A 140,443-nucleotide genomic window follows, 5' to 3' on the forward strand; every position below is an offset into this window, starting at 1 on the left:
AGAACCCCCATTTTGGCTCCTTTGTGCAGCAGGAGACAGACGATCCTCTGTCATCAAATGACGGCAAGAGACAATTGGAAGGAACAGCCACGAAAGAGTTGCAGTGGGCTTCCAGAAGAAGTCTTCCGTGCAAGAATTCTGGCTCCTTTTCAAATCCCTGTTGTTTCTGAGCCAAATACTGCTAAGGACACAGGCATTCTCTAACAGCAGGTTCAGACAAATGGAGTCAGGAAGGCCTAGACAAAGCGGCACAGGCAGAGCTTTGGATCCAACAGAGGTCATTCTTCTTGCTTTAACAATGCAGGAAGGCCACCCCAGAATGGCAAATTCATCTAAGCCATTTTACGGCTGGTTCAGACTCCAGGTATTGCCACAGATATATCCCTTAAGCGGAATCTACTTCCAACAGAAGACCAAATGGGCTTGGACCAGTTCAGACTCCTAACTCAAACCTTCTGATGAAGAATATATTGATGCAGGCTTCTGATGAAGATTTCAGCAGGATACAAGTGTCAGCACGTCCCAGAAACAAAGAACCTGGTCCACGTTGCAATTGACGGTCTCTCTCTTAGGGCCTTTCATCGCTTATGCTTTACTGTGGCATAATAATTCCTTGATGAGAGCAATTTCCTCCTTGTCTCCTGACACTGCCTCCATCTCAGCCCCAAGCCATAAGCAACGGGCTTAGCGGTCCTTAACTATAAGAGTTTTAATGTAGTTCTTTCCTCCTTGTTCTGGCACCATCAAATGGCAGTCCCATGGAGTGTAAAATCTGTTAGGTTTTGTCACTCATTATCTTGGGAGGCAGTGACTAGGAACAGAGGCAAGAGAAGCAGGAGGATTGGCAGAAGGGGAAGCAAATAAGGGAAATATTGTTTTCTCCTGATTCAAGGATGCACGGATGGCACATTAACTCACCAGTGGCGAAAGGTCTCCTCTTTCGCTCCTTCCTAACTCCGTATCTTAAATGTCAGTGCCAGAAAAAAAATATGCTCTCTGTTCTGTGTTTAACAGCAAGCCAAGCATCTACTTTTTCAGCTTATTATTTTTCAAGCAATTAAAAACAAACAAAACCCCCAAATCATCAATGCAACTGAAACCAAATTATTTAAAGGAAGGGGAAAAATCCCAAGGGGAAAAGAATAAGCAATCTCACATGACAAAGGAACAAAGAAAGCTGACCTGCACCCTCCCTAAAAAAAAATCATATAAGATAATAAAGAGGAAGTTTTACAGGGCAGCCCTATACTTGTTTCCGTGGTAGTAACCCTTATTAAATGAGTGTGCATAGGATTACAGCTTACGTGTCTTGTATGCTTTCATAGTCCCAAGGTTGGAAAAAAATCTATAAAAACTTCTTGGTAACTGGAAGGATGATGTTAAAAAAAAAAAAAGGAAAACAATGTTGTCTTGTACTTGTAAATTCTTAAGGGAGCTTCTGGTCCAGCCAGTAGCTTTGAGTCACTGTTTTCATTTATAGTATTCTTTCCTGAATTCTGAAAAGAAAGAGAAGGAAAGAAATCTAGGATTAGTGATGGGGTTAAACTGTAGTCAAGAAAGAATTTCGGGCCAGGATTCCCCACATTTCTGTGCTATTCATTCGCTACTTTCTCTGACCCCTCTTTGAAAAATGACAGGCAAAGCACTGTGTAGAATCTAACATAATGTTATTTTTAATTTAAAAGCCCAGCGGGATGGGGGTTCACAAGACCAAATTAAAAGCTATGAAAAGACACCCAGTTTGCTTGCCAGATATGGCAGGATGTCAGATGTTAGACTCAGTGTTTAGAGGAACATGGTTCCAGGTATGGGGCTTGCTGTGTTCATTCAAAATGGCTTTTCCCAATGCACTGGATTAAATCTCCCACTGGACAATGGGGTTTGTAGTCCAAAGCATCAGATGAGGGGGGCTCTTCAAGCATTCTCAAGTGAAAGGGCAAGAAAAGACAAAGGGGGTGGTGGAGGAGAAACATGCTGTGAATTACTGTGGCAGTCCAAGAAGAGGTACAGACAATGCCTGGCAATCAATATACTAGACTTCAACTCCCATCATCCTTTACAGCTGGCCAGGCTTGCTCAGGAGTTGGAATTAGCACCAAACTACTGTTTTCACAGAACAGAGACCCTTTTTAAAGACTGCAGTGAGGATTTACTTAGAATGCAATCCAAGGTCGAAAATTAGGGCGGGAGGTCTGGTATGGCAAAGGGGATTGTGAAGCAGCAGAAAGAGTACTTGGCCCTGGACCAAACAGAGCCAACTCTGGTCCCAATAAGATAATGTTGGCACATTGGAATCCTGTCCCATTGGCCTTTCCTGGAGGGAAAGAGTGACTCACCAGCAGTGAACAGCTTGTAATAAGCCCCTTGGCAGGCAGTTGTGGTGAGCTAATGAAAGGCTGCGGGGAGGACCAGCTTTGCAAGGCTGAGTTTCATCAAGAAGTCTCCAAGGATCCCTCTCTCTGTGTCTGCTAACACTGGAGGGGGGCACGCCATTTCCCAGCAGTGAGACAATGGGACTTTTAAAGGAGGTGGGGGGGCTGGAATCACTCCTTTATTCTTGCTTCCCACTCACCTTTATCTAAGTCGATGTTCTTAGCTGGGAGAATCCTATTTTGTTCGGTTTTCTCCTTCATGATATTGTTTTTGTAATCTGCAGGGAGGGAAGTTGGTTCAAGAACAGTGTAACTTAGAAAAGGGGGACAATTCACCTCCAAGTTAAAGTTAAGTGATTGTGTAGATGGCTGGCTGGGGAATTCTGGGAGTTGAAGTCCACCCATCTTAAAGCTGCTGAGGTTGAGAAACACGGGTGTAGACTGATGACTATATGGGACTGAAGAAGCCACTGTATGTTTAAAGCTTCAAGGTGAAGACATGCCCAGAGTAAATTCACATATCAAGTGGACATTTTGGCTTCTTGAGGAAATTGCAATGGGTTATGTGTTGCATGCTAAGCCATGAAGCAGGGTTTGCACAATACAATGGTTTGTTCACACAGTGTGCTGATGCCAACCCCCCCAAAAAACTGCAGCATGGCGTAGGCCAGCATGTGGATCTGGCACATGTGAAACCACCCGCTTCTCCAAGCTCTCCATCCTCCAAGACTTACCCAATGTAATGTCCTCACTTTTGTAATTTGACAAATTCGTTGCATCAATTGGAATCTCCCTGAGAGTCAGTTCTTTCCTGGGAAAAACAGATGCAAAACTGTAACTGTATTGTTTTAAACATTATTATCATGATGGTCAGCACAGCACAGCAACAATCAATACTTTCTCAGATATGTTTCCAATTACTGATTCTATCAATTTGTAGATTCAAAGAACACAGAGCGGGGACATTTTATGCAGCTAATAGCTAAAGGTATCCGAATAGCACCCCAAAACTGGATGGTTGCTGGGGTTGGGAAGCTATTTTGAGAAAAGGGTCCAGCCACTGGTCTTCTAGGGCTTCATTGTATCTATGGGCACAAGGAATAAAAGTCTACTTACTCATCATATTTTTTCACATTGTATTGGAAACCTAAAAATAAAGAACAGATATTCACACGCATCCAGGGAGATATTTGCCAGCACAGTTGAATAAGCACAGCATAGTCAAGCCACACACTTAGACCAGTGTTTCCCAGTCTTGGCAACTTAAAGACGCGTGGACTTCAACTCCTAGTTGAATTCTGGGAGTTGAAGTCCACACATCTTAAAGTTGCCAAGGTTGCCAAACACAGAGTTTTTTTTTTCATGGAAATAGCCCTCATGGTAATGTTGAGAAGATAAAAGGATGGGGCTTCATTGAGGGAAGTACATTCATGTCCAAATTAGGCCATAGTGAAGTGCGTTGTTTGAATTTTTACTTTTGCCACTACTTGTGGCAACAGTAGATGCCTTTTGTGGCCGTTGTCTTTTGGCAGCTGCCATTTTGTTTGCCCAGCATTGTCAGGCACTGTGGTCTCCTGGGCTTCCTGGGGAGTAGAAGGCACCCTCCCCAATGGCGAACACCACGCGATGTCTTTTTTAATCAAAAAGGGCTGAACGATGCTGCTTCTGAGGTTTCTGGGAAAACAAAATGTTAACTGCATGGGGCAGCCCCCCAAGAGAGTCTTTGAAAAAAGAAACCCACCCCACCTCCACTTCAGATGAGTGACGATCAGAATAAATTTCTGAAAATAAACCCATTTGCAATGGTTTCTTCCATGCTTGATTTATAATTCATGCGAACTGAGTGGAGCGAACGCCACTTGATTCTCAAATACCTTAACTACATGGATGGCACACGGTGCTCCTCCCCAGCACAAAAGTTAACCTGAGGGCAGTTAAAACTCACTTAAGCCCTAGCAGTGGGAGATGGTATACCAGAGCTTAAAAGTGCAGGAGAGATTTTGTGATAACCACGGTTCTGTCTTCCCACGAGAGAGATGGGATCCTTTAAAATGAGGAGGAAGCCACCCACTGGAATAGCGGAAAATGAGTAACAGATGCCTGTGCTCACCTCTCTTTCGGTGCTGGCGAGTCACGAGAATCACAAGGATTAGGAGCAGGATGAAGAGCAAGAGAGTGGCCAGGACATAGCCCAGCCGCTGGAAGAAATGGGCCCGGCTCTCGGGGATGATGACATTGATCACGTTGTGGCTCCGGCCCGCATTAGGATCTGGATAGTCGAGAAAGATCAAAAATCATTGGGTTGACTCACAGCTGTCCTTGGATACGAGGTTAAGGCTGAGAAAAAGTAATTAGGAAACATCACTTAAAGTTAGTCCAACCGGATCCCACAAGCAGAACGTAAAAGCAACGACTCTTTCACATTGTGGTATTCAGAGATACACTGCTTCTCAATTTGGAGATTGTGTTTCGACAGCATGACCAATTAACCTTGACTGACAGATTCTCCTTCTCCGCTGACGTAACAACCCTCTTTGGAGCAGGGTCTGGGATAGCAGATTGCTCCAGGGATTGCCTTCTTGTGGCCAGGAGTTCCAGCTATCAATTGCAGAGTGTGTCAGTCTGAAGCACTTCCTTTTTTGGTCTGTCCCAGCTCTCCTTCCAATCAATACTACAGGAGAAAGAGAAAAGCACCCTGATGCTGCATGGGACTCCCCACAAAAGGATACTGATTATAATAGAAGTTGCCTGACCCCTATCTTCTCCACTCTGGCCACCAGTTGACCATTTTGATTGGGGACAGAGAAGGATTGTTCCTATCACAGGAAAAATCCCAGGTTCAGTCAGTAGGAAAGCAGGGGTTCTACCCCTGAGCTACCCCCAACAACATTTAAACATCCCTTTCAAGATTCTTCAGCGAAAGCTCTTCCATACTGCTTGCTTTTAGCAGTCACTTCCCAATTTGTATCCTCCATGCCTAGCAACCTTTCACACCAAGGTGAGGTTGCCTTGGTTGATGGCTAGAAACAAAGATCCCAATGAAACCAGCAATTGTCCTTTCTGCTCTTTCCGCCATTTGCGGGGCAAAGAATAGATCATTCCACACCTTCTGAGATCCTTCAGCCCGACGCTCGCCACTGCCTCTGGCTGAGGGCAGCTTTACGCTGTCAAACTGCCTAGAGTCACAGAGGAATGTGGATACCAAAAGAATGAGTTTAGATAAAACAAAATCAAACCACAGATGTGCGCACACAGGCAAAAAAAATATATATCCAGATTTTAAGCCAGGAATCCATTCCAATGCAGGGTGTAACAGTTCTTTGTGTTGAACCAGAGAAGGGAAAATGAGAACATGTCGCCTGTGTGAAATGCAGTCTATGAAGCCAAGTGTGTGTGTGTGTGTGTGAAAAGAAACATTTGGAGAAATACTTGTTTGCAAGAGTCAAAGAGTTATACAAATGCAGACAAGGACTAAAAGCAGCATTTTGGATTTATTCTGTTTTACCACAAGGAAGGAGAAGTAAGTCTGGGTGTATAAAGAAGTGGAATGAGTGAGGGGGGAAAACTTTAGGGAACTATCTGTGTTTCTGAGAATTAGCAGTCATTTTCCTAATCCACAGCTGCCTCTCATGCTATGTCCATGCCTAGCAATGAATGTGTTCCACGGTTAAGGAACAGGTCTAAGTCAGCCTTGGTCAGTAAGCAGAGAAGAAAAATCCAGGACTGAACGGCAATATAGATATCCCCAGACGGGAGAATGGGAAGAGGTAGGAGGCAGTTAGGTTCCCTTCAAGGTTGCTGAGACTTGAATACAAGTCAAGTCACCACATTTGTAGTAAGACAGTGGGAACATCAAGGTCTCCCTCTTCTCCAAGTTTCCCCAAAAGATCTCGGAGGACGGCAGAGAAACTCCTTTTTAAGTAACTTTGGTGACGCCTCAGGGACGGAATGCAACAGAGCCAAACGCTGGGAGAAAATTGATTACAGAAGTTTCTTATGAAAAGTGTGTTGGAAGTCCTGGCAAATCCAGCATGCCTCATTAGCATGTGAGTTAGCCTGTAAATTGAGTTGTCCCACAATGCAACTCTGAGGAAGCTGTTTGTTGCCACTCCCACTTCCTCTTCCTCTCTCCTTCTTCCACCTAGGGAAAAGCAAGCAGGCTGCTCTGCTCTCCATTCATCAGGGCCATGTGCTTGGGCCTTGATGAAGGATTCAGCCCCTTTCTTCCACGCAGCTGTTGACAACTGTAGGGCTGAGAGTTTAGGACAAATTAAATTTAGAAGGAAAAGGAGAACAAAGGAACTTCATCTTTTCCACCAAGATGGATGTTACAGAAGCAACAATAAAGTCAGTAAGATTCTGTTTACTAATCTTAACCTAATCTGTCTAAGCGTGTGATTCTTTATGCTTGGGAGGGCTGAATGTGTAAGATCCATAACCTGTGTTTCTCTGACATGCTCACTGAAGCTATTTTGAGATAATTTTCTTTTTCTGTGCCAGCTTCTCAGCTGTGCTTTAAGCTGTGCTCCGTTTCAGTGGCTCTCGCAGGCCACTGAACTGGCTTCAGAGAGAATCTGACACTTCAGCACGCAATGACAGTTTCCTCCCTGAAACATACTGGCACATTTTTCTTGAGCCCACCATGCACACATATAGCTTGTGATCAGTTGAGTGGGAGGAAATTTTCAGCACTGGACACCAAGCGGGCAGAGCAGTGTTAAGCTTCACACAACCATCTGGAGAACTCAGAGAGGCGGAGAGGCTGGAATTAAACATGACACTTAGAAGACTTTTGCAGGTAGGAGCCTGGCACAAGGGGAGATCCCAGGTCAGTTATCAGCACACTGACAACATCTGTGGGGGGAGGCTGGTCCGTATCTTACGGCAGAAACTTGTACATGTTGATCGAACTGCATGTGAAGACCTGCTTCCTACCCATCTTTCAAGCATTTTCCACCAAGCGATCCATCCAAAGTGACGCCATGTATCTTCTTTAATGTTTATTCATGTCAGTATGTAACCTGGTGCTGTCTAAATGAGTCGGACTACCACTGTCATCATTCCCAGTCCTCCTTCTATGACCTAGTGAGGAATATAGTCAGTGGGGAGCAGCAGCAGAGTCTAGGGGTGACCCTCACTTCCAGCAGGAAGAGAAACAGGAATGCTTTCATTTCACAGTCTTCTGTCACTGTGTACATCAGCTGATGCTGATGTCATCAGATGCTTTCAGAGACGCTTCAGCTGCACATGTTGTGCTTGGTCGTATAATCCTATCTATTTTTAAAATAATTGTCCCAGGGATCAGTTTGGACGGACTGGCAGTCTGCTTCCTGTGATATTCGGGACACAGAAAAGGAAAGTGGCTAACTTGTGGCACAGTTAACATGGAGGAAGGTTCTCAGTGACTGCTGGTCGCAACAGTTATAGATGGAGCAGAGAATCGGCCACCTCTGAATGCTAATGGCATTCAGAAAAAATGCAAGAGGAAACATGATTCCCATAATCTGGCTGACTAGTATGAGAAAGAAGGTGCTAGGTTAGAAGCCCGCCAGACAGCAATTCTTAAAACCCCAAGGATCTGTAATAGAACCTCCACATACAGAGCAAGTCTACCTCTGAGAAACCATTGCTGGGCAATCCCGGTGGGAGAGGACCAGCAGAGGAGAAGCAGCAGACGAAATCCAAGGAAGAAACTGCCACGTGTATTTAAAGATGGCATAACAATGAGAATACCGAAATTCTGACTGGAAAAGAAGGATTGGAATCGGACTGATCCTGTACTTAGAACCAGACCCTCAAAGGGTTAACGCCAGATCTGATGGAAGGCGGGGCGAAAATAAATAGGCCATGTTGATCTTGTAAGCAGAATAAAATTTCCTGTCTGGGAAAGGGTTCCAAACCTTGGAACCATGCCTGACATTAAAAGATCCAAGGAGAAGCTTCAAGCTCTCCTCTTTAAAACAAAAAGCTGTATCCCTCCAGGAGTATCCTTTGATTTCCAAGGGTTGAAGGGACCACCTGAACTTCTGCTGCTGCTAAATAAACAAAGAACCTTGCAAATATAAGGACCCAGAACTGGGGAAGAGGGAGGGAAAAGAAAGAAAGAAAGAAAGAAAGAAAGAAAGAAAGAAAGAAAGAAAGAAAGAAAGAAAGAAAGAAAGAAAGCTGTTGATTCCGTGAGTTTCCCTTGAACGGATTTTCCAACGGAAGTCTGAGTTACCAAAAAAAAATTTTTTGTGGATGTTTTGCACAAGATAGAAAGAAGTTCTTAGGGATCTGGGACCAATTTCCTGGTTGCAGCTGCAACATGTAGAAGACTGGCCGGTGGAGCAGCCAGAAACTGGGTCAAACAATTCCTCTGCTTTCTCATTTGCAAATGATAACTGGATTGTCAGGCTTGTGACTTGTCCCCTTAAAATCAGGCTGAGGTCCAGGGTCATCTGCCTTCCCTGAAACTCTAAAATATGACCCCCGGAAGCCACCAAAAGTCATTATCAGTCTATAATTGAAAAAAAAAACCATATATATCATGGAAGGGGAAATGCCTTACAGCAGTGTTTCTCAGTGTTCCTAGGTGCGAAGATTACTGCAGATGCTGACTGCAGCCAGGAAATCAGAAGACGCTTAATCCTTGGGAGAAGAGCAATGACAAATCTCGATCAAATAGTTAAGAGCAGAGACATCACACTGACAACAAAAGTCCGCATAGTTAAAGCAATGGTGTTCCCCGTAGTGACATATGGCTGCGAGAGCTGGACCATCAGGAAGGCTGAGAGAAGGAAGATCGATGCTTTTGAACTGTGGTGTTGGAGGAAAATTCTGAGAGTGCCTTGGACTGCAAGAAGATCAAACCAGTCCCTCCTCCAGGAAATAAAACCAGACTGCTCACTTGAGGGAATGATATTCAAGGCAAACCGAAATACTTTGGCCACATAATGAGAAGACAGGACACCCTGGAGAAGATGCTGATGCTGGGGAGAGTGGAAGGCAAAAGGAAGAGGGGCTGACCAAGGGCAAGGTGGATGGATGATATTCTAGAGGTGATGGACTCGTCCCTGGGGGAGCTGGGGGTGTTGACGACCGACAGGAAGCTCTGGCGTGGGCCAGTCCACGAAGTCACGAAGAGTCGGAAGCGACTAAACGAATAAACAACAAACAAGTGTTTCTCAACCGTAGCAACTTCAAGCTCAATGGACTTTGACTCCCAGCATCCCCCAGCCAGCATGCTGGCTGGGGGATGCTGGGAGTTGAAGTCCACAGAGCTTCAAGTTGCCAAGGTTGAGAAACCCTGCCTTAGAGTGATCCTATGAGCTATATTTAACTACAAAGAAAAGAAATAAAGGCAAATGCTGGGCTTGCCTTTCCAAGTTTGTTACTTTTCTGATTGCAGCCCTCAACAAGCCCTGCGCCTGGGGCCCAGAAAGAGTGGTGCCACCCACTCTACAAGACTGCTGCTGCCATAGCAGCTCTCCCCAACCTAGGACCAGTTCCACTGTCCATGATGGGAGTTCCCCCGAACCATTCAGAAGCAGCTGGGTTGGGAAAATCGGCCATTTAGTCCCTGAGATTTTCTCAGCATCCCCTTCACGCTGTAGTTCTCTGCAGCCCTGGAGGATCTAAACCTAGCAGTACCGGGCCATTAAAAAATCCATTGCGGCGCTGTTAGGGATGTTATTAAGCAGCTAATAAATATTAAACAAGCAATAAATATTTTAGATTGTTAATAAACAAAGAACTATGCCTGGCAGGTCTGTTCTTTTCTTTTGTTTGTGAGGCATCTGTTTATTGATTAACATGGCAAGTTTTCCCCCCTCTGTGTTGATTAAAAAAGGGAATATTAAAAAGATGAAAAAGCTGGCTTCTTGGTTCAGAGGCAGGAAACGTGCAGTGCAGTAAAACTGGCCACCACCTCCATTAAAAATCAGCCCTAAAACATATTTTTCCCCCAAAGCGCTCGGACTTAGTAGGTGCAAAGATTTTTCACATCAGTTCTTCAATGTAACGTGCAGACAGCTCCTGGAAGTTAGCAGTGCTTCTTGGGTGAGGGAGCCTGTCCTTTTTTAAGACATTAATTATTTTCTTCATGCGCTGATGGCTTACCTGCTGCTGGGGGAATGGGGCCCGTGAGATTCACCATCACTTTTTTCTCCGGTTCTGGCTCCACCACCGAAACCTGGAAGATCCTACGTTCGTGGAGGCCGCAGTAGTGGTGATGTAGGTGACAGGAGTACGTGCCTTCATCCGCAGGCTCCAAAGCAGAGATCCTCAGCGAGAAGTCGCCCAGGGCAAAGGCCTTGTCGGTGATGTTCATCTTCTGCCGGAGGAAGAGAGGCCCGTACAAACGGCCCTCCCCAGAGGCATACAGGTCGATGAGCCGATCGGCCTGGTCGTGAGGCACTCCCGGGGGCTGCCTGTCCCAGTGGACCACTTGTTGGTCCTCCTCCTCATCTCGTCCGGTCCAAACTTGGTTCCGGTTGATGCAAGGAAGTATCACCGCACTCCCTTTCAGGGCGACGATCACCGCTTTCTCCCCATCCCAGTACCTCTGGACTTCGCCGGCTGTAGAAACCACACACAAGGGAGGAGAATAAATTTGCTTCTAGGGGGGCCGTTCCATGCACTGTTCCCTCCAAAGGGCAATTCTCTCGGAGGAGAGCATTAGCGCCCTACAGACCCATGATGCTCAGAGCACGTTTTCTATAACCAGGTGTCAGGGAGGGTGCGGAAACAAGTACAAAGGCAGAACGGATTTGTTCGGCCCTCGCCAAACCTAGATCCACCATGGCTTTCCAACTCTCTCCACTGATTCTTTGGGTGGAGGAAGTGGGAGTCAAGATACTGCATGTTCCGAGGCAGCTTTAGACATCAGCAACCCGAGCCAAATTGCCCATTAAGCGGTATCTTGGTCCCCATCGCTGGCTACACTAGACAAACAACAGATGGGCTCAACTGCCCCCACTTTTTTTTTTTTGTGCTTTGCACAGAGGAACATTGGGACTGCACAACTGGTGTGTCACAGCTTTGACAGAAGAATGAATTGCAACCAAACTGGCTAACTCCAGCGTACCAAGTGCAGATTTAAAAAATCAAGTTCCGATCCCACCTCGGCTGTGTAGCTCATGAGTCTCTTATTCCTAATGCTCAGCTGAGCCCACCACACAGGCTTGTTGTACAGATCAGCTGCACTTTTGGGGAAGTGCAGGTTTCATTTCCCGTCCTTCTAACGAGATCCATCCTACCCCCAGCAGAAGGTATATAAACTTCCAGATTGTTTCCTGCCTTGCCAAAAGAGGAATTTTGCAAACTTTTCTTTGTCTCCTTGTGGAAGAAATAAAAGAATACTGTGCCAAAGCTCTTGGACGGTTCTTAAAAAGCGTCCTGCAGATTTGTGTGGGGTGGGGTAGGTGGGGGAAACAGTTTTTAGAAAAAAACAAGCAAACCTACAAACGGCATTGCCTGGTAAGACTCCTTAGAGAAAATCTCATTCAGAACACAAAATGTAAGAGTTCTCCTGGGCTGAGCCAAGGAGAGCACATTGGCCCCAAATCCTACATCTACATCAAGCTGCATTGTGCTGAGAATTGGCACGCGAGGCAGGAAAAAAGGGAAAGAAAAAAAATCCTGCAAGGATCCCTAAGAGCATAATGATAGGATATATAGGCACTTATATATTTCTACTTCCTCAATCAGAGCAGGATTATTTGTCCTTAGAGAATGAAGGGGAGAGGGAAGGTTTTCTTCCAAAAAAAAAAAAAAGTGCTAATTCCCATTTTCTTCACCAACAAAAGCAAATCTTAGGCCTTTCCTCTGCAGCCTTGTGACGGGAAATGCTTGGTTGGCCACAAACATCTAAATTACAACTCCCTAGACTCCACGCTGCAGAGCAGAAAGGCACTCTCCAAAACTGCACCGAACAGGGCTGCGTGATTTGATGACTGAGAAACACTGAAGGGGAGCACAAATAAAGTTGCTCAAACAAGCCACGTGCATGCACTTTCCTCCTGCCGATTCCCACCCGGAAGGCTCTTCCCCAAACCGCTGACCTTCTTCAGTGACGTCCAGCTGCAGCTGCACTGTTTCGTACAAGTGACAATAATGGTGGTGGAGGTTACAGGAGTAGATGCCTTGGTCGCTCTCAGCAACATCTTGATTGGAAGGAAAAAGAAAGGGGAGGAGGTAATTTAGGCACCTAGATATCAGAATGACGGGGAGAAGGTGAATGGCATGGGCATCAGCACTGGAAGGAGCCTTAAGAGATTATTCAGTCCAACCCCCGATCAGTGCAGGAATCCCGTAACTATCAGTATTCAAAACAAATGGGCATCTGATTTTAAACATCTGTAAAGGAGAGGAGCTTGCCACCTCCCCAGAAAACCTCTTCCACAGTGGAACATTAGGAAATCCCTCCCGCTGGTTACAAATCCACTTCTCTGTCCCTCAGCCGTTGTTCCCTTCCCTCCATTTTAGAGAATAAGCGCTAAGAAGTAAAAAAGAAACATCGTGACTAAGAGCAAGTACAAACCACTTCTGTATTGTGGCTAAGGGAGTTACCTGCCCCTGTCCATGTAGTCCCTGAGAGGCAAGCTCGAGAAAGCCTTTACCTTTTAAACCCACAATTAAACTCGGTATTATATATTAATAAGCCCAGTGTTTGTAAGGATCCCATTGGTGTGTCCCAGAGAGAGGGCCAACATTTTCCTTCGGTGGAAATGAGGCTGCTCAGTGGGCACATTTGGAAGAAGGAAACCCCAAAGGAGGAAGTGAAAATATCCTGAAGGAGGGCACTCCTGGCATCTGGAAAGAGCGCCACCCACCCTGCTGCATTTTTATTTTTCACTATTCTACGTTATACAAATTGCTACTGATTGTCTTGTTATGATAACTACTCCTCTGGCAAGCCCTTCTGGAAATAGCATTTAAAGAAAAAATACAGGAGAAGAAATAATTTCAGCTGATGAATAAATTCCCACAGGTCTGTTTCAGAAACAGCGGATTAATGGACGTGTGCATGGCAGCAGCTACCTTGGACCACCAACGAAAAGTTGCCTTCAATAAATGCGTTTTCAGGCATGGCGATCCGCCTCTGGTTGTAGGAATGGTAGACCCGCTGGTCCCCGGCAGAGTACATGTCGCACAGCCTCTCTGCAGCCTGCTGGCTTCTGTAGAGATCCCAGTGAACCACCCGCTGGCGATCATTCAGGCTGTCCTGAGTCCACACCATCCGGAAACTCTTGCAAGAGAGGACCGTCCGGGAACCTGCCTTGGCTGTGATGTTTACCACGGATACCACCATGCTCTTGGGATTAGAGGCATCTGCTGGGACTGCCACAGGAGGAAAGGAGAGGAGCTGGATATAAGAAAAACCGTCCTCAACTGAAAACAGAGGCACCTATCTACATTTGGATCTTAAACCTAATGAAAGTCAGGGAGGAGGTGGCCCCTTGGCTCCCTCTAGCCGAAGAAGGGAAGCACAGGGCAACAGGCCGAGAAGTAAATGCAAAGGCTTCGTTGCCCCGTGGCGGAAGGCACCCCAGAGACCCGGGGTTCAGTTCCTGACACCTGAAACTAAAAGGGGCTTATGGGAAAACCCCTTCCTGGCCTGAGGTTACAGGCAGCCTGGCCATTTCAAAGAGATGCACATCTGCTGTATATGAATTTTTATTAAAAGAAAATAGCTCTGAGGAACCCTCAGCAGCTTCCAGTAAGCACTCATCTCTTTAAATATATATCCACTGATTCTGCTACTTGATGGTAATGAAACTAGGCTTCTCGATAAGGTCGTCATACGGAATGCATGCCTCTTCTTTCGAAGATGTAAAAGTGTAGAGATGTAGTCACATTCTCACTTACCAGAATATGGATTAACAGCGGTTTCTAAAATGGGAGGAAAAAGAGGAAGGTTTTTAGTGTCAGAGGCCAGTTTAAAATAACAGCATCAACCACCACCACCAGTGCCGAGCTGCTCACCCCTACCCAGGACAGAAGGTATATTTCAGAGGAAGCCAAAGGGTCAGGTACCTTAGATGTGGGTATGGGGCTATCAACCTGAAGAACAGGATTTCCTACCGCAAGGTTTGGGGGCAGATCCCCCATCTCAGGAGACCACTCAAAGAGGGCCTTCCCATTGGCTGGGCATTACTGAGCTAGGCTTCCTTACAGTTGCTGCAGTTTTTCTACCTGTTCCCCCCCCACCCCCAGGGGCCATTCTGAAGCAAAAAAAGAAGGCCTGCCAGAGGCAAGGAGATCTCCCCCCCCCACCATTTCTCATAAGTGGTGGTCTCTGAGCTCAAAAGGCAGGGCCAACGAACATATCCATTCCCCTCTTACGTGACTGTTTCACAGAGGCTAAATTGCAACCTTGGCGTTGCTGCGATGGTGCCAGCCAGCAACAGCAACAGCGGTTCCCTTCTTGTTTTGCTGCTGTTACTCATTGGCTAAATTGCAGACTTGACAAGAACTGGTGGGGCCAATAATCCAGACAGGCAACAGTCTCAGTACCAGAGGTCTTCGAACTGAAGCTGGACAGCCATCTCTTCTGATGCTTTCTCTAACACTGGGCTTAACTACATGGTCCATCAGCCTGGTTGCTGTAAAAGGCACTGAACCCTGTTGATGCTTGAAGTCTCCATCCTGAAGACTGGGAGCAAGGGGACTTTATGCCAATCCTTTCCTTATGCCTTGAAAGAGAAGAACTCACCATCCTAAGAGGAGTTCGAGTGTCCAGAGCATGAATTTCTCATGCCCCAGTGATTGCTTAAGGGATTCACTAAATGGGTGCCGTTATGAATGGCAGGGCGGGCATTTCAAACAGGGATTGGTCTTACTCCTGTTTAGCAAGATTAGTTTGACGGGACTCACCAAACCCAGAACGTGCCTTTTCCATATTTGTGGGGGGAAAAAACTTCCACCATTTTTGAATCCCAGTTTAATGTAAAGAACATACTTGCAGATTACACTGATTCAGCTGCTGACAAATTCATTAAAAAAAAAAAAAAAGAGTTGGGCTGTTCTTCCAAAGAAAGCAGGAAACTCACCAGATGTGCTGTTGCTCAAAATTGCACAGATCCCTTTAACCCTATTTGGGGATATATATTTTTTTTCATTGTGCCAGGTTCACTCTTCAGCCGGTTTCAGCTATGGAGGGAACAGACGGCCCCCCTCCCCAGCCCCTGCTGGCAGTGCTAACACTAATTGAAGATCAAAGCAAATGGTGGGTTTTTTTGGTCTATGACTGTAAATGTGATAATTTAAAAAAAAAACTTGCTCAGAGGTTTATAAAACACAACTGGACAAAGTGGGAATTGCCTCAGCCCAATCTTCAGTGGCTTTATCGTGATGGTTGGCAACCTGGCGCCCTCCTTTATTTTTGTCCGCAACTCCCACTGGGAAGGTGTCGGGTTAGCAGCCTTTCCACCTTCTTGCCTGCCACTCTGTGGTCATTACAGCAATAGAACCACCAGTTTTATAGGCCGTCTACCTCAGAACTCCACCTGCTGTGCAGGGACAGCTCAGAAAAGGAATTCCTTTCTTTCATGCCCTACTTCCTGGAGACAGGATGCCGTGCAGGACAATCCTACCAACAAACTACAGCTGATGTACTCAAGGAACAGCGCTAGGGAAAAATGAAGGTTAGATTCCACAGACTCAAGGTAGCCTCCATCATGCTTTCTTGTCCCACACCTGGAAGGCCAATGGAAACACCTGAACAGCACATTTATATCAGTGGAGCTTTCTGAGGGCCTCTGGAACAGACATCTTGCCCTGCCAGGCATCAGAACGATACTTCTGATCCACCCAGGCAATTTCCAGGTACTTGTCCAGAACGTCAGATTGCACGCCAATTTCCCCTCCGTGCAAACATTGTATGTTCTAAGGTGTTAAAGTAACTTCAGTTTTAGCTGTACTTTAGGATTGTTGTTTTTTAAATGCAGGCTGTCTTGGGAGACCCTTCTAATTGTAAAAAAAAAAAAGTAAAGGTGTTTTAAAAGTTTTTAAAATTGCAAGAAAAAGTAAAAAAAAAAGACTCAGATCAGATTAAAATCAGTGAATATATGAGATCCCTAACCTTTTAGGGAGTTCTCACTAAGGTCTGCATGAAGCAGGTAAAATCAGGTTTGCCTCATTGATGTGATTCAGACAATCGATTGAATCCTGCTTGATTTGGAAAATCAGTCTGATTCCATTCAGATTGAACTGTCCGATCAGGTTGATCTGAATTCTGGAAGCGATTCAGAAAGAGCTGTTCCTACGCATTTTATCCAAACTGGCCAAATCGATTTGGAGGTCTCTGACAGAATTTGACAGCCTGACTGTTCAGTTCAGCTTGGAAAATAAATTTGATGCTGAGATGTGAGCAGATTGCTGTTGAACTGAATCTCCAGAGTAAATCTTCGCATATCCCTCTTATCACTTTCACACATTCGGTGAAAAACAACAGTGCCAAGGGTGGGGGTGGGGGTGGGGGGAGCAGACACCAGTAAGAGTTTCACCCACTTCTCAGTATTTTCCACATGGCTCCTACGATAAAATAAAATCTCTTTGTTTTAGATATGGTCATGAAACCTCAGTTTCAAAAACAACAAACACAATACTTTATCGCAGAAAGGAGGAAGAAAGCATAAAGAACGTCCACAGCTGAATATAAAAGATCCAAATCCCTAATTACATTACAAGTCCCAACCTTTAAATTTACTAAAGATTACTTGAGTCAGACTCTCTTTGAAAAAGAAAGACTCAAAAACAAGGACTGCAAAGTTTTTTTTTTTTTTTTCTGGATCAGTGTTGCAGAGGAGGCATAAGTTACGAGCAGTTTTTTTTTTTTTAATGATGCCAGATTCTTTGTTTACTCAAGGAGGAATTCAGTATATTCAAAAGCTTGTATCTGCTTGCATTGGCAGACCCTGTCTTCTCAGATCTTTCTGGAGTAGCTCCTGCACCACCAAGAATGAAGAAAAAAATCCGTAAGATTTCATCCTGGTTACAGTCAACACACCACAGATAACCTCAGGAGCTTAATCATTAAATAGCAACCTAACCAATTAAAATTTGCTCTCTCCAGTTACTTATCTAAACTCAGTTTGATTAGTCTACCGTTGCTATTATTTAATACTTGAAGAACCTTGTTTCTAAAAGTTATTTCAGCCCTTCCTCTCTCCCCTTTGCTATGTGCTGCTTGTTTTCACCAATGCTTCATATTTATTTTGGCAAAACCTCTTTCTTCCTACAACGCATAGGTACTTGGTGGATAGCTCCATTTTGCAGACAGAAAGCTGAGGCTAGAGGAATTACATTCACACTAAATCACTGACAGAAAAGTAAGGTCCTAAATTTTCCCAGCCAGACTCTCAGGATGGCAGCAGGAACAGCTGCACACATATAATGTTGCCAACATTTCCTTACTGATTCTGTTCCTCTGCTTTTAGTTCTATGCTGGCTGAGAGACATAAAGCTTTTGCTTGTCGTATGTGCCATACCAGAAAGACATGTTTCATGCTGTCATTAAAAAAATCAGATCTAATAAATCAAAAGTGGCCATAATAAACTCAAGCCAAGCTTGAATTCTTAGCCAGATTGTGGCGAAGGGTCTTCTTAGCCAAAACCAGCTGACCAACCAACCAATAAAACTCTATCCAAGCAAAGCCGTATTTTATTCTTCTTCCCAGCAGTGCAAGACTCACAAAACATATTCTCATTCCAATGGAGGAACCCATCAAAGTATAGTAGATGGGACACCCTTCTAACTAACTACAAGGATGCAAAAAAAAAAAAAAAAAGTTTACATAACACACTGTTCCCAAAGTATCTGCAAAATCTAATTTTTGCTGAAAAGAGGAAGAAAGAGGTGCGCGCACGGACACACAAAGAAAATTAATCCCCGTCTTTAAAACTTACCCTGGAGAACCAACAAGAGAGCTAAAAGGAACTTGCTAGCTTGCTCCATTCTCGAGTCCCTCTTCCTTCTTCTTTTCTTCCAAATCTTCCCCTTGCTCCTGCTGCTTGCTGGAAAACACTTATGATCTCATCCGTTTACAGCCTCAAAACATGGATATATAGCCACAACCCTTCCCTCTGTCTCCTTCACTCTTTCTCTCGCTTGCCAGCCCTCCCACCTCTGTCCAATCGTATGGCTCAACTTCTACATGACATACGTACTACTTTCCCCAGCCTTACTCAGCCTAAATGACTTTTGATGTAACTGTGATTTTTAAAAATCTAGCAACTTTTTGCTGGCTCTGGTCCTCACAGCTCCAAGCTTCAAAGACAGTTCCGCCCACCCTCCTCCCTTTTTGGGTGTATGGTATTAATTTTCTGGGCACTTACAGAATCCAGCTTTCTTTTTTCCTGCTCAGGCTGACATTCTGCCAGATGTTGTCTTGAGCCCTGTATCTTTTCATTACCACTGCTTCCCTCGCTTTCTGAAAGTTTATTCTTTTGATTTGTCTGTCTCAACTCTAGATGGCTTTGCTGTCAGTTTTCAAACAACTTAGAAAAACCATGGTTGTTTTGGCTACAAAGGCCAAGTTAATATTACTGATAGATCCCTATTAGACCACATTTCTACAAGAGTAGAACACGTGGACTTAACTCTTTACACCTTCTAGGTGACTCCATAAGTATTCAGTGTGTGTTAGTGCCACCTGTTTGCACTCATAAATTCATATTTTCAGATTTCCGTGTCAGTTTGTAAACTAAAACACACAGACCCTCATTATAACCTGCACAGATTTTCATTGACAGTGTTTCCTAAGATGCAGCTTGTTGATGCATATCCTAATGAATGCATTTTTGTAAACAAACTCTCTTGGATTTCAGCATTTTGTTGGCATCTTTCCCTATCATCCACATTACTGTATCAGACCAAGAAAAAAGTACACTGCGACATTTAGGGACATGCACACATTAAAAGATAACAGAATTCCAATCTGTGCATCCATATGAATAATCAAAATTCATCTGGTTGATTAAAGAACGCTGCCCAAACAAAATTCTTTCATCCCCCTCTCGCATCAATTTCTTTGAAATGGCAAAGTCCCAGAGACAGAGCACAATTGTTCTCTTAATTTGTGAACTGTTCTCTTGGTTTACAAATGCATCAAAAGCAGGGTGATCAAACCCATGTTATAGGCAGTGGCTGTATAGCAGAAATAGTTCCCCAAAAGCATAACCTTGCACCTCTCATCCCCTTGAAAAATACCTTCTGAGCAATTCTGCTGCAAACCGGACAGTTTTGTTTTTTCCATTCGCAAGGACTGTATCAAAGATCCGTCTATCCCCTTGCCCCCCAAAACGTATTAGGACAAAATATTACGCTGAGTTCATCACCGTTGTTTAAATTGCAGGAGAGAAGGATTTGAGAAGCTCCTTGCAACTCAGTTTCAGGCAAAGTCTCCAAGATACATAAAGGGGCAAATAGCCCTGCCAAGGCCTCATTGCTGTTGACACAATCAAAAGTGGGCTAATGAGCCGTCTGCTTTCTATCTCCATGGGAGTAAGGTAAGAAGCAAGGGGCCCTGGACTTTAGAAGCAAAGCAGATCTTGGCCACTATTGGAAAAGCTCAGGTGGAACTGGACTGAAACCCAAGAGGCATCAGTTTTACACGAATTCATTTTGCTGGCAGGGAAGTACCCTTCTGCAAAGCCTTGCCAGCTTAAACCAAACATTCCCAGGAGAATTATGACAGTAATGGAGTTTACCTCCTCCCCCTAGATTGCAAGAAGTTGCTCCGTTGCTTACTTGACTGAAATAACAGGGTTTTCCTTAACCAGTCACAGCAGCTTTTTATCCCTAAGCCTTATTCACAACTGTGCAGGACTAAGAAGCATATCATTGCTTTTGGCAGAGGAGGGGGTAGCCCCATCACGACTGTTATTTTTTCTACAAGAGCCTGTAAAATAATGTTTACTATAATTGCCCACTGGACCTCAATAATAGCAGACGATGAGAGGGTAGAAAATTTGGATAATCTCTAGTTCTCAGAAATTATAGCCAGCCCAGAGCATATCTGGAGTAAAAGCGAGGGCAAAGCCATGACTTTGTGTAAGCCTCTAAGGTAGACCATAATTACAACGACAATAGATTTGCCAATCCAAAGCAAACAGTCTTGTCAGAGGAACCATATTCTTTATTTGCGACCTCTTTGTTTCCACCTCTCTGAACAAGTCAAGGGAAGTCCCAAGCAGGATTGGCTCTTGTGAGCACCTGAAATCTCAGGACTGGAGGCTAGGCTGGGGAGAAGAAGAAAAAACATCCCAGAAACCGGCAAAGGCAAGTTACTTCCATATTATTGGCCAGGAAACTCCAGGAATGTGTCCACGGAGCCACCAGGAGTTGAATTTGATTCGAAGAAGCCTTTAACTGGAGTCCAAAAGGAGGAAGAACATAATGACCATCAGTTTTTAAAAGCCAGCTGAGGTTTGACCCCAAGGAGATATTTTGCAAAGAGGAAAGAGTATGGTTGATTTTACAAAAAGGAGTATCTGCACAAAATCCTTAATTTGGCTGCTGAACTGACCTATTTTCCAGGTGCACGCCATACACAGAACCATAAACTAGTTCTGTGGGATGGCTTCAAGCTACAGCACAAAAAAGACTAACCTAACTGACAATAATGTAAATCAATCCTTTCTCTCTGCTGAAGTAGTCAAAATTTGATCTCCATTTCATCCCCAAGAGGAATGTGCTTCATAGGAAAGCCTGGAGGTTTTTAGAAGCAGCCGGCGACAAGGAGAGGAGAGCAGCATGTGGGAATTTGGTACCTGTGTGTACTTTATAGGTCAGGTGTTGTTAAACTGAGATACTCGGCTCATGGTCTGATCTCGAAATGCCAAGTAGTGCTGGACCTGGTTAGCCCTTGGATGGGAGACCATCAGGAAATCCCAGGGCTGCAAGGTAGGCAGGAAGTCAAAACACTTCTTGGAAGAGGGCAGCAGCCAACTTACATATTGAAGACTACCTGGGCATATCCACAAAGTCTGCAGGAGCTGAGCTTGGACTCAAAGGAGTCTTGACTTTTTTCCTATATCCCCCTCTATGCAGCAAATTAATTTCTCTTGGATCAAGGTTCCTGCAAAGACAAAATCAGGACAAAACAGAGGAAATGCTTCCCCAAATATCAGAAAGTTGGGGCAACTGGATTAAGGTATAACGTACCCTATGGGCACCTGTTAGTGTCGCAAACCATCATCCAGGCATCTAAATGGAATCCAGCTAGCGGGGCTAACAAAGATCTGCTGCTGGCAGGCCAGGTTTCTTGCATGATGAAGCCATCACTTGAAATACAGCCACAATTATAGGCCTGCGAGATGTGAACTGCTATTACTCTCGTGACTTCACCCGTTCTGGAATCTATTGGGGACACTGTGTTACAGAAGCTCTAATTGCTGCCTGCTCTAAACCCGGTTTACCCCCGCCCCTACAAATTGAAACTTGAGGGCTCCATCCCTGTGGAAGGCTGCCCACGTGGACCTGTTTTACAACAGAACAGAAGCAATAATGCAAACCTGAGCAGGTCTCCTCAGAAAATTCTCACTGAAAATTCTCACAGATACTTTTCCTACACTATAGGATGGAGTAGCACATTGAAAACTCAGCTTTTCTTTTCTCTTCTGGGAAGCATTCCAGTCTTAATTCCTGGAATTCATAAAAACAGCACTAATAAGAACCATTTACAAAAACAGAAGCTTCACCCAGGATTTTTTTTTTAATGCTCCAAAATAGTAACACAAAAGTGCTATCCAAAGAAAGAAAGAAAGAAAGGAAGGAAGGGGGATGGAGGGGGGGACAAATAAACTTGGCATTCTGATAGCTTCTGTGCTGCATTCCACGTCATTACTGATTGCCACTACCCAAAGGTGAGAATTCTGCACATAGAGGCATTCTGTGAAGACTTGCAGAAAACCAGAATTGTTGCTGGGCTACCTATGGCTTTTTCTTGCTGACTCAGCTCTTCAAATCCATCTCTGTCAGGTGCTAAGTTCTTGTTATGTTGCTAAATGATTCTCAGCTCTTGGTCAGAAACCAAATTTTGCATCTTGCTCTGGGGTGCCTCTCCAATACCTCTTATTTATAGTGCCTATCACAGTTCTGACTCAAAGGAGACTTCATCTCCCAGCATGCCTCTGGGTAAGATTCCCCACCCAGTTATGGAGTCAACAACAGATTTGATAGTGGCGGTGGCCTCTCTCCAAAAACTTCTAGGAATTGGACTCGGGCAACATAAGTAAACTAGAATTCCCAGAGTTTCTCAGTTTGTATCACAGACAGCAAAGCAGACTTGAAACTGGCCAGAGAAGCTATGATGCTGTAGTAGCAGAGATCTCTTCCTGTTAGCCCATCTGTGACTAGTACACTCTACGCAGAATATGGCTCCGTTTCAGTGCTCACAGCAGATACTTTTCCTACACTATGGGACGGAGTAGCACGTTCAAAACTCATCTTTTCTGTTCTGGCAAGCATTCCAGTCTTAATTCCTGGAATTCATAAAAACAGCACTAATAAGAACCATTTACAAGCTTCACCCAGGATTTTTTTTTTAATGCTCCAAAACAATGATACAAAGTGTTACCCAAAGAAAGAAAGAAAGAAAGAAAGAAAGAAAGAAAGAAAGGAAAAGGAAAAGGAAAAGGAAAAGAAAAAGAAAGACCACTTAGTCTTTGACTCTGCTCCGTCCTTCTTTGGCCACATTCTGTTTTGCGGCTGTGGCTATGTAGCTTTTTAAAACAAAGGACTACAAAGCAATATAAAAAGCATCCTTTGAGCATGCATAGCTATGTTTCCTTACACCAGAGAGCTGGCAGCCAAACTTGGTTGGAACTCAGGAGCAAGCTTTAACATATATGTTGACTCCTTCTATTTAAAGGAACTTGCTAAGTTTCACTGTTGAAAGACATTCCTTTTAGCACAGGTAGAAAAGTGGTGGGTTCTCACCACTTCTGCAGTCATATCCTACATGAGAGCAAGTGCATCTCAGTGAAATAATATTTGCTTTACAGTACATGCCAAAAGTCTTGGGTTCAATTTCCTGGAAAGGTGGGGAAAACTTCTGCACGGAACCCTGGAGAGCAGTTGCTAATAAGGATAGAACGAGACAGAGTGACTCAATAAAAGGTAATTTCTTATGTTTCCAATTCTTCTATTCTGGGGAAAAACATCTCTGAATAATTCATAGACAAGAGAACTGGAAGGAAATAACAGAGCAATCAAATCAGCATCACTGAGGCTTTATCCCTCTGGCTTCGTCTTCAAAAATCTCTGTAACAGTCAGAAAGGAAAATTCCATGCTTCGTTACTCATCTCTGTCCAGCAGCTTTGGAGACAATGTTTCAAAAGTCAGGCAAACAAGAATAGTATTTTTTTTTAAAATGCCCTGTTTGCCAAAAATAATTTTAAAGTAATTTAATTGCCACCAAGACTTCGTTCATACAGCACTTCCCCAGTTAATGACAGTGGCTGCATTTGATGCACACAACATACTAAACACGGTTAGTGTTTTTGGAGTTAAGGAAGTGTGCAATTCAACATTTCAGTTTACCTTATGAGTCAATCTATTGGGTAAAGACGGAAAATGAATTTAGTAGCCAAGATGCTTCATGTGAGAACAACCCACGTGGTCCAGTTTTACTCAAGCTGGTGGCTTCCAGATGTGTTGATTAAGCCCTATAATTCCCAGCCAGATCAGCAGATTCGGGGAGGCTTTTCCAGTGCTTTAAACCACACCATCTCTGCCTCCTCCATTCAGAAACCACACTGGGGTACCTCTGCCCTTTGAAGGAACATATTTGTTCCCTTTTAAATTACTCTTCACCTTGTAAACCTGCCTATTATCACAGCCTAGTGGAGACCCAAAAAGTTGAAGGAATCCCCAAACCACCCACAAGATCAAAGATTATTTCTTGGCGGCTGTGTTAGAAGTTGCACCTCTCCTAAAAATATTATTTTTAACAGTTGCCTGGTCTTTCCAAACCACTGTCTTTTATAAAAATAAGGTCTATCAAAATAGATCTCTGGGCTGCAAAAAAAAAAAAAAAAAAAAAAAAAGCCTTGCACAGTTCAGTTGGCAAAATAACGCCAGTGCCAAATTTAGAGGCCTTGAGATGGAGCACAGCCGGTTTCTCCTGACCCCAAAGCTGCTGAGGAATTGAGGGGAACACCACCAGGATATCATTTTAACCCTGAAATTAACAAGCTACCTCTTGAGGATAAATATCTCTTTGTTATATGAATCCAAATTCAAGATGCTGAATCAGAGAGGCAGCTGGCGGGACAAGGCCAGTAAACTGAGGACTGGTGAGCAGATGTCCCACAAACCAATGGTGTAATTGTAGCTGGAAATGTTCTCAGAATTCCAGCCAAAGCTCAGCTGCTGGGCAGAAATACTTTTATAATATTCTTCCTTATGGCTTGCTTAAGAATTCGTGGGGGGAAAGTGCAGGTGGCACGCTTTCATCCCTATCCACCTCTGGTGGTAGCACTTCATCAACCTTGGCTGATCTCAGAAGGCTAAGCAAGGTTCCACTTGGCTCATAATTGGAAGGGAAATCATCAGGAAATTCCCAGCTCATATACTAGACTGGAATGTTGGAAAACCATCTTGTGGTTCCTAATCATCTAAGTCCAGGAACTCTAGATTTTGAAGAGGAAGGTTTATGGATAGGTTCACAAGGAACCTTCTGTACCATCATCTAGTGTTTGGTTTTGACTCAGATTTGTGGCCTTATGACTTTTGCAATGGCCTCAGGCTCCATATGCTGAGAGATGGCAGAGAGATGTTGGAAGGAAGAGTTAAGAAGCCTGACTGGTTGTGTGGCCAGTGAGGAAGACAAATCCAATGGACTAGCCAGCTGGCTTTTCCCCAGAAGTCAGGACTCCCTCCTTTTTGTCTCAGGCAGCAAGATGGCTTGGGTCAGTTCAAGGCACCAGTCCTGTACAAAACCTCCGCCTGAACATTTTGCAGATCATCTTTCACACCCGCCTGGGATGAAATCACCGGGGTGGTGGGAAAGGAAATGGATTTGACTCAGGAATATTAAAGCAACTAAACTGCCTTGGAGGCCAAGGCTAAGTCCATAACCACATTGCTTCTGGCTTTCTCCCTGCTCCGCCAATCCCCTGTACACACTTTGCTGATGACTCTTTCTCTTTGATCAGCTCTCTTTTGTTAAAAGAGGCCATCCAGCTTCAAAGCTTGAGCCAAAGTTTCCACACCATCATCCTTTGCGATCTCTCAGTGATACCCTTATTGGTTTCCTGGAACTTGGTGAGTTGTTGGTTCCTGCAAAGCCCCCCCCCTTTTTTTTTTTTAATGAGAAACAAAGAAGTGCCTTGCTGCCTGGGAGGAAAGAAAAAGATTATGAAAGGCTTATTAAGCCATTGGAAAAGAGATCAATCAATGTCCTTTGATAGGGAATCCCCCACATGCAAGGGTAATTGATTATCATGGATTGGAGCCCAACAACCAGAGAGGAGTATTGAATTCACAGCTTTTTTTCCCTAAGGCTGGTAGGCCTCAATTTGCAAGGAAGACTAGATAAATCTTGCATCTGACAGAACTGCACCCTTATTTATTTATTTTTTATTTATAGCATTGGTTTATTTATTTATCATATTTTTATCACCACCCATCTCCCCCACAAGGGGGGACCCCGGGTGGTTCACATTAAAAACAATTTAAAATTCAATAAAATCATAAATAGTAATCAATAAATATATAAAACACAGTCAAATCCAAGTAACGGCAGATCTAATTCAGCCCACAAGCCGGTAGGACCGGTCCCGGGCAGGACTAGGCAACCACCCAGCCCCAAGAATGGCTCTTCCTCTCCCCACTCCAAGCCTGGTGGCAAAACCAGGTTTTCAGCTGTTTTCTGAAGTCCAGAAGGGAGGGGGCTAACTGCACTTCTGGGGGAAGGATCTTCCAAAGGGTGGGCGCTGTTGCAGAGAAGGCCCGCCTCCTGGACCCTGCCAGATGGAATTCTCTTACAGACAGGGTCTGCAGCATGCGCTCTCTGCATGACAGAGAGCATTGGTTTGTACCCAGCTTTTGGCCAAAGAAATTAATGCAGACTGGCTTACAAAGGTCAGCACAATTTAACTTGCACTCTAAAAGAAACAGAGGAAAAATCTCAGGAGAGAGGAGGAAAAATGTAAATTTGGGCACATGGTTACCATTATCCTGAGGACAATTGATATAAATATAAATGCTTAAAGGAGACGAGTCAAATCTTGGCAGAGCTGGTGATGACCATGTTAATTCTCTTATCCTTTACTGCCAGCTATCATACGCTTTCATGCAATGAATCTCAGCCAGTTGGGTCTCAGAAATGGTCTAGGAGGGACTCAAGGTAACTCACTAGAACTTTTAAGTTTATGCTTTCAACCTAAATGATAACAGAAGGCTTAGAAACAGCTGATGGCTTTCTTGGTGTCTTTGGACAGGAAGTACAAAAATCACCCAGCAAGAACATTCCTTTTGCTGTTGTTCTCACCAAAGTTCAGATCTCACTGAAATGATGCCTGGCAAAATTAGAATTAGGTTTTAGGAGGACCCCAGTGGCCTGAGTTCTTTGCACTGGCGATTTGCCTTCACTCAGAGAAAGAAATCTCAAGAATGGCTGCAGCTTACAAAAACACTGTTTCAAGTCAGATCCTGTCTGTTACATTTTGTTCTTTTTCTGAGTAAATTGAACCCTTTTAAAATGGTTACAAACTATGTGCATGTTGAAGATGAGAAAACTGGACGCTTTCTAGATGAAAACAATCCCGTTTTAGCCATCTAAAAAGCCTGGTATTAGAGTGTAAGACAATTCACTGATTTATATTCTGCTGTGGCAATGCACTGTAAACTGTATGGGTTTTGGTAATGTATATATTTTATGTTGGCTTGATTTATCTAATTTGCTCTGCCTTTGGCGTGGGCTGGTCCATGAAGTCACGAAGAGTCGGAAGCGACTAAACGAATAAACAACAACACCATATTTCTTCAGTGAGGTGAAGAGACCTTCCTGTCTTTTCCTTTAAATACCGATTCTTCTAAGCCTGGGGAAAGGGGTTTTTACCCTAAGGGGATGGGTCTTTATTTTGGGTTTGACAACAGCCTTAAACACACGTGTGGAAAAGGCGTAACCCATTTGATCGGAAAAAGCGGGCTCTTTGCTTTCTTCACAGCAGACTGTTTGATGGGACCTAAGATACGAAAGGTGTGAACTCCTATCTAGTAAACATGAATTCTACGCCCAGCCTATCAGACTGCATCAAATATATTCAAGAAATGTTATGAAAAGCAAGCATATAATATTTTTTTAAACTATCATCACGTATATTTTGAGTGTTGTTTTTTTAAGGGTTCACAAACCTAAAAGCCTCTTTTGCTTCCATCAACAGATTATCGAGCAATTGGAACTCCTGGGTTGTTTGTCAATTTCCAGCCAGGAGCTGGTGAATTGAACCTGACTATTTTGTTGAAAGGCTGCTTTGTACTCCAGGTGCTTAATAATAATAATAATAATAAAAAAAAAAGTTGTGGGAGGTCTTATAAGGAATATCTATATTTCAGTTTCTCTGCAACTGTTCTGCAACCAATTTAACAGATTATGGGCCAAGAACATTGCATTCCAAATGCCCAGAGATGCTGGAGGGGGGAATGAGGAGAGTTTCCATACTTTGCCCAAACTTCCCAGTTTTGCAAAAAAAAAAAAAAAAAAAGCCATTACTGTTCCAAGTGTGCTCACCAGGTGAAGAATGTTTGCAAATCTCAACATTTATAAAACTGTTAAGAGAATTGAGGCAATATATAACTGCAACAGACAGAAGGATTTGTGTGATATGGCCTCTTGCAAGCTATCAGGGATAGCAGCAGTTGTTGTTTTGACATGGGCCCATCCTTTCGGCATGCCCAGATGTGTGGCAGTAGCCATCCATCCTTGACTGGTCTTAAAAAACTCAGCACAGTCAGATCTGGGTAGTGCTTGGAAGGGGAACCAACAAGAATTCTCTGGGCTATGGACTAGACAGGGAAAACATCCCAGAAGGCAACAGTACTAAACTATTAACATATTGCTCTCAATAAAACATCATGTGGATGATGTCCATGTGTTCACCAGGAGTCAAGAGCAACCATCAGCTGCCCTCTGCAGCCCATTCAGAGTATCTGGCCTTTTACTTTGAATTCCTTGTGTGAGGGCTCCCCCTGCTGTTTCTAGCAGTTGGGCCATGGCTGAAAGGAAAACTGGAAAAAAGTTTGATGCAGCATGCATGGCCACCACACTAACGAGATTCCAACTCACTGAGGAGTGAGGCAGGGAGGTATTTTAGCTCCTCTGTTGTTTAATCTATATATAAATCCACTTGTGGCCAAAATAAATCAGTTAGAACATCACGCTCCAAAACTAACAAACAGACATATTGCAATTTACAGACGACCCAAACAGTATCTAACTAACACAAACAGTAATCAGACTTAATCTGGCCAGTTACTGCTCCGAGGAAGCACTTGAAATCAACTACAGCAAAACTAAGATTTTGATCTTTGCAAAGAGACCTAAACTGGAGGATAAATGGCCAGAACAAGTTGTTGTTGTTAGTTGCCGTTGAGTCGTTTATGACTCATGGCGACCCTAGGTATAACAGAACAAAATGCTGTTCGCTCTTGCGCCATATGACTGACTGTTCCAATGTTTGCATCCATTGTTGTGGTGATTGTATCAATCCATCGCACTGAAGGTCTTCCTCTTTTCCGCTGGCCCTCGACTTTACCAAACACGATGTCCTTTTCAAGCAATCGGTCTTTCCTGACCATGTGCAAATCCTTTAAATACTTGGGCGTGGTTTTCCATAGCTCCACTATGCTGGAAGTCCTGGCAAATCCAGCATGCCTCATTAGCGTGTGAGTTAGTGTGTAAATTGAGTTGTCCCACAATGCAACTCTGAGGAAGCTGTTTGTTGCCTCTCCCACTTCCTGTCTCTCTTCTCTCCATGGATGCTGCTTTCTTCATTAGGGCCATGTACTCAGGCCTTGATGAAGAATTCTGCCCCCTTCTTCCACACAGCCCTTGGCAGCAAAATAGGGCTGAGGGCTTAGGGCAAAACTAAGTATTTAGAAAGAAAAGGAGAACAAAGGAACTTCATCTTTTCCACCAAGATGGATGTAACAGAACAACAAAGAATACAGTCAGTAAGATTCTTTTTACTTCTTAACCTAATCTGTCTAAGCGTGTAATTCCTTATGCTTGGGAGGGCTGAATGTGTAAGAGCCATAAGCTGTGTTTCTCTGGCATGCTCACTGAAGCTATCTAAGAAAATTTTCTTTTTCTGTGCCAGCTTCTCAGCTGTGTAATAAGCTCTGCTCCATTTCAGTGGCTCTCGCAGGCCACTAAATTGGCTTCACGCTAAACGCAGCGTACACCGAAACTATGCTATGCAAAATGCTCAAACAACAGTGGCTGCAATTCAGTCTTTTCATTTCAACCTAGCTTATATGTCATGCTGTGATTTGACTGTGGTTTGCTACAACTGTGGCAGATGTGGTCAAAGGCTACCATGCAGAACTGTGCTAATTCATAAAATGGCTGTCATCGTGGCCATCGTGTCACCTCCGCTTGCTTTTATTTGGCTTAGTGTGATTTGAACTGAACTAATGTGCTTTCCCATATAGAACAAGAACTGGCCATGGCTATGTTTGCCCAACATGTTATCAGGTCAGGGAAAAAACAGCCCTGCATTTGCTCAACATGCTATGCTTAGTTACTGTAGTGTTAAACTGACTTGGGTTTCTTGTGGATTTAATGAGTTGTGTGCATCCAGCCCTTCTGATGAGTTTATGATTCAACCCCAGATAATAGGTTAAGCCACATGCTTTAAATGAAGCCCCATGTCTTCCAGAAATGCCGATTCCCCAAAGATCTGGAAGGACTTCGTTTGGGAAAGGCTTTCTAAAAGCACCTTAGAAGCAGCTTTCTACAGATTCTGGTCTATTCACACAAAGTTGTCGACAATGACTTGTCCTGCCTCCAAGATTACACAATGGTTTTTTCCAGCCCTCCCTGGAAATGCTGGGGGTGAATCTGGTGAATTGAGCACTTTGGTAACTATTAGTTCATTTATCAAAACACGCCCAAGAGCTGATCTCACGTCAGTTGCCACAGAAAAATTATGACTGCCTTTAGCTACATGAATATGGATGTTCATGACACACAGTCAGTCCAGATCCATGCAGAATCAGAATCAGAACCAGAATCTCCTCTAATTAGACACAGCAAATCTGAATACATGCCAGGAAATCCATGCCAATGTAAAACCAGGAAATTGCAGGAAAATTCACTGCAGTTGCAGGAATTGCAGGAAAACTCACAACCAACAATGAAGACTGAAAACAGAATGCTCAATTCGGAAAAGCATCATGTATTTTGGAAAATGAAACATTTTGAATTGCCTTAACTATATTGAAATGGTATTTCATATTTGGTATTCCTTTTTAGACAAATAGCTAGTTTTTACACAAATAGCTATACTAAATTATTAGTATAGTTAATCATTTAACCAGCTCAACTCTGGTATACCATTGGTATTAGCGTAAAGTTAGCCTCTAATGAAGGATAATATTCATCCCTTCTTTTTTTCTATGTGACTTTATAACACCATCCATAAACAATGCCACTTTTACCTACAGAGAATTGATAAATACGTTGACTTGTGGCATTCAATATATAAATTATGGGTGATTAAAGAAGGGGTAAAGACATTCTGATCTTAGGAAACTGCACAAAATTCCCAGTAGTTTTAACGAACATTGTTTAATATCAGACTCACATTTAATATCATTCCTAATTCTAGGGGATTTCCCCTGCTTCTTCCCTTCTTTCCGTGATAATAGAACATCATGCTTTGATTAAGACACTTAACCAGGGCAGGTAAAATCTACAGGGTTTCATTTCTACGACATGGTAAGGTTTGGCTAGGATTAACCTTCATACAATTTTTTTTGCACAAACTCAATCCGTTCACTTTACTGTACTGTGTAACGTCCTCCCACTGCCCCCGATAGATTAATTCAGTATCCAAGCACAACCAGTCATGCAGCAGGTGCCATGACTTCTGGGGACTCTGTCCTATTACACAGAGAGAGACAAAGATCTGTTTTGTCCATTATATTTTTTAAAAAATAACAATCATGGTGTGCTGAATCACAGTAGGGCTTAAGGTACTGGATGAGCTAGACCAGGGAGCTAAAGCAGCTGTCTTTAAAAGACGCAGCAGTTTTAACACTACCTGAGTAGAACCAGTGTATAATGTAACACGGTAGAAAAATCATCCATAAGGATTAAAGGAACTTAATGAATTCATCCCTTTGGCCCCCTGGGGTCCTCGCTGCCCTGACGAACTCCTGCCTCAGTCCTTCCAATCTGGCAACACGGGCTTACCTTTGAAGGCCCCTTGGGTTGAACTGGGAATCTGACAAGCGGTAGTTTGTTCCAGCCTGTCAAGCCACCATCCAGAGCTCCTATCCAGAGGCCACCAATACAGCGGCAGCCTCTTCAGAAGAGGAGAAGCCCGGAAGCTCGGCTTCAGAGTCCAGATTGGGAGCTGACCTCTTTAGGCACAAAAAAGGAAGATTTTGATGCACCAACTCCACCCAGTCCTAACTGCTACTCCAGAGCTTTTATGTGCAGGGCTCAGCTGACTCAGGCAGCTGCTGCCTGGGATAAATACTCCTCTTGAGCCTGTGGATGCTTGGGCCAGACTGGTTCATCTTTATGCAATGCCCTTTTCCAGTCTGAGAGTGGCATTTCCCTAATCTTGACAAAAGGCTTTGTTCTGCCTACTACTTCTTTCTTTCTTTTCTTTCTTTCTTCAATTTATATAGCCGCCCATCTCAAACCAGTGACTCTGGGCGGCTAACAATAATAAAAACAATCATACACTAAAACAAATACTAGGACTATTAAAATGTCCCCTTGGCTATTTTACCCCTGCATTATTTTTTAAAAAATCACTTCTCTCCCAAGCCTTGCCAACACAATGCCACCCACTTGGCGTTTGCAGCTCAGTGCAGTGAATTTGGCATGGCTGCCCCCTCCGTTATGCTTGCAGCGGCTGCTGCTCTCGTGCCAAAATTTGGCTTGCAAATTTTGTCTTTCTCACACTAACCTGTCCGGCAAAACGGCTAAACTCTAATAAAGACCCCTTAGTCAACTGGTTTAGTACAGCGATGGCGGGCCTCAGAGCGGCTCAGAGTGGCTCATTGGGTCAAAATGGAAACCTGCCATGGACAGCTGAAGGGGTGGCGTGCACACATGTTGCAATGCGGCCTCTCTACCTCGGTCAAAAGCACTTGCTGGAGTCGAAAGGAAAGGTAGAAACCCATTGAATCTGTGCTTCTCAACCTTGAGAATTTTCAGATAGGTGGACATCAACTCCCAGAATTCCCCAGCCAGCCATGTTGAGGTCCACCCATCTTAAAGTGGCCAAGGTTGAGAAACACAGCAGTAAATCGATAAATAAAGTAGCTAATAAACCAAACAGGCAGGCTTCCTTAGGAACTTTAGCCAGCCCGTTGTGCAAACATCCAGTCTTCCGCTCTAAGTCGGAAGGCCTGACTTTGGGGGGCCCGCCTGGCCTTGCCCAAGCGGAATGGGGGCGCTCTCACAAAATGGCAGCCACGGGGCAAACCTCCAGAAGCCCACAGAGGGGCCAAGGGCGAGCGAGCCCAAGCCCTTTCCGCCTCCCTTGGCTGCCTTCTAGCAATTCTAGGGGGGTTGGCAGCCTAGGTTAGCTCAGGGACAACCTGGCGGCTGTCGTTGGCACAGCCAGCTGCAAAAAAAACAAAAAATAAAATTTCCTGAGGAAAAATGGGGGAGGTTGAGGTCCTCCCTTGCGGTTTGCGACTTCCAATTTTCCTGTTTTCTTTTTTTTTACAGAAGGCCTGTGGGGCGCTTCAGAGTTGACTTGGCCCTTTCTTGCCCGCCTTTGCTAAGGAATAAAATAACCCTATTTTATATTCGAGCAACCCAGGTTAAAACTCGGCAGGGGACCCATTTTAGCCTGCAACCCAGCTTGCTCGGGTTGGGCTTCACAAGGGGGGGTGTCGACCCAGCATCGTGGTTTGTCAGCTGGGATTTGAGGCTTGGCGTTCCCTGCGTGCCTGCCAACGAGGGCTCCGTCGCCACGGTTGCTCAGCAAGCTGCAGTTAAGCAAACCCTGGCTTAGCGTGAGGCACGGCTGCTTTTCCCTCATGGCCAGCCGGCGCTCGCCCCAGCATTCCAAACGGGGTTTCCTGCGCCCAGCTGGCCTTTGGCAGGGGCGACGGTGTCACTTCACCCGCCCATGCAGCTCCTGGAGGAGACCCGAGCACAGGCCGCGTTCACACACACCACATAACCAGGGCTTTGGAGCCCAAGGGCCCCCATTTGATGGACTCGGCTACCTGCGACCCAGGAAATCCAAGGCTGCCTTGCTTGGCTAGACAGCAGCCATCTTAAAAGCTATCCAAAGCTATTCCACTTTTGCAGTGGAAAGCGTGCTTGCTTGAGGGAATTAGAGAAGTTTAGATTTAGTGATTTATGGCTTTTTTCCACCACCCATCTCAACAATGACTCTGGGCAACCGAGGTAGAGAAGTTTAGATTTATTTATTTATCTATTGCATTTTTCCACCACCTACCTCAATGAAGACTCTGGGCAACCAATATAGAGTATGGATGGATGGATGGATGGATGGATTTATGGCATTTTTCCACCGCCCATCTCAACAATGACTCTGGGCAGCTTACTTCGCTATGACTTTCCCCACGCGGGGCGGCCGATGTGACCGGCCCTGGAAAGAATTCTAGGAAAGAAGGATTTCTCTGAAAGTAGAAAGCTCAACCAGCAAGACAAAAGGCCCTAGTGTGGCCATCTAGGATCTTGATCATCTTGCTTTCTACCTTTGGGGATCTTTTATGCTGCCCAGAGTCTCTTTGGTCGAGTTTAGCGTCCTGTATAAATTCTTTGCCTAAATAAATTAAAATAATATCTTTTGAAAGGGGTGGTGAGCCCTCCACCTGCTTTTTAAAAATCCATTTGACTCTCCAGGCTGGCATATATTCCTGTTGCGTCATCTAGCAGGCTATCCTAGATAAAAATAATCCAGTTAGGTTTTAGCAAAACCAGACTTCAAATCCCTCAACTCTCATTGGCGCATAATGATGCTGATTTTCCAGGATGTTGGAAGGCAGTGAGGGATTACAAGGTCCTTCCCCGCACACCCACCCCACTGTGGGGCTTCACCTCTCTCTTAGTGGGACATTTCAGGGCCATTCCGTTTGTCAGCTGAGCCTACCTCACAGGGTTATAGTGAGATATGGGAGAAAGAAGATTCTGCTTTACTGGCTGGGGATGATGGAAGTTGTAGTCTGACCCTCTCTAAGGATGCCAGCTTGACCACCACTACCACCACCACCACAATGTTCCAAGGTTTACCTTGCCTGGATCCAGCTTTGTAAGCACCCCCCAAAATGGCAGTTCGTTCCTTTGCAACAGAACCAGAAAAAAATTGGGTGCCCGTGACATTCCTGAGGCTCTGTGATCCTCAGCGACACAACACGCCTTTTTCCTCGTCTTAATTCCTCTTCTGCAATAGGTAATCAATTGAAGGATTTGGGGCTTTACAATTTTTCTAACAAGAACGCTGAAAACTGGGACAGAAAAAAGAGCACAAGAGTGGATCAGCTTGAAATGTCCATGTAATGTTGAGGATGGCAATTGAAAGCAAGTGGCATAAACATTTATTTATTTTATTTATTGATCTCATTTATCCCTGCCCATCTCCTCCCATCGGAGGACTCTGGGCGGTTTACAACAATCGATTAAAACCATCACAATAAATACAAAGAGTAAAATACAGTAAAAAATAATATAAGTAAAAGTAAAAATGAAGAATCCAAGTGGTGAAGAATCTAAAACAGTCCAAGTGTGGGAGGGGTGGTCTATAGCAAATATAATAATTTAACATAGATTTCTTTAACTATGGCTGACTAAAGCCATAGAGGGTGGATTCATATGGCTCCGGTGAGCTTGGTCTTGATGCAACTGGTTGCAGATATTGGGTCTGCCCACCGTCAACATTTTTAGGGTTACTTTTATTCAAGAAACAGACCAGTTAGAAGCAGGTCAGTTTTGTGAAGCACTGAAATACAAGCTTCCTGGCGTTACTGTGTCAGTGAGGTTATTTCTTGGAATGTCAAGGCAAGAAAGTCCAAAGATTGGCCCCATTTAATGTCTTTTATTATTCATTTGATTTCTTTTGCCTTAGGGGTATCGCTAACAGGATTGGCGAAGTTAGATCCAATAGCAGAACAAACGCTTGAGCTGAGAAGGAAAAACAAGAGTTTCCTTCTGGATCTGTGTCTTTTTAGTTTGATTTTTGTTATAGTAGATAGAAATGTATGGAATAGTAGTAGGAAGGGAATAATTAAATAAGTGTTATTTTGGGGTGGGGGAGTTGTTGAGGTTTATATGAATCTTTTTATTTTTTCTTTCTATTTTATTTTAAACTGCTGCCTAGCCCGGCTGTTCTGCCTTGGGTGCAGCGAACCTTTTCCCAGAGGGCAGCCAGGAGAACAAGCCATGAGGACGACAGGAGGGTCCCTGACAATGTTTTGGGCTCTGGACAGACAGCGTGTCTGTGCTGTGTCCTGACTGGGAGGAGGTGAGATCCCAGTTATCCGGTCTGCTGCCCTCCCCACCTGCACTGCAGCCTCCAAACCAGATGGAAATCCTGCTGGTCAGTACGCGCGCTGTGGGGCCTCTGCAGCAAGTGAGGAGGATGGGCGGTGGACGACATGCCTTCCCCATCCGGAGGGCAAATGCTGCTGGGCCCGTTTTACCAAGGACGCGGTATTTATTTAATTTATTTTATAAATTTATTCACCGCCCATCTCTCCCCTACGGGGGGCGGTATTAAGAGACCAAGTCAAACTATTCGCTATCGGCACCCCCAGGAACCGGATGCTCTTTATTAACTGACTCCACAGCTATGTTGGTAATAAAGAGGGGTGCAGGGCTGAGCCAGTTCTTTCTAAAGTCAACGATGATCTCCTTGGTTTTTTCCACATTTAGAACCAGGCTATTGGTATTACACCAGTCCACCAAGCCCTTCACCAACCCTGTTTCAGCTGGGAAAGCGTCCTAGACCAAGCCAGATCCAGAGATGCTGGGGAGTCCCCGGAAGCTTGGCAGTGAGACAAATCAGCCGTCAACAGGCACGCGGAGAGAGGAACCCCAACTGGGAATAAGTGGAAGCTGCTTTCACTGCTCAGAATGCCTTCTGCGACACCATCTGTCCTCTTTTTTGGCGGGGGGAGCAGGAAATCTCCTTCTAGATAAAGCACCCAGACATCATTGCCTCATTTCATTTTCTGAAAATGCCAATGTAGGCCCTGGGAACATTCATGCCAATAAAGGGGACAGAGGCTGGCACGCTGCTTTGCAGCTCACCAGGTTTTGGTTAAATTCTGGCTTTCGTTTTCTGGGTTTTTTACATCAGAATGAGGGGCGGCAGACGCCGTGGTGGACGTCTGCAGGACTCTGGTGGCCACCCTCATCCCGAACGCAGATAAATGGGTGATGAACAGAGAATGCAAAGCCAACCCCTGCTATTCAGGGCCCCTGCCCCCTGCTCCCCCTTTCCTCTATTTCCACCCACACAGGAATTCAGACTCCCCCGTCTGCCTGTGCGCATCGGAAGAGAGGGGACCAAGATTGAACCGTTCCAGTGAGGCTTTGGGAGAAAAGCTGGGCATAGCGATGGCTGAGTTTGTTTTACAAATGAAGCCCCTGATGAGGATGGCCAAGTTTGGGGGAGCAGTTGTGACCTCACACTGGCTCCTGTCTCCACTGCTATGAAAGCCACTTGGGGGGAGTGACCTCCCTGATGCATTTCGGTGTCTGGGAGCAGAGCAAGCAGATCCAGAAGTTGCTGAGATTCTGTTTGGAATTTGGAAATTTCTGTCGTGGTAGGTAAGAGAAAAAGGAAACCGGGATCGGATCTAAAGGCCCCTCGGTGGTGTTCATATGCTGAATGCTGAAGTGAAAATCATGAACTTTAGTTAAGCATCAAACTCTTATCCATACAAGGATGCTAACCTTGATGCTGAAGAATAGAACGGAGCTGCAGCAGAAGCCTGGGAAGATTTACTGATTGGCCAGTTTTGCTGAGCGTTTCTAAAGCGCCCAATGGAATCAGTGAAGGATGGCTTCCCGTCCTGAGAGGTCGCCAGCTGTTGGGAGGGAAACGGCAATGCGGAATTACCTGGAATGTACAGATAGATTCTAAGGGACTTTATCGTGTTTGCTACACTTAAAACACGGCAACACTGATTGCCACGTTTAACAATCCAAATACAAAGTATGTTTAATTAAAAAAAAAAAAAAAGTTTTCAGGACTCAAGTATACCCCCCCCCCCGAAAGGGCCTAATTTCAGTCTGCTCTTGACCTTCTGCAGAGCGATGGCTCGTCCTCGTCTTGCAGACCTGATCGAGGAGCTACGTGAGGAGAACGCTCTCCTCCATCGAGAAAACCAAAGGTTGAGAGAGGACCAGAGGAGGTGAGGAATTTCCAGACAGAAACCCTGACTTTCTCTTTCAGAACTTTGCCCAAAATTCGCTGCAGCTCCCTCCCCTGGACACACACTATGCCACGTTCTGGGTTTAATTACTTCACCTGGAGAAAAGGTGGGGGGCTCCTTTCAGACAGTTCAGGACGATTCTGCCTCCCCATCATCTCCAGCGCCCTTCCTCTCCGGGAAATGTCTCCCTTCGGTCCCCCCCCCTTCAAGGCTCTCAGAGTCGCTACATTTGACTGAAGCAGCAGCCAGGGAAGAGGAGTGGGCACTGGGCGCCCGATGGGCATGGGGGATCGCAATCTCTTCCCAGGGAATATCTATGGCCAAATTACCTGGAACGCAGGAGGCCCAGGGCTGAATGTCCTGCCAGTCCTCGGCTATTCACGGGCCCCAGCCCCCTGCCTCCCCTTCCCTTCCCTGTAAACTCAGGCCCCCCGGGTTTGGCGTGGAGCTGAAGACCCATTCCCTGAATGTTGGAAACAGCTTCGCCTTTGCAAATGTGGCTTTCTGCCCACCTGAAGAGAGGAATAACCCAGCAATTCAGGCAAAAGCAAAAAGCCTTTATTAAGGGGGAGTCAAGACCATTTACAGGGTGCAGAAACAAATCAGTCCCTTTCCCAGCGGGGTTTGCGTCTCTTAAAACCTGCAAGGGTCTTCAAGGGCTTTCAGAGAACGCGCCCTCTTGTAGCTGCTGAAAGGGCAAGTTCTCCCATACCAGAGGAAGCGCCTTGGCCCGGAAGAAAAACACGTTTTCCTAAGGTTAGAAGAGAGGCCTAGGCTGCCACGTTAGAAATGCCAGCACTGCCTTTCCTTAAAAGCTAACGAGGAAGCCTGACAATCCCAGGTAACATTTCCGCCCACACAGAAATTCAGACTCCCCCGTCTGCCTGTGCGCATCGGAAGAGAGGGGACCAAGATTGAACCGTTCCGGTGAGGCTTTGGGGGAGAAGCTGGGCATAGCGATGGCTGAGTTTGTTTTACAAATGAAGCCCCTGATGAGGATGGCCAAGTTTGGGGGAGCAGTTGTGACCTCACACTGGCTCCTGCCTCCACTGCTATGAAAGCCACTTGGGGGGAGTGACCTCCCTGATGCATTTCGGTGTCTGGGAGCAGAGCAAGCAGATCCAGAAGTTGCTGAGATTGTTTGGAATTTGGAAATTTCTGTCGTGGTAGGTAAGAGAAAAAGGAAACCGGGATCGGATCTAAAGGCCCCTCGGTGGTGTTCATATGCTGAATGCTGAAGTGAAAATCATGAACTTTAGTTAAGCATCAAACTCTTATCCATACAAGGATGCTAACCTTGATGCTGAAGAATAGAACGGAGCTGCAGCAGAAGCCTGGGAAGATTTACTGATTGGCCAGTTTTGCTGAGCGTTTCTAAAGCGCCCAATGGAATCAGTGAAGGATGGCTTCCCGTCCTGAGAGGTCGCCAGCTGTTGGGAGGGAAACGGCAATGCGGAATTACCTGGAATGTACAGATAGATTCTAAGGGACTTTATCGTGTTTGCTACACTTAAAACACGGCAACACTGATTGCCACGTTTAACAATCCAAATACAAAGTATGTTTAATTAAAAAAAAAAAAAAAGTTTTCAGGACTCAAGTATACCCCCCCCCCCGAAAGGGCCTAATTTCAGTCTGCTCTTGACCTTCTGCAGAGCGATGGCTCGTCCTCGTCTTGCAGACCTGATCGAGGAGCTACGTGAGGAGAACGCTCTCCTCCATCGAGAAAACCAAAGGTTGAGAGAGGACCAGAGGAGGTGAGGAATTTCCAGACAGAAACCCTGACTTTCTCTTTCAGAACTTTGCCCAAAATTCGCTGCAGCTCCCTCCCCTGGACACACACTATGCCACGTTCTGGGTTTAATTACTTCACCTGGAGAAAAGGTGGGGGGCTCCTTTCAGACAGTTCAGGACGATTCTGCCTCCCCATCATCTCCAGCGCCCTTCCTCTCCGGGAAATGTCTCCCTTCGGTCCCCCCCCCTTCAAGGCTCTCAGAGTCGCTACATTTGACTGAAGCAGCAGCCAGGGAAGAGGAGTGGGCACTGGGCGCCCGATGGGCATGGGGGATCGCAATCTCTTCCCAGGGAATATCTATGGCCAAATTACCTGGAACGCAGGAGGCCCAGGGCTGAATGTCCTGCCAGTCCTCGGCTATTCACGGGCCCCAGCCCCCTGCCTCCCCTTCCCTTCCCTGTAAACTCAGGCCCCCCGGGTTTGGCATGGAGCTGAAGACCCATTCCCTGAATGTTGGAAACAGCTTCGCCTTTGCAAATGTGGCTTTCTGCCCACCTGAAGAGAGGAATAACCCAGCAATTCAGGCAAAAGCAAAAAGCCTTTATTAAGGGGGAGTCAAGACCATTTACAGGGTGCAGAAACAAATCAGTCCCTTTCCCAGCGGGGTTTGCGTCTCTTAAAACCTGCAAGGGTCTTCAAGGGCTTTCAGAGAACGCGCCCTCTTGTAGCTGCTGAAAGGGCAAGTTCTCCCATACCAGAGGAAGCGCCTTGGCCCGGAAGAAAAACACGTTTTCCTAAGGTTAGAAGAGAGGCCTAGGCTGCCACGTTAGAAATGCCAGCACTGCCTTTCCTTAAAAGCTAACGAGGAAGCCTGACAATCCCAGGTAACATTTCCGCCCACACAGAAATTCAGACTCCCCCGTCTGCCTGTGCGCATCGGAAGAGAGGGGACCAAGATTGAACCGTTCCGGTGAGGCTTTGGGGGAGAAGCTGGGCATAGCGATGGCTGAGTTTGTTTTACAAATGAAGCCCCTGATGAGGATGGCCAAGTTTGGGGGAGCAGTTGTGACCTCACACTGGCTCCTGCCTCCACTGCTATGAAAGCCACTTGGGGGGAGTGACCTCCCTGATGCATTTCGGTGTCTGGGAGCAGAGCAAGCAGATCCAGAAGTTGCTGAGATTGTTTGGAATTTGGAAATTTCTGTCGTGGTAGGTAAGAGAAAAAGGAAACCGGGATCGGATCTAAAGGCCCCTCGGTGGTGTTCATATGCTGAATGCTGAAGTGAAAATCATGAACTTTAGTTAAGCATCAAACTCTTATCCATACAAGGATGCTAACCTTGATGCTGAAGAATAGAACGGAGCTGCAGCAGAAGCCTGGGAAGATTTACTGATTGGCCAGTTTTACTGAGCGTTTCTAAAGCGCCCAATGGAATCAGTGAAGGATGGCTTCCCGTCCTGAGAGGTCGCCAGCTGTTGGGAGGGAAACGGCAATGCGGAATTACCTGGAATGTACAGATAGTCTAAAGGACTTTATCGCGTTTGCTACACTTAAAACACGGCAACCCCGATTGCCACGTTTAACAAACCAAATACAAAGTATGTTTAATTAAAAAAAAAAAAAAAGTTTTCAGGACTCAAGTAAACCCCCCCCCCCGAAAGGGCCTAATTTCAGTCTGCTCTTGACCTTCTGCAGAGCGATGGCTCATCTTGAAGACCTGATCGAGGAGCTACGTGAGGAGAATGCTCTCCTCCATCGAGAAAACCAAAGGTTGAGAGAGGACCAGAGGAGGTGAGGAATTTCCAGACAGAAACCCTGACTTTCTCTTTCAGAACTTTGCCCAAAATTCGCTGCAGCTCCCTCCCCTGGACACACACTATGCCACGTTCTGGGTTTAATTACTTCACCTGGAGAAAAGGTGGGGGGCTCCTTTCAGACAGTTCAGGATGATTCTGCCTCCCCATCATCTCCAGCGCCCTTCCTCTCTGGGAAACTTCTCCCTTCGGTCTCCCCCTCTTCAAGGCTCTCAGAGACGCTGCGTTTGACTGAAGCAGCAGCCAGGGAGGAGGAGTGGGCACCGGGCACCCGATGGGCATGGGGGATCGCAATCTCTTCCCAGGGAACATCCATGGCCAAATCACCTGGAATGCAGGAGGCCCAGGGCTGAATCTCCAGCCAGTCCTCGGCTATTCACGGGCCCCAGCCCCCTGCCTCCCCTTCCCTTCCCTGTAAACTCAGCCCCCCCGAGTTTGACTGGAGCTGGAGACCTATTCCCTGAATTTGGGAGAGAAACATTTTCGCCTTTGCAAAGGTGGCTTTCTGCCCACCTGAAAACAGGAATCACCCAGCAATTCAGGCAAAAGCAAAAAGTTTTCAGGATTCAAGTAAAAAAAAAAACCTGAAGGGGCCTAATTTCAGTCTGCTCTTGACCTTCTGCAGAGCAATGGCTCATCCTCGTCTTGAAGTGATCGAGGAGAACGCTCCCCTCTATCAAGGAAACCGAAGGTTGAGAGAGGACCAGAGGAGGTGAGGAATTTCCAGACAGAAACCCTGACTTTCTCTTTCAGAACTTTGCCCAAAATTCGCTGCAGCTCCCTCCCCTGGGCATACACCATGCCACGTTCTGGGTTTAATTACTTCGCCTGGAGAAAAGGTGGGGGGCTCCTTTCAGACAGCTCAGGACGATTCTGCCCCCCCATCATCTCCAGCGCCCTTCCTCTCTGGGAAACGTCTCCCTTCGGTCTCCCTCCCTTCAAGGCTCTCAGAGTCGCTACATTTGACTGAAGCAGCAGCCAGGGAAGAGGAGTGGGCACTGGGCGCCCGATGGGCATGGGGGATCGCAATCTCTTCCCAGGGAATATCCACGGCCAAATCATCTGGAACGCAGGAGGTCCAGGGCTGAATGTCCTGCCAGTCCTCAGCTATTCACGGGCCCCAGCCCCCTGCCTCCCCTTCCCTTGCCTGTAAACTCAGGCCCCCCGAGTTTGGCTGGAGCTGAAGTCCCATTCCCTGAATTTGGGAGAGTAACATTTTCGCCTTTGCAACGGTGGCTTTCTGCACAGTATTCAGATCTAAAGGCCCCTCGGTGGCGTTCATATATTGCGCAATGCTGAATGCTGAAGTGAAAATCATGAACTTTAGTTAAGCATCAAACTCTTATCCATACAAGGATGCTAACCTTAATGCTGAAGAATAGAACAGAGCTGCAGCAGAAGCCTGGGAAGATTTACTGATTGGCCAGTTTTACTGAGCGTTTCTAAAGTGCCCGATGAAATCAGTGAAGGATGGCTTCCCGTCCTGAGAGGTCGCCAGCTGTTGGGAGGGAAACGGCAATGCGGAATTAACTGGAATGTACAGATAGAGTCTAAAGGACTTTATCGCGTTTGCTACACTTAAAACACGGAACCCCGATTGCCACGTTTAACAATCCAAATACAAAGTATGTTTAATTTTAAAAAAAAAAACCCGAAAGGGCCTAATTTCAGTCTGCTCTTGACCTTCTGCAGAGCGATGGCTCATCCTCGTCTTGCAGACCTGATCGAGGAGAATGCTCTTCTCCATCGAGAAAACCGAAGGTTGAGAGAGGACCAGAGGAGGTGAGGAATTTCCAGACAGAAACCCTGACTTTCTCTTTCAGAACTTATTAACGGGGAGTCAAGACCATTTACAGGGTGCAGGAACAAATCAGTCCCTTTCCCAGCGGGGTTTGCGTCTCTTAAAACCTGCAAGGGTCTTCAAGGGCTTTCAGAGAACGTGCCCTCTTGTAGCTGCTGAAAGGGCAAGTTCTCCCATACCAGAGGAAGCGCCTTGGCCCGGAAGAAAAACACCTTTTCCTAAGGTTAGAAGAGAGGCCTAGGCTGCCACGTTAGAAATGCCAGCACTGCCTTTCCTTAAAAGCTAACGAGGAAGCCTGACAATCCCAGGTAACATTTCCGCCCACACAGAAATTCAGACTCCCCCGTCTGCCTGTGCGCATCGGAAGAGAGGGGACCAAGATTGAACCGTTCCGGTGAGGCTTTGGGAGAGAAGCTGGGCATAGCGATGGCTGAGTTTGTTTTACAAATGAAGCCCCTGATGGGGATGGCCAGGTTTGGGGGAGCAGTTGTGACCTCACACTGGCTCACCAGCAGGGCCTAACCCTCACCCTCAATGGAATCAGTAACGGGTGGGTTCCCATCCTAACCGATCGCCAGCTGTTGGAAGAGCAATAGCAACGCGGACTTAATTGACACGTAGAGAGAGATTCTAAGGGACTTTATCGAGTTTACCACATTTCATACACGGCAACACTGATTGCCACGTTCGACAATCCAAATACAAAGTGTCTTTAATTTTTTTTAATTTAAAGAAGTCTTGGTGATTCAAGTAAAAAATACTAAGGGGCCTAATTTCACTCTGCCCTTGATATTTTACAGAAAGACAACAGTGTTTTTAGAGATGTATCTATTAACACTGGAACTCCAGGATGAAAACCAGTTCCTGAAAGAGAGGCTGAGGAGGTGAGAAATTTTTTAATTACATCGCCTGGAAAAGAGTTGGGGGAATTTACATTTTTTAAATCCCGTTGCCTGGAACGTTCACGGCCAAGTCGTCCCTCGTTCAGAGACCCAGGGTTGCGCCTCCTCCTCAGCGAAGGGACCCACGCAGGGTCCTGCCCTGAGAAGCAGCTGCTCCCCCTTTCCTCAGCCCCAGCCAGACCACCACGCCCTGCTTGGGGCTGCATCCAGGTGCCCCCAGGAGGGTTTTGGAGCCCAGGTGGATCTGGTGGGGTTGAGCCCTGCTTCGGTTGCAATGGGGAACGGAGGTCCCAGCTTCTAGAGGCAGTTCAGCTGATGGAAGTAACGTGGGGAAGCCGTATGTCTCCCACGTGGAACATCAGGCTTGCCCTCTGCTCTCATCCGAAGGACCCCCCTCTGCCAGAGCCGCCCCTCTGGAGAGGCCCGACTTCCTGAGACTGACCCGCTGGGCAGAGGGAAGACAGCCATTCCCTGCATCTCTCCCAGACGGAGGGCCCTCCTTCGGTGGCTGTGTTTGGCCACCGCGCGCACTGTCTTTATGAAATAGATGAAAACGCTGATTTACTCCCAGGGTTGTTAGGCAAGGCCACGGGTCAGTGGGGAAGCCGGCAGGAAGCTGCCAGTCCCAGGCGGGCGAAGGGGCTACTGCCAGGCAGGGGAGGGAGCCAAGGGCTGCGTGTGGGTGCAGGGGAGGCCAGGGGCTGCCCGAGGGGACGTGAGAGGTGCCGCACGGGTCACGGGGGTGCAATCGCTGGCTGCTGGCATACGAAGGGCAAAATTGCCCCAATTAGAACACCCGTGCATGGCCTACGTGACTTTATGGGGTTTAGTGCGCTTTGCATTTGGACTGTCAGGTAGAACACTCCAAATACAAAGTATTTTTACTTTTTTGTTTATTTTAAAAAAAGCTTGGATGATTCAAGCAAAGAAACCGAGGGGGCTGTTTCACTCTGGCCCTCCTATTTTGCAGAAGCGACACAGTGATGTCAGCTCTGTGCTTCCGGGCAGAAGCGCTGCAGCGGGAGAACACGTCCCTCTGTGGACAGCTTCGCCGGCTGGAGGAACAGAACCGCCGGCTCCTCGGAGAAAATGCAGAGCGGAAGGAAGGGGCGAGCAGGTGAGAGATGCCTGAATGGCAGTCCTGAGACTTTTGCCACCAGAGATGTTGCCTGTGGTGAAGGCGGCGGCGGCAGCAGAACCGAGGGCAGTCCCGGGTCCCGGGGGGGTCGGAGGTCACGCGTCCCTTCACAGGTTGGTTAAAGAACCACCTTGGTAGGCTCAGAGAGCACCAAGGACTCCAAGTAGGCTGCTTTACATTGTAAGCTGTCCGGCCGTGCAACAGGAAAGCAGCTCGTCCCTCAAATAGGTCAGTCGCACCGTTGTCCCAGAGGATGGTTCAGGCCAGAGGAACGGGCACAAGAGTGGAAAATGCCGTTAATGCATTGCGGCTGACTGTTCGTGGGAGTCCATGGGGCCTTTCCATAGGGATGCATAGGCTGGGTCTTTCAACGTTTATCTGCTTTCAGGGCGACACTTTCCTGGCGTCAAAGCAGTTCTCCTTAGAGTTAACTAAGGATATTTTGCTATTGCCCGATTCGTATCGAACCTTCTGATTTTTACAGACTTGAAACAGAGAGCCGCAAAAAGGACAGACCGGGGGCACCCCCCCTGAGGACCCAGGGAGGGCTGGGAGCACCCACCGATCGCTTCCAGGATTTCGGAGACCAGCATGCTCGGCCGTCCACCTCGGGCATGGGAAGCAGCAGGGAGCGAGCCATCTGCGTGGCATCTGCTCGCTCCAAGAGCTGCTCGGAGCACGGATGGCTTCACGCGTCTGTGGCATCCGTGGGGAAGATGTGCATGTGGCTTCAAGAGTCCCTGGACAACCTCCTCTTGTCGCACTGCAAGCTGCCAGGGGCAATGGCCAACGGCATCACGCGTCTCTTCCACTGACAGGAGGGGGGTCGTGGCATTGTTGGCGACCTCGTTTCGTGGAGACCTCGGTTGGCCTGCAGACGCTTCGCCACCCGAAGAGGCAACGCCATCCGGGCCGGGGAGGGTGGGGTCTGCTCCCTGTTTGTGTGCAGCCGCTCGCCCTGCCGGTGGGGGGCAGTGTGTGGTGTCCTCCTGGGCAGCGCCTTGGTGAGGGCCATTTTCCGCCTGACCGTTTGCCTGGCGTTGGTCTCCGCTGATCTGGGCATCGCCTGGGGGGAATGGGGCGTCCCGGCCTCCCTGCTTCCCTCTCAGCTCCTTGGAATGGCCTGTGAATGGGGTTTGTCCCCACGTATCTGTTGGTGGCCGGTCTGTCTGAATGCCCAGTCCATCTTCTACGTCGAGGCCTTTGGTTTCCCGGAGGCACAGTGGTGGGGAGCTGACGGAGCTCATTCTGGAAATCAAGACCATTTCACTTGCCTTCGTTTCGGAACGGGTTATACGCTAAGAAGACTGTTTTACTGTTTATCGTATTTTAAGCATCCCACAAGTCCCTCAAGACGATGTGGCTCTGTGGCCAGGCCTGGGAGTCCCAGGGACATCTTGCAATGGCCCCCGACTGGGGTTAACACTGCGGCTATTATGTCGCCTAGCTGGGCAACGAAACGCCTGCAAGCCGGCCACCAAGCTCAGGGAGCCCCGAGGACGCCGCAGTTCCACCCTGAGCCACGGAGATTCTCTTCTGTTAAATTTCATTCTGGAAATACAGTAAAATTGTTTTATCCTATTTAACCCAGATTTGGCTCCGTATCTTTCTTGTGGAGCTCAGCCTACAAGGCGAGACAACCCATTCAGGAATGCTTCAAAGAGTTTCTAAACGTGGGGGGAAAAGCTTTAAATGCATGGAAGACTTAATCCAGGAGCAGCCAGTCCTAAGCAAACCGAACATTTTCACACTCAAGTTAAGCTCAGGGAAAATGTAAGGATAATTTCCAATCTACTAAGCAAAATATCCGATGGTTTGCCTAGTCTGGGAGGCAGAAATTGTTCAGCTGGTAACTCCAGAGACACAGCTGCCTCTTGGGACTAGATCCAGGATGTCTTTTCCTCCTGTGGTTTTCCTTATTTCCAAAATGAGGCCCTTAAAGCTGTAAACTGAAGATGAGATTGACCTGGATTGAACTGCGTTGCTTAAACCCTTGTGCTTTTTTTCTGCATGCCCACAGTGAGAACAACAATAAACAACTGGTAGCAGCAAAAGGAGGGAGGGAAAGACATTTTCAGCAGAAAAAGTGCAAAAGATGTAAAGATAGCAGCTTCCTTTCTCTCCTGCTTCTCTTCTCTTTTACCATCTCCTCCCCTTCATGCCGCAAACTGGGCCTCTGCTTCAACCATCTTAGGTTCTATCTATCTATCTATCTATCTATCTATCTATCTATCTATCTATCTATCTATCTATCATCTACCTACCTACCTACCTACCTACCTACCTATCATCTATCTATCTACTTCTAGCACATATCATGAAGATGGGTCAGTCTTCCATTTTAAGAGCCAATGTCCTGAGTTCTTCATAGAGGAATGGGATTTGGCCCACTTAGCTAGACTAATAACAAGATTTACACAAGCCATTTTCACTGAGGCGCTGCTGTGCCAGGTTCCCACCAACGGTTGGTGGATCTGATCTTCTGCTTCCAGCTTCTTGGCTGTGCAGACCCCTTCCACGCCGAGCCTCAGCCACCTCAGAGCGAGCCAGATGCAGCTGCATCTCCAAATTGTCTATCTAAAGTATTAACACAAAAGCACACTCATAAACAACACTCAGAAGGGCACGGAATGCAGCTTCCTGAGAATCTCACAGTGTTCGTTACATTTAAAAACAGGCACCTTTGTTGTGTAGCTCAAGTAGGTGGCAATGCTGAGCTGACCTGTGTTGATCTAAGCTAAGCAGGGCCAGGCCTCGTTAAGAGCTGGCCGGGAGACTACCAGGAAAAACATCCTACAAGAAGGCAAAATATAGTTGCCCAACTCGGAGGAGTTTTTAACCTTTACTTTGCCATGTAGGGAATGTACCTGCCAAAATATTGGAATCTGGACTTGAACTTCATTGGTGGTCTTTAACACCACTGGTACAAGAAGTGTGCCAGCTTTGCATTTTCAAGTTGAATTCATGAGAGTACACAGCCCTGCCGTACTGCTTGCCCAATCTTAAACCAGTCCGTTGTTCCGTGGTCTGTTCTTACTGTTGCTACTTGGTCGTTATACAGATTCCTCAGGAGGCAGACAAGATGACTTGGTATCCCCATACCACTAAGAACTTGCTACAATTTGTTATGGTCCACACAGTCAAAGGCTTTAGAATAGTCAATAAAACAGAAATAGATGTTTTTCTGAAACTCCCTGACTTTTTCCATTATCCATCGGATATTGGCAATTTGGTCCCTAGTTCCTCTGCCTTTTCTAAACCCAGCTTGTGCATCTGGCAATTCTCGCTCCATGAATTGCTGAAGTCTACCTTGCAGGATCTTGAGCATTACCTTACTGGCATGTGAAATGAGTGCCACTGTTCGATAGTTTGAACATTCTTTAGTGTTTCCCTTTTTTGGTATGGGGATATAAGTTGATTTTTTCCAATCTGATGGCCATTCTTGTGTTTTCCAAATTTGCTGGCATATAGCATGCATTACCTCGACAGCATCATCTCGCAAGATTTTGAACAGTTCAGCTGGGATGCCGTCGTCTCCTGCTGCCTTGTTATTAGCAATGCTTCTTAAGGCCCATTCAACCTCACTCTTCAGGATGTCTGGCTCTAGCTCACTGACCACACCATCAAAGCTATCCCCAATATTGTTATCCTTCCTATACAGGTCTTCCGTATATTCTTGCCACCTTTTCTTGATCTCTTCTTCTGTTAGGTCCTTGCCATCTTTGTTTTTGATCATACCCATTTTTGCCTGGAATTTACCTCCAATGTTTCTAATTTTCTGGAAGAGGTCTCTTGTCCTTCCTATTCTATTGTCTTCTTCCACTTCTGTGCATTGCTTGTTTAAAAATAATTCCTTATCTCTTCTGGCTAACCTCTGGAATTTTGCATTTAATTGGGCATATCTCCCCCTATCACTGTTGCCTTTTGCTTTCCTTCTTTCTTGGGCTACTTCTAGTGTCTCAGCAGACAGCCACTTTGCCTTCTTGGTTTTCTTTCTTTGGGATGTATTTTGTTGCCGCCTCCTGAACAATGTTGTGAACTTCTGTCCGTAGTTCTTCCGGGACCCTATCTACTAAGTCCAGTCGCTTAAATCTATCCGTCACCTCCACTGCATATTCCTTAGAAATATCAGTGAGCTCATACCTAGCCAATCTGCGGGTCTTCCCTAATCTCTTTAGTCTGATCCTAAATTGTGCAAGAAGAAGTTTGTGATCTGAACCACAGTCAGCTCCAGGTCTTGTTTTTGCTGACTGTACAGATGCCCGCCACCTTTGGCTGCAAAGGATGTAGTCAATCTGATTTCGCTGTTGTCCATCTGGTGAAGTCCATGTATAAAGCCGTCTCTTAGGTTGCTGGAAGAGAGTGTTTGTTATGCAGAGTGAGTTGTCTTGGCAAAATTCTATCAGCCTACGTCCTGCTTCGTCTTGTTCTCCCAGGCCATGGTTACCTGTAATTCCAGGTGTCATTTGACTCCCGACCTGAGCATTCCAGTCTCCTGTGATGAAAATAACATCGCTTTTAGGCGTGTTGTCCAGGAGGTGCTGCAGATCCTCATAGAACTGCTCTACTTCAGCTTCTTCAGCATCTGTGGTTGGGGCATATACTTGGATCACCGTGATGTTAGATGGCTTGCCCTGAATTCGAATTGAGATCATTCTATCATTTTTCGGATTGTATCCAAGCACTGCTCTAGCCACTTTACCATTAATTATGAAGGCTACTCCATTTCTTCTGTGGTCCTCTTGTCCACAGTAGTAGATCTGGTGGTAATTTGATGTGAAGTGGCCCATTCCAGTCCATTTCAGTTCACTGACGCCCAAAATGTCTATCTTTAATCTTGACATCTCACCAATAACCACATCCAATTTGCCCTGGCTCATAGATCTTACATTCCAGGTTCCGATGGTGTGTTGATCCTTAGAACATTGGATCCGCTGTTCACCACCAGCACCGTCGGCCGCTAGCCGTCCTTTCGGCTTTGAGCTAGCTGCGTCATCATGTCTGGGGCTAGTTGAACTCATCCTCTGTTCCTCCCCAGTAGCATTTTGACCATCTTCCGACCTGGGGGTCTCATCTTCCAATGGCATACCGACAGATCTCTGGTTGTACTGATCCATTGAGTTTTCACGGCAAGAGTACTGGGGTGGGTTCCCCAGGGATCGCATTCAGTCTGACCTCTCTGCCGTGACCTTCCCGTCTTGGGTGGCTCTTCACGGTTTAGCTCCTGGCGTCACTGAGGTACGCACGACGAGGTCACGATCCTTTGCTGAAGTCATTCCCTGTAAAACCTGCAAAAAACGACGATTATTTTATTGGGACGTAATAAGGCAAGTCCATAAATGTCCTGACAAACCCTATCGCTCAAAGGACATTACACGGATTGTGGCTCATATTTCATGCTAGGAAAAGGCGGAGCCTCCCCAACGGACGACGCCCCCCGCGGGCGTCGCCAACGGCTCTTCCCGCCAACGCCTCCGCGCGCCCTTTATCACTTCGGCCGGCCTGCTCTTCTGCGCGGGAGCCAATCGCCTCTCCCGCCTCCTTCCTCGCGCGCTGATAGGCGGGGCTGCCTCTGCCTCCTGCCTGTCTCCGCCCTCCCCCCCTCAGACCCCGCCCCCGCCCTGACTCCGCCTTCAAAGATGCTAATTTCCAAGCGGGATTCCCGCTCCTCCCTCGCGGTTTATGCGGCGCGGATGATCTCCCTTCATGTCCATACACGGAGCGGATCCCACGTCCTGTGCTCCGTTCTCCTTTTGTGCCCCTTTTGTGCCCCTTCCTAAGCAAGCAAAGGGGCTCAGTCGAGTCCGCCGAAAGGGCGCCCGACACTGCAGGGCCGGCTTTTCCTCCTCACTCCCCGGGAAGAAAGGAGAAGGGGAAAGACGCCGAGCGCTCCGGAGCTCCGGCGGCGGGAAGCGAGCCGCGCCCGCCCCAGCCTGGGCTCGGGGAGGGGGAGAGCACGGCCGACGGGAGAGGGAAGCGCCGGGGAAGGCGGGCGCGGGGCGGGGGGAAGAGGCCCGGCCGCCTCGCAGGGGGGCGGGACGAAGCCGGGAAGAGCCACGGCCGGTCCCTCCACGCCGCCCCCCCCTCCTCACAGAAGCGGAGCGGCAACGGGCCCCGGGGAGCGAGGGAGCGAGGGAGGGAGGCGGCGCGGCCGAGGGGGTGTGTGTGTGTGTGTCTGAGTGAGAGAGAGAGAGAGAGAGAGAGAAGAAGGGGGGGACAGGGCGGCGCCCCCCCCTTCCCGAGAGCTTTTGCGGGAGCGGAGGCGAACGCCGCCTGCTGCTCCTCCGGGCCTCCCCCCACCCACGGCCCCTGGGAAACCCGGGGTCGCCGCACCGGCCCCGCTCCCTACCTGCGACGCAGCTCGGGCGCGGCGGCGGCGACACGCGGCGGCGGCCTCGCTGGAACTGCCGGCCGGCGTCAGGTCGAGCCCCGACGACGCAGCTCGGCCGGCGGAGCGCCGAGCCACGGATCGGCCCGAGCGCCCGCCCCGCTGGGGAGGCGTGGCGAAGGAGAGGGCGGCGGCCGGGCGGCGCGTGGGGGCGTGGCTCCCCGCGGCGCGAGGCGTGAGCGTGCTCCGGGAGGGGGCGGCGTCGAGCCACGCTCGCCCGGGCGGTCCTGGGATGGGGGACCACCAGGAGATCGCAGGGGGGCGGGAGAAGCGGCGGGAGGGAAGGCTGCTGGAAAGCGCTCGGCATCGCAACCAAGACAGTTATACCACCACCACCCAGGAGGGGCATTATTAGCGTTGCCTCCGAGTTGGTGCCTCCTGGGTTGCGAAGGGCAGGGCAGTGGGGGCTCGGCGGCCCTTCAGTTCCGGAGCTTGAGCCCTGTTCACCCAGGCTGGGAGGAGAGAGACTCCAGTGACGTCTGGAGCAACAGAGGTTCACCAGGCCTGAAAACGGGGAGTTTGAATAAACATGTGCAGGAATCATCATCAGTCCATTAATCATGTTTCATTGAATAACCCATGATTGGTTGGGTTCACAACATGCAAAGTGTAGCCTTAGTCTGTGGCCGCAGCAAGAGGTGCGTACTTCAGGGTAGGCGAAGATGCCTAGGTGTGGGTGACGCTCTCCCGAGATCTGGGAGTCCTTTTTTGGTCTAAATATGAGATGTGCCTCGTATGCTAAACTGTGGATTGATGGACCGTGGTTTATTGAATGAACCCCAATTGGTTTGGTTCGTGTGCTGTCAGATCCTCAGAGCCCCTCAAACGCCTTACGGCTTTTGCAATGTGTGAATCCAACCGTCTATTGCGGTGAAAAACACCCCAAAGCAGTTCTTACATCAGGCTCAGCCACTGGTCGCATCTGCAGGACTCACATGGATAGTCTCGGGTAGCATTTGAACCTTGGGAGAAATTGTCATCAACGCAAAGTATCTTAGCCATAGATTACCTGAGAATAAACTAGAATAGTACAGCAGAGCAGTGTTTCTCAACCTCGGCAACTTTAAGATGTGTGGACTTCAACACCCAGAATTCCCCAGCTGGCTGGGGGTTTCTGGGAGTTGAAGTCCACACATCTTAAAGTTGCCGAGGTTGAGAAACACTGCAGTACGGTATTCTAGTTAAAGGGACAGTAACTTAGCTTCTCTTTAGTCTCCCATTTCATTGGAACCTGCAAGAGAGGGTTACTTTGAAGATTTTTTTTTCAATCTGTAGCTACTAAAACAATTGCCTAAAGCATCTGCAAAAATCACATCAAATCTGCAGCCTCATTTGGACAGGCTGGAAGATCAGCTGAGAGGAACAACACTGACCTAGAGCCAGCAGCGTGAGACAGCTGCGAAAAAGGCTAATGCAATTCCGGCTGCAGTAGAAGAAGGATGTCATGTGAAGGACGTCATTATTTCCCACTACTGGAGCCCTGCCCTGGAGGGTGGGTGTGTCTATTGGAAATGAAGTGCCTTTGTGCTGTAGGAATTCATAACGCAAGATGGAAACTTGATCACATTGTCTGTAGGCAATAGTTTTCTCCTGTGCCATAATCCAACACCGACATCTGGATTTCTGTAATTTGACAAGCCTGTTTGCCTAGCATCCCTTCCAACACACTTGGCTGAATCCTGAAGGCTTAATTTGTTTCTAAAAACACAGCCTGCCTGCTCAAATTGGGAATGCGACACAGTTATGCCAACTTTCGAAAACCTGGGAGCATTTATCCATCAGCCACTCAGGATAATTCAGAGACAAAGCTGGCATATTGCAGCAGGTAAAATACTGTGCATTTGAAAACAACACAAAAAGAAAAACAAAGCAAAATGTGCAGATTTTGTTCTGAAATCTTTGCAAGCAGAAAATTCTGTCCCTTAAGGAGCTAGTTAGAAGCTGAAACAGGACAACCAGAAGTGTTTCGGTCTCCCAAATTGTCTTCTTTGAAATATTAGGACTTTATTCAGCAACAGTACAAAATTAGGGGAGAGAAGAATTGTAAGAAAACCTTGGCTGCCAGCTTGGCTGCAAAAATCTGGGCAGCCATGAGGTGCGGCAGAGAGGGACATCTAGGGGTTGTTTTGGACTTTGCTATTGTGACTCTGGTAGCCCTAAACTCAGATGACAAGAGATTTTGGGGAAAAAGTGCATTTTAGGACTGTTTTTTAAGAATTGTTGTAAATCATCCCTTCCGATTGGGGACAATTATGCCCTGAATTCAATTACTGTATACCCGTGATGCTTTGGGGTTTTGGATGATGACTGAAAATCCAGCTACTTTCAGACCGACGAGTTCATCAAAAGCCGTCTCTCTAAAACCAAAGGGAAGATTAAGCCGAAAAATCCGGTCTCTGCCCTTGACGTGCCCACCCCCGCTCCCCGGTCTGCATCAAGGTTCCCCAAATTCTCCCCAGAGTATTGAGGGTGGCTCCTGAGCATCAAATGCTTTCCTCACCCCCAAATCAAGAAACAGGGTGGTAAGCAAAAACCGTCACTCTGCTGCGCTGTTCCTTAGGACGATTTTTTGGTTTTGTTTCACAAGCTTCATTTCTGCCGGAGTCCTTTATGGAATTGCCCGAGCCACTTCCGTGGCAAAGCAAAAGTCGCTTCCTGGGAAGCCATCCGTGGCAGCCGGGTGGCCCTTCCCGCTCACGAGGCCTTTGTGCCCATGTCCGGGATGCTCAGCGGAAGGGGCTTCTCCCCGCTGGGGTCAAAGAAGTCCGCACTGTCCTCGACTTCCTCCGCAATTTGCCCTCCCGATTCTCTCTTCGTTGTGGTTTCTTCCTGCGACAGGGGGAGGTCCGCCCGGTCCCCGGGCTCAGCAGTGACCGGGCTGTTTGGGGCTGGGGGCCACAGGTCGTGGCCCGAATTGCAGATGCTGACGACACAGCTCACGTTGACGTGTGTTTTCCCACTTCCGGAAACCCCTGTTGAGAAAGGGAATAAACTGTTGGAAGCAGAAGGCTTACGAACCACAGTGGCCATTTTAGGTGTATCCACTGTGCCAAAAGCGGGCAATCCTTGCCTAGAACGTGGGCACACGCAGAGAGGGGCAGACACCTTCAAGTCGGCAGGGAGGTCCTACCATACATACAACCATACAACTGCCCAGAGTCCCTCCTTGCAAGGGAGATGGGCAGTGATCAAATTTGATAAATTAAAAAAACAAAAAAATAAAAATAAAAAATACATGCCGGGTGCCAGCTGCCTGAATTTTGATCATGTGACCGCGGGGATGCTGCAACGGTCCTAAGCGCGAGGACCGGTTGTAAATATTTTCCAGCGCTGTCATAACTTCGGACAGTCACTAAACAAATGGTTGTAAGTCGAGGACTACCTGTATATTATTCTGTTGGTCTCCCTTCCCCAGGCTATGCTGTTTCAGCTGTGCCAGCCTACAGTGCCAACTGTGGCCGGCCAGCCCGCCTGGACCCCTTGCTGAAGATTCTAGGACGGTGTTTCTCAACCTCAGCAACTTTAAGGCATGTGGACTTCAACTCCCAGAATTCCCCAGCCAGCAAACTCCCAGCAATGGGAATTCTGGGAGTTGAAGTCCACCCATCTTAAAGTTGCTGAGGTTGAGAAACACTGTTCCAGGAGCTGCACTGGCTCGGCCCTGCCTGCTGTGACTTGGCGCTGGAGAAATGGAGCTGCCCTCCGATCCGGCCCCGCCAGGATCTTACTTGAGTCTGCTCTGCTATAGCACGGCCTGTCGTTTAGCGGCAGAGATCTCTGTTGAATGCTGCCCGCTTCCACCTTGGACGCACTTCCCTCGCTGGTTTCGCTGCTTTTGTCGGACCCGGATGAGCTGTCCAAAATGCTGGAGGTGGATCTCTGCAAGAGGCTGTCCTTCTCCTGCCCCAGGGCCCTGGGATCCTGAGGCCATTTGCCAGGAAGCTTTTCAGAAGACGGGAATGGCTGGAAGAGATGGACAGAGCCAAAGGGTGAAGCGTCTTTAAGAGATCTGCCAGGACCCCAGGCCAAAACACTGCGGCAACCGGAAGTGTTGGGCTTCAACGCCATTCTTTATGCATTGCAGTGACCACAAAACATGAATAAGTCCTGTGCCTGAGTGACTCTGTTTTCCTTCTCCCTCCCCCTCCTCTTTTCCTCCAAAACCGTCTTTTGAGAAAGTAAGGCTGAGGGCTGGGACCGTCTACTTTTGATTCACTGCTAAGGGGAGCAGGTTCGCAATGCTCTTAATAACTGCACGCACTGCTGGAGGGCTGGTGAAGGCTGTATCACAGGACTGGACGGTTACCCACCCCAAAGGAAGAGCTGCAGGGACATTATGTGATGATTTATTTATTTCATTGAATTTGCAGTGGCTGCCCACTCCCCCTTCGCTTTTCTTTTAATATCCACACGAAGGCCATTCGTTGGCACAGGGTTAATTAAGTATGATGGTGGTGCTGATGGTACTCAATGGCCCTGGGCCAACCAAGCGATGCTTTCTATGCCTGGAGGCTGTGGGGGTCTGGAGGGGAAAGAGCAGGCTTTGACTTAACCATAGCAAGACCAAGTGGCTGGGGGGTCCCCCCCACCCCAGATCCAGATCTGGAGAACTTCCATCCTTGGTTCTGGGTGGTTCTTGCACCCCCCCGCAACTGGGGTCCTCCTGGACTCAGGACTCCTGATTGAAGAGCAGATGGCAGCTGTGGCCAGCCGAGCTTCTGCTCAACTCCATCTTGTGTGCCAATTGCACCCGTTTTTGGATCAGGAGGACCCACTTGTAGTCCCCCATGCATTGGTCACATCCCAGTTGTACTTCTACAATGTGCTGTACACAGGGCTGCCCTTGAGGACCATCCAGAAATGCAAGCAGTCCAGAAGGCAGCAGCGCCAGTAATTATGGGCACACCTGGGCACTCCCAGGTAATCCCATTAAGATGCACACCAGTTGCTGCGCTGGCTCCCTGTCAGGATGCTGGTTATCATCCACAAGGCCGTACATGGCAGAGGGGCACATGGTTTTCTGGACTGCCCCCTCCTAGTCCGTCTCACTAAGTTGCCCAGGGTGGGCATGCTCCAGGTCCTCTCTCTGAGGAAGGGTCATCTACTGGGACTTTTCTCTGTTGCTGCAGCTTTGGGACTAGGTGGCCCTGATCCTTCTGGCCTTTGGTAGAGCTGGGAAGAACTTGCTTTTCCCCCGTGCCCTGGACCAGGATGGCATTTGAGCTCATCATTTTGGGAGATGGCGTGATCGTTATACCCAGCTTTGGCTTATGTGCTTGCTATATTTTGTTAATTGGGTTTTTTATTTTGATTTTTTTTTTTAATTATTGATATACACCACCCAGAGTCAACTATGAGTTAGGCAGCCTTATCAATATCTGAATAAGTAAATAAATATGAATAACTGTGAAACAAATTGCTGTTACTCTTCCTGTCCATCAAAAGGTCCTCCCATTCCTCAGCAGTTAATAATCAGGGAAAAATAATTTAAAATGGAATCAAGGACACCATCGTGGTGTACCCAATACATCACTTGCTTGAGTTGTGGAAAAAAAGATGTAAGAGGAAAACTAAGTGGGTGGCAGGGCGATTAAAATGAAGAAATTCCCCAGGCAAAGTCTGGGTTAGGAATAAACAGTGGAGCAGAAGAGAAAATCCATCTTCATCACCTGCGGTCCTTGGACAAGATGTTGGATGAACTTCAGCCTCCATCTGGACTGTGTTGGGGAATTCCACCTATCTTTCTACAAGCCATGATGGGCTGGTTTGCCTCCTTCTGGCTTGGATGGTTGTGTGATCCAGCTAAAATGATTTGCAGATTCTGTTTTTACAGGCATCTGCTGTCTCTTGCTACTGAAAGATGAAGGGAAACTTCTGTGTGGTTTGTTGTTTTTACTAAAAAGTGTAAGTGTAGGTGCAATTGGTATTTCCATTTCTTTTTTTTTGCTTCTGGGAGCTGCTGCTATTTTTTAAAATCTAGATTTGTCAGCATGCAGGCGTGGCTGTGCGTGTGTGTTCACCACAGCTGCTGACACAGCAAATCTGCCAAACAATTCAGACTACTGGATTCACCCATCCCACAAGGTCGTTGTTGTTTTTTGGCACCACTGGCAGGGTTCATACAACACTGACATCTGAGTGAACAAGGCCGCACTGCTTTATTCAGCATCAAATAAACCGTGGCTTAACGTCATCGTAGCTTGGTTCACGCAAGAGGCTGAGGCAATGGCCAGATCTGAAAGGCAGTAGCTATCCAAGCCCATTTTAGCCTTGTCCGGCATATTGGGGGAACCCAGCTCTTTGGTAAACCAAGATTCAAACAAATCATAGGCTTAGCATGATGGGTGAACTCAGTCTCCTGACCCTCACGTCTTCAGAGGCCCCTGGGCATCCCAGTGTCTGCAGAGCATGGAAAAGGAAGAGGGCACCTTCCTTTCCCCATGGAAATAAAATGCTTCTGCATCTCCCCCCCAGATGTGGAAATACGAAGCCAAGATGTCAGGCTGGGGGGCAAAGATCTCTACACCCACAGGAGGTGGAATGAAAGAGTAATTTGCATTTTATTGACCCCAACCCAGAAAGCTTGCTCTAGCGTAACCCCACAGAGGTTAATATGTAGCCAAGATGCTTAGCGTTATCTGCACTGGCAGGGGCCATCCCAGAATCACATCAGGTCACATCCCAACGCAACTTGCAGAAAAGGTATTGCGGTTTGTCGTCTGCTAAGGCTAGCTTGGTGTCGCATTTCACAGTAACTTGTTATGTTGCAAGCTGCCACGCGCCTAGACAACTTCCTGCACAGCTGATGGAATAAAATATATAAACCTCCAGCAGATGCATGCTGGGAATTTCCATGAGATCTGTTGACTAGCCTGCCTTTAGCCAGGAACTGCTACACACCAGAATTGCTGCCTTTGCACAACCCGCAAAGCTACAAAAAGGCAAAAGGCAGTAGACTTCAGTCAGGGGTGCCTGCAGGGCATGGCCGAAAGGTCAAGGTGGCCATCCCAACGGTACCACTGAAGCCCTGCCTGGTCTGTATGTGTTGTGCATAAAAAATACGCAAGCTTTGTTCGCACCCTATCTTGACTTTGTGGCCATACTCTGCAGACACCCCTGGGTCACCCTCTGCCTGTGGGCATGCTTGGGAAGGGGGGCAAGCAGTGGGTTCCCCACTTTCCAGATCCTGATGAAGAGGTCAACGCTCACCTGTTTTTTCTTGTCCCACACGGGAATACAGTTCTGGGCTGCCAGAGAGAAAATTAAAAGTTCAAGTCAGCATTGATTGAAAAAAAAAATTGAGGTCCCCAATTAGAGACCCCTCTTTTAGTCTACCCAACATCCCCCCTTCTTTCAGGAGAATTACTTTGTGGCTTCCGATCAGCCTGACCATCACTGACTGAAGGGATGATGGGATTTGCATTCCCACATGTTTAGGGGACCTCAACTTAAGGGGAAATTAGTTTAACAGAATCTGTGGGAAAAGATGGAATTAATTTATAGGAATACTTTGTTAAGTAATTGTTTATGGTTGGCTATCTTTGCTGGCTTAATTTTGTTTACAAAAGGCAGGACGGTAAATTCCTCGGAGTTGGTCGATGGAATAAAAACTAACAAAAGAGATCAGTTTGGAAAGATATGATTTTATCCTTCCATAACAGATTTTTTAAAATCCTACCCTTTTAGGAGGATGTCTCTGCTAGGAAAACAACGACCACTCTCGGCTAGGTCAAAGGCAAGACCAAGCCAGTTTTTGAGCTTTTGAGAAGGTCCGTAACAAGGGTATGTTCCTTCGGGCATCACTAGAGCTGTTCCCAGGGCTGCTAGACTACAACTTGAACCATCACCCCTCCCTGTTGGCCCTGCCGGCTGGGTGGGGGGAGTAGCCTCCAGATTTCATGTCCCTGGAATCGGGGATCTCAGTCTGGGAGGCTACAGGTAGGCATCATCTCTTGGGGGCCATGAACACATTTGAAGCTTGGAGCACATGTGCCAGACTGTCAGCCTTCCCAGATAGACCAGACAGGCAACCCGACCAGATGAGCTAATTCTTCTTTATTGTAAATCTTGCAAATCTGAAAGGACAATTCCACCCCCCGTCTCCTTTACAGCCCGAGAAACTAGGGAGGGTCCCTTCTGAGCCTCTTGCCCATCCCGCTATCCAGCAGTGGGCCATGCCCTCTCTTATCTGACCGTTCCCTAGGCAGTGTCTCTTCACCCATCTCCCAAGGTCATTCCCACATACCATTACAGGTTCTTCTACCCTATAGCCCCCCAGAATTTTAAAACTCCTAACAGTCAAAGCTTTCTGGGTGATTTACAGTAAACTTACTAAAAAAAACCCCAGGAGGAATAAAAACACACAATAAAATCCAATAAAATGCAAAATAAAACACCATACAAGGCAGTCATTCAACCTAAAACATTACGAAGCCTGGGCCAATAGAAAGGTCTTCTCCTTGCCCCAAAACGATGCTAAGGGGGGTACCAGCTGAGCCATGGTAGGGGAAGCCAGTCACAAAAAAAAAGCCACTTTCGTAATCTAATGCAGGAGGTTTTTATGCAACCCCTTAACTTTCTCTGGGTAGAAGGCTGAACTTGCAAATGAAACTGTGGGTGGCCACCACCTCCCACTCTTATTCTGCAGGCCTCAGGGGTCCATGAGCAGAATCCGGGTGATCCTGGAACTGCACCCTGGTCTTTGCAGCAAGTCTGCTCTCCGTGGCAGGCGTTTGAAAGTATACAAATGAAAGTTATCCTTGAGAGAGCGAAAAACCAGCTTCATCTTAAAGGCAGCCTGTCCAGACTAGGAGGAAGATTGAAAAATGACCTGCGGAAGGCCGTGGCTTGTCCGAGGGGGCTGATTTTGCAGCTCAGTTGCCCAGTTTTGAAGAGAAAATATAGTTTTCTGCCACAAAGCGGGACAAGGCAGTTAAAAGGGTGCTGGGGAGAGAAACATACGCAAACTTCAGTTTGGTTCTACCGTGGCTCCAAAAATGGTGGCGCTTTTATTTATTGCATATTTAGGGTCTTTTGAGTTAACTTTGCTCCAGGTTCTGAGCCCAAGGACCAGTTTTTTTGCAATATCAATTTATTTATTCAAAACCATAACAATAGTTTAATAACCAGCCAAGAGAATCCTTCCATTCTGCTGTTTCAGGCCCAACTTACCACTTTTTCTAAATACAATGAAGCAGACTATGACTCCCAGCAGTAACGGAATAGCGGTCATGCCAGCAATCCGGCCTGGAAGGAAAACCAAAGGGCAGAAATGCGCAGTTAGAAGGACCAAGCGATGCTAAGAAATCGCAACTTTGGTCTCCCCCTCCCTGCCAGGAAACCTTGAGGCGGAGAGATCTGGAAACTTTGCACTCACAAAAAAGAAAGTGCTTGCAGCGGGGAAAATTGGGTTAAAAACAATGGAAATTCTGAGGGCTGATCGGGGTCATTGCTGTGGTACTGTATCTAGGCTGTGAAAAATCCAGACAGCCACTAGATGGAAGCAGAGATACAATCGTTCTTTGTTTCCATCTTACGTTGTCCTGATTTCTGCAGCCCAGTTCTGGTATCTCTAGAACTGAGCTCTATAACACATCCTCACCCAACCAAACAGTTTATTTTTTATTCTATTGTTAGGATCATTTGTTCCGAGGAAGTGTTCCTGGGCCAAATATGGGCTGTTGGATGCAGTGACTGCAATCCAGGGCATTCCGTGGTGGAGTTGCCGATGGCTGGCAATGCATCCAGGTCTTCTCCAACCTGACCATGGGTGAGAATCACCTTGAGGAAGAGGAGGAACAGCCACAGCCAAGGCAACCGTCAGAGAAGAGGAATCTCAGTCCAAAGCAGGATTGGGGAATTTGAGAAATCTCTCCAGTCCTCTTGAATATAAAGATTGGGAGGGGAGAGGTGCATTCAGATTTACAAGAATGATGTCAGACCTCCAAGGTAGACCAGACTAGGACGCCAGAGTTATGAATGCCAATACTACTCTATTATAAGGTTACCGTAACGGATTCTTGCAAGTCAGAATGCGCCTCCCCTCTCCGGCCTTTATCTTCATGAGAACTAGGGAGGGTGATGTTTGAGACGCTTTCTCGGATTGCATTTCTGCCCCAGACTCAGATTTCTCTTGTCTGACCATTGCCTTGGTTGCAGCTCTTCCTCTTGTTCCTCAAGGTGATTGTCACAGTCCATTACACCTTGAGATGCCAGTGACTGAACCAGGGGCCTTCTACATCTAAGAGCTATGGAGTCCCTATTGATGCTAAGAAACTGCCTTAGAACTGCTGGAGGTCCCAGCAAATCAGCATGCCTCATTAGCATGTGGATGAGTTCGCTCTAGGATGCAAATTCTCTTTGTGCTTCTGGAGGAAGCTGCTTGTTGTCCCTCCCACATTCCTCAGTTTTACCTCCTTCTATCATTAGGGAAAAAGCATGCTTTAGCAGCTCCTTCCATCTCTGGGGGCCATACTTGGCTCTAGTCAGGAGGTTCCCCCTTTCTCCATGCAGCCTTCAGCAGCAATGAGGGCTGAGGGTCAATTCAGTTTAGGGAAAAGAAAGAAGCATGGGAATCATCATTTTTATTCTGAATGGATGTAACTGGACCAAACAAACTCTTTGCTTACTTTTGAACCTACTTTGTCTAAGTGTGTAATTCTTTATGATTGGGTGGGCTAAGTGTGTAAGATCAATAAGCTATATTTCTCTAACATGCTCATTAATGCTATTTTAGATAATACTCTTTTTCTGTGCGCATCTTTCGCTGTGTTAAGCTCTGCTCCATTCAGTGGTCCTAGCTGTCCACTAATGGCTTCAAGACAACCCACCAATGCATCTCGGCGGTGAAGAACATGTAGCTGTTGAACTCCACCAGGCAGGGATGATGGAAGCTGGAGTTCCATTGCTAGAGGGTTCGAATCCTGAAGGCTGGCAGATGATCTGCAGGTATCTTTCTCATCCCTCCCTGTAGATGTCGGGGACCTTCTGCGTGACAAGCAGAAGTTCTTTCTCTAAACTAAACCACCTTTCTCTAGACAGAATGAAGACACCCAACTTCACAATTTTATTCCCTCTTGCTCACCAGGGTCTGCTGTCTGATCCTGCTTGACGCGGAGGGTTGGGCTTCTGGTACCAGTGTGCCACGGGGGCGTTGGACTCTTTGTCGTGGTTTTGAGGTGCGGAGATGTTCGGAGGTCAACGTGCCCACCCGAAGTATGACAAATGGTGTTGCTGGAGCTGTTCCCGGGGACGAGCACCGAATCACAGCTGTAGAGAAGAATGACCAAAACGAACGAGTGAGAAACGCAATCTAACTTCTGGCGCTTCCAGACAAAGTATCTGTTGTGCAAACGAGAATTTTTTATGACACACCTTCCACCCTTTTTCTTAGAAAAGAAACGTGATTTAATGTTTATTAAGGTGCTCAAGGAGTTTTCAGGGTGTTTCTAGGTACTGCATCTAGAAGTCAACCTCCCTTCGGATGCAGGGCCTTTTTTTTTTGGCATTTCTATTTTTTAAACTCTCTCCTTTAAGGAGAAGCCGGCAGGGGAGTGGAGTGGGTAGTCTGATGAGATGGCCGAGAGCCATGTGCGAATGTCCTGTTTACTGCTGCACGGCCCTGTCCCCAGTAATCCGTAGCCACTCTGGTTTTCCGCGTTTCCACTAAATGCCAAGGAAAGGTTGTCCAAGAGAATTTGTATGAGCGGATTTTCACTTGGCTCAAGATGCCGGTTGCACTTGTGTAAAGAATACCGTACCTAGGAGGGGCCTGGCTGCCTTCCAGAAGATACAGATTTCCTGTTTCTCCGCAAACGTGGGAGATAACAGAAGAAGCTAGCTGCTTTGGCTTGCCTACAGGCCACGGTGGAAAGCCAGCGCTTGTGTCAGAGTTCTTCAGCCCCCACCTTGACCCTTCCCCAACCGATCTTCCTAACCGGAGCTCAGAAAAACTCGTTCCTTGCTCTGTCATTTCCACTCCAGGCTGCTGAAGAACCCCGACAGAAATCCGCCTTATGGGCTGGTTTCTAATGGGCAAGTATGGCCCGCCAAGGGGCTACCGGGGGATGGAAAGTGGGTAATGCAAGCCGACGACTCTGCCCGCCCCCCCGCAATAACCTCTGAGCTTTTGTTCAGAGTGTTTGGTTTCCTGCTGTTAGGAAAAGAGAAAGAGGATAAAGGACATGGCGGTCATTCTTCTACCGGGGGTGACCTCGGGAAAGGTCAAAAGAGTTAAGATGGCGCCCACAATCATACGATCAAAGCCCCACCACTTTGTTACCTACGTAGTCAGCCAACAGCAGTCCCTTAAAACCCTGGATGTGCCAGGGAGAAGGTGGGAGCCAAATGCCAACTACTACTACTACTTCTTCTTCATCCATTTGTTTAGCAACTGTTCGAAGTTACGATGGCACTGAAAAAAATGACTTACAACTGGTCCTTGCACTTATGACCATCACAGTGTCCTCCTGGTCATGTGATCAAAATTTGGGTGCTTGGCAGCTGGCATGTATTTATGACAGTTGCAGCCTCCCAGGGTCATGTGATCGCCCTTTGCAACCTTCCCAGCTGGCTTCCAACAAGCAAAGTCAACGAGGGAAGCCGGATTTGCTTACCGACCACATGATTCACTTAGTGACTGTGGTAAAAAGGTTGTAAAATTGGGCATGACTCACTTAACAACCGCCTCGCTTAGCGATGGACGTTCCGGTCCCAATTGTGGTCGTAAGTCGAGGACTACCTGTACACCGCCTGTCTACCGAGGACTCCTGATGCATATCGCAATAGAAGTGATGTGACGTATGCTCTTAAGACAGGGGTCATGATGCAAATTTGCACCAGTTGCACAATGAGGTCATGATGCGTGTGCCTCCTGTTGACACCATCATGAAGTGTAACAGGCACCTGCGTGCCCCGCCCTTATCGGTGGCAATGGGGCTCTGTATGTATAAGCTGCTTCTGCCTAAAGATCCTGCAAGGACAGCAAAAAGTAATTGCTTCCTAATTCTATCCACAGGAGTTACTGTGGGCATTGCTATTTTAGCTCAAGGAAGCCACAATAAGCCACTAAAGAAGTCAGTGGGCTGCGTCTGGCTTGGCTGAAGCTCCTGAATGGTTTTTACAGAAGTTTTGAACTCATTTCTCCTGCCAACCTAGCAGTTCAAAAACATGCCAATGTGAGTTGATTAATAGGTACCGCTTCGGCGGGGAGGTAACGGCGTTCCGTTTAGTCATGCCGGCCACGTGACCACAGAGGAAGTGTCTACAGACAAACGCCGGCTCTTCGGCTTTGAAACGCCCCCTAGAGTCGGACACGACTGGACTTCATGTCAAGGGAAACCTTTACCTTTACCTTTACCTTTACCTGAACTGATTTACTAGAAAGCCCTGATACAATTATTACTGCATCCCTACAGGTAGTCCTCACTTAACGACCACAATAGGCACCGGAAAACTGGTCATTAAGCAGTGCACTCATTAAGCGAGCCACCACATGACCAGACCTGATTTTACAACCATTTTTATGACCGTCCTTAAATGAATCCAACTTCCCTAATGGACGTTTTTTGCCAGAAACCAGCAAAAAAGATCACAAACTGTGATCACGTGACTGCAGGGATGGTGCAACGTTTTACGATGGTCGTAAGTGTGAGTACAGGTCATAAAGCACTTTTTCTGAGGCCCTCATAACTTTGGACCATCATTAAATGAATGGACGTTAAGCGAGGACTACCTGTATATTCCTTCCCCTCTTAGTACCCCACTGGGTTATACTTGTTAGTAGTATTACATACTTGCAGTTTGATAGGAATTTGCATGTAGTATGAACAGGTATTTTACACTGATCTTTGTTGACTGATGTTGGTTGCATGGACCTGGAATCAATATTCCTCTTTGCGTTGAAAAAAGATGCTCTCGGGGCACATTTGTGCCACGATAAAGTGCAAATGGGGAGGGCCCTGTCTCTTTTTTCCTCTTTCGCAATTCCCCAGCTGTTCCCTTGTTGTTGTATTTTTCTGAGATATATTATAAGTATGGACAAGGCCCCCGATGAAATGGATGTTTATCAATAAAGTTCATGCAACCAGCATTCGGCACAGGAGTGTCCACAGGTGACTGTCAAAAGAGTCAAGAACGGCAGCCACGATGCGCATTAAAAAGGGCAGTTCTTTGATCGACCCCATCTTGACTTTTTTGACCACCCCCTGTGGACAGCCCTGATTTGGCTAAGGCGCACAAGACTTACGTTGACTTTTCCTGCAAGCGTTTAGCAGGATTCCTCTCCCCAGACCCAATGATGAGCAATGTGACCCCAGACTTACCTCCTGTGCGGGGTGCAGGCAGCCGTGTGAGACTCATGGTCAGAAAATGTGCCCGGTCTGCAGGGGGCGCACACCACGTCCGTTTTTCTCTTGCCTGCAAACAAATGAGCGTTCTCAAAGGGTGGCGACTGGCCCGTTAGAGAAATGCAGAGGGAGAGGGAGGAAAACGCTTTAGAACTTGGCTGGCCTTTTTGCAGCCAAGAAATGCCCATCTTTCTGGAAACGGAACAATATGGGAAATCAGGGACATGCAAGGGAGAAATGTTAACCGCTGGGATGCAATTCCCACCCCCCTCAAATGGTTCCAGCCTTCCTATCTCTAGTCAAGCAGCACGTCAGGAGTAATTCTGGCGTTACTCCAGATGTCAGAATGGGACCATCGTGGCCCCCAGAAGGAATGGCGGACGGAGAGCTGCAGGAGGACGTCCTTGTCCCAAACCAAGATCCTCAGCTCTCCAGCTTCAGCACTACTGTGCTAGAGATACTTTGGTTCCTCATCTGCCAGCTTTCCAGCTTGAATTCTCAGCCCAGAGATCTGGCCTGCAATAGCAGGTCACTTGTTTGGGCCATCAGCTGAACTCCAGTGTCCAATTCTGACCCATTGAGCACCATGATCCTCTGGCTTCAGAACTGGAACAATTTTCCCCTGGAGCAATAAAATATTGCCTCGGGTCCTATTCTCTTCTCTACAGTCACCCTAAGATTGTCAAAGCATCCCACTGATCCCACCACCATCCCGTCTGAGCCACACGCAGCCCTCTTCAGGACATTTAACCTACTTTTGTCTATTTTTTTTAAGTGATTATGTGCCATCAAGTCATTGTTGACTCTTAGTGACCCAGACAGATGTTCTTCATGATGATCTGTCCCTAACTGTTCTTTCAAGTCTCCCAACGGTGGACTCATCACCACTGTAAAAGAGTCCATCCCCCTTGCTGCTGGTTGTCCTCTTCTTCCCTTCCTTCCACCTTTCCCGGCATCAGAGAGCTGGGTCCTCACATCAAGCATCCAAAGTATTTGAGCCTGGTCATTTGTTCTTCAGGTAATATCTCTGGATTGATTTCTTTAAGCATCCATTGGTTGGTTTTCTTGGCTGTCCATGGTCTTCTCGGAGTCTTCCCCAACACCCAAGTTCAAAGGCATCAACGCTCCTCCAGTCCTGCTTCTTCAGAGTCCAACTTTCACTTCCATGGAGTGTGACAGGGAAGACTCTGGTGTGCACAATTCTGCTCTTCTTGACTCTCCCTAAACCTTGGGCCTTACAGTTGACTTATGCTCAACTCATGCTCAAGGTGTAAAATTTCTTTAGACCAATCTGTGAAGACTAAACACTACTTGGGTGACGGGTTATCTTTACTGTGTATTTTGTAAGCTGCTCAGAGTCATACCAGATTGGGTCAGAGCATACATTTCATAAAAATATACTAATGTTGATGTTTTTATGACATCTCTGGAATCAACACGTGCTCCCTTGATACCACTTCTTGGAAAATAGCAGCAGAAGGGCATTATTCCACCTGTCTGCAGTAGAGAGCACTTTGGACTGATCCTCTGAGACCTTAATCCAGCTGCCTAGATTGCTTCTCGTCAAATCCCGTGGGTGATTCAACCAGCTTTCTGGTAGCTGAGCCAAACTCCTGCTTGTTCAGTCCAGGCAGCTCTTTGGAAATCCTAAATCTTCTGTCTGGATCAAAAGCCATTGGCTTGGCTGATGTCCCACAGTCCCTGTGTTATTGCTCACTGCCCTTTCCTGTCCTTTTGTAAACTTCCTTTCCCCATCAATAAACTTTGTGCATTCAGTTCCCTGCCGTGTGGGGGTCAGAGAGTCCACTCCAGATTTCTATGGCCCTGCAAAGTTTTGCTCCAGTTTCTTGACCCCACCAGCCTCTGTCTGTATGTCTTTGTAACAAGAGCCACAAGAAAAGGGGAGAAGGGGTCCCCGTGGCCACATAGTCCAACCCCTGGCTCCCTGCAACAATCCGTGGCAGAGAGGAAGGGCTGTTCAGCCTCTTGGCCACATCCAAGGAGGGAAACCAACTATCTTTCTGGCCCATTTCTTCCATGGCTGAGACTGCTCCATTGAAATCTGCCTTCATGTAACTTAAGGCCATTATGACCTATGGGTATGTATCTGCTTATCTTTCTCAAAGAGGTACAGAAGAATGTATAATACATGTACATATAGTGAAGATACCCCCCCACACCACCATCTAGCTGTTCAACAATGGAAAGGAGGTGGGTCAAATTCCCTTTGAGTCAAACTTGTAATGGAATGTGGGAAAGACCTCGGGAGACCGGGGGAAGAGACGCTGCCTAGATCAGAGAGGGCATAGCCCGCAGCTGCATAATGGGTGGAGAAAGAGGCTCAGGAGGGACCCTCCCTAATTTCTCAGGCTGTAAAGGAGACGGCGGGAGAATTGTGCTTTCAGACTTGCACGATTGATGTCGGCCTTACTGGGTAGACCAGACAGGAAACCCAACCAGATGAGCTCATTCTACTTTATGGTAAGGCTACATTGGCAGAATCTTGCAAGGCTGAAAGTACAGATCTCCCGCCGTCTCCTTTACAGCCCAAGAAACCAGGGAGGGTCCCTCCTGAGCCTCTTGCCCCACCCACTCTCCAGCTGCAGGCTCAGCTGCCTTTTATCTGACTGTTCCCTTGGCAGCATCTCTTGGCCAAGGCTCCCAAGGTCTTTCCCACATGCCATTACAAGCTTGACTCCTGGTGCCTTCAAGACACTTCCACACCATTTTCTTGATGTGATATGGAAGTGGTTTGACATTGCCTCTTCCAGAATGGTTTTCAGTTTCCCGGTCTAGACTGCAGCCCTGCCACTTCCATCTGAGTATGAACCAGCCTCACCTCCCTTAGTTTCTGCGTGCAGACAAAGTCCACTAGTCACAGCAAAGCCCGACAGGCAACTGCTTGGTAGCACTTTGATCCTGGGGCAATGTGCAGATTTGCCAGGGAGATGATGGCATGGCCTTCTGTCTCCAAGGGAGACAGCACAGCCACTGGGAGTCTTCCAACTGGTAGGATCCAGAAGCATTACTGGTTTAGCGCCTATCGCCCCAGGATTTTCAAACAGACCTGGATCTCTCTCTTGCCCAACCCTGTTTTGCAACGTAGCAAGAAAACTCCCTTTCTTTCGTGCCCAGTGTTGCCAGCAGGCCCAAACAGGGGCTCCAGACTTACCCACTTGGACAGCTCCATACCCCTTTTGGCATTTCTGGTACGGCTGGCAATTGTAGCATTTCTCAGATACGAAGGAGCTGCAAAAGTGGTCGGGTGGACACCAGCAGGCTCTGTTTTGAGTCCTGGTGCATTTCATCTCCTCCACAAATCCTAGTTTCAGAAAAAGGGATGGGCTGTTAGGGGGCAGGAGGCTGGCTGAAAAGGGGGCACCCGAAGGGGTTGAGTGGGAGGGAGGCCGAGGGGTCCTGCTCCCTTCACTCTTGTGAGCTTCCCAAGGCCTAATGTCATGGTATGTGGGAAAGACCTTGGAGATGGGGGTGAAGAGACACTTCCTAGGGAACCAGATAAGAGGGAGCTGAGCCCCCAAAATGCACAGGAAAACAAGGGCAGAGGACGGCCCTCAAGCACTCAAACCTCCCCAAAAAATCAGCCTGGATGCTGCTGATGAGCAGGTCCTCGAAACTCAGTCATTGCTGTTTGTGATCAGGTCCTCGGATTTCTTCCCAGTCCAGGGAGAGACAGAAATATGAATAAAAATCTACATATAGATGCATAGGTAGAGAAAAATGTTCTTTATTTGTGTCTCTGACTCTCCCTGGTTTTGCTTACTTTTGGTCTCGTTTGGGCCAGTTAACTGTTTTTGAGGTTTGCTGATGTTTAAGAAATAAACCTCGAATTCTGTTTTTGCTGGGTGAACGGAGTGGGGAGTGGGTGTGCGTGCTCTGATCTGGATAGAGCAGTGTTTCTCAGCCTTGGCGAGTTTCAGATGGGTGGACTTCAACTCCCAGAATTCTCCAGCCAGCAGTCCTCCTCCTCCCCCTCCTCCCCCCTTCCCCTTCCCCTTCCCCTTCTCCTATTTTATTGATGCTTAAGTCTTGCATCTTTCTAGGAGCACTAGAAAGCGAAACAGGAAATTCCCATGGTCCCCAGCTTACCTTCTTTGCAACGGGGTGAACAACTGAAACACCGCCCTGCTCGGCTCCAGGCCTTCTTGTACATCCCTTCCTGGCACTCGGCGCATTGCGTGTTGGCACTGTGGTTGCAGCCCTGAAGGAGGAGAAACCCTGCAATGGAAAAGAGGAACATTGGGCATCAAAGAGTGTCTGGCAGTAGAATTCGATTCAGCAGAATCTGCTTTGGGAGGTTTGAGGTCTCTTCCCTTCCAAGTTCGGGCAGTCCCCATCCCCATCCCCTTCTTATTTTTCTTTTCTTTCCAATCTCCTGAAAGTGGAATTCACTTTATCTGGCAGTGCCCATTCCTTCGCCTAAAATTTTAATGGTACTGTTTACTTAGAAACACCCCCTGCTTAATAAGAAAAACTGCACTTTCATTGGAAGTATCATTTGTCTGGTTTGTGGCTCTCTACATCAGCCCTGCTCTCGTTCATTTGCAAGGCATTTTGTAACTGGTGATTAACTGGCCAGTTCCCGTTCCATAATTGTTAGGCACTCAGCGTTTAACTCTCAGCAGAAACTACTGTAGGTGTTAAACAATAAAACACTGTGAAAGAGCAACATTTATTCACCACTGAACAGGAAGCCAATGGAGGCAGAAGTGGTGAGGAAACAGCTTCTAACTGTTATCTTAAAAGTCCCTCGTTGGGTTTTGCCAGGTCACTTAAAAGGATCAGATGATGGGAAAGACAAATGGGCCTGAAAGGGGTGGGGAATTTCTGCACAGCCCTGCTGAGATCATCTACCAAGTTCAGGGGAAGCTTGGACATTAAGCAGACCAAGATGAGATGCAGAGCCCCCTGGATTTTTTTTTTCAGCCTCTGATAATCGATATCTTTGCTAACAAGTTGCCCTGGTGCCCTTCTGTGTATATTTCATTTACAAGAAGCTTCAGCAAAAGTCTTGTCGGGCATCTTCCCCTTTCACGTTAAATTGTTTTCATATCTTTCAAATTTTTCCTTTTGCACGTGGGGAGAATTTCAAAGATGCCAGTCTCCGCAGCACACAGGGCTGCTGGTGCAGGCTGTCCTGAAAAATGTAGGCCAGAGGACTGGAATTTGTGGGAGAATTTCCAGTGCCAGAATCTGGAATGGATCACCTCAGGGGAAAAAAATGAGGATTCCTGATTTTGTTATATTCTTCCTGCATGTCGTTTGAACTTTGCGTGTTTCCATACTGGTGCTCTGCTCTGCAGGCAGAAAATTCTAGGTTTACGGGCCAGCATCTTCAGGAAGAGCTGAGAATGACCCTTGCCTGAATCTAGGGGGGCCCATCAACCACCACGGAGGACGACACTGTGCTGATTCAGGAATGCAAACTTGCACCCTTTTCTCCATTCAATAGCCCCCTTCCCCCCAGGAATCTGATCTGATTTAATGTCAGTGTCAATGCCATTAAAATAATTGCATGCAGATCCTACTATCTCTCCCCATGTATTTAATATTGTCTGCCTTCTGGCACACGCATGCATAAAAATACTGTTTGGTAGCAACTTCTGGAAGGGCCAAGGGGACCCCAACCAAGATTTCCAGGGGCCATGCTGTGCGGGTCTGGCAGCTGTCCTGCCGAATGCTTATTCTTGTTCTGCACCTCCCATGCGCCTTTAAGCCAGAAAGGCAGGAAACAGAAGGCCTTCCTGGAATAGCTGCACAATCTAGACTTCAGCGCAACGGCTCAGCTCAGTGACACGCCTGGCGCTGAGCAGCCTACCTGGAGGACATAAGCTGCAGCATTTGTTGATGCTTTCTTCATAGTATTCTCTGTCCGGGTTGAGGCACTGAGACTGAGACGGGGTGTAAGGCAGCACATGTGCCTACAGAAACCAGAAGAGAAATTAGTTTGCAAGCAGGTGAGTTTGCCCGTTGCCCCCATTCCCTCCCCGGCTGCCAAGAAGCAACAGGAAATTTCTCCACTGTTATTTCAGTAGCTCACACTCCCTCCAGAGCAAGGGGGTTGACCATCTTATCCTTCCTTTCCATTTTCCTCCTCCTTTTTTTCTTTCAGGGACTGGTTTCTGGTTTGGATCTTCTTTCCCCAAAGAAAGGTTTGTGTGTACTTCTAGAAACTCATCACAACTTCTGACACTTCCTCCCTTGCTTCTTGATGCATCTCCCCTGGCCCCTCTCTAGCCACTGTCCATTTGCTTTGAGAAAAGTAATGGGCACCCTTTGCGGGCTCAGGAGCCACAATGCAGCTTCCGGAGAAGCTGTCCGGTCCCAGCGCGCCATCACCAGGAAAGGTGGGGTGCTGGGGGCCAGAGGTGGCCTGTGGCTTGCCCCACCCACCTATTAGGAGCGTTGCTTTGCACTGCAGAGCTCCAAGGCTCAAGCCCCAGAATGTCCAAGCAGGGAATGACCATAGACACCGCCTAAGATGCTGGAGAGCTGTAAGTTTCAGCCAGTGAGGAGCAAATCCCACTGGTTCTCAGACCAGATACAGGTAGTCCTCACTTAATGACCATTCGTTCAGCGACCACCCAGAGTTATGACAGTGCTGGAAAAAACAACTTACGACTGTTCCTCGCACTTACGACTGTCATAGTGTCCCTGCGGTCACATGATCATGATTTGGGCACTTGGCAACCATCCTGCATTTACAACAGTTGCAGTGTCCTGTGGTCACACGATTGCCATTTTTGACCTTCCCAGCCAGCTTCCGATAAGCAAAATCAACAGGCAACGCGTGGTTCGCTTAACGACCATGTGGCTTGCTCAACGATCACGTGATTTGTTTAACAAGCGGAGCAAAAATGGTCGTAAAATCGGGTCCGGATTCGCTTAACAACCGCATCGTTTGGCGACCAATATTCCAGTCCCAGCTGTGGTCATTAAGTGAGGACTACCTGTAGCACCTTTAGGTAAATATGAAGCTGGCCTCTTCCAGCCTCATGACTAGGAAGAGAACAGCTCAATTTCCATGAAAAACAGGAGAAAATTGCCTAGAATTTAAACTCTGTCTACATCTTGGTTTCTCTGTTTTGCGGTAAGCAGATCTTCTGCATGCATAGTTTCTATTTTTGTCTGCAAGAAAGCAACTGAACTAACTAAGCCGTGCTGGGTCAGTGCGCTTCTGCTGTGAGCAAGATCCTTGGGACAGGCAAAATGTCTGAAGAGTTTAAATTTATTGCAGCCTCAGGGGTGAGGTTTGCCACGAATAATGGCAGGCCACTTTTTTTTTTTGCAACCAAGGACTGCACCTGTATTTCTGCATTTTTTAAAAAAAGGGCCTTCAAGGGCTGCAGAGGGCGAATGGGGGTTCATTGTTAAGTATTGTAGGAAACGAGGTGAGTCAGTCTTGGGGAGCAAACGTTTTCTAACAAATTTTATTAAAAGGCAGAAGCGACCAAGAGCTGCAGCTTCTGCCTCTGAATAAAGTGTTGGTTGGAAATGTGCTACCAGACTCTTTCTGACTCATCACTGTAAGTGTCACCAAAATGTACATTTGCCCCGTTTTAGCAAGGAAATTAAGGGGGAAATTGTGCCCCTGAAGTTCAGGGGCACAATCCAGGCGTGTTCCGGTGTGCAAAATGCTGAGCAGCTGTGGGCGCACACCCTTGCAGGAGAACATCTGCCAATTGCAGCAGACTTCTTATTCTGAAAACTGGGGGGTGGGGGGGGAATCAACAGATCTTCTAAAAAAAAAGAAAAACCAGATAAATTGGACTATTGTTCTACAAAAGCAGTCACCAAATGGACTGGATTTATATTGATGGATGCACCTTTTTTTTTGATGAACTCATAAGTGGTGCCAAACCCGGTTAATGTAGATCTCACAGTTCCAAATTCTGTCTTAAACTATCCCGATAGGCCCACATGCCCCCCTGCGAAGACAAGGGGGCTTTGAAGGAGATCATGCCAGGAAGCTTCCTAAATTAAAACATGATATTTGGAAAGCTGCACCTGCCATCCACAAATGCGCTAAAAGTTGGTTGTAGGTGGGTGAGAATGGAGGTGATCCTGTCCAAACCATCTTGAAACTATGTTAGGACCTCCATATCTGGGCTGCAATGTGTCCCAACAGCCACTAGGTGGCAGCAAAAACCTCCAACTCTTTTCTGTACAGGCGGTCCTCGCTTAACGACCACAATTGGGACTGGAATTTTGGTTGCTATGCAAAGCGGTCATTAAGCAAATCTGACCTGATTTTACGTCCTTTTTTGTGGTGGTCATTAAGCAAATCACCATGGGCATTAAGCAAACCCATGTGGTTGTTAAGTGAATCATGCAGTTTCCCCACTGATTTTGCTTGCCAGAAGCCAGCTGGGAAGGTCAAAAATGGCAATCACATGACCACAGGACACTGTGACGGTCATAAATGCGAACCGATTGCCAAGTGCCCAAATTGTGATCATGTGACTGTGGGGACACTGCAACAGTTGTAAGTGTGAGGACGGTCGGTCTTTTCAGCACCGTTGTTAACTCTGGACTGTCACTAAATGAATGGTTGTTAAGTGAGGACTGCCTGTAGTCTGCTAGTCACTCACAAATAAGATTGGACAAGATCTGGAGGGAGGGAGGATAAGAAAAATGGAGCAAGGGCTGCAAGGAAGCATTTTTAAAATCACTTTTCTCTGTTCTCTACCCAAAACCCCACCGTGACCTTGCTGAGTTTGATATTTAAGTGTCCTTTCCTTAGTTTCCTGGAAAAGGAAACCTTACTTGATTGTAAATGTACAAGGGAAATGCTTCAATTAGCTTTTGATCATAGCTGAAGAACAAGATCTGAAAGTAGGACAAGCCGAGCCAGACCTCCTTTCCCCGGGAGAGGAAAGATGAGAACAAGGAACCTTCATCTGGCTGCATTTTAAATGAAATTTAAATCTTAAATGGTCTGGCCCTCACCGGAGGAGGAGGAAACTGTGAGCCAGCAGAGGAAAAGAAAACCCCCAGAGAAAAATCATTCCAGGTCTTGTTTTTGTCTGGACAGCCATGGAGAACAGCCAGCTGGTCACTCCCGACTTAAAAGAGGCGAGGCTGTGCGGAAAAGCAAACGCCTTCCGAGCATTTTGGGCACATTTTGATCCTTTAATTCTGGAATGGAAGCGGAGGGGGTGCTGAGCACCTTTCTGGCAACTGGGGGACCCTTTCGACCGTTTATTTTTTCAGCAGCCCCAGGCAAGAGAATCATTTAATAGTGCCACAAGAGGATCTCTCTTTTTCGTCATTTTTTTGCATGTGGTTGGGTGACAGCGGAAGGCATTGTTAATTTCCTTGATATGCATTCAACCAACCTGAGGCGTCACCCTCCATTTCTCTGCGTTTGCTGTTTCTCCTAACCTGGGATTCGTTGATTACTAAAAATGAGGCCTTTTTCTTCACGGTGGTTTGTTTTCTTTGATCTGGGGGGAGTGGTCATTTTAAAGCCTTTTTGTGCCTTAGCACTCAGCCCCTCTACATTTCTAGGTGCTTTCCCCAGCCAAAAGCACAGTTCACGCTCTAATTCTTTTTTAATACCTTTTTTTTTTACCTTGCTAAAAAGCCTCTTGGGGATAGAACCACTGAAGGAAGACCATTTCTGCCTGTAAGGTTTACCAGCCTAAGTGCACAGCCCATAAGGAAAAGGGTCAGGGAGGGAAGAGGAAAAGAGCAGGCTGAGGTACAACCTTAAAATTAAACATGAGTTTTAATTAACGACAAAACGGATAAAGTTTACACAGAAGATGGATGGTGCTCGTCTATTAGAAGAGTATTTCCTCTCCCATCTGCTTCAGACAGTATCCATCAACTGTCTAATTGTTTGATAGTAAAACAAACTGCCATGCTCCTTCCTGTCAGCCCTTCGAAGTAGGCTAGGTCAGGAAACAGGCACCCCAAGAAATGCTAGAGCTCCACTGATATAGGCTATAATAACAGAGTTCGGAGTCCTGAAAGCTCAACAATGTTTCCCCTTCCCTCCCTCTTATACCTAAGAAAATCAAAGGGGCAATCTTCAGTTTCTTTCTCACCCTCTCCTGTTTTCCTGGGCTAAGCACATTTTATTATCAATCATATCATGAGTACTGATGGCGAGCAGGAGGGGGCCTCTATCCAGGGGGGAAAACGCACGCGTAGTACTGAGGAATTAAGCAGCCATTCAAAGAGACACAGATCAGACCCGGCTTAGCTTTTGGGGTTTATCTGTCTGGGTTTTTCCCACGCTTCTTCAGTTTGTTAGGATTCTGTTTATGTAGCAGCAATAAACACTAGAGAATGACTCCTCGTCTCAGTGTGATTTCTGACTCTTAGGACAATCACCACGTATCTTCCCAAGCTCTCTTTTATTTCTGCCATGAGTAGCTAGAAATCTTTCTCTGTCTGAGCCCCTGGTAACTGGCCCTCAAGATAAACCATGGTTTCCTGCAAGGATTTTGAAGCTCTAGAATCACGGGAGCAACCACACCAGCTGCTGCTTCTTTGCTCGCAAGTCCATCGTGGACCGACACAAACATCGCCCCCAAATCCGGGTTTTATTATTATGCATTTATTTATTATTTATTAAACTTATTGGCATGCTGCTGCTGCAAAAAAAAATAATCCTCTTGGTGGCTCACAAAGGAAAAAAAAAGTAGATGTAAAGAGTCTGCATTTTAATTGCATGGAAAATTCAGTTTTTTTAGTATTGATTTAATGGGTGAGTTTTAGTGATTTATATTAACAAACCAGATATTTTTCCAAAGCTTAATAAGGCCTTTTGGCTTCTCTTTATTTGAAGCCAAAAGGCCTTAATAAGATACCTTCTGTATAACGTGTCTATTTAAATGTTATATATTTCACAGCATCATAATTGATGATTAACTTTCTCTAAAAACACTGGAGACCTTTTGTTCAACCACCTACATCTCCTTCTTTCTCCTTTGCTCTTTTACTTCTCTCATAGACTTGCCTCTTTCTCTAAATGTGTTGAAGAAAAAATAATAATAATAAAAAAGAAAGACGCAAAGATTTAAAAAAAAACCCGAAACCTCGCTTCGCTGAGCGCTACTCGGCTGGAAAAGCAGCAGGCAATAAAACCCCCACAAAACTTCCGATGTGAGCAGATATTGCTTGCACATGTATGTGGGGGGGCGGGGGACACCATCAAAGCAGCGTTTGCAACAGATAAATTATTTCTACAGCTGAATTTTCAGATCCCTCGCTCTCTGGACTTGGTACTCCACGGAGCTGACAGTCTGGTGTTCTCCGCAGCTCATTCAGCTTCAGCACCACCCCGAACTGGAGAGATCTTCAAATCAAAGTCAATTTGAATGATAAAGAAGCCACATAAAAAAACACACCCCCGGAGGGAGGTTACCCAACAAGCATTCATCAAATTGGCTTGAAGCAAAATATTGGTATTTTGCATTGAAACGGGATTCTCCTGGAGAACAAGATCCTTGCTTTGAGAAGGATAAAAGAGGGCAGGAGGGAGGGGAGTTAAAGCCCTAAAAAACCCCAGCGGCAGATGAAAACCCCATGCTTCAAAGAGTGCTCGTTAAAAAATTGGAATATTAAAATTTAGATGGCTAGGTTTGCAAGGAGGGAGTCACGGAAGTGTAGAGTCAATAGCCTGGGCGGATTTTCATTTCTGCCAAATTCCTCGCGTTCCAAGGGCCATCCATTTGTTCCTCTCATTTGCTAGCTAGAAGGAAACAGTCAGTTGTGGTTTGCTGTAAACTAGGCAGAGGGAGAGAGATTTCAGGAGATTTTGAAATCCTACTTCTTCCTCAGCTGGATGCCCTCAAACCAGGTTGAATGTCCGTACCCATATAAATTCAGTGTTGGTTGCTTAACTCCTTTGCTTCCCCCTGTTTGCAAAATGTGGTTTCGTTTCATCCCAAATTGCCCTGTTTGCAGTTTCCCAGGGCAAGAGAAGCCACGGCATGGCAAGACAGTCTGAACCAGCTCAACATTGCTCCTTCACTTATTTAACCTCATTTCTTTGCACTACAGAATTACACTACATTCACATTACTTCAGTCCCCTAAAGTGTTTTTCACTTTGTGTGGACTTCAACTCCCAGAATTCCCCAGCCAGCATGCTTTTAATTTTAACTTTAGGCCAGATTTTAACTTTTGGCGAAACCCGCATCTACTTCAGCCCTGCAGAATTGCCGTTCCTAAAATCAGGGGCAGGTCAATTTTTTGTCCAGTGGACTCAAAAGGAGCAGAGGAAAATTTGGATTGGCTTTCAAGGTTTTGTTATTCTACCTTACTACATAAAGGGCACTCCTGGTCTCTCTGCTGTACTCGTTTCTTGAACTGGCCTACCTTGAAGGGCTGACAGCCAGTCACTTAGATGTTCCTCTCAATAGCTTCCCAAGAGGCTCCCTGTTTCCCTCCTTATTTTTAAGGAGGGGAATTCTGGGAGTTGAAGTCCACACATGCTGGTTGGGGAATTCTGGGAGTTGAAGTCCACACATGCTGGTTGGGGAATTCTGGGAGTTGAAGTCCACACAGCTTAAAGGTGACAAGGTTGAGAAACACTGCTCTAGACAGACAGGCCCACTCCCATTAGTTGCAGATCACCTTCCCTATTATTACCATTATCTCACCATGGCCTTGAAGAAGATATGCAGATGCCGTGATAGGTCTGCACCTACACAAAGATCAGAACTGAGTGAGCCCTGGTCTTCCCTGTGACCCTCCATGGAAGCAAAAGTTGGACTTTGAAGAAGCAGGAGAGGAAGAGCATTGGCACCTTTGAACTTGGGTGTTGGAGAAGACTCCCGAGAAGACCAGGGACAGCAAAGAAAACAACCAAAGGAACATTGGACAAACCAACCCAGAATTCTCACTCGAGGCAGAAATGACCAGGCTCAAATTGTCCTACTTTGGAAACACAGTGCGAAGACCTGGAGAAGGCTCTGATGCTGGGGAAGGTGGAAGGAACGAGAAGAGGAGGAGGACCACCAGCAGAAGGTGGAGGGACTCAGTCACAGGAGCGATAGGGGCGCCGTTGAAGACCTCAAAGACCAGGTAGGGCACCGATTGCCATGAAGAAAATCTATCTGTGTGGTTGCTAAGAGTCAACAACAACTTGATGTCACATAATCAAAATTATTATTGTTGTTATAAAAGAAATCAAGTCAATGGGACAGGGAAACTTGTAGCTCTCCCCATGGGTACCAGGTTGCTGACTCCTTCCCCAAGTTCACCAAGAAGGTAACCTCACGGTTACTTCTCAAGGGTGCCCGAAGCTGACTCCCTCCACTTCCTGCAGAGCGTGACACACCGGCAGCCTTGGCTTTCGGCAACAGATCGGCCACATTGCACAAGTGGCGGAAAAGCTGACGTTGCACATGTTGGTCACGCTTTGCTGAAAAAAAACAGCTTCCTCAAATTCGGGTTGCTCCATTGGGCTCTCCCGCACTCTGAAACCGATCGGGAGTTTTCTCTCCGTCGATGCTCTCCTGGAGCGGTGCCAGACCACAAGTCCCATCATCTCTGCCAATATGGCCAGTGGGGATGATGGAGGGGGATTCTTGGTGTGAGCGCTGTGGGGGAGGGGGCAACCAGCCACTTTTGCAAAGATGTAATTGCGGTTTGGGGGGTTGGCAGAGGGGAACCCTGATTTCCCACTCAGAGAATCCAGACCCACAAGATGGGAAAGGCACATCTCAATTTGCAAAGCTGTGCGTTTAGGTGGACCGACAATCTGACCATATTTAAAGGAAGAGAGAAAAAATTCCAGAGTCTCATCCCAAATACTGGCAGGCATGGAAATCATTCTTGGTGGAGGAGGATATTCTAATTCCATCCTGATTTGAGGAACGACAGCCCTCCTGAGCAGAATCTGGAGCTCCTATTGGCAGCCCGGCCCGGCCCTGACAAATTAATCTCTGCCACCCAAGCCAGCTCCCCTGCATGGGCAGGAGGACCTGGGACCCCTCTCAGAGAGCAACGCAAGGCTGGTGTGTTTGATTGAGCTGCCTCGCAGGGCCAGCGGGAAGCCAGTGGAAGAACCCCCCGCAAAAGGGGTGGATGGATTTTCCCTGGGGGGAGACCCAGCCCACTTCTCCCCCCTGCCTTTCCCAAGCTGAGCCCCTAGAGAAGGAGCAAGGAGATTAGGAGGGCCTGTGGTTTAGCAGCCCCAAAGGGTTCTGGCTGCAGGCTGGAATTATGGTGGGAGAGAGATGCTATGGGGGTGCGAATTTGGGGAGGGCGTCCAGGTTCTGGGCCTTAGTGGGGCCTTCAGACCTCAGCCCGGCAGGGCAATGAAGTCAGCGAGATCTTAAAACAAGCAATTCGCAGAAGTTGGGGATGTGAAGATTGGCACCATGCAGGAAAAAAAAATCCTCTATTTTTTTTTCCCTAATGGGTCTCATCCTTCTGGTTCTAATCATTCTCCTTCTGTCTTACTTCGCAAGGAAGACTGAATTTTGGAGCATTTCTCTTGAGCAGAGGGCGGCCAAGGAGTGTGTGTGGATGGCCTGTCTTCCTTTCCCCAAAGCCCCTTCTTCCCACTGTCTGAGCATCTCTGGCTTCTTAAGCTTCCCGAGGGAAAACACAGGATGGAATTCCTCCCGGGGGGCCTTTCCAGACTGGGAAGAAGGAGCTGCAAGGGAGGCTGCGGGGCGATGGAAAGCGATCAAACAGGAGCCGACTCACAGTACGCTCAACTCCACCGCCCCCCACAGTAGCATCAGCTCAAAATTGGAAAGAAATCCTGAAGTTAGAGAAAAAGGAGACGAAAACTACCAAAGCAAAATCCAAGGCAGATTCCTGCATGCAATAGTCTAATAAATCTAAAATCATCATGATCAGCATCTTCCTAGGTTCTTGGGAAAAACTCGAGGAGAATGAAAGCCAGCGCCAGCTGAAGAATTGGCAGCTGTGATTTCATGTTGTTGTGTAACACACACACACGGACGTGTGTGTGTGTATTTAATCAGTTCAATTGTGTCTGATTCTTGGGGACTGCCTGGACAAGTCCCTGCAGTTTTCTTGGCAAGATTTTCAGAAGTGGTTTGCCATTGCCTCCCTCTTGGGGCTGAGAGAAAGTGACTGGCCCAAGGTCACCCAGCTGGCTTCGTGCCTAAAGCAGGACTAGAACTCACGGCCTCCTGCTTTCTCGCCTGGTGACTTAACCACTACACCAAACTAGCTAATAATAATAATAATAATAATAATAATAATAATAATAATAATACTGGGACTTGCAGATTGAAGTTGAATGCTATAGAAAAAGAAATCTGCTGTTATACTGATCATGACTGAAGCCCTTGAAGCAATACCTAAAGGACTCCTCCGCTATTTGGAGATTTTTAATTTATCAGACCTGAACACCCTAATTTTATGAAAAAATACCCTGCTTGGAACTGCCTATATCCTCAGACGCCTCCTTAATGATTCTTAGGTCCTTGATTAGGACTTGAATTATTATGTTTCCACCAGTCTTATAGATGACCATAATACTAATAATGATAATAATGGTGTCTAATAGCCTAATAAGTTCATGAAGATTCATGATTGCTTGACAGTACCACAATCAGAGACATCTGCAGGGTTCGGCCCAAAAGGTCAAGGTGGTGGCCACAAGGGTGCAGGTGAAGCTCCGTCTGCTTTTTGCGTGTGTCACACACTAGGATGACGGTTGGGCGGCTCGGCTGGCCCCAGACGCAGAGCAAAAGAACGCCAACTTGTTTGGTGTGGAGGGGAGGGCAGAAGAGCCCCGAAATACCCCACAGGCTACGTGAGGAAGCCAGAGTGACGAAGCCACCCACCTTTCTGACATCAGAACCGATGGCGGTGGGGAAAAAAAGAGTCTTTCCGAGACTGCTTTGCTCAGCGGTAGAAATTGCCAAAAGGGGAACAAAGCTGCACTTTTCTTTTTCACTGTTTTTTTTTCCCCTCTTGAAAAAAAAAAAAGAGACAGAGAAAGCAAGAAGAAACGTCTGACCAGCGCTCTGAGGAGCACGACACCCAATGGGTCGAGTTTAACTCACACGGGGTGGCCAAACCACACAGGCAAATGTCACCCACCCCCTCTTGCTCAGCCCGAGTCTGCAACGCAACAAGAAGCCCCACCCTTACGCAAGAGGGCTGCATCTTCCTACGTGCCCCAAATTTTGCTTTGGATCGGAAAGGCCATGCAGTGGTCCTCTGCACCAAATGCACCATCTCTGCACCAAATGCACCATCCAAAATCCCAGCAGCCCCTTGAAAGCTCTCCATAGCAAGAGCTAAAGGCATTTCCCTCTTTCCAGCTGGGGTGGCCTGTAGAGATCTCGGTCCCGGCAATCCATGTCAGTCGCTGCAAAGTCTTTCCTAAGCTGAACCCCCATAGAAAGGGGTCTCCCACAACATGCAGGAGAGGAACGAGGTATTGCAAGAGAGCGCCAAAAACACCCTGCCTCGATGGGGAGAGAGCGAGTGGCTGAGCTGAAACAGGAGGGGAGCACCCCGCAATGCTGCAGTTTTATGGAAAGCCCTCTCACACATAGAAACACACACACACACACACACACCTTCTGTTACTTCAGGGAAGAAGCTGCTTTTGTACCCACCTCTGTGTTTGAAATGGGCTGTGAGAATCAGAGAATGGTCAGATAAAAGAAACCTGAGTCCGGGCCAGAGCTGTAACCTGAAAAGGCGTCTCAGAACTGGACCCTCCCTAGTCCTCTTTAGGATTATGGCGGGGAGGGGAAAGGTGCATCCAGAGTTGGATTCCGTTACTGTAACCCTATAATAGAAGTATTTTTAGCCTTCATGACGTTGGGGTTCCAGTCTGGCCTACCTCGAAGGGCTGACAGTGTTTCTGCAAAGGAGGCGGAAACAGCTCCCTGCCCCAAGAAAAGAAAATGAGGCAAGTGTCACTTGAGGAAAGGGAGAGAAATGGAGGCCAACCACTATCGTTCAGCCCAGCCCACCTCACAGGGTTGTTGTTGCTGTGAGAGTAATGTGAGGGGAATATAATTCCCTACACAGTTAAACGCTAATAAATAGGAAATAAATGAATATGACAACAGAGAAAGCAACATGCCTAAACAATGTTCAGCCATCATTTCCTAAATCAAACATAGTTGGCTTGTGAGAGCCAACACAGGGTAGCGGCCAAGATCCTGGGTTGGGACTAGGGGGATCCAGATTAAAGTCTATCTTTGGCCATGAAAGCTCAGCCAGCCAGCCAGCCTGCCTCCCCACATGGCTGTGGGGAGGGAAAATGGAGATAGACCCCCATTTGTGTGGCCTTGCGATTCTGGAAGAACAAGGTGTCAGTGTAATGTAGCCATGACGACCACCTTATAAAGTCCCATTTATCATCAATCAATGATTCATCGCTCCCCTTCCAAGGAACTCTCTCTCCACACTTCATCAAGGGCAAGGCTCTTAGGCAGGATTTTCGTAGCTTCAGAGCAGATTCCCCTAGTGCTTGGGGGAAACCATGGTCCATCGTGACAAACCACCGTCATGGGCTCTTCAGCCAGCAGTTTGCTGTTACTTTGCTTTAAAAACGGTGAATTCAGTTTCCTCTCTCTGTAAAACCGGTGACGCTCCTGTTTTTGAAAAGGTGTGCATCTACAGCTGTCTGTAGCTTTCTAGTTTCCAGCCGATCCACGGGGCCATAAAGAACCCTGTTTTCTTTGCTCTTTCCAAAATACAGCCGAACAGTAAACGTGAGACTCACACTTCACAAGTGCTCTGAGTCACACTTCCTGTAATCCACCCTCTTGCCCACACTCCACCACCATGTAAACCACGTAGAGGGGCGTGCATGTGTGCAAGTAATGCACCAAGTTTTTCTGCCCAAAGGTTACTCTGCGTGAAAAAAATCTGCCATGATTTTTATTTACATCAGGAATGGGGAAATTCACAACGGGCCATGCCGAGCCGTGGCTCAGCAGCCTGTAGGTTCTCCTTTGCTCCTGATTCAGATTCTTAACTCATCTTTCACTCATACGGCTCAGGACAACACCAACCCCCCCTTTCCATTTTCCACCTTGAAATAACAAGGTTAGCTTAGAAGTGGCCCAAGCGTTTTACGGCTGAAGGGATCTATCAGCACCAAAACTCCACTTTTACTGAAGTGACGCATCCTCTAAATGGTTGGGCAGGGAGGGCATTTTCTGCCTGTTCCAAGTTTAACAAAAGATTTTTTCAGCCGCCTAAATTAGAGAGTAACCCCTGGGGAGAAAGTTAAAGTCAAGAGTTTACAGGTTGGATTCTGGATCCATCAACCCTGAAGGCTGTTCTCCCTAGATCTAAGAGGAACAACTTACCTAATAAAAAAGGAAGCAGTGGCAGACTTTGATTATGGGAACTTGTAGGCTTCTTATTATCTGTCACTCTGTTAGCAACAGCATCTGCTAAGAAAATCAAGGGCCTGAGCTTGACATTTGCATACAGTGCTCTGGCAAATGTGGATGCAGACTCCCAACTGCCAAGCCGCACTGGATCTGCCAAATACCCCTGTCTGAGAAGAGGGTGGATTATTATTATTTTTTTGGTGCCTTCAAATCCGCATGGACTCCTGGCGACTGCCTGGACAGGCCCCTGCAGTTTTCTTGGCAAGATTTCAGAAGTGGTTTGCCCTTGCCTCCTTCCTAGGGCTGAGAGAAACTGACTGGCCCAAGGTCACCCAGTTGGTTTTGTGCCTAAGGTGGGAGTAGAACTCACGGCCTCCCGGTTTCCAGCCTGGTGCCTTCACCGCTACGGTACATCAAACTGGCTCTCTCCACCCAAGTTACCCGTTTATATGTTTACTGGACAAAAATACACTGGCTGAATACTTTGCCTATGATCCTCCCCCTCTGCTTAACATTAATTAAACTTAAAGTCATTAGTGTATTAATGTTCTTCTTCTGCCACATTAAAAAGGGCAATGTGACAGCAACTTTTGCTTTGAGGGGACCACAGCCTAAGCTGGGAGGTGGGCGGGCTGCACGTTCCTGCTTTGGCTGCTGTGCTGCAGGAACCCAGGAGAAGCAACTGGGCCAGGCAGCTTAACTGTCATCATGTCTGTTCCCAACAGGCATCTGTCCCCACAGACCAACAACCGCTTTCTTCCTGCTGTGTCTCCCCATCCTGTCCTTAAAGCAGCTGAAGGTGGGCTGAAACAGACCTGTGTCTGGGAGGGGGCATCTGCAATAGCTCTGTTTTCGTAGGAAAATATTACTGGGGTTGTGACAAGGTGCAAATGTCAGTGCTGCACAGCTATATTGAAAGCCACAGGCCCAAAGCCACCCACTCACAGGGCTGTGACCCACACTCTTAGCATTCAGATGGGTGACAAGCCGGCGCGCACCTGACTGGCTCTTGACGACCATTAAGAAAGGACCTGAAATATTTTATGTTTTCAATATTCCACTTTGCCACCAGCCAGCCCCTCCAGTCAGCTTGGCACCACAATTCTAACAGCAGCAAACAGAATACAATCAATCAAGGGTTCTTTTCTCCCCCAAATGCAGGTTAGATAAGTGCCCCTTTTTGCAAACCAGTGTGCACCTCTGGAGCTGTGCCATCAAATGCAAATAGGGCTGGGGAAAGGATCTGTTTTTATTTTATTTTTGCCCCTTGCTTAAGAGCAGCCAGACTACATAAAACTGCACAAAATGGGCCACAAACCTGCGTAATTCTGACAGATGTTGCTGACTGCTGCTGTATCTGCTGGCAAGCAGTTGCACCAGTTTACACCGCATAAAAGGCCTTCCTTTTAGTGGTCCTTCCATCATTCAGCTTCACAGGATGCCCGGATTCCAGTAGGGTGGAGGGGGGAACCTCACCCCCATATATTTCTTCCACCCCCCCCCCTTGCAACGTTTCATGCCTGCTGCCGGGACCCTCTTTCTTGCTTCTGCTCAGACCTCAAAGCTTCAGTCCAATCCGGGAACTGGAGCCCGGCTTATAAACCGGGGCTTACTGCCGAGGAGGCGCTCCCGTGCGGGAACATAGATTCAGCGACGGTCTGAGCAAAGGGGAAAACCGCCCACCCCGTCGCCGCGCTCCCTGCGGGCATCTCGGCGGATCCACGCAACTCCCAGAAAACCGGGCCAGGGCTGCACCCCAACCGGGAGCCCCCGCAGGCAGATGGAGCTCACCTTTGACTAACCGGGCGCGGGCGGGGAAATTCTTCCCTCTTCAAGCCTCCCCCCCCGCGGGAGGAAACCCGATTCTCGGATAAAGCGCCCGACCCGCATCCCGCTCCTTGGCCATCCCTCGTCCGCCTCCCTGGACAGCGGCGGGAGGGAGGCGAGGGGGTGGGTCCCCCGACGGAAAGAGGGAACGCGGCCCCCGCGGGTTGGGAACGATGGGACTTGGGGGCCGGCCGCGAGACCTCGCCTAGGACCGGGGCTCCGGCAAGGGGAAGGTCTTCTCGACCAACGCCGCGCTGCCGGGAACAGCGTCCGGAAAGTCGCCGGGTCTTTGGGTGGGGGATGATGGGAGCTGTAATCCCCGTCCCCATCCCGTGCGGCGGTGCCCCGGGACAGGACCGGGGGGCGGCGGCGGCGCGGGTGGGGGGCGCCTCACCTGCAGGCAGAGCAGCTGCAGCGCCGAGCACGCCAGGGCGGCGCAGAGGCGACGGCGCGTCCTCATTCCGAGGCGGGCAGAAAGCGAAAGTGGCGGCCGCGAGCCGGGCGCCCGGAGAGGCCGAGGAGGGGCGGGGAGCGGAGGGGCGGGGCCGAGTTAGAGCAGACCCCCCCGCGAACACCAAGGTCTGAAAGTTCCGCGCACACGCACGCGGGCGCACTCATTTGCATATATGACACACCGCAGGGAAATCTCGCTTCGCTCTAACTTTTCCCAGCCGCGTCTTCCAGTTGCACCCGCCGTCCCCGAACCGGGCGGCCCTTCAGACGGTCCCCGGCGCCTGTCACCTCCCGCGCGCATTCCCGCGGGGTGCTCTGCCCGGTTTGGGAGGGACTTTGGCACCGCTCGCTCGTGGGAATGCTGTCCCCACTCACAACTGCACTTTTAAAAGTTTTGACGTTGGGCCATTCTAGGTGGTGAGTGAAAAGCAGGGCTTTCCGTAATCCTTTCTATGGCAAAAGATTGGCCTGTTGCTGGGGTTTTAAGTAAAAAGGGATTGAAGAAAAGAAAATTTAAGATTATTTATCCCTTGCCCCCTCCCCATCTATTTTTAAAATCAATTTTTTTTTCAGGTGACAGGACACATTGGATGCAAGGCACAAGAAACCCTTAACAGAGAAGAAAATTTAAAGTACTGTACAGGGGGGAAAAATCCCTTAAATCAAACTCAAGCCCTGGTGATTTCACAGAGATCTGCACCCTGTTTTCTTGATAATATGGATATTTAATTATTTATCTGTCAGATATATGGTTTGTCATTGCCTTCTTGCTGGAAGGTTTTGACTCCCCTGTTTAACCTACAGCCCTGCGATTACCTGGTGGTGCTCCATCCAAGCATGGTCTAAGTCCAACTTGGTTTAGTTTTAGCAGATCAGTCAAAATCAGCTCGATTCTGCTAGGGTCCCACTGTGGAAAATTTCAATGGTCCCCGAGTCATTTTTGCTTGTTCCTGAAGGAGAAGGGGGCACTTGAATCGAATTTAAAGGAAAATAAAAATAAAACCACTGAAACAGACCTTGACTTTTATGCCACTGCATTCACGGTGCCAAGAAAGGAATCTAAGCTTGGCAGCCAAAAGTCAATTGGGCCAAGGGAAGCCTGTTTGGGCTTCCTGAACCATTTGATTGACTGGTTTTCTATTTCTGCTTCAAGGCAGTTTTTATGATTTCTGTCCTTTTGTTATGGTGATGAGTCACCCCGACATTTTGGGTGAAAGGACAGGAAGCAGCACCGCAGCAGGAACAGTTAGAAGAACTCAATGGTTAACCTTAAAAATGTTTGCCGGATTTCATGCTTTCGGAGGTTCCCAAGTAGAAATGCTGAACGTTTAATGTTTTTGCCTTTTCTGTCCAGGTTTCCTGTGTCATCTCTGAAAGTCTCGTTTCCTTGGCTCCACACACCTTGATTAAACCCCAGACCAAACCAGCTATGTTAATTAACATAGTGTGGTGCATCAGCTCACACAGGAAGCCACAGTTTAACCATGGCTTGTTGAGTACACTGCCACTGGCTGAGCGCATACAATGTGTGAAGGCACGAGCCACTAAAACCCAGCCTTCCCCCGCCCGGTTCCCTCCAGAGGTCTTGGGACTACATATCCCATGCTCTGGGCAGGAATGTTGGGGTTTACAGAACCAACAGAAATCTGGAGGGCACTGGGTTAGGGTTGGTTGCTGTGGCACCAGTGCCAAAGCATTTGACTTAGCATAAGGAGTGGTTTAGGTTGGGTTCCTCTGTCCCCTGGAAGAGAATGGAAATTGGGCAACGATGGAGCTGCTCTGGTCTGGCTTCCTCTGAACACGGGCCTGGGGTCTCGGCCTCAGTTCTTCCATCTGCAGTATAGGGGCAGGAATGCCTTCCCTCCCACCATCTGACTGAAGCGCTGGCTGGTTTCGCCCAGCAAGGGGGGAAGGCTGCGAAGAGGAGGGGTGGTTGGACGCTTCATGCGTGGTGGGCGCACAGCCTTGGTCAAACCATAGGATGGATCATCATCATGGTACTGCACGTTTGGTGAATAAGTATCTGTCTTGCCAACCCAGATTGAGTGTGCTGCAGCCCCCGAGTTTCCTGAACTGCTGAACCCAGTTTGTTTCCTGAGCTGTGAGGAATGTGCTGCTCTCACACTCTGACTTCCTGGAGGGATATGTCCTTAAGATGAGCTCCTGATCTTCAGTCCCAGCAATCTCCTACCTCCTCTCCTGTTCATGATCCACCCCCTTCAGTTGGGTTCCATCAAGGGATTTCCTTGCGTCAGCGGAGAGCAGGCAGCGGGCACTGCAACCTGCCTCAGTCCACTGCCCACAGGCACTTGGGTAAGGGTGAGCCTGACCACTGAATCCTAGAATGCAAAGATTGGAAGGGATCTTGGCGATCAGCTAGTCCAACCCTTTCCCCAGTGCAGGGATCCCAGTCTAGTCTGTCAACGCCCTTTCAAAACTGCAGGGCCCAGAACTGGGCAGAATCTTTGCAGAAGCACTGATTTGGGCTGGCACAGAGAAAACCCCCGTTGGGTCAAAATGAGGAAGAGAGAAGCCACATGACGGATTGCTTTACAGAGCAAGCACTTAAAAGTTGTTCTCCAGGATGCATGAACTGCGACGCATACACCTCTGCAAATGTGCAAGAGGCCAGTCCTGATCGTGACCTTCCTGAGCACGTAGGGAGGGCCGCAAAGCATAGAAAATGCTAGCTGGCACCCAGGGTGGCCAAACTTGGATGCTGAAGGGTGGAAGGAGTCAGGCCAAGGGGAAAAGGATCATGGTTTCTCTGAGCTTTATCAGGGTGGGAATTTAAGCCTGTAAAAGGAAAAGCAGTGAATAGAAACACACAGAAACTAAACTTCATGGCTGGGACCTGTATCATCTTCCCATCACGTGGAGGAAGAAAATAGAGAAATTGAAAAGTGGGTTAAAATGAGCAGTTTTAAGACTGGAAAAGGTGGAAGCCCAGTGGACATTTTTTTCATTTTTGGGGTGTGTGTGGTGTGGTTTTGCCTGTTTGCAAAATCAAGCTATTGGCCAAAGCAAAGCGTTGTTCAAACTGCCACGCCAAAGAGAAAAATCCTGGCCAAGCTCTTTCATTGCTGTCAGCATGATTTGTTTAATTATAGTTGGCTGTCTAAGCCTCCATGTGCTGGGTTCACACATCATGCTGAGCAGTAAATCAGTTTACAAGCCTCAGTGGCCAAGTCCATCCAACATAAAAAGCAAGTAGAAATTTTGTCTAACACACCAAGCCATAAAGGGTAGCTTTGTGTTAGAGTGACATACAGGAAACCATTTGTGACACTTGATTTGAAAATACAGGAGAAAAACAAATTGGATGGAAATGATTTTGCAAACGTCTGAATTCACATCATGCGCCAGCTGGCACAAACCCAGATGTTTTGGGATTTTGAAGGCTGAACTGCTATTTTACATCTTGGATTTGGTTTGATCTTGTCCTTTTGCTTTGGATGGGCATTGTATCACCTGGATCATGCGACTGCATGTTAATGACATTATGTTCTTTTCTGCAATAGACCCAGTATTTGGAATATATTGAGAATGATGGATTTTTCACGAATGGGGATGGCTGAAAGGATGATTATACAATGCCATAGTCCTGATTTGTAGCAATGGATGTGTTGTGTGTCACATTGAAATTGGGGTTTTTTCTTCAACAAAGAGCAAAGAAGCTGACTTTTGAGTAATACAGTATGGTCATGAGTACTGATGGCGAGCAGGAGGGGGCCCCTATCCAGGGGGGGAACGCATGTGTCATTCAAAGAAACCCAGAACAGACCCGCCTTGAGTTTGGGGGTTTATCTGTCTGGGTTTTCCCACGCTTCTTCAGTTGGGTAGGATTTTCTGTCGACAATAGCAGTAATAAAACACTAGAGACCTACTCCTTGTCTCAGCGTGGTCTTTGCTTAGTCAATGTTTTGGGAGCTGTCCTGTTTGTAATATTTATTTATTTACTCAATTTATATAGTCCACTTTTATGTGACTTGCAAGACTGATGTCAGCTCTTCAAGGTAGACCAGACGAGCTGAAAGTCATGCAGGCTAATACTTTTATTCTAAGGTTACAGTAACAGAACCTTGCAAGTCTGAATACACTTCCCTCCTCTCTCCCTTTACCTTCGTGAGAACTAGGGAGGGTCTTGTCTGAGACGCTTTCTCAGGTTACAGTTCTGGCCCAGACTCAGATTTCTCTTATCTAACCGTTGTCTTTGCTGCGGCTCTTCCTCCTGTTCCTCAGGGTTATTCCTTCTGCCCGTTACACATATATTTAACGTCTGGCCTGTGGGTACTTCTGCTTAGTTGTGCCCCGCAGACCTATTCTCCTCCTGCACCCAGGGCTGCTTGGCATTCTGGGGCAATCTTGGCTGGGATTCCCCCTTTTTCTCCCTGGGGTCAGCCCGTGTTGCCCTTTCTAACACTATCCAGCAGGACTTTCCTCCTGCTCTCTCTGAGCACCCAAATGGCACTCAAAGTGGGGGGAGGGGGGAGGCTTGCTTACATGCGGACTGGGGCAATCCTCTTGCGCAACCAGGTCACTGGGGAAGAGATGAAGTGGCTGCTCACGTTCGAAGCATATCACATGCTCCGACCCACTTCCCTTCCCTGCAAGAGGCCTGAAAAAATGTTGGTCAGGCTCAGGCATCCATTGCTGGACCCACGGAAGGGGGGCGGTGCTCGAATCTCTCTTTTGGGAGGGAGCCCCGGCCCTCCTCGCCTGCCTTGCCAAATGTCAGCGGTGCGGTTTGCAGCGGCGTTTCCTGCCATTCTCAGTGGGAAACGCATGAACAGTCAAGCAGACGTCTCTCCACCCAGACTTAGTACAGGCAGAACAACAAAGAAGAAGGGGAAATTTGCCTCTGCCTCTGGGCCAGCTATCGGGTTTCAGAAAACCAGGTCTGGTTCATCCCCCGTGAGTGGCCAAGGCAGGGGGGCTTCAGAGGAAAAACCGCAACGTCCCCTTTGGCTGAAGTTCCGGCCTTTCTCCAAATGACAGAAACCAAGACTTGGGATACACCCTTGAGGTCATCCAGCCCACCCAGAGAGTCCAAACTGAAACTATCCAGACAGATGGGTGCCTAGCTTCCATTTGAACCCATCCAGCAAAGGGAGCCCACCCTCCCTCTGGGCCGGCGGCCCCACCGTCCAACTGCTCTGACCATTAGGAAGTTTTTTTTCCTAATGTTCAGCCAGAATCTGCCTTCCTATAACGTAAATCTGGAATGAGAGAGAACAGATCATGAGTGTCTGGTGTGACGGCCTTCCACCTGCTTGAAGGGTGCCATCACGTCCCCCCTCCTCGTCTTTCCTTGGAGCAAAACTATCCCTCTCTGATAGTTCAGTTTCTTTCTGCACTTTTTTGAAGCTGTTCCACTCTCTAAAGCTGGAGAACCCTTGGAGTCCAAATAGTCCAGGGGTCCCCAACCCCCAGTACCGGGCCATGGCCTGTTAGGAACCGGGCCGCACAGCAGGAGGTGAGCGGGGGGCGAGTGAGCGAATTTACAGCCTGAGTGTTTACAGCTGCTCCCCATCACTCGCGTCACCGCCTGAGCTCCGCCTCCTGTCAGAGAAAGCGAGCCCATTGGCTGCTATCTCCAAATGGTGCAAAGACAAAATAATAAAAGGTTGGGAAAAACAGGAAGTGCTTGAATCATCCTGAAACCATCCCCCCCCCCCCCCCCAGTCCATGGAAAAATGGTCTTCCACGAAACTGGTCCCTGGTGCCAAAAAGGTTGGGAACCGCTGAAATAGTCCAAAGTAGACCTCTATCTTTGGGGAGGCGCCTTCTTGTTGAAAGCTGGACTTCCCCCACCCTGAATGGGTGGCCTGAGGAGGCCTCCTTCGAAGGGGCAGGGTCTTCCTGGTCAGCTCTCACATTTGCAGGAACAAGGGGAGCTTTAAGCATCTCCAAAGAGAAATCTGCCAGATTCTCCTTCCCAAGGAAATGTCCTCCTTCTGTCCTTGGTATCTGATAGCACCAGTGGCGCTCTATTCCAGAATGGTTGGCAGCCTCAAGTTTTCAGTGATCAAGCCCATCCCTACACTTCCTTCTTTTTGGACATTCCTAGTTGTGCCTCCCCACACAAACCGCCCCTCCCCTTCTCCACCTTCTTAAGACTCCAGCTGGGCCAGGCCTGCCCCCCATGCTTGCAGACAGACAATCAGGGATGGACAAATCAGAGGACCCCTATGCAAAGTGGACTATGACACCTGTCCCAGGTGGGCCAATGGGAAATCTGCTGATGCTCAAACAGAGGAGGGTCAATTTGGCTTCCCAGTGTTGGGGGACGTGAGACCGTAAGTCTGGACAAAGGTGGGAATGAGAGGACAAGGTGGGTGGGCCGGTAGGAAAGGTAGGACACACTACTTTGCAGGCCCCGTTGGAGAGGACAGGCTTGAATGTACAGCTTTCCTTAAACTACAGGTAGTCCTTGCTTAACAATTGGGACCAGAATTTTGGTTAGTAAACGAAGCGGTCATTAAGCGAAGCCGACCTGATTTTATGACTTTTGTGGCGGTTGTTAAGCGAATCACTGTGGGCATTAAGTGAACCATGTGGTCGTTAAGCAAATAACGTGGTCCCCCATTGATTTTGCTTGCCAGCAGCTGGCCAGGAAGGTCAAAAATGGCAATCGTGTAACCACATGACGCTGAGACGGTCCTAACTGCGAACCGGTTGCCAGGTGCCCAAATCGTGATCATGTGACTGCGGGGACACTGCGATGGTCATAAGCGTGAGGACAGCTTGTAAGTTGGTTTTTTTGGCACCGCCGTAAGTCTGAACCATCACTAAATGAATGGTTGTTAAGCAAGGACTACCTGTAGTGCTATGCAGGGAAATTCTTCTGCATTTTTCCCTCTGCTGGTTTCCATTCTGTTTGCTGAATTTTCTTAAGAGAAGGGGATCTTGGTGAAAACTCTCTGGGGTGCAGAGGGATGTCCTTGCACTCAGTAGCGCTGAGGTGGCTGTGCAAGTGTCTAGCCTTTCTCTGAACAATCGTTCTTCAGGAGTCTGCAACCTCCCTGGCTCCTACCTTTCACTTAAAGCCCAAGGTAAGACCCCCCCAATGGTTCTCCTTCAAGGGGGCCGATCCAGACTGGGAAAAGGGGGCAGAAAGGGAGGTGCTGAGGGATGGGAAGATGGATCGCAGCATAACACACCAGCCTTGGCCGCTTTCTCTTCAGCTAGAAAGCTTCTCCCGCTGACACATTAAGAGAGGCTTTCCAAAACAATTATCTTGAGAATACAGCATTGGAGGAGGAGGGCCCTGTTAGTCTATCATAGCAAAAAACCAGGAGTCCGATTGCATCTTTTCTGACTCACAAATTTTATTCAAAATTTACGCCAAGCTCGCGTTAGTTTCTGCTTCTGAATAAAACTTGTTAGTCGGAAAAAGTGCTGTCAGACTCCTTCTGATTTCCTGAGAATAAGGTGGTGCGACCACAAGCCTGTCTTGGAAGGGAAGAAAACATCTGAAAACTTCAAACAAATGCCTCGATGGCTCTTACCCTTTTTAGTGAGATGTTCTAAAGAGAAGTGGGCAGGCAGGTTTCTATTCGAATTATTACAAAGGTTTTTTTTTTCCCCTTTTCCTCTCGCCTTCCTACATTCAACTCAATTAATGCAAAAACATATAAATAATGGGTGACACTAAGAAATTGCTCCCTGCCAAAGGGGGGGAAAGGGGCATGAAAATGGCCAACTGAATTCAGTGAAATCAAACGCAACACGTACACAGCAGCACAATAAAATTAAAAACTTCACATCTCACCTATATTTCATATGGTGGGTGACTGGCAGAGAAGGCGATCTCAGGGCATTGATGGGTGAGGAGCTGGATCAATCTGCAACAGGCACGAAAACAGCAGAGTCCCATCCACTGAAGGGGATAGGAAAAAACTGCCAATATTGGAGTAGCTTTACGCAAAATACGGTGGGGAATTGTCCAGAGAAGAGGAAGCCACACCAGTGAACCAGAATTGCTTCTATGCATCCTAACTATAGAAACAGTTGGCAAAATGATCCGCTTTTCTAAAGAGAAATTTTGGAAGCCCGTAAGGTAGTAATTCTAGATCCGAACTCCGTAACGCTAATCGGTTCTGTCCCTCTCGGTTTGCTCTCTGCTGTGCTCGCTCAGAGGAATGACGTGTAACACGGCTTCGTTTACCGGGATCGGCTTGGAGAGCAAGGATGAATTCAGTGGAGGACAGAGAGGAGGATCTTGTGGGGGAAGAACCCAAACCTTTGGATCACTACATACGGGAAGGTGGGTCTCCTGTCTTCTTGAAAGCAGGCCCTATCTAGGACCATGCCAGCCATGTTTCCATGGAAGGGTGCACCCCAGGACAGCCTCGGATGTACCCTTGCACTGCATCAACTAACCTGAGATGCCAGTCCTGCAGTTGGGCATCCCCACCTCTTTGAGGGCTGCAAGACATTACCAGGGGCGTCATGTCAGGACTGACCCTTTTTATGATATCTTAAAGTGTGAACAGACGCTGATGAAGTACAGCCTTGAAGAAAATACAGCAGTCCTTGCTTAGCGACAGCTGGGACCAGTAACTCCATTGCTAAGCAGAGAGGTCGCTAACTGGGAAATCACGTGACCGGGATGGTGCTTTCCTTTCCCCTACTTCCCTGCCCTTGGCATGCTCCCCCCAGCGGTGCTGGGATAATTAGCAAGAAGGGAATTAATGTTTGTATTTACATTCACTGGAGAGGAAGGGGTTGCAAGCAAGCAAGCAGGCACACAGTGGGGAAGACACTGTGATGACTGCCCTACTCAGCATTCCATTAAATTCGATTCATACGTGGTAAAAGTAGAAATCTCTTTAATGGAGTGTAGCGTGCAGTACAGTGAAAACACTGCAAATAGAAGTTCCCGTGCCTTCCCCAAGTTAAGCAGCCCAATGAATACAACCCCCTCCCCCTTTTGGTACGCAGCCCCCCTTTCTCACGCCAGTTTGTTCAGCTCCGTGCAGATGTCTCCAACGGCTCTCGGCAGCCTGACCTGGAATGCCAGAGATAGTCCAAACAAGAGGGTTTCACACTCCTGGCTCGCCCGCCTCCCACTTCCAGCGACTTGCAAGATTCAGCACATGCGAGTTCGACTGGATGCTCTGGGAATGTTTTATTGGGGAGCATGACAGACACATTGAAAGCAATGTGCTGGTGCTGGCTGCCCTGAGTGTGCTACACAACCAGCCTGGCGTATTCCCCTGCTTACTCTCTAATAATCCCTTCCTCTCCAATCTCTCTGCTCTGCAGGGAGGGGGGAACCAAGCAATTTCTATAGGCAATCTCTCATGTGCCTGACCTGTTCCCCCCACCCCCCGCAGAATGGAGAGGTTGGAGAGGAAGGGATCACGAGAGAGTAAACAGGCACACAATGGGGAATATACTGGGCTGACTGCATAGCGCACTCGTGGCAGCTAGTGCCACTGCATTGCTTTCGATGTGTATTCCCCACTGTGTGCCTTCTTACTCTCCTGTGATCCCTTCCTCTCCAATCTCTCCATTCTGCAAGCAGGGGGAAAAAAGAAAAACCACAGGACAGGTACAGGACCGCACATACAGATTGTAATGGCGATCGTGTGAACGAGGGATGCTGCGGAGGTTGTAAATGCAGGCCTTGGTTGTAAAGTTATGTTTTCAGCCCCACTGTAACTTTGGACAGGTGCTGAACAAGGCACTCAGTAAGCAAGGACTACCTGTATGGGCAATCATTGGTAAAACAAGCTCAGCCCAGACAAACAGGAAAACGTGAAAAAGAAACTCAAGATTGACCTGCCTTGACTCTTTGGTATAAAAAGGAGGGAAGCAAAAACACAACCAGGCCTTCAAGGTCATGTTATTAGTGCCTAGATCACTAATCACTAATTCTAGGATGTCTTGTGGTATCTGCTTCCTGACCTGGCCTACCTCGGAGGGCTGACATGGGTAGATGAGGCCTGTGGAAAGCCAATAATTCTTATCCTAATCCTTACCCCTGCCCCCCCAATCTCTGAAAAACAGCCTGAAAGTTCCTTGGCATTGTGTGGTGTCCCTTGATTCTGTGTGCTGAAAACTATACAGCTAGTCCTCAACTTGTGACCATTCGTTTAGCGACCGTTTACAGTTATGACGGTACTGAAAAGAGAGACGTACAACCAGCCCTTGCATTTATGACCATCACAGTGTCCCCATGGACACATGTTCAAAATTTGGGTGTTTGGCAACCAGAATGAATGAATGAATGAATGAATGAATGAATGAATGAATGTATTAATTCAATTTATCACCGCCCATCTCCCAAAAGGGACTCTGGGCAGTTTACAATAAAACATAAATAAGAAGATAAAACTGTAAAGCAGTATAACACATAATTTATGACGGCTGCAGCGTCCCGGGGTCACGCGATTGCGGTTTTCAACCTTCCCAGCCGGCTTTCGGCCAGCCAAATCAATGGGGAACTGTGCCATTCAGTTAACAACCGCTGCAATAAATGTCATAAAATCAGGTGTGGTCGTGTGACGCCTCCCTTAACGACCACACCACTTCACGATGAACTCCCCAGTCCCCATTGTGGTCGTAAGTTGAGGACTACCTGCACAGAGTTCTCTGTTGATCAGAGGTTTACAAACAGGGGAACAACTCTGAGTTATCTTTCTCTGATTTTTCAGGGCTGAAAGAACTGTATGAGGAAAAGCTTCTGTGTGATACAACTATTGTGGCTAAAGGGGAACGATTTCCCTGTCACAGGTATTCTGCTCTTGTGCACTTAACTTTTTATCATTAGAGGTAAGAGTTGCTGGAATTTACTGCATCCATTCGATTCCTTCCTTCCTTCCTTCCTTCCTTCCTTCCTTCCTTCCTTCCTGCCTGCCTGCCTGCCTGCCTGCCTGCCTGCCTGCCTGCCTGCCTGCCTGCCTTCCTTCCTGCCTTCCTCCCTCCCTCCCTCTTCCTCCTCCTCTGTGCCCCCCATTTCCTTCCTTCCCCTTTTTTAATAAAAGGCAAACCAAGCAAGACAGTGCAGGCAGGTGCTTTCTGGGGGTTGAATTTACATGATTGTGGCTGAAACCAGTATCTGAAAGGGACATCATGGTGATTTATAGTGTTGACCAAAACAGAAATTTGCTTCTCTGCTAAATGTCTTGGGACAGTATTGAAAGTATGACTTCCCAACAGGATTTTGGTGGTTTCTCTTTCTATAAACTTTTAGCATTTCTTGCTCAGGAGTGTTTTTTTCCCCCCTAGAGCTTTACATTATTTTTATTTTTTGATCTTTACTGTGATGCTTAAGTGGTGATACCAAAATGGTTCAGCCAGGAGAGAGATTACCAAAATATGCCAAGTAAAAACAAAAACAAATGTGACTATTGAAAAATAAAAATGAAGACTTCCAGAGGAAGAAATGGAGGACCGAAGATGGCTCCATGAAAAGCAGAGCCTACGGCTGCGGTGAAGAACAAAGAGGGGACCGGAGATCACCCACATGTGCTTTGGACAGCTGCTCCTTGCAAAGAGACTGCAGGACAGATGTTCACAGCTGCAGTTGGCGCCTTTTAAAGGGCAGTAAGTGCACAAACTTTCTTTTCCAATCACATTTGTAAATTGCTTGTTAACTACTTTTAAGCTATTAGAGACCTTCAGGTTGCCAAGTCTGAAAATGCCAGGTGAGTTTGCCTTCAATCCTTAACGGAAAAAAATTAATCATAAGCTTAAGAATGTTTAAAAATTGAAACAAACAGCAAAAAGCTAAATAAGACTTTGATCCTAAAAAATTATAAATGGACTAAGGGACCAGATAAATTTGGAATAAGATTTTGGAATTAATTATAAAGAATCCTTCCCGTGGGAAATAGATTTGTGTGGACTTTTGCAAGACAAAATAGAGATAATAATTTTAAAAACTGGACACTGGAGGGAACTAAAGATTTTGGTTAAAGGAGAAAAATACACAAGCCTGATTAACAGCTAATTAACTGGGACTTATAAAATGACGCAAAACCTTATTAATGTTGAAAATACTGAAGGACACTTCTGAAAAATGGAATCAGAAGTGAGTATTAACAGTATCAATAGCAATGTTTGCTTCTATGGATAGACTGTGTTCAAAAGATGTTATGGAAAAAATGGCAGATAAGGAACAAGTTTTATTTGACAAGAGTTTTATTTGGCATCAAAAGTGGATCTACAATGTCTCACTGGACATGCAGAAGAAACCAGCTGATGTTGTAGAAATCAAAAGGGAAATACAAATAATAAACCAAGAGTGACCTGGATAATTTTTTTATATTGGATTTACAAAAGAGACTTGTTAAAGCTTTGAAGAATCTTGTGAGAAGGGACAAAGAAGAAATGAAAAGAAATAAAATTTGATGACATTATTGGAATGGACCAAAGATTAAGACTGTTTGAAGTAACAGGAAGGTGGTTTATTTGATCAAGGTTAAAATAGATGTGTTATTTCTGGTAATGGACTTTCTGCTGGCACAAGGACTGAAAAGGTGATGTGTTATGGATTTGTCTATAGATAAGAGATGGGATATGGGAAGAACAGATCATTGGTTGTAACCTTAGATGGGATGAAGTGTTACAAAGATTGTTTATACTTGTGATGAAGGTGGAAAATCACTTCTCTCTATATTTTTTTTCTTTCTTTACCATATTCTTACTTCTCTTTTTTCTTTTTTCTACATTTTTTCTTCTCCTTTGCACCTTTCACTCCTTCTTTTTCGGTTTGTATTAGATTTTACTATTGTAATTAAAATCCCCAATAAATTTTTGTTTTTATATATATATGGAGAGAGAGAACGAACACAGAGCAGAACCTATAGTACACATAAAATCAGTAAGATGTATATTAACACCTTATATGTACCTCTAGATGGCAGCACTTAGCTGAAATTAATTGATCTTCATGTCCACCCCAACTCAAGGGAGGCTTCACTTTTTATAAAATATATTAGAGTAGTTCGTGGTAAACTCTAGATTTTTTTCCCTCACTAATAACAACAAAACTATAATCCTACGTTTGAGCACAAGAACATCGGAAGAATTTCACCCACGAGGCTACAGGGTGATGGAGGCCTGGGTACCCCTCACAACAACTGAATGCTGTCACTCCCTGCCACTCCACAACAGTAAGATCAGACCAAAAATAGCAGAAAAAGAAATTGCAAATCCCCAATCATGAGGTGGAAAAACAGAAGTCTCTTTGGCCAGGGAGAAAACTGATGGAAAATTACAGGGGAAGTACAGCTTTTGCTGAATTTTCTCCTCCCAGGATGCTCCTGGCAGCGATCAACCCCTACTTCCGAGCCATGTTCTCCAACTCTTTCCGAGAGTCCCAGGACGGGGAGGTGTACCTGCAGGACATGGAGCCCTCCATCATTCAAGCGGTGGTGCGCTACTACTACACGGAGGAAGTAATACTCATGCCCGAGATGGCCGAAGATCTCTTTGAAGCAGCCAGCCGCCTTCAGATCCTTCCTCTGCTGGAGAGCTGTTCCAGGTAAGCCCTGCGCTGCGTGATGCCCACTGAACGTGGATCGCCCTGGGGGGGGGCACATCCTCTTCTTGCTCCAGTTCCTGCCAACAGTATCAGGGAAAGTATAAATAATCCAAAGCTCCGAAAAGGTGAAATAGCGAATCCCAGGATAATAAAAACTAGCTAGGTGGGTGCATTCATCTGGACACTGGTTCTTGTTCCTTTTATGCCCGCCACGCGAGTCAAAGTCTCATGTCTGAAAAGTTTTAGCCTGCCGTGGATGTAACCCATTGGCGCCATGTCCTTGTGATGGTGTTGCAGAGGTGGTCATTGGCCACTGACCGATGCCCTTAACGTATCTGGGAGGGAAAAAGGGCAAGGCGGCTGAAATAAGCAGATGTAACTGATTGGTGTGGGAAACTCGCTGACGGGCAAAAAAGGACAACGGGCCCAATGCCCCTGGTCCTGCAGAAGGACGTATCTCGGCCTGCCTCACCACCGGCCATGGTGGCCGAGCCTCATGGGAGCTGGAGTCAGCAATATCTTGCACACCTTTAGGCGAAGGGCCACCCTCGGCCTTTCGGTGGAAGCTCGGAGGCCATCCTCCAGTATGGAACAGGAAGGGGCAGCAAAATTACAATTTGGTCCTTTTCTCCAGCTTTGGGAGCCACCGGTGGCACGCCTTTGCCTCAGGAGAGCTCATTAGCTCCAGGCCTGGGGAGCAGGTCCAGGAGGAAAAGAGGGGGCTGTGGGGCAGGCGGTTCCCTCCTTCCTTCCTTCCCTTCTTTCTTCCTTCCTCTTCCCTCCCTCCCTCTCCCTTCCTTCCTTCCCTTCTCCTTTCCTCCCTCCTCTTCCTTCCCACTCCTTCGGTCCCTGCCTTTTCCTCGTTCCTTCCTCCTTCCCTCCCCCCTCCCTCGGCGGGGCGCAGGGCCCGCCGCCCGCCGCCCCGCCTGCCACGGTCCCTTCCCCGCAGGTTCCTGCTGGAGCACCTGGGCCCGGAGAACTGCCTGCGCGCCTACCAGCTGGGCTTCGCGCACAGCGACGCCGCGCTCTTCCAGGAGGCCAAGGCGCTGGTCCACGCGCACTTCAAGCGCCTCTCGCAGGAGGCGCCCGCCTTCCTGGAGCTCAGCCCCAGCGCGCTGGCCAGCATCCTGGCCGCCGACGGGCTGCTGGTCTCCTCCGAGCTGGTGGTCTACCGGGCCGCGTGGCGCTGGGTGGCGGCGCAGGGCGCGGCGCGGCGGCCCTTCCTGGCCCCGCTGCTGGCGCACGTGCGCTTCCCGCTGCTGACGCCCGACGAGCTGCGCCAGGTGCAGGCCGAGCTGCTGCGCTCGCGGGAGCTGCGCCCGCGCTGGCGGCGCCTGAGCCGGCAGGAGCGGCTGGCGCAGTGCCGCGGGCTGCGGCGCGGCATGTTCGCCACCTGCATCGTCTGCGTGGACCTCTTCAACATGGAGGGCCCCGAGCTGAAGACCAAGGACTTCCAGGTGGGCTGCTTCGACCCGGCGGCCGAGGCCTGGGAGCGGCTGCCGCTGCTCAAGAGCCTCTACTGTGCGCGCTGCGTGGCCGTGCGCGAGCGGCTCTTCGTGGCGGGCGGCGTGCACACCGACGACTCCTACTCGGACACGCTGCACGAGTACTGCGCGCTGCGCGGGCGCTGGAGCCAGCTGGCCTGCATGTCGGTGGCGCGCGCCTCGCACGGCTTCCTGGCCTGCGGGCCGCGGCTCTTCGCGCTGGGCGGCTGGCGCGGCTACGAGGAGTACCTGGACTCGGCCGAGAGCTTCGACCTGGCCGCGCGGCGCTGGGCGCCCATCGCCCGCATGCCGCTGGCGCTCAGCCACTTCGCGGCGGCGGCGCTGCGCGGCCGCCTCTACCTGGTGGGCGGCGTGACCGACGCGGTGGGCTCGTGGTACGCCTCGCGCAAGGTGCTCATCTACGAGGTGGGCGCCGACGCGTGGAGCCAGGTCTGCCTCAACAGCGAGTGCTACTGGGCCGGCGCCGTGGCCATGAACGAGGGCATCTACGTGGTGGGCGGCTACTTCCGCAGCCGCGCGCGGCACCGCCAGGAGCGCTGGCCCGACGCCGGCAACCTGCACTGCACGCGCCGCTGCTTCTTCCTGGGCCCCGACGGGCGCGTGGACCGGCGCGTGGCCGTCCCGCGCCTGCCCGTCGAGCTGGCCGGCGCCGGCGTGGTGCGCTGGAAGCGGCGCATCTACGTGCTGGGCGGCGAGAACACCTACCTCTACAACCGCCTGGAGGGCGAGAGCGACGAGGAGTACTACAACACCGTCTACTACTGGGAGCCCGGCGCGCCCAAGTGGACGCGCTGCGCCCAGCGGCTGCCCTTCACCAGCTGGGGGCTGAGCGGCTTCGGCTGCGCCGCCATGAAGCTGCCCAAGAAGCCCATCCTGGAGCTCTTCCGCAAGACCGCCGTGGCGCTCACGGCCGTCGAGGCGCCGCCGCCGCCGCCGCCCGCCTCCTAAGGCGCCCGGCCCCGGCCCGACGGGGCGCGCTTGTACCGCTCAGAGGTCTAGAACAGAGAGTGCTCGCTTGCCTACCCGCGTGTCTGCCTCTCATTCATTCCCGGGCTGTCCCCAACGCCTGCCTGCCTTTCGATTTTTTCCCCGCTTTCGAAAGCCTGTTTTGCAGCCCGTGAAAAACAGCCCAGCCTTTTAAAAAACTCAGCTGTTATTTGGGGCAGGCAGGTTTCAATGGTGAGCACTGCTGGCTGAGGGTTTTATGGGGTGCGGGGTGGCAGAGGCCAAAGTGTGGGGAGGGGGGGTATCCTCTGGGAAAGGCTTTACGGCTGTTGGGCGCTTCCAGCTGCCCGATAGCTCGAAAGGCTTCCCCACGTTTGCCCATTTGGGGGTGATGCCAGGATAGCCGGAAAGGCTTCCTCGCATTTACCCACCTGGGGGTAATGCCAGCTGGAAAGAAGGGGAGGTGTTTTGCACCGAGTCTTTAAATGGCCTGTTTTGGTGCATGCACAAAAACTTGGGAAAATATACTTGTGCAAGGGAAAGAACAGGAGTGTTCACTCTAGGTAAGGGTCCCTCTCTCACCAGTTTGTGGAGAAGCCAGTTTTTTCTAGTCCTGTTCTTTTCATAACAACAATTTATTAAATTTTGTGCCTCCCGACTCACAGCAACTCTTTGTGGTCCCCCCTCCTCCTTAATCTGCGTTGCACTCCTTTTGACTTACCTAGAAAGTTTCCCACACCACATGGCAACACCTAATGTTTGCTTCAGTTTCCTTTAGTCTGCGGCGGCCCCCCTCTCTTCAGTATTCATAATGAGCTTTTTAATCAAACTGCAAAACTTGGAGAAATGGCAGTGTTTCCTTCCTATGGCTGTACTCAAGATTAAAGCCTCTTGGGGTGAGGAGAATAGGTGTTTGAGGAAACATGCACAGGACTTGGCTGGAAAACTTAGCGGAAAGTGAGTAATCCAGTGATCAAAGGGCTAGAATTTTCCCTGTAGGAAAAATTGGCAACGTTAGTTAGGAAAAACAAGGGAAGATGTGGTTATTATAAATGCTTGAAATTAATTCAATCAAAGAACTTTATTACAGCCCCGAGGCCAGAAAATGCTTGAAATTAAAATTTATGAGGAGAAAGGATAAGAATTTATCATAATCATGGATCACCCCCCAAAAGGAACTATACACAAAGCTTGTGGATAGCCAGTTGCTTTATCCGTGCTTTGATCTAACATTGGGCCCCTTCTCCTGTTCCCCTGGGAACTGATCTGCTAGAAATCGTTTATAGTATTCCTCACTCCTGCTGGAGTCTTAGCTAAGAGAAATGTGATGTTTCCGTTTGTTTATGGAATCACAGAATGAAGGAGTTGGAGATTGTCTGTAAAATAAGAGCAGAATATGCTGGCATTTGTTCTCAATCTCTCTGGCACCTCATGTTGTTGTTTATTCGTTTAGTCGCTTCCAACTCTTCGTGACTTCATGGACCGGCCCACGCCAGAGCTTCCTGTCGGTCGTCAACATCCCCAGCTCCCCCAGGGACGAGTCCGTCACCTCTAGAATGTCATCCATCCATCTTGCCCTTGGTCGGCCCCTCTTCCTTTTGCCTTCCACTCTCCCTAGCATCAGCACCTTCTCCAGGGTGTCCTGTATTCTCATTATGTGGCCAAAGTATTTCAGTTTTGCCTTAAATACCATTCCCTCAAGTGAGCAGTCTGGCTTTATTTCCTGGAGGATGGACTGGTTGGATCTTCTGGCAGTCCAAGGCACTCTCAGGATTTTCCTCCAACACCACAGTTCAAAAGCGTCTATCTTCCTTCTCTCAGCCTTTCTTATGGTCCAGCTCTCGCAGCCATATGTCACTACGGGGAACACCATTGCTTTGACTATGCGGACCTTTGTTGTCAGTGGGATGTCTCTGCTCTTGACTATTTTATCGGGATTTATTATTGCTCTCCTCCCAAGGATGAAACGTCTTCTGATTTCCTGACTGCAGTCAGCGTCTGCAGTAATCTTTGCGCCTAGAAATACAAAGTCTGTCACTGCCTCTGCGTTTTCTCCCTCTATTTGCCAGTTATCAATCAAGCTGGTTGCCATAATCTGGTTTTTTTGAGGTTTAGCTGCAAACCAGCTTTTGCACTTTCTTCTTTCACCTTCATCTTAAGGCTCCTCAGTTCCTCTTCGCTTTCAGCCATCAAAGTGGTACTGGCACCATTTAAGCACATATCATTTGAGTATGGCATACATATATCCCAAGGAATATAGCCTTTGCTTCATTATGTTTCTCCTATTTCATTAAGAATTATCTTGCTGTATTGGGGGCTTTTAAGGGACCTTTAAGAGAAAATAGCTTTAAATTCCTAGCCCAAATCATGATGCAGTTTACCACTGTAAAACTGCTCAAATCAACTCAGTCTTTATTACAATATATAAAACTCTGTAGGAGACCCTTCACAGTATTGCTAAATATTTCCTGGAAATTTAGATTGCGGTCTTCCGCATAGTTTCCACCCTCACAGATGCATAGGTGGGAGACAGAAAGTTCTGCTCTCTCATTTTGGACGCTGAAAACAGGCCAAGAGAAAGAAGTCAAGAATGGCCGATACATTTCTCAGGATAGTTTTGGGAACTGGTGACAGATTTCAAGAGGTCTTTCAGCAGCCTGTAGTAACAAAAAGTCCTCCAGATAATGGGGTGAAGTTGTTCTTTAAGTGCCCTTCCATTAACCAGCTGGACATGAGGAAGATTCTTCATAGAAATGCCGGCCATGACATGTCACCAACTAATGGTATGTGGGAAAGACCTTGGGAGATGGGGAGAAGAGATGCTGCCTAGGGAAGGGTCAGATAAGGGAGGGCAGAGCCCACAGCTGCATAATGGGTGGAGAAAGAGGCTCAGAAGGGACCCTCCCTGGTTTCTTGGGCTGTAAAAGAGACGGGAGAGATTTGTACTTTCAGACTTGCAAGATTCTGTCAATGTAGCATTAAAGTAGAATTAGCTCATCTGGTGGTGTTTCCTGTCTGGTCTACCTGACAATGTAGGGGTAAATACAGGACATCTTTGACAATGCATCTTAGTTGGAGGCAGGGGAATAATCAATCCGTAATTATGTGAGAGGAAGGGCAAGAATGATAACATTTAATCCCCCCAATGTAATGGAAATCCATATTTTCATATACCATATACTGTATCAAAAGCATTTTTCATATCCCCAAAAGGCACTACAACTGTTTCATAATTCTCAGAGTACATTGTTAAAATCTCTACTGACAGTCTAATATCAGAAACTCGGTATCCTTTCAAAAAGTCAGATGATGCAGGATGAATAATCACTTTTGCAATCTTTTTTCCATAATCAGGGTCAGAATCTTTGCATTTCATTTAACAAAGATCATTTGCAGAGTCTGGAGGTCCTTATTTTCAAAATAACTATTACTGTATACAAACTTTATAGATTTGGGGGTGGTATCCTTTGGGGTGGACGTTCTTGTGTCATTCAGACTGTTCCCAAAGAGTTCTGGAGCAAGCCAATGAGATACTTGGAAACTGAGGCTGGGTCTAAAAGTTTGGGACCCGTTTGGTGGAAACCAAGAAGCCAAGAGGATCTACTGAAGATCATATGATGCTCAGTTGTGTAAATACCGAACTGACGCAACATTTGACTAGGGTAGGTCCATCCTCAGGTTTACAAATGACACAATGGCCTGATTGGCTAAACTTACAAAGAACCATCAAAGGGTTTGGGGTTGAACCCTGTCAAGGAGGTAAACTCTTTTAGCCAGTAATTCAACCCAAGGTAGCGACCCAACCCACCTGTGGCTCACCTACGCTGTGCCTTAAATTGCCCCTCCAATTTATTGAAAAGAAATAAATGAAAAACAACGGCTGGAGTCCTCGGCCACCAAATCCCACGACATTCTAATGTGATGACTTGAGGTCTAAGAGGTCGGGTGAGAACACCAACATCTTAAGGATGAGATGATGCCAATCTTCTGGGACTCGGGTGTTTAAGAGATGGGGCACTTGTGAAATGATCTAAAGGAAGCTGCCTCTCGAGGTCAGTGGATGGAGGTCCTCAGTCACTTAGTCCTTTGTAGGTGAGCAGGCAAAGGCGTGTAGAAGCCAGCAGCATAATTTCAGTAGAATTTATTTATAATTCCTGCCTGATCTCCACTCGGGCAGAAGAACAGCCAATGGGGGAGGAACTATGATTTGGGGACAGCTGCCACAAGGACCAGAGAGGCCACTTGGAAAAGCCGGAGAATGTGAGGCTTGGGTCTCAGCAAGGTCACGCAGCCAAACCGGCTGATGCCTTCCCGGGGCACGGGGATTTCGACACTGCCCCGGTGCCAGCGGGTCTCGCCGGGCTCCCAGTGGTAGATCGCTTTGTAACGCTGGGCCAGGTCTTCCCCACCCAACACGTAGATCCGCTTCCCACAGGAAACCACCCCTGCGTTGGCCAACCCCCGCGGCAGTTTGGGAACGGTCACGCTGTGACTCGCTTTGCCAGCCTCGTTGACGAAGAAGCATTTGCGAGTGCTGTGCCGGTTCTCAGGCACAAGGGCCCCGTCCACCCAGTCCCGGGTCTTTTTCTCAGCGTACCCCCCAATGATGTAGATGCCGTTGTCTGCCACCACAGCCCCAGCTGCGAAGAAGCCGGTCGCCAGAGGCACTTGGGTCCAGGTGTTGGAGTTGATCTCATGGATCAGGACCCCCTTGTGAAACTGCCAGTGGTTCGACACGCCGGTGGCACCCCCAAGGAGATACAGCTTCTCCCGCAACACGCTGGCGGCCGGGTGGCTCAGGGCAAAGGGCAGCTTGGCCATCGTGGTCCACTTCCCTGCCGCAAGGTCAAGGCTCTCGGCCAGGTTTAGGAAACTCTGGAATCTGCGCCAGCCCCCCATGGCGTAGAGCTTCTGGCGGTGAAACACGAAGCCGTGTGCGGCCCGGGGCACGGCCATGGCTGGGAGTGGCAGCCACTGGTTGGTGAAGGCGCTGAATTCGAAAACGGTGGCGGAGTAAGAATTCTTGTAGACGCCTCCCGAGACGTAGATCCTGTCTCCGTCCGAGGTGCAGCAGGTGTGAGTCAAGGACTGCAAACCGGGGAGTTTTTCCCACAGTTCGGCCTGTGGCTCATAGCAGCTCATGTGGGCCTCCTCGGTATCCAGCTCTTGATACTCACACATCTGGGTGTCGATGCACAGGATGTGCGGCTTGTACATGCCCTGGCGCAGCCCGCGGGTTTGACGCAGCCGCTCGTCGCCCTCCAGGACCTTCCACTCGAGGTCCAGATCTCCCCACTGCTCCAGGTCTGCCTGGAGGGCTTCCTGCTCCTCGGGGCCGAAGAGGGGGAAACGGACATGGCTCAGCAGCTCTCCGAGGAGTGGGCTGCGGTTTTGGGGCTGGCTCTGCACCCAGCGCCGGACCACCTGGTAGACCTTGAGCTCCGAAGCCACGGCGAGGTCATCAGAGGAGATGATGGTCATGAGGTCCTCGGGGTCCAACTGGAGGAAATGGTCCTCTTCGAAGCTCCGGTCAAAATTCCTGACCAGGAGCTGGAGAACAGCATGGAGGAGAGGCTGGTTGCGATGCGCCTGAGCCAAGGAATACATCTCAAAGCAGTTCTGAATGGAGAGATGGGCCATCAGGAACCTAGAAGGGGAGAGATGGAACAGGAGACCTGCCGAGTGTCTCGTCTTCAAAAGAGGAGCTCAAAGGCCTGGCTGTTGCAGAACAAGGAGAGATCAGAGAAGGACCTGTTAAGTCCTTGCTTAACAACCATTAATTTAATGATGGTTCGGACTTATGACGGTGCTGAGAAAACTGACTTACGACCAGTCCTCACACTTAGAACCATCACAGCATCCCCGCTGTCATATGATCGTGATTTGGGCGCTTGGCAACTGGTTCACATTTATGACCGTCGCAGCGTCCCATGGTCATGTGATTGCCGTTTTCGACCTTCCCGGCAGGCTTCTGGCAAGCAACATCAATGGAGAACTGTGGCGTTCGCTTAATGACCGCCACAAAAAATTGCATTGGATTTGTTTAATGACCACTTTGCTTAGGAATCGAAATTCTGGTCCCAATTGTGGTTGTTAAGCGGGGACTACCTGTAAAGTCAGCCTTGAGTCAGCCTCAACTCCAAGTGCCGTGGAGATTTCTTGGCAGCAGTATGGAAGAAGTTTGACCTGGCTGCTTTTTAAAATTTCTTTTTTACTGTCTAGTACAGTGAAACACTGCATTATGCTCTGCCTGCGAGAATATCAAGGAAACCCGTTTCTTTGCACAAAAAGAAATTCCTTTCTTGAGCAGATAGGACAAAAATGACAATCCGCAATGTAGTAATTTGCTTCTGTGACCGTCGGAAATGACGAAGCAAGCAGATAAAGAGATCCCAGCCAGCCCTTGTAGCAAACATCGACTCCCAGAAGTGCAATTGTTTACCCAGCATTCTTTTGCTCAGCAACAGCTAATGGAAGAGAATCTGGCAAACGGATCAGCTAGTCCCATAAGCACGTGAGAAAAAAGTAAAGTCTCCTTTCAGTCAGGCTCGGCTCCTAGTGACTAAATTTGTCTTGCCTGTGTTGTCTCACCTACATCTTTGGGGGTTCACCTATATCTTTGATGGGGATTTCCCGTTCAAGCAGGCCTGACTGGGGCTTGGATGGGAGACCACTAGGAAATCTTAGGGACGTATGGTAGAGATTAGCCTCCAAGATGAAACTCAGCCAGTGCTACCCTCTGCTGAGATTGGCCTGTGAAGCCGGCTCAAATTGCGATGGGGCACATCCGGCCGGGAGTCTTTTTTGGGACCAACCTGCAGCAGACGTCCTGCAGGGGGGTTATCTGCAGCTGGCTAGCTCCCGTGAAGAGGAATGGAGCTAGCTCGGGGCTGAGCGTATGTTCCTCCATGTAGATATATTTCAGGATGTTCTGCAGGATTGACGGGGACACATTCTGCAGCAGAACCTCTTTCCCGTCGGCCTCTCTGTCGCCATTGACGAAGATGTCCCGGAAGTAGGGACTAACGGCTGCTAGCAAGGCCCTGCAACAGGAATTGAAGCTCCAAGTTACTGGACCCACGCGTGGGTCATACATTCGTGGCACTGATGCTATGCGTTCAGCCTCAGAAGTCGCAAAATTATTCTATTCGTTTCACGGAGAGGCCTGTATAGATTTTATTCATTCATTCATTCATTCATTCATTCATTTCATTTCATTTCTATGGCCGCCCATCTCAGCAAGTGCCTCTGGGCGGCTATAGAAATTGAGCAAATAAATAAATAAAATAAATACATTTTTGCATGGACAGTGTTCTTAAACTGAAAATAAAGAATGAAACTTACCCCTCTCATGTATATATTAGAATAACTTTATTGATTAGTCAAATGACCATATCAGAAAGTTGGGCATCAGCCACTATAAAATATAAAATGTGATACCATCAAACAGCTAAAAACAGTAAAATTAACTAGAATATACTATGCTGAGATAAAATACGATAAAACACGGTAAGATAAAATAGGGATAAAATTGTAAGGTAAAAATGCAGGATGTGATAAAACAAGGGATAAAATACAGAAACAGTCTGAGTTTAAATGAATTCGTCACCTTGACATGCCACCTCTCTCATGTGAAGTGGCCCAAATTTGAAATAATTGTTTAAATCGTGGTCTCCCAGGGAACCCCTCGTGACCTCTCGCAGAACCCGAGGGTGCCACAGACCCCTGGTTGAGAAACCCTGATCTATAGTATCCGGGGCTGGGGATAAAGTTGAGAGCATTGCTGTTTTGCAAAGGGGGGCCACGGGAGGTGCTTACCTGTGGCAAGGAAACCTCTGTCCATCGGCCACAAGAGTGACGTCGCAAAGCAGCTTGTCCTGGTACATCTCAGTCAAACCTGGCTCCGAGAAGAGGACACGGGCTCAGTTCCAAGGACCCCAAGCCAGCCCAGGGCCGGGTCGCCCCCACCATTCTCAGATTTCTCTCTTGTTCCAAAGCTCAGGGTTGGCCCAAACCCTTTGGCCATGGTGAGCAATGTAAAAGTCCACGCACGGATTTTTTGGACGTGACAGATGTCTCCTTTTAGAAAAGTCTTTTGCGTTTTATCTGTCAAATGTTGTTTTAACAGTAACCATCAGGTTTCCAAGGAACTGGAGCCGCACAATGGAAAAAGGGCTGGCGATACATGCTGTCCCTGGTATGGATAATCTGGAAATGCGCTCTTTCATCAATCTCACCTTACCGAACAAAATGACAAAGCAATGAAGCAGCTGGTCTTCCATCTCCGATGTGCAGTGCTCCGGCCTTTTCTTGTATGATTTGATGAAAGAGTTTGATTTCCAAATTTCTTTCAAGGGAGAAGAGCACTTGGGAGAAATTTTCTGGGGTGACAACTTAGTGTTGCAGAACTTAGGGGTGTCCACAGGCAGGAGGTCAAAAAAGTCAAGATGGTGATTGTAACCATGTGATTGAGCCCCACCTCCTCCTAATATGTAAAATGGGGTGTGGCCTCAATCACATGGTTGTGACCAACCTCTTGACTTTTATGACCTCCTCCCTGTGGACCTCCTGTGCTGAGTGAGGAAGTTGCCGACTTTTGTGCATACAGGTAGGTCCTCAACTTATGACCACAATAGGGACAGGAAAATTTGTTGTTAATTGGTGCGGTCGTTAAGTAAGGCATGTTACTGCACCTGATTTACAACTTTTTTGTGGTGATCGTTAAGTGAATCACATTCCCCATTGATTTTGTTTGTCGGAAGCTGGCTGGGAAGGTCTCAAATGGTGACCATGTGACCCCGGGATGCTGCAACCGTCGTAAATACATGCCAGTTGCAAAGCACCTGAATTTTGATCATGTGACTGCAAGGATGCTGTGATGGTCGTAAGTGTGAGGACCAGTCACAAGTCACTTTTTCCAGTGCTGTCGTAACTTGGAACAGTCACTAAATGAGTGGTTGTAAGTCAAGGACTACTTGTAATCTTCTTCAATGCTCCCCCATAATGAAATAAGTTAAAAAATACACTCTAGAGAAATTCAGAAGAAATTATCAACCTATCCCCTCAAGAATAAAGTTTAAAAAAACAACAAAAGTCACTTTTTCAAAGGGAGAAACTTTCTAAGAAGTTAGATTTCAGCCCTGAGATTCGTCCTACGATGGGCTTTGCTTGTCCTCCTGGGGAAACTTTTAACACACTCCAGACAAGTTAATTATCAGCAACAAAAACTTTCCTGCTTGGACTGCTATGTTTCACCCATTCACTGTTTCGAAGAGGTATAAAATAAACCCATGGCTGGCTATATTCACTACATGGCAAGCCAGAAACTCAGGTTTCTGAGCCACAATGACCAGATTCACAGAACACGCTGTCACAAAAAAGCCAATCCCAGGAACGGTTGTGTGACCCTGGCCGAGGTGGGGCGGCTGGCGCAAGAGCCCTTTGGCACTTACCTTCTTTCAGGCCAAGAGGTCTTGGTTTAAGCTTTGTGGCTTGTCCCCTCTTATGCGTGGAGCTCATTGTGAGCTGTCAAAGAAAGAACAGGAGGAGATATGAAGCCTGTGGCTGCTTTGCAAGGGAATGAAAAAGGAAGAGATTGGACATCTCAAGAAGATTTGGAGGGCCCTCAGAGTTTATGGCCCCTAGTGTTTTGATGCTTCTCCAGGACGGTAAGGAATAGGCAGAAGGGCTGAGATCCCGTGCCACGGACCTTCCTTGTCCTTTCCTCCTTCCTAACCTTTCTGAAGTCATTTCTGATGGTTGAAGGAACCTCTAGGATGGGAGGAGGGATCAGGAAAAGCAAGCAATTTGGCCGACCTGCCCTTTTGACTTTTTCGACCTCCTCCCCGTGGACCCCCCTGTGGTGAGTGAGGAGGTTGCTAACTTTTCTGCATGATCTGCAAATGAGACGTCCTGGATTCAGGGCCACAGAAGACCAGCCCAGTAGAAGCTGCATCCACGTATAACTCCATCCAAGATTCTCAGAGGTGGTGCTGCCGTGACCCCATAAAGTAATATGAATTTCTGAGACCCCCATGAATAAAAGATACGATTTTATTGAGGGTCGGGCAAGAAATAGCGGTGTCCGTAAGGGCAGTAAAAAAATCACGGTTGTGGTTGTGTGCATAGTTAAGCCTTCAATTTCTATGTACATGTGCAGGAGTTTGATTGTGTGGTGGCGACTGCAATTTGACTTTGGTGCCCCTCCTGCGGAGGCCACTGGCAAGAAATTATGCCCTTTATTTTTAATAAGGAAATTTTATTTTGTATGTCAAACAGAACTGACAGAACCATACAGCTTTAGGAGTAGAGCTCTTTCATTGGGAAAAAGGCCCACCTTAACATTTAAAACTATTTCTAATGGGAAGGGTCAGGAGTTAGCTGTGGCTTGGGTTAAATTTACCGTACAGTGAGTTTTTACTTTGGCTGTTTTTTCTAATGTTTTCATAATGTATTTGGATTGTGTTTTATCCTGTCTGCCATTAGCTGCCTAGAGTTGCTATGGTAAGATGTATAAATGAATGGATGAATAAATCAAACCAGCTTTTCTTAAACTGCTGCAGCTTGCAAATCGCTGGCAGCTGCAAGGGGCTTCTGGGGAAAGTGCGGGTCACAGCATCACAGAAAAGCTTTGCAGTAAGCATTAATTCAAACAGGCCAGCCTGTCTTAGAAAGTCTTTCCTTCAAGTTGAGCACAGTCACTGGGGATTTTTTCCTGTGTGATGATATGGGATACTGTGACATTTCTGCCTTCTGGAATGTCTTCTTCCCACTGTAGTTTGCATGCCTGGGAGTTCTTAGTGGTCTCCCATCCATGCCCTACTAACCAAACCTAGCTTTTCAAGAGATAGCCAAGATCAGTTGGAGGCTCAGCCATTTGTTCTTAAACATTTGCCTGTCTGTCTGATTTAGGATGGCTAGGGACCAGCGTCATTTGTTTTATTTATTTTAAGGTACAGTTAATTTTATTAGGGTGGTGTAATTCCAAACGATGTTTATTGTCCTCTTAGGAACTGCTTGGGGTTTGTGGGGAGAAAGCAGTGCAGATAATAAATGATTTTTTTGCATCCCAAATTGGATGGGCAGGACTGGCTGGGAATTCTGGGCTTGGATGGGGAAGGGGCTCAATGCCACCCCTTCTGAGCATAAATGCTGTCTTCTTACCTCTGGAGTGCAGGGATGGTATGATAGCCAGGACCTGCAAAAGGGTTCAGAAGGAAATGTCGCTCTACTCTGGCCCCATCAGTCTGGGCCAACGTGATGCCCACTCGCCTGCCAGCTTTGCCCGCTGCTTCTCCAGAGTCCGCTGGTGCCCCCTGCCATCCCCAGAGGCCGAGAAACTCTGCCCCCGGGAATCTTTCAGCCCCTCTGGATATACAGCCATTGTGACATCACCTCTGCATCTTGGTCTGTGTGCAGAGAGAAGGCAGCGGATTGGCTGGATGGGAATCTGAGATCCTTCAGGAAGACCCCTGGGATGGGCAGAGAGCCAGGGGTGAGCCAGGAGGATCCTGGCATTTATTTGTAGATTTCTTGGCCATGCTCTGAATTGGCTGCCAGTGACTTTCTGAGAGCGCACAGTCCTGGGGCTGACAATGATTTTTAAGAGGGAGCTTTTTGTCCCATTGTGAAACTTGCTTCGGTTATTAAAACACAAATGGGTTGCATTTGCTCTTTCTTTGTCCTGGTTTATTTCAGTAAACGAAACAACCCTAAGGCGTGCACCTGGCTGCGGGTTTAGAAACCAAACCATTGTTCCAAATAAAATGCAGGGGGATGGCGTCTGATCGTCACCTTTATCAAATGTCCAAAAGAATGTGGACAGTTTCCCTGGAAGGGGGGAATTGTATTTAATTTAATTTAATAAAATTTTGGCTAATTTAACACGATATGATGATAGATTTAACCCCAAAAACACATTTATGCGCTATTTTGGTCAAACATCTACACGATCTGGAAGGTGACACATGGAGGGGGCAAATACACACAATTATGGCTTCTCAAAAAGCAAACGTGCATTGTACTGATATTTAATCCAAAAGGAATTAAAACCAAGAGCTGTATTTTCGGAAAAAATGACCTGGCAAAACAGAAATATTTTCCCCCCTCCCCACAGCCAAGCACTGGTGACAAAGAGGCAGAAAAAATAGGTGCATGATGGTGGTGCAGCCTGGAAAAAAACAGCAAAGACTTTCAACTGTTGTAACATTAAGTTGTAATCTCACAGTTCCTTGATGTTTGGGATTCTAACTTTAATTGGCCGCAGGACATCGAAATAGCACCGAGCGGCCCTGACTTGGTCCAAGAATTTTTCCAAATGATTCATGCACCAAAGCAGAGGCAGGCCTGCATGGAAAAGTCTTCTGGGGTGGGATTCCTACCCATATTTATTTATTCCACACACACTGGCTCATAACAACCAGTATAAAACAAAATCAACAGAAAGTTAAACCATGACTGGCCCCAGCTTATCGCACGTCCTACCCAAGTCCCTGCATCCTGAAGAAGCGACGAGCATTCATCTCTTTCCCAAGTGGTATCAAGCCTGACTTTGGGAATCTGAAGTCCCATCATACTGGGACATGGGGATGATGGGTGCTGTAGGGGTTCCAGTCTGGGGAAGCTGCCCATAAGGTGATTAAAGTGCTGTTTGGGCCCGTATTGCAACTTCAGTTCATCGATCAGGAATGCTGTAGAAATATATTTATGTATCCATCTGGAATTAAGTACAGCAGACGACCTTTATGTTCCCTTCCATTTGTGTTGCTCTACTCATACAACCCATTTAATGAGGTCAGTTAGAATCCAGGGGCCACATTAGCAGAGCATGCTAGACTTGGTTAATTTTAAACATGGTTTCTCTGTGGCTTAGCCTGTCTGTGAACCACTCCATTTGGTTAGCTCGTGTTGTGCCAACTCAGAAAACTAGTTCACTCTAATCTGTTTAAGCCTGAGATTCAGTGTGCAAATGAGAGAACTGGGCCCCAAAGACCATCTTTGAGACTACATTCATTCTATGCTTTATTATATTATTATTATTGTATTATCAGCTGGCAATAACAGAGCTAATAGGTCATTCATTTCTTCCAAAGAGAACCAGAAGCCCGGATCTTTGGCTAGTGGGTGATGGAGATCGGTTGCCATCTTCATGGTGAACTTTTCTTCACATTTTCGTCTTTCTGGTCACCCCCTTAAGGACAAAAATCACAGATATTAGGATTTAAGTCATTCCATTTTCCTCCATACATCTCAGCAGTCCTAACAATCAGCTCCACCAGACTCTTTCCCGATATTCATTCTGAGGATTTAATTTTAATTTTAGCTTCTTCCCTCCATCTGCCTTGCTCCTTCTGCGTTCTGACTTTTGCGTGCTGAGACACCACGTGGAGGTCTCTTTGGTGGAAAAGCGGAAACCTGATGCTTCAAATCAATAAAAGGTGACCCATCCCTCTGATAAGCCTGCTGGCTCACTGCAACTAATCTGGACTTGGTTGCTCTGTCCTTGTTCTTATGCTGAAACTGAGGTGGGACGTCCCCCATTCTGAGTAGGTCAGTGGATAAGACTTCTCTGCCCAACTTCAAAACGCTGTTTAGCTCTAAACATCTTGAAGCCCGATGGCACTGAAGGAAAACTAGGGTACATCCAGAACTGCATGAGCAAACATGTGATAGAAGATTTTACATATATAGAACTTGAATACAAATATATTTCATAGTCATATATTTTAGATTTAGTAGTCACATATTAGAAACATTTGCACTTTTATTATGGCTCTGAAACTATGTTTTATTTCCTTGAAGAGTTTTGCTGGCTTTCTTACTCTTCCTTTCTCACAGGCCTTGATAGATAGCTATGCAGAAAGAAGAAAGAAAGGAAGGAAGGAAGGAAGGAAGGAAGGAAGGAAAAGAAAGAAAGAAAGAAAGAAAGAGGAAGGAAGGAAGGAAGGAAGGAAGAAAGAGGAAGGAAGGAAGGAAGGAAGGAAGAAAGAAAGGAAGGAAGGAAGGAAGGAAGGAAGAAAGAGGAAGGAAGGAAGAAAGAAAGGAAGGAAGGAAGGAAGAAAGAGGAAGGAAGGAAGGAAGGAAGGAAGGAAGGAAAGAAAGAGGAAGGAAGGAAGGAAGGAAGGAAGGAAGGAAGGAAGGAGAAAGCAAGCAAGCTCGCACCCTAGAGTCCCTCCCACCAGCCTGGATTTTATACCTTTCTTGGATTCTGTATTTTTTTATAACTGTTTTATGAGATTTTAATGTTTATATTTTGCGCTTGATTTTATTGTAAACTGCCCAGAGTCCCTCTTTTGGGGGAGATGAGCGGTGGCTAAATTTGATCAATCAATCAATCAATAAATAAATAAAAAAGAAAAGAAAGAAAGAAAGAAAGAAAGAAAGAAGAAAAGAAACCATAGATAAGGTGTACATTCCAAAGATAGATCCTCCAGAGGAGAGGTATTCTTCAGTAACAGTTGAGGGGCCCTAGCAAGGAACGGTGGACTGGTTTAAGATTGGGAAAGGAGTACGGCAGGGCTGCGTACTCTCACCCTACCTATTCAACTTGTACGCAGAACACATCATGCGACATGCTGGGCTTGAGGAATCCAAGGCTGGAGTTAAAATCACTGGAAGAAACATTAACAATCTCAGATATGCAGATGATACCACTTTGATGGCTGAAAGTGAAGAGGAACTGAGGAGCCTTATGATGAAGGAGAAAGAAGAAAGTGCAAAAGCTGGCTTGCAGCTAAACCTCAAAAAAACCAAGATTATGGCAACCAGCTTGATTGATAACTGGCAAATAGAGGGAGAAAATGTAGAGGCAGTGAAAGACTTTGTATTCCTAGGTGCGAAGATTACTGCAGATGCTGACTGCAGTCAGGAAATCAGAAAATGCTTAATCCTTGGGAGAAGAGCAATGACAAATCTCGATAAAATAGTTAAGGCCAGAGACGTCACGCTGACAACAAAGGTCCGCATGGTTAAAGCAATGGTGTTCCCCGTAGTAACATATGGCTGCGAGAGCTGGACCATAAGGAAGGCTGAGCGAAGGAAGATCGATGCTTTTGAACTGTGGTGTTGGAGGAAAATCCTGAGAGTCCTTGGACTGCAAGAAGATCAAACCAGTCCATCCTCCAGGAAATAAAGCCAGACTGCTCACTGGAGGGAATGGTAATAAAGGCAAAACTGAAATACTTTGGCCACATCATGAGAAGACAGGACACCCTGGAGAAGATGCTGATGCTGGGGAGAGTGGAGGGCAAAAGGAAGAGGGGCCGACCAAGGGCAAGGTGGACGGATGACATTCGAGAGGTGACGGACTCATCCCTGGGGGAGCCGGGGGTGTTGACGACCGACAGGAAGCTCTGGCGTGGGCCGGTCCACGAAGTCATGAAGAGTCGGAAGTGACTGAACGAATAAACAACAACAACGAGAGGCAGCCATCTAGCCTCCGTTTGAATTCATCCATAAAAGGAGTCCACCACATCTCTGGTCTTCCTGCTCTCACCTTGAGCTGAACGTCAACCAGAATCAAAACTAAACATCCCTCATTAATGTGACGACCTGCATCTCATGCCATTATTCCTGTCAGGGTGGCCAACCTTGCACTGTGCTCTGTGGAGTGCTCTGGGCTTGTCCTATGGTTGGGTTTGGTCCTGGAGACATTTGGTCTCGACCACCTGTGGAAAAGATATGCCAGATCTGATGGTGAAGAATGAAGCCTTTATAGGAGAACAAGCTTTCAGGTCTTCTTTTCTTCTGACACAAGTCAACTTCCTGGTCCATAATATGTGGCACGTAGAACCTGGCCAGTAAGAACTATGGGGTGGCTCAACTTTTGAAGAGATCTGCTCACGCTTCTGGCTTTGGCCCACCCAAACTGGATACAATCCATCTGTCTGTGCCTGATCTCAAAAAAGGGGATGGTTTCCTCCATTCACTCCACTCTGGAGTGAATGTGGAAACCTAAACAGCATAATTTTCATGCTTTATCTGGAGCATGCTCAGGGTTCCCTTTGCAGTAACCTCAGTTGGTTGTTTTTTTCACCTATCGTTCCTGTTACCAATAGGGTGGAAAATGTGTTTCCAGGATCTTTCCCCAGAGGACTATCCAACTTGTGAATAGGAACCTTAACAGTTGGATAATACACTGAACAATTACTGTGGTCATTGTGTACCTTTCACAGGAACCTCTGAGGTACTCTGAACTTGCTCCAAGGTGGAAGCCAGGACAGGAGGAGTGATGATCTCTTGGCCATCTACAGAAAGAGGAATCCCCAAAATCGTCTTTTTAGTTTTTTCATTTCTAATATTTATTTTATATATTCATCCGTTTATATTTATAAATATATATACTGTAACCAGTGGTTTTTTTTTTTTTGCTCTGGCCCCACCCACTTTTGGCTTGGGGTCCGCCCATTTCATTGGCCACACCCCTATGTTGAAGACAGTCTTCAGGACGTCAGGCAAGGGTGAATGCAGGTCTTGTCTCCAATAAGATTATTCACAACTGAATTATAGGAAATGTAAAGGAATAAGGAGGTGGCCTTGAAGCAAATATGCGGCAATAATTAGCAAGACATGAGCTCAACCCCAGAAAACAGGAAAGTGTGGGAAAGAGACTCAACCCCACCTTGATGCTCTTTGGAACAAGAGGAAGGGAAGAAGAAACATTACAAAGCTTTCAAGATCATGTTGTTATAGCCTAGATCAATATAATAGTATTGGGGGAGATGGGCGGTAATAGAAATTTGAAAAATAAATAAATAAATAAAAATAAATAAATTCTAGGATTTCTTGTGGTGTCTGTTTCTTGACCTGGCCTGTTTTAAAGGGCTGATATTAATCTTGAAAGCCTGGCAGAATTTCCCCATCCATGTTATACCAAAGTGAATCAAGGCAGGCAATCTTGAGTTTCTTTCTCACCCTTTCCTGTTTTCCTGGGGTACGTTCATATTTTACTAGTGGTTGCTGCATATTTTCTTCATATTTGCTCCTCAACAGGAAGTCAGCAAAAAGATTAAACCCAGGACATTAAAATCACCGAGGACCTAAAGCCGAAAGACAAATGCACTTACCAGAACAGAAGGCTTGCGGGCACAAGAATCGCACACGATAGTCACGGCAATGGCATCCTTTCCCTTGCATGATGTTGAGGCAAATGAAGCCAATCTTTGCTTTGTTCCTGCCCAGAGGAAAGAACAAATGACACCGTGTAAACTGAAGGGTTGGCAATTCCGGAAGTAGGTCCCCTTTGCTGGGAAAATAAAATATAGTGGCAAGATTGTAGCTCAATCCACAGCCTTGGTTGAATGTCCAGGTAGGATCAAGAAACACAGTGGAGGTCATCCCATCTAGACATTTCTTTGAAGACAGTCTGAATTGTGGATTGCTAGGTTTACTGCTAAATTCATGCTGTAAACTGGTCTGCAGTAAAATGGTTTCCCCCCTTCCTGAAACCATCCCACCGAATCTCGAAAACTCACACAGCGAATTTCTGCCTGGTTTCAGATGCTGGAGTTCCATCCACAGCCTGCACTTCGATTGCCTTTGGCAACGAGCACATTTCGCTGGGATTTCTGTAGAGGATGGCAGCCGTGAGTTCGTAATCTCCACTGTCCTCAGGATCATCTTGGTTAAACCAGCGAGTATAACACACTAAAAGGAGAGCAGGACAAAGCAGGGAGAGATGATGAAAAATTCTCCACTTGGCTATAGGGAACATCCAAGCCAAGATTTTTGTGGTGAGAAGGCTCAGTCACCAGGGAATTACTGTAGATTTGTAGCTTAAAGGTCCTGAAAGGCATCAAATATTACTAATTGATGGGGGCAACGTTCAGCCTCCCCTTGGGCTGGAGACCATACTGTGTCCTGAGGCTGATCCTTAGCAGGTCTTCTAGGAAGACCAAAGGCATGGAAGTGCAGCAGACTGGGAAGAGCTGAGGGGCAAATCCTGGTTACATTTAGGAACACCTGCATAGCTTGCTCAGAAACTGGAGATGTCTCTTGTTGTTCAGGGGTGGGGATTAGGGTTTGAGGAGTGATGGGCTGAAATCCTGGGGTGGATGGACCTTCTGCAGGAAAAGAAAACCAAGTCTGGTGCTGGAAGTCTTTGGTGCCGCCCATCTTTGTTGGTGCAACAGCCAACGAGTGTCTTTTTTTTGTCTGGAGCACAATTCCTACCTTTCTGAGGACCTTGGGTGAGAATCTGCTCAGAGTCAGGGGTGGGGGAAGGGGAGGTGATGCCTTCCTCCTCCTCTTCTTCATGTTCAAGCTGATCATCATAATCTTTTATAGAGATGGGAGCAAAGCAAGGTCAGGGTTATTGTCATCTTCTGGCAAATGGAAAGACTCCCGTGAGATCATTTGGCTGGGTGGGGGGCACACTCAGCTCCTCAGTTCCAAAACGATTCTGCAGATATGCTGCTCAGGAAATATTTCACTCTACTATTACCAATTAGAAAATATTAATTTCTTCCAGGGGGCATGCATGTGTGTGTGTGTGTGTATTGACAGCTCCTCCTAATATGGAAAGCTTCTGGAAGTAACTTATTTCTCCAATGTGCCTTTTTTCAGGGACTTGTCCTATTTTAAACATGAATCTCCCCTATATCTGCTTCTTTTAATATCTCTTTTCTTAGTTCACAACTTTCTCCAATACCCTCTTAAAAAAAAATCTTCCATTAGAAAACTTTCTCGGTGGCTGCTGTTCACCAGGGAAAGGGAAGCTAGCTGGGCCTTGTTGCTGTTCGTGGTGCTGAAAGGTCCATGTTTTGCTCAATGACTTCCGGCGTTTATTTTTGGCAGATTATTGCCTTAAATAGCCACAAAAGCTTTCTTATACCCCCTGCCTGATGCTGGAAGGGTAGGAAGAAGCAGCTTAGGACCATACCTTTATTTGATCCCTGGGGACATTTGCCTTGTTCAGAATCAGGCGTTGGAGAGGGCTCCGTTTCAGGTCCAGATCCTCCATTATTCTCTGATAAAACAGAAATTAATACCGGTAATACAGCTACAAGCCAGTCACGTCAGCAGGATGATTAATCTGGCTGCAACCCATTTTTGACAAGGTAATTGTCAAAAAGTTACTAGGTATGCAACTTTCATACAGTATCCTAGTTGTCTTAGTGAGGGACTCAGCAGCAACCGAAGGATGACTGTTAATGTATGATTCTCAAATTCAGTTATGGATTGACAGGACAGCACTTGGCACAGGGAGAGAAGCACCAGATTTGATGTTCAAAAATTGGGAGAGTTTGTTTATGGAAATGAGAAAGAAGGATGCTTTGTCCAGTCCTGGAAGGAAAATAAGAGTCAAGCTCTGAAAGTATAAGATCTGTTAGACATGGTACAACAAAGGGGATGTTTTAGCAAAGGGTTGGTATCAATTATAATGTAATGCTAGTTAGCGTTAATAGTGTTGATCGGTGATTTGCATGAATTGGCAATCGTTTTAGCTGTGAGTTGTCCATAACTCCAGGCTCACGGTAAAATTTAAAATTGATTTTCAGCCATCAGTTGAAATTTATCAACAGATCTTAGTATAATACCTATTGCACACAAATTATTTATTTATTTATTTTATTTATCTCTCAAATTTATACTGCCACCCATCTCCCCCTGAAGAGGGACTCTGAGCGGTTTACAATACATTAGGCAGCTAAAAATTAAAAACAGCAGTCTTAATAAAACATAATATAATACAGTACAATATAAAAATGAAAATAGAAGATAGAAATCCAGATGTCTACAAAAGATCGTAAATACAGGGGGAGCACTCTAAGGGGCCAGCCATCCCCAAGAATGACTATCCCCCTCCCCACCCCAAGCATGGCGGCAGAGCCAGGTCTTCAGATTCCTCCAGAACGTCAGGAGGGGTGGGGCTAGCCTGACCTCTAGGGGCAGAATGTTTGAAAGGGCAGGTGCCACTGCAGAGGAGGCTCACTTCCTGGACCCCGCCAACCAGAGTCCTTTAACTGATGGGGTCCATAACATGCCCTCTCTGCAGGTCAGAAAGTGGGGGCTTGAAGGTGAGCTATCAAAAATATCACTCCAACTTGATGAAGACACTTCTCTGGCCAGTGCTTCCCATCAAGTCAACCTCCAAGAGGACCACACAAGCCTTGATTGAACATTTCTGATTCCATGTTTACCTCCCTTGAAGCTCTCTGTGGTTTCTTCTGGTTCAGAGGGTGGAGTCTTGGGTGCAGGGAAAGTTGGCTTTGGCCTGACTGGCACCTGGGGGGTAGGGCCTGAAGAGAAGAAGCAAGTCAGAAGGAGGGGTGTCTGGGTGACCTATCAAATATATCACACTTCAACCTGATGAAGATACTTCCATATGTTCAGTCCCATATTTTGCGTGTTTAGAGAATGCCAGTGTGACAGAAGACACCTAGGATGTCAACACCACCAAAAAATGATGTCACCTCTGGCCAATGCTTCCCATCCAGTCAACCTCCAAGTGGACCACAAAATCTTTAAATGAACATTTCACATTCCATCTTTACCTCCCTTGAAGCTCTCCGTGATTTCTTCTGGTTCAGAGGGTGGAGTCTTGGGTGCAGGGAATGTTGTCTTTGGTGTGACTGGCACCTGGGGGGTAGGGCCTGAAGAGAAGAAGCAAGTCAGAAGGAGGGGTGTCTGGGTGACCTATCAAATATATCACACTTCAACCTGATGAAGACACTTCCATATGTTCAGTCCCATATTTTGCATGTTTAGAGAATGCCAGTGTGACAGAAGACACCTAGGATGTCAACACCACCAAAAAATGATGTCACCTCTGGCCAATGCTTCCCATCCAGTCAACCTCCAAGTGGACCACAAAATCTTTAAATGAACATTTCACATTCCATCTTTACCTCCCTTGAAGCTCCCCGTGATTTCTTCTGGTTCAGAGGGTGGAGTCTTGGGTGCAGGGAAAGTTGTCTTTGGTGTGACTGGCACCTGGGGGGTAGGGCCTGAAGAGAAGAAGCAAGTCAGAAGGAGGGGTGTCTGGGTGACCTATCAAATATATCACACTTCAACCTGATGAAGACACTTCCATATGTTCAGTCCCATATTTTGCGTGTCTAGAGAATGCCAGTGTGACAGAAGACACCTAGGATGTCAACACCACCAAAAAATGATGTCACCTCTGGCCAATGCTTCCCATCCAGTCAACCTCCAAGTGGACCACAAAATCTTTAAATGAACATTTCACATTCCATCTTTACCTCCCTTGAAGCTCTCCGTGGCTTCTTCTGGTTCAGAGGGTGGAGTCTTGGGTGCAGGGAAAGTTGTCTTTGATCTGACTGGCACCTGGGGGGTAGGGCCTGAAGAGAAGAAGCAAGTCAGAAGGAGGGGTGTCTGGGTGACCTATCAAATATATCACACTTCAACCTGATGAAGACACTTCCATATGTTCAGTCCCATATTTTGCGTGTCTAGAGAATGCCAGTGTGACAGAAGACACCTAGGATGTCAACACCACCAAAAAATGATGTCACCTCTGGCCAATGCTTCCCATCCAGTCAACCTCCAAGTGGACCACAAAATCTTTAAATGAACATTTCACATTCCATCTTTACCTCCCTTGAAGCTCTCCGTGGCTTCTTCTGGTTCAGAGGGTGGAGTCTTGGGTGCAGGGAAAGTTGGCTTTGGTCTGACTGGCACCTGGGGGGTAGGGCCTGAAGAGAAGAAGCAAGTCAGAAGGAGGGGTGTCTGGGTGACCTATCAAATATATCACACTTCAACCTGATGAAGACACTTCCATATGTTCAGTCCCATATTTTGCATGTTTAGAGAATGCCAGTGTGACAGAAGACACCTAGATTGTCAACACCACCAAAAAATGATGTCACCTCTGGCCAATGCTTCCCATCCAGTCAACCTCCAAGTGGACCACAAAATCTTTAAATGAACATTTCACATTCCATCTTTACCTCCCTTGAAGCTCTCCGTGGTTTCTTCTGTTTCAGAGGGTGGAGTCTTGGGTGCAGGGAATGTTGTCTTTGGTGTGACTGGCACCTGGGGGATAGGGCCTGCAGAGAAGAGGCAGGTCAGAAAGTGGGGCCTCTGGGTGACCTATCACAGATATCACTTCTTGCATATTTTAAAATGAAGCAAGCTTTATGCAGACATCTACATTCTCCAGACCTCCCTCTAAGTCTTATCCAAAGGAAACAAAGTGGAATCCTTCTTCCCTTGATTTTTCTCAATACGTTGATGTTCCTCTGTGAAAGAGTTCCTCTTTTTGCAGCCTCCCCATCTTCCCCACTTAAGGAGTTCCTTTCAGGTGCCTTCCTTATAACTGCTTATCAGCCAGGGAGGCTGCAGATGGCTGGTTCTCCTGCTTTCCTATTATTCATCTTCCCTTCCCTTTCCTTCCTTCCTGTCTGCACAGGTCCATTGGATCAATTCTCTTGAGGTTGAATGGAAGGGAGGGAAGCCAGGGAGGCTGCAGATGGCGGGAGAGAGGAGCGTACAGTGGAAGACCAGCCAGCCTTATGTACGACCCTTGGTCATTAGAAAAGTGCAGGGTCATCATGCTCCACCTGTGTCATTTTTAGATGTTTTGGAAACAAGTTCTCTTTCCCTGATTTGAGCCAGAACCCGTAGGAAAAACTGCTGGTGCAATTTTCAGCATGGCATGAATTCTTTGACAAACTGGGAGACACTCTGGTGTAGTGGCAAAGGTGCTGGCCCAGAAACCAGGAGTCCCTGCGTTCTAGTCCTGCCTTAGGCATGAAGGCCGGCTGGGTGACCCTGGGCCAGTCCCTCTCTCTCAGCCCAGGAGCCAATCAGGTGTGGTAGGAGAGTTCTAGTCCCGCCTTAGGCGTGGAAGCCGGCTGGGCGACCTTGGGCCAGTCCCTCTCTCAGCCCAAGAGCCAATCAGGTGTGGTAGGAGAGTTCTAGTCCCGCCTTAGGCATGAAGCCGGCTGGGTGACCCTGGGCCAGTCCCTCTCTCTCAGCCCAGGAGCCAATCAGGCGTGGTAGGAGAGTTCTAGTCCCGCCTTAGGCGTGGAAGCCGGCTGGGTGACCCTGGGCCAGTCTCTCTTGGGTGGGTTCAGGGTGGGGCATCTGTGGGGCGGGGGGGTGTGGTGTCCTTTCCATACTGGAAGGTGTCCGGCAGCTGAATGCTGCTGGGAGAAAGACTGGAGCTTGCTGGCTTCCATTCCTGGGTCATTTCCCAATATATCCCCCATTTTCATCTGTGCTTCCTTCCTTTTTGGTCTACAGGTAGTCCTCGTTTAGTGACCGCCTCATTTAATGACTGTTTGCAGTTACGACGGCGATGACGCAGTCACGTTACAACCAGTCCTCACGTTTACGACCTCTGCAGGTCTGCGAAGCAAAGCTGAAGTAAGATCACAAGCACAGTCGCGATGTCACTCAGCAGCCACTTCACTGAACAACCAAGTTACTAGTCCCAATTGTGGTCACTAAACGAGGACTCCCTGGAGAAACCACTCCAGCCGGAAGGAGAAAGGAAAAATTATGCTGGCACCTTATCCAGCACAGTTTATTATTTCTCTTGCTGGATGAGCAAGAGAGCCATTTTAAACTTCCGGAGACCCGATTCCAGGGATTCTAGCAAACGGCAAGGACTTACGCTGGGCATTGCTGGCACAAGTCACCAGGAAAGATGAACTCTTGGTGATGTGGGTTGCACTGCGGTGCTGCCGTCTCAGGTGGGCAGAAGGGGCAAGGCAGCTTGTGCCTAAGGTGGTCGACTGATTTGGAGAACTGGGGACACCCCATTTGCTTTCAGGACAGCTGATTCTGCCCCGGCTCCTAAACTGGAGCTACTTGTAGGAAGACTTAACTTTGGGGAAGTATTCATAATTTCTACATAAAAACAACAGGGCTTTGAGTGCACCATCTTGACTGTTCTGAACACCCCCTGCAGACACCTCTGAATCATCAGTCAATCAAGCACCAAGTCACTGGTTGCACCATGCTCTCTTCATGCCTGGCTGCAGAACATCCATGCACCCCCATATTGCTGGCTTTCCAGTAAGGGGCATTACTGGCATCCATTACTAGCATGGAAACAAAGCACCAGGCAGACCGGGCTCTGCTCACACCTAGTTATATTTCAGTTAACCCCATTTTCTGGGTGTATTCAATTAATCTCATTTTATGGCTCACAGCCACACCAAACCACGTTTTGGCTGGGCTAAAATGTGGATTGCCTAAATTCAGAGAATTGTTGAGTTTGCTACTTGGAGGCTGAAACTGGTTTGGATGCAGATAATAAACCAGGGATTTAAAAATGTCATGGAGCTTATAGCTTTCTAAATACAAATTACTTAAGAAAAATTGAATATTATATATATATATATATATATATATATATATACACATGAGAATAATATTTCAATTATTCATATCAATATCTATATCTATATATATATCATATCACTTTAACTTTGACTTGAGAGCCAGTTTGGTCTAGTGGTTAAGGTGCTGGGCTAGAAACCAGGCGGCGGTGAGTTCTAGTCCCGCCTTAGGCATGAAAGCGGCTGGGTGACCTTGGGCCAGTCCCTCTCTCTCATCCCAAGAGCCAATCAGGTGCGGTAGGAGAGTTCTAGTCCCGCCTTAGGCACGAAAGCCGGCTGGGTGACCTTGGGCCAGTCCCTCCCTCTCAGCCCAACTCGGTGCAATTCAGACTAGCCTCCTGATGGTGCACCCCGGGCAACGTGACTTGTCACGGCTCAATAGGCTACACATCTGGCTGCTGGACCTCCCAAGGATTTCCCAGCAAGAAAAAAGCAGCATGAACACCAAACTGCTATGCCATATGATTAAAAAAAAAACCCTTTAAGAGACTAAACATCACTATTAAACATGAGTAACAAAGACAATGGTCAAGAAATATAAATTGAATGAAATTGTACATGGCAGGAAATTCAATCCATATTATTCAAAAAATCTATGCTGATTTAGGTATCTCATAAAATTGAACTATAGATTTAGGTATCTCCTAAAATTGAAATATAGATTCTATGCCTAAATAATTTTGGGATGCAATGCCGGTCTATGTTTTAAATATTAGCTAGGAATGATTCCCGGTTTAAATTGAAGTCTCTGTCAGATTCACTTGTAAGAAAGTTATTCTACATATCAAAGCATATTCCCACAGCTTGGTTAGCCTTTCACTTCAATCTAATTAAAGATTGCTTTGGAAAATGGTACTGATTTGATATAGTGCTTTGGGACGAACCATTGAATCAAACTGGTTTTCTGGATGGATGTAAATTGCTGAGTCCAGCTGAAATCAGGATCTGAGGAGATTCCACCTGAACTGAATTGCAGCTGGTCTGCATGGCCTTATATACGTATATATATGCACTAGACCATCCTCGCCAGGGATGGTGGCATCAGCAACTGTAATGTGTGAATACTCACGGGGTGAACAGTAGGATTCTGGGCAAGTGAAACGCACTTTGTAATCGAAGCACGATTTTCCTTCCCCTTGCTGGGCATTGATACATGCAAACCCCTCAGTTGGGTTGTTCCTGTTGGAGATAGAAAGGATAGTTGCAATCAGTCCCTGAGAAGAACACCTGAAAGAAGCATTGCAGCTGCTCCAAACATCTGGCACAAGATGGAACTGCTAAAGAAGCACTTGGAGCAAAGCACATCCTCTAACGGTGTCCCTTTGATGTGGGATCTTCCCTTTCAGAGTGGAGAATTCCAGAAAGAAAGGAGAAGGAGAAGGTGGTAGAGAAGGAGAAGAAGACTTAGCTGGAAATTCTGGGATTTGCAATCCTTCCTGTGCGGAAGATGCTGAGGGACTGGGACTTCCACTTCCTGCCCTGCTGGACACCAGAGTAGAACCAGCTTTCTGAGGGACAATTTGCAACAATGGGGCAAGGAAGTTTTGCAGGAGAACAAGAACAAAATTAAATCCTCCTGCTGATGGCCAATAAGGGGGGCCCTAGGAGTGAGCTTTCCTTTGAGCTGATGTTCTCCAACCAGCAACTCTGCTCAAAGGGAATTCACTTCTTCCTTGCTCAGGAGATGATCTCACAAACTTGATGACTGTTCCTCCCTGGCCCCACAGATTTAAACTGAATCCTGGTAAACTTGGAGGAGTCTGTTTGCGGCCTTGACTCAGGCAGAGCAAGTGCTGAGCACTGATCTATTTTTCTTCCAGTTCCTACTTCTTTTGTTCCTAGAATGGCTGGGTCCTTGGGTTTGGAGACAAAATGATGCAAGATGAATGTTGGTTTGTTAGCTGTCTAGCCCATGTAGTTCTTTTTCCCTCTGTTTTATCCAAACAACTGCCTTGGAGGTAGGCTAGGCTGAAAAGCTGTGACCGCCCCAGGGCCATCCAATTGCCAACCGAGCAGGAGAACTCTGGTTTCTGAGAATCTGGCCCAAAACGCTAATCTATCCTGGGTTTTCTTCCTCAGCCTCAAATTACTGGTTTCAGCCCACAAGAAAGAAGTGCAGAATCTCACACTGAGAATTGTTGCCTGGTCTTGGAGGCTGGAATCCCATCTAGTGTCTGGACTTCAATAGCAATTGGTTGCGGGCAGATTTTATCTGGATTTTCATCCCAGAGTTGCGAGAGAAGTTCATAGTCCCCAGTCCTGGTGGGATCATCTCGGTCAAGCCAGCAGGTCTTGCATTCTGGAAGGGAAGATGAGAAGGAATTAAAATGACCTTCTGAAAACACAGTGCCTTGACCAAACCTTTACCCCAAGAAGATTGAAATCAACTCAACTCAATCAGTTCAACTCAACTTAATCAACTTAACTCCACTCAACTCAATCAACTCAATCAACTCAACTCAATCAACTCAATCAACTCAATCAACTCAACTCAATCAACTCAACTCAACTCAATCAACTCAACCAACTCAATCAACTCAACTCACTCAACTCACTCAACTCAACTCAATCAACTCAATCAACTCAACTCAATCAACTTAATCAACTCAATCAACTCAATCAACTCAACTCAATCAATCAAATGTTTTGATACAAGCAAAGCTCAGTAATTATCTTTAATTCTGCAACCCGCTCATCTGCGGCATTCCTGCCTTCTATCCAGTCCGAGAGGACTTCAGAGCTGAAATTCTCCCAAAGTTTATTTTTTCCCCCAAGATGGGTAAATGCAGTCATGGAAAGATGCATCGAAGAAAATAACACAGCAGCAGTTGCCAACTCAAACTGTCAAGTCAGTTCACAACCTTTTGCAGCAGAAGAGAAGCCTTTTTCACAAAAGACACCATTCAGGAAAGATTTTGGCCAAGCCTTGGCATGCATGCCCTTGCCTGCTACAGCTGATTGATTTATTAATCATTCTTTTGGTTCCTCTTGAAATACTGTGAAGGAGCATACCCTTGAATTTAAAAACAGGAATGGAACAACAGTCGGTGAAAACAGTGAAGAGAAAGCCCCTGAAAATGTTTTGGAGGGGGAAAGAAAGTAAGAATGAAAATGCTGAATGGAGGCAGGGAAGGAAATATAGATTTCAAAGGCATGTGTGTGTCTGTGTATACTGTATATATAAAACCTCTCATTTGTAAGGATTGACAAAGAGACAGGGGCCACGCTGCTGGTTGTGATAAGTCATCGTCTGGTAAAACGCACACAGGATTGGGCTGAAAATCAACATTTGCAGTCCTGCAGCTCACCCCCCCCCAAAGATTCACTACAGAGGTGAAGGTTTTGCTATAGGAAGGGAGACAATGCAGTTCCTCCCCCTAATATTTTGCACAGCATAGGAATATTGCTCCCTCCCCGTATGAGGGAGATAGGTGGTGATAAAAATACAATAAAGAAATAAAAGAAATAAATATCCTCTGGAATAGCCAAAGCACATTTCAGGGCTGCAGGAAGATCTGAACAGTTGCAGAGTGACCCAGTCGAGAGCGAAGGAGGTGAATTACTCACCATTTGCAGGATTTCTTGTCTCCTCGGCACCTGGGGAGAAATGAACACCGTCACAGGGTGGTTGAGACATGAGTGCAGCACAAACACAGTAGCTCTGGGCCTTGAGGATGGGTTGTTAAAAGGTGATTGTGTGGATGGGGTCCTTTGCGGTAACGGCAAGCAGTTTGTGGGGCCGAGATGATGGCCAGAAAGCAGGGTACCCAGCCTGCCTCCCAATTCCAGGGATGGGGCCACTGAAGATCATCACTTTTAAATCCTCGTGTTTAAATAAAAAAACAGAGCTATTGCAAACTACATTCCTATAAGCTTAAACTTGGAAGATAAATTTGAAGATGTGTGGACTTCAACTCCCAGAATTCTGGGAGTTGAAGTCCACACATCTTCAAGTTGCTAAGGTTGAGAAACACTGATATAAGCTGATCCAATGAGTTTGCATTCATTTAACTTCAGAATAATTTGCCTCCAGCCACACTGGAGTGCGACCTCTGACAACCAAGCGTGGCCTGAGCCCAGGAACAATTTTGCACCCTGCTTTAATCTTTTGCGGATTCCTGCACTGGACAGGACTATCTTCCTTCTGGCCCAGATGTTGAATGATTCCCAAGGCAGCTACATGGTGGATATGCCCCCTCCAGAGGGGGATTTTCTGAGCTAGCAATCCCTGTGTCATGTTCACTGATTCAATGTAGTTTATACATCGTAATGTTTCACATGCCATGGCGCTGATGCGCGTTTCTGTTTGGGAGGGAGCTGCTTGTACCAAGCTCTGTATGTGAAATCAGTACAATGGAATGTGTTTGGGTTATGTTCTCTGTTCAAGGCCTTTTCCCGCAGACCATCAGAAACCGTTAGGAGCACCTGGGATTGTGAACTTGGGAAGATTCTACAGGGGGAGGGATCTCATTTGCACCGAGGGTTTTTAGTTTGCATATGGCGCGCTTTTATCGTTCTCAGCTTTCTCTGTGATCCTGCACACTATTCTTTAATAGATCAGATATCTTTGAATTCCTGCTCATGAGTCTGATGGTGCTTTAGAATAGGCAATCCTTACACCCTGTAGGTAGTTGCTTAAATGGTGTTGCATTTGTCTTGGGCCTCTGAGAATGGAATCAGCGGGGGCGGGAGGCGGTTAAAGCTGCAAATAAGAGGAGTCATGAGTACTTACCAGTGAAGGAAAGGGTAAGGAGAACCCCTAGAAGCTGAAGAGAGACAAAGAAATATTAAAGAATTGCTCTGCAAGGTAAGGCAAAATACTACAAATCAAACACCGGCTTGATTCAGATGCTTTCTGTGTACAGGTAGTCCTCGCTTAACAACCATTCATTTAGTGATGATTCGGACTTACAACGGTGCGGGAAAAACCGACTTACAACCAGTCCTCACACTTGCAACCTCTGCAGCATCCCCCCCAGTCACGTGATCACAATTTTGGCACATGGCAACCGGTTCACATTTATTTATTTTATTGATCTAATTTGTCACCGCACATCTCCTCCCACCAGAGGGACTTTGGGCAGTTAACAACAAAATAGTCAGTAAAACAATAAATGCACCATCCAATTACAATATATAAAAATACTCTATATAAAATACAATTACAAATAACTAATAAATATAGATAAAAATGAAGTCCAGATGGCTGTGATCCAATTCAGTCCTTGCATTGGAGGAGCAATTTTAGGAACTAGCCATCCCCTCCCCACCCCATGATCTATGACCATCGCAGCATCCCGTGGTCACGTGATCAACATTTTTGACCTTCCCGGCCAGTTTCTGGCAAGCAAAATCAATGGGGAACCATGTGACACACTTAATGACCATAGGGCTCATTAAGGACCATGTGGCTGGCTTAACACCTGCAGTGATTCACTTAATGACCGCTGCACAAAAGGTCGTAAAATCAGGCCAGATTCACTTAATGGCCGCTTCGCTTAGCAACCAAATTCCAGCCTCAATTGTGGTCGTTAAGCAAGGACTACCTGTACTGTTTTACCAATGCAAAGAAAAGTCCATGTGCACCACACTAAAGCATGCCAACGCAGCCTGATGCCCTTTCCAAACCATTAAGTGTTTTGTTCTTGTGCATTTTTCTTTCTGGTGGTACTGGGCGAACGCATGTGTGAACATCAGCAATGCAGAAAGAAACTACCCTCAGCTAACTATGCATGAATGGTACTCTGTCAAAATCAAATAAATCCAACTGGGAAAATCCCTGCTGCATCACAGAAGCAAAGAGGAGGACACTAATCACAAAATTAACTCTTCAGGGCACGAGCTTCTCTTTTTGATCTTAATTATCAGGGATTCCTCACAGAATTTGATCTGCAGACCTATTGCTATCTTGGCAACCTGTCCTGGGATCAACTCCAGCTTCTTGACTTGATTCTTCGAATGGGGTACCTAGAACGGAGTATGAAAAATGCAAGATGCTTTTTATTTTGCAGTAGGTCATATTGACTCTGTGCAACCCTTTTTCCCGTCCTGCTATTTTCTCCCAAATGTTTTCATGCTGTTGATTATCCTTCAAAATGAGGGAAAAGGCGTGGGCATAAGAAGAAAGCTGGAGGAACAGAGTGCCAATTGCTAGAAAGGCTGTTAGCATCTACTGCTGGAGGATCTCCACAGAATCGTAATTAGATAATGAGAACATTCTTATTCTTTTTGGCCATTTTGTTCCACCCAGTGGGACCTCCCTCTCAAAAGCTGGGCTTTTTGCTTGAATATTCACTTACATGCATTCGCTTCTGTTGGTTGGGATTGCCTCTGATCATTAAAACTCCTAGATTATCAGATCTTTTAAAAGAATCCCTCCGACATCAGAAAACCCCGATTAGCATGTTGTTTGGTTTGGAAAAAAAGCCTTACCGCAGCTTGGAGGCCTTTCATCTCTGGCGCCTTGTGGAAATTGTCGTGTGCCAGTTCCTCCGAAGGGGGATTTTAAGGGCCCTTGACGGCCACTCCCACGGCTCCGTTGAATGTTTGCATTTCCTGTTGGGCCACATTTCTGCCCTGGTGACATTTGGTGATGAGGAAGCCTATCCATCCTGTGTTTCATCACCACACACCTTGAAGGATTTGGGGAGTGAGGTGGGTTTTGTGTGCTCAGCATCCCTAAGCTCAGAGGTCCAAGGAGGAAGAGGTGGTGGGCACGCAACCAGGGTGGGAGCACCATCAGATTTTTGACCTGCTGGAGAGATTTAGAGCATAGGGCCTTCCATCTCCAAGTTTGGTGCAACTGTGCTGAACTCCCGGACCGAAGTCACCAAGGAAGGCCCGGGGTGAAATGCATCCCAGAGGGCCAAGTTTAACTCTCTGCCTCTCTGGCTAATCAAATGGGGGAGCAGCTGTTTCTGAGCTCTCAGCATGACCCCCGAGAGAAAGGCTGGGAAAGACGCTAGCTCCCCATGGATTTCGACAGCCGTGCAAGTTGGTCAGGGGTTGAGCAATCCAAAATATTGGTGGCTGCTAGCATGAATGTCTGTATCCTCTGTTTTGGGCAGACGGTAGTAGGATTAGATTCTGCATGAACCCAACCAGTAGAGCTTATAAAGCCACGATCTCTTGATTCATATGACACTGCAAGCCATCCAGGATTAAGGAACACATGGCTTCTTTCCCTTGCTCACCTGCACCTGTCTGTCCTTCCTTCCTTGATCCATCCATTCTTTTTCCATATATCTTATCTATACCCATCCATCCATCCATCCTTCTTTCTCTCCTTCCTTCCTTCCTTCCTTCCTTCCTTCCTTCCTTCCTTCCTTCCTTTTTCTCTCCATTCTTTTTCCATCCATCCATCCATCCATCCATCCATCTTCTTCCCATCCATCCATCCATCATCTATCATCTTTCTTTCTCCTCCCTCCCTCCCTCCCTCATTATTTTATCCTCCCTCCCTCCTGCCCTCCCTCCTCTCTCTCTCCAGGTAAAGACGTCAGCCGAATTAGCAATGTTTTGCTGACATTGAGTTTCCTCCCAGAAGAGGTTAGAGGGTCTTGCCCCTATTTGGGAGAAGACGGACCTTAGCGCCATGCCCTTCTGATTCACTGTCAGTCTCTTACCATGCCAGGGCAGGCTCTGCCCCCCTGGGCTCTTCAGCCTCACGCCAAGAACAAGGAAGCAAGATGCTGAGGTTCGGGAGCCCTCCGGCTGCAGCCTGGCTCGGCCGGTGACCTTCCAGGAAGACGCCCGTTCCCTGCCTCAGGGGCACTACCCACCCAGAGGAAGGAAGCCATAACTGGCGCACGTTATCAAGACACCCGAGGGGAATCATGTCATTTTTGTTCAGCTTACATTAAACCCATCTTGATTTTTTGTCTTGCCCTTTGGGGAGCAGGGCCCAGGTGTGCCGTTTAAAGGCCAGGTGTCACTTCCCGTCCCACTCTCCAGGTTGTGCCCTCCTGACTGGGGAGGAATCTAGAGGAGAGTTTTGGAAGCATCTCTGGAGGTTGACCCATGGCTGATCTGAATGCACCGACCAGGAGAGCTTCCCCCAATATGGCCTAAAGAGAAATGCATGGCCTGGTTTCACTGGCCAGACTGGTTTGGCAGGTGCCCCCGGCCACCTCGCCCTTTGCTGCTTCCCACTTGCTGTTGGCCACAGAAATGGTTTCGGTCAACCTTGGCCCAGTTAGTGCTCAGTGGAGATAAATCTCCCTGAAGGCTTGGCTGCCTGGAGCCGGGAGAGACCATCCTCAGGATCCTGTCCTCCCCACCCTTGGCGCCTTGACTCATTGGCTTCTTTTTTCAATGCGGAGTCACCCAAACTTTCAATGACCTTAAGGTTTAGTTCAGGCATCACATTCTCCTGAAACTCTGTATGGACTCCAAGATCCAGATTGAGGGCTCTAAAACGGGCTGCGGCCTTCGGATCCGAAGCAGAGAGGGGTTCGGGTGCAAATGCTGCATGCTTGATGCTGCACCCCAAATTCCTTCCAGCCCCCTCAGTGGAACAGGGAAAATCCTGGCCTTGAATCTTTGACCCACCCACTGTGGGCTTTTCTCTCCCAAAAGGTAGCCCAGTTCTGCACTAAGCCATGGTTAGGCTAACCACTGTTTTTTGAAGAAACCACCCTTTTTGGAAGGCCGAGGGGTCTGGAAAGTGGGCCCCAATGCCAAGGGGACAGGGCCGTCCTCCATGGACGAGCTGAGTCCTTCTACTTTCTCCTGATGTTGGAAATGGTTCTTTTTTTTGGAAGGGGTGTAAAACCTGTGTTAAGCCTAGTTTAGACTGAAACTACAGGTTGGGCCTATTTCCTGCCTGGAAACGCTGCCAAATTGGGGCGGCTGGGCCGGCGGTAGCTGTGAGGCTGTCAGCGCCCCCCCACCTAGCTTCAGTTTAGCATGCTGTCCAAAGACCACCAACAAACCATGGTCAAAACAAAGCAGGGTTTAGCCCATCGTGTGAACAATCTGCTTTTCCAGTATTCTCCCCTCCATATCAACTCTTCCCTATGTGTGAAAAAAAAGAGATAAAAGGAGAGGGGATTAGAAATGGAAATTGAGGTTGCCTGGAAAACCCCCGCCCCCAGTGCCTTGAAGGAGACCCGTAGCTCCGCAAAGGATGTCTTCAGCATTGCTGGAGGGAACCAGGACTTTGAAAAACGGTGTGCGTGTGTGTGTGTGCAGTTAGTACAGCAACAGCTGACTTTTTTGCTTTCTGACCTGCCTCAGCAATCAAGTGGCCAAGATCCACGCCCTTTGCAAGAAGGAAGCCACTGCTCCGTTCGGCAACCATTCGGGGGCAGCTGGTGGCAGCGAAGGTGGGCAGACAGTCCCCCTTTTGCATCGCCTCGCCAACAGGCAGGGCCATAAATGCTATGATCTGAAACCTTGAGAGGGCAGAAAAGGAATAGACGACAACAAAACCCTTAAAAGGTTCCCTGACTGTGCTGGAGTTTCCACCTACGTGAAACCCAAATTGCTCAGAGTTACAACCCACAAGCAGTTTACACGCTGGGCACATTTCGTTGTTTCCCTGCGATCCGTAAAGCTGTTGTAGCCCTGTTGATGAACTGTACAGAAAGAAGGGTGGGAGGCACAATCGTATGTTTTTTTCTTTTCCTTTTAAAATTCCTACCTTGTTTATTTCTTATTTTCTATCTTCGTTCTTGTTTGTTTGTATATTTTACTATATTGAAAAATTCTGACATATAGATTAGAATATTTTATTTATATACATATATGAATATATTTTGTATCTATTTTATACGTATACAAACAAAGTGCAAACTAAAACACTAAACAAAATGAGAGTTAGTATGTGAGAGACTTTATTAGGTTACAAAGCTTCTTATATAACAAATTAGGTGCACAAATTCACATTTTAGCAGAATGTCCAAAGCAGGACAAATGTTGACTCGGGGCAGTAAATGGCTGTCAGCCTGGGATGGGAGACCACTAGGAGATCCTAGGGCTGTAGAACAGACTGGCAAGTAAAAGGGAATCCAGAAGATGACAGCAACAAATTACTTCCATACTGCAACTAATAAATCAAATCAAACCAATCTTTTTTGCGGTCATAGACCAGCATAATTGTTGCCAATAAAACTTGAGGGACTTTCCATGAAGGAGTTAAGCTTGAAGGGGGCTTCCCTTCCCATTGCAGAAATCAGCTAAATCCTTCTCTATTAAGGAGGCACGTTGTTTCCAAGACTTAGAAGGTGTTGGACAAATCTCAGGAGTGGGATCACCATCAAATGGATTAGTGATACCTGATGCCCTTTCAGGCCCTGCGTTGTAGGATCCTGCCCCAGAAAACTGACCCAAACTTCTGCTTTTTCTTTTCAACACATTTATTCTGCTGAGGGTTGAATCCCTTTGAAACAATGGCATCACGCTCAAGAAAGATGCCATGTAGGTTGGGTGATGGAAAGGACAAGGGAGCAGGCTTTTGAATCACGGGGAAAGCCTCGATGGGCCAAATGCCAGGTTTTGCACAGACCAAACCCATTTTGATAACTCCTCAGCCTGAGATTCCTGGAAGAGAGGTAGGTTCCAAGGCATTTCAGAAGAAAGCTGGCGAGATTCCCATTTTCACCATTTCTTTGCCCATCTAATGATATTGTTCAGTTGGTTAGTTGACTAATGAATGATCATCAGTAAGGTTGTAGCTATCTTAAAAGGGTATTAAAGGTTGTTCCAAAATGACACACGCTTCAGGCATGAACTTTTAATAAACAATATCCCCTTTGATTTTGACCCTGTGTCTACCTGCCTGCAGTTTTCTCGGTGGGATGCATTCCCCAGGACATTTTTTAATTTCTCACTCTACTTAGGAATCCCCACCCACTTAAGAAGCTGTTCTGGAGATTTTCCCAGTATCAAAGTCAAGCTGACTGGTTTGTGGGAACATGGCTTGGAGGAGCTCCAGAGGCAGACCAAAGATGGTCCAGTGGAGGTCCACGTAGAACTGAACACAAAACAATCAGATCACTAATTTATTCCTATCATTTGGCAGTTTTCTCATTGATAGGAACCAGCGGTCAAGACTACAGAAGGGACTGACCATTGCTTCCTTTCAGAATATATTTTGGCTTTCTAGTCTTACCCAACCCTGAAATTTCCTGGTGGTCTCATCTGGCCTGACTACTTGCTGGGAAGGTCTCCAGAAAAGTCTGGGGGCACCTTTTGTAACGCACAGATTTTATTTAAAGGGCATAAACTCAGCTCCCAGACTCCTGATTTTGCGCCACCGTAGACCAACACGGCTCTTCTTCTCCGCTGTCTAGGAAAACTGACTGTGATTTAAAATCCAACAAAACCTTCCCATGGAAGTCCGGCAGAGGGCAATCGTGGAACACAGAACGTTCCCTGTCTGAAAGGGACAATTTTTGCAGAGGGTTTGAAATTTCCGAAGCAACTATCCTTTGACTCTTCAAGCATCCTATTTTAAGAGAGCGGTCCAAAAAATCCAGACAACCATAAGATGATGGCTAAGGGTCCATGCCTTGGGAAGTCCCTGCTGCCCTCTGAAATGCAGATTGTTGACTGTTTGGGACGTGCAAGCAGGCCAGGGCCAGATCAGTGTTTATGAGACATCAGGGGCAAAGTCTAAGGATCAAAGCAGGGAAAACAGCAGTAGAGACATTTTTGCTAGCAGAATAGGAATGAGCAGTCTCTCAGCCACTGCCTAAACAAAAATGCATCTTGTAATATCACAGTGGCTTTAACTGTCATTCCCACAAGGAATATCTTGAAATAGTGGTTTCCAGATCTGGGAACACCCTGAGAGAGATCCACTTGATCAAGAGGGAAAACAAGCACGCTAAACAAGATCCACCTCTGGTGCTTCTGAATTCTTTGCTAAAAATAAGAAGGGCATCGTTGTTGAGCGTCGTAACAGAATTTAAATACAAGACTCTGAGCCAGCATTTCTCAAACTTGGCCAGTTGAAGGTTTCTGGGAGTTGAAGTCCATACATCTTCAAGTGGCCAAGGTTGAGAAATGCTGCTTTAACCCATGGCACTTCTTTGGCCAGTTATCTGGATTCACACCACACTCTTCTATAAGGCAGTCCATTTGCTTATTGAATTAACCCACTTCCCGGGTTCACACAACACACTGGATTCTAGGCTAGCCGGCAGCTGGAGTTACACTAACCAAAGATGAGGCCCTCATGGGTCTTTAACTGACCAGAGCATGTTGTGTGAACTTGGACCCTGATCCCAAATGACTCTACCCCATTTTAGTTTCAGCAGTAGCGCAAACCCAGGTCTTGAGCGATCCACTTGATTCATTTTATCATTCTTGTTTCTCTTAAGGCATGTCTTGATGACTCCCAGAGGAGAACCAGAGAGTTTAATTCAGCTGGTTCTCTTTCAGTTCTAGGCAGTTGTGGACCTGTGTGTAAATCTTTCTAGGATTATGACTTAACACTAACCTTCCACCCACCCTGTCCCAAGAGTACACCCCATTGAATCCAGAAGGACCCCATTGAATCCAGAAGGACCCCATTGAATCCAGAATCCAGAAGGACTAGCAGTCCAAGTTAAACATCTCTGAGAAGGTGGCCCCCTAAGAACATTTTATTGGCTGAACAATCTGCTTCCCATCCAGTCATATCCACCTTTCCCTTCATTTCCAGGGTGGCAGTTTATCTGGAGCTTAAATGCTTCCATCCACAAGAGGGGGATATCAGCAAAGTAGGAGACTCAAGGTTTGCGGAAGTGCAAAAATAAATTTATTTGGGGGAGGAATTTAGGGAAGAGAAGGCCTGAAACAGCCCAGGAAGAACTCAAAGCAACTCACTGGGCAGGGGATGGGGTTAATACAGCGGAGGTGTGGCAGAAACGTGGCAAGGAAGAACGCCACTTTGCAAGCTTTTGACCCAGAAGTTTAAAACCAAATGTGTCCTCATGCAGGGTGAGCCAAAAAGGATGGTCTGCAGCTACATTTGACTTCGTTCCTATAAAACGCCCAGCATGAAGTAAGCTGAGCAGGCTATGGAACCCAGCCAAGTGTAGTTTGTCCCACAAACCATGGTTAAGGAAATAGAGGCTTAGGGCAGTGTGTGAACACCGCTACTGAGAAGGACAGTTCCTAGACTGGTCTACTTCCAGGAGCAACACTCCATCCCCATTTTTGATCTTCCATCCCTTCTCTTGATGCCAATCCAAACTCTAGAGCTGACAGTGAGTGCAAGCATACGGGGGCGACTTCTAACGGAGGTTGCAGGAAGTCACAGCAGCAGGACCAGGAGGTGGTGGCCATCAGGATGTCCAGAGCAGCAAGCAGAGCAAGTGGCCGGTTCTCGGCTAGCATCCGGAGCAGGCAACATTGGCACAGATTTCACAGGTCGGGTCACTGGCAATGGTAACTGAAACCAAGGAAGACATGGTCTGTAGGAGAGGGCTTCCCAACCTGAACAACTTTTAGATGTGCTACTTCAACCCCCAGGATTCCCCAGCCAGAAGTTGTCCAAATT

General features: G+C 47.3%; 6 protein-coding genes and 1 long non-coding RNA gene across 7 annotated transcripts in view; 1 reads left to right on the forward strand and 6 right to left on the reverse strand.

The window, feature by feature from the left end:
* MXRA8 (matrix remodeling associated 8) overlaps window positions 1-14,496 on the reverse strand; it is a 15,049-nt gene extending 553 nt beyond the window's left edge. Inside the window, exons 1-9 of the mRNA XM_063317355.1 lie at window positions 14,223-14,496; window positions 13,395-13,694; window positions 12,416-12,517; window positions 10,473-10,931; window positions 4,483-4,641; window positions 3,489-3,519; window positions 3,107-3,183; window positions 2,573-2,650; window positions 1-1,496 (exon numbers count right to left, since the gene is read on the reverse strand). The exon at window positions 1-1,496 is cut by the window's left edge and continues 553 nt beyond it. Of these exons, the coding sequence (XP_063173425.1) occupies window positions 1,471-1,496; window positions 2,573-2,650; window positions 3,107-3,183; window positions 3,489-3,519; window positions 4,483-4,641; window positions 10,473-10,931; window positions 12,416-12,517; window positions 13,395-13,665 (1,203 nt within the window). The 5' untranslated portion in view covers window positions 13,666-13,694; window positions 14,223-14,496 and the 3' untranslated portion in view covers window positions 1-1,470. The remainder of the gene's footprint in view (window positions 1,497-2,572; window positions 2,651-3,106; window positions 3,184-3,488; window positions 3,520-4,482; window positions 4,642-10,472; window positions 10,932-12,415; window positions 12,518-13,394; window positions 13,695-14,222) is intronic.
* Window positions 14,497-16,386: 1,890 nt separating this feature from the next.
* LOC134506964 (uncharacterized) lies at window positions 16,387-19,311 on the reverse strand. The gene is made up of 2 exons (XR_010068850.1): window positions 18,264-19,311; window positions 16,387-17,299 (listed from the first exon to the last, which is right to left on the reverse strand). It is a non-coding gene; the product is annotated as an uncharacterized LOC134506964 (long non-coding RNA).
* A 34,969-nt stretch (window positions 19,312-54,280) lies between these two features.
* Window positions 54,281-63,180, reverse strand: LOC134506929 (tumor necrosis factor receptor superfamily member 1B-like). Its single transcript, XM_063317309.1, has 5 exons — window positions 62,829-63,180; window positions 60,917-60,991; window positions 58,955-58,992; window positions 55,474-55,708; window positions 54,281-54,717 (listed from the first exon to the last, which is right to left on the reverse strand). The coding sequence occupies exons 2-5, from the start codon at window positions 60,975-60,977 to the stop codon at window positions 54,440-54,442; spliced, it is 612 nt and encodes a 203-aa protein (XP_063173379.1). The 5' UTR covers window positions 60,978-60,991; window positions 62,829-63,180; the 3' UTR covers window positions 54,281-54,439.
* Window positions 63,181-63,261: 81 nt separating this feature from the next.
* Window positions 63,262-86,739, reverse strand: LOC134507171 (tumor necrosis factor receptor superfamily member 1B-like). Its single transcript, XM_063317664.1, has 6 exons — window positions 86,640-86,739; window positions 71,927-72,029; window positions 70,198-70,326; window positions 69,263-69,412; window positions 66,067-66,160; window positions 63,262-63,409 (listed from the first exon to the last, which is right to left on the reverse strand). The coding sequence occupies exons 1-6, from the start codon at window positions 86,703-86,705 to the stop codon at window positions 63,262-63,264; spliced, it is 690 nt and encodes a 229-aa protein (XP_063173734.1). The 5' UTR covers window positions 86,706-86,739.
* Window positions 86,740-94,891: 8,152 nt separating this feature from the next.
* On the forward strand, window positions 94,892-102,649 carry LOC134507172 (kelch-like protein 24a). Its single transcript, XM_063317665.1, has 4 exons — window positions 94,892-94,967; window positions 97,363-97,441; window positions 99,969-100,196; window positions 101,146-102,649. Exons 1-4 carry the CDS (start codon window positions 94,892-94,894, stop codon window positions 102,647-102,649), a joined length of 1,887 nt encoding a protein of 628 aa, XP_063173735.1.
* A 4,197-nt stretch (window positions 102,650-106,846) lies between these two features.
* LOC134507174 (kelch-like protein 24) lies at window positions 106,847-112,165 on the reverse strand. Its single transcript, XM_063317666.1, has 4 exons — window positions 112,099-112,165; window positions 110,465-110,543; window positions 109,462-109,689; window positions 106,847-108,293 (listed from the first exon to the last, which is right to left on the reverse strand). Exons 1-4 carry the CDS (start codon window positions 112,163-112,165, stop codon window positions 106,847-106,849), a joined length of 1,821 nt encoding a protein of 606 aa, XP_063173736.1.
* A 6,054-nt stretch (window positions 112,166-118,219) lies between these two features.
* LOC134507175 (proteoglycan 4-like) lies at window positions 118,220-125,787 on the reverse strand. The gene is made up of 13 exons (XM_063317667.1): window positions 125,728-125,787; window positions 124,555-124,696; window positions 124,201-124,299; window positions 123,847-123,945; window positions 123,493-123,591; window positions 123,139-123,237; window positions 122,785-122,883; window positions 121,524-121,610; window positions 120,815-120,919; window positions 120,118-120,289; window positions 119,710-119,816; window positions 118,810-118,890; window positions 118,220-118,311 (listed from the first exon to the last, which is right to left on the reverse strand). Exons 1-13 carry the CDS (start codon window positions 125,785-125,787, stop codon window positions 118,220-118,222), a joined length of 1,341 nt encoding a protein of 446 aa, XP_063173737.1.
* Between the last annotated feature and the right edge of the window lie 14,656 nt (window positions 125,788-140,443).

Source organism: Candoia aspera, chromosome 18 (assembly GCF_035149785.1).
Source record: "Candoia aspera isolate rCanAsp1 chromosome 18, rCanAsp1.hap2, whole genome shotgun sequence".
In the NCBI taxonomy this organism is placed as follows: domain Eukaryota; kingdom Metazoa; phylum Chordata; class Lepidosauria; order Squamata; family Boidae; genus Candoia; species Candoia aspera.

Coding starts and splice junctions, on each gene's coding strand:
- LOC134506929 (XM_063317309.1), bottom strand. CDS start 60,977: ATGACCGCTATTCCGTTACTGCTGGGAGTCATAGTCTGCTTCATTGTA. Junction 58,993..60,916: donor CATTGTATTTAGAAAAAGTG/GTAAGTTGGGCC, acceptor TCTCTCTGGCAG/CCCAGAACTGTATTCCCGTG. Junction 55,709..58,954: donor TGTGGGACAAGAAAAAACAG/GTGAGCGTTGAC, acceptor CATCTCTTCCAG/CCATTCCCGTCTTCTGAAAA.
- LOC134507171 (XM_063317664.1), bottom strand. CDS start 86,705: ATGAGGACGCGCCGTCGCCTCTGCGCCGCCCTGGCGTGCTCGGCGCTG. Junction 66,161..69,262: donor GTATGGAGCTGTCCAAGTGG/GTAAGTCTGGAG, acceptor ATTTGTTTGCAG/GCAAGAGAAAAACGGACGTG. Junction 63,410..66,066: donor GCCTGCACCCCGCACAGGAG/GTAAGTCTGGGG, acceptor CTTGGCATTTAG/TGGAAACGCGGAAAACCAGA.
- LOC134507172 (XM_063317665.1), top strand. CDS start 94,892: ATGAATTCAGTGGAGGACAGAGAGGAGGATCTTGTGGGGGAAGAACCC. Junction 97,442..99,968: donor GAACGATTTCCCTGTCACAG/GTATTCTGCTCT, acceptor TTCTCCTCCCAG/GATGCTCCTGGCAGCGATCA. Junction 100,197..101,145: donor CTGCTGGAGAGCTGTTCCAG/GTAAGCCCTGCG, acceptor CCTTCCCCGCAG/GTTCCTGCTGGAGCACCTGG.
- LOC134507174 (XM_063317666.1), bottom strand. CDS start 112,165: ATGAGCTCCACGCATAAGAGGGGACAAGCCACAAAGCTTAAACCAAGA. Junction 110,544..112,098: donor ACCTCTTGGCCTGAAAGAAG/GTAAGTGCCAAA, acceptor TCTCGGAGCCAG/GTTTGACTGAGATGTACCAG. Junction 109,690..110,464: donor CAGAGGTTTCCTTGCCACAG/GTAAGCACCTCC, acceptor TTCCTGTTGCAG/GGCCTTGCTAGCAGCCGTTA.
- LOC134507175 (XM_063317667.1), bottom strand. CDS start 125,787: ATGGAAGCCAGCAAGCTCCAGTCTTTCTCCCAGCAGCATTCAGCTGCC. Junction 124,300..124,554: donor CACGGAGAGCTTCAAGGGAG/GTAAAGATGGAA, acceptor TCTTCTCTTCAG/GCCCTACCCCCCAGGTGCCA. Junction 123,946..124,200: donor CACGGAGAGCTTCAAGGGAG/GTAAAGATGGAA, acceptor TCTTCTCTTCAG/GCCCTACCCCCCAGGTGCCA.